This window comes from Hakea prostrata, chromosome 5 (genome assembly GCF_041222555.1).
Source record: "Hakea prostrata isolate BN-2017 chromosome 5, UWA_Hpros_2, whole genome shotgun sequence".
NCBI lineage: Eukaryota > Viridiplantae > Streptophyta > Magnoliopsida > Proteales > Proteaceae > Hakea > Hakea prostrata.
In genome coordinates, this window is record NC_142604.1 from 5,040,557 (window position 1) to 5,162,452 (window position 121,896).

General features: G+C 37.5%; 5 protein-coding genes and 1 pseudogene across 10 annotated transcripts; 3 read left to right on the plus strand and 3 right to left on the minus strand.

Moving 5' to 3' along the window:
- Positions 1-19,617: 19,617 nt before the first annotated feature.
- LOC149014590 (protein MIZU-KUSSEI 1 pseudogene) lies at positions 19,618-20,612 on the plus strand (annotated as a pseudogene).
- An 8,134-nt stretch (positions 20,613-28,746) lies between these two features.
- LOC149014591 (Serine/Threonine-kinase, putative (Protein of unknown function, DUF547)) lies at positions 28,747-35,966 on the plus strand. Its single transcript, XM_089155259.1, has 11 exons — positions 28,747-29,434; positions 29,627-29,716; positions 30,116-30,185; positions 30,941-31,054; positions 32,324-32,656; positions 33,353-33,741; positions 34,325-34,424; positions 34,808-34,867; positions 34,964-35,050; positions 35,234-35,362; positions 35,449-35,966. Exons 2-11 carry the CDS (start codon positions 29,640-29,642, stop codon positions 35,755-35,757), a joined length of 1,668 nt encoding a protein of 555 aa, XP_089011385.1. The 5' UTR covers positions 28,747-29,434; positions 29,627-29,639; the 3' UTR covers positions 35,758-35,966.
- Positions 35,967-35,972: 6 nt separating this feature from the next.
- PDE191 (Mitochondrial transcription termination factor family protein) lies at positions 35,973-37,920 on the minus strand. The gene is made up of 2 exons (XM_089155262.1): positions 37,789-37,920; positions 35,973-37,125 (listed from the first exon to the last, which is right to left on the minus strand). The coding sequence occupies exon 2, from the start codon at positions 37,118-37,120 to the stop codon at positions 36,131-36,133; it is 990 nt and encodes a 329-aa protein (XP_089011388.1). The 5' UTR covers positions 37,121-37,125; positions 37,789-37,920; the 3' UTR covers positions 35,973-36,130.
- Positions 37,921-38,039: 119 nt separating this feature from the next.
- LOC149014593 (uncharacterized) lies at positions 38,040-39,741 on the plus strand. Its single transcript, XM_089155260.1, has one exon. It carries the CDS (start codon positions 38,156-38,158, stop codon positions 39,413-39,415), a length of 1,260 nt encoding a protein of 419 aa, XP_089011386.1. The 5' UTR covers positions 38,040-38,155; the 3' UTR covers positions 39,416-39,741.
- Positions 39,742-47,627: 7,886 nt separating this feature from the next.
- LOC149014594 (phototropin-2-like) lies at positions 47,628-94,298 on the minus strand. 5 transcript variants are annotated; one of them, XM_089156410.1, is made up of 26 exons: positions 94,137-94,298; positions 93,911-93,970; positions 93,251-93,809; positions 92,638-92,820; positions 90,328-90,419; positions 89,945-90,227; positions 88,886-89,102; positions 88,124-88,194; positions 87,578-87,684; positions 87,339-87,388; positions 87,124-87,228; positions 85,668-85,727; positions 84,653-84,742; positions 82,371-82,447; positions 74,764-74,848; positions 72,418-72,501; positions 67,022-67,102; positions 64,911-65,014; positions 61,478-61,527; positions 58,264-58,370; positions 51,006-51,125; positions 49,614-49,665; positions 48,981-49,093; positions 48,582-48,722; positions 48,290-48,402; positions 47,628-48,028 (listed from the first exon to the last, which is right to left on the minus strand). In XM_089156410.1, exons 3-25 carry the CDS (start codon positions 93,796-93,798, stop codon positions 48,292-48,294), a joined length of 2,931 nt encoding a protein of 976 aa, XP_089012536.1. In that variant the 5' UTR covers positions 93,799-93,809; positions 93,911-93,970; positions 94,137-94,298; the 3' UTR covers positions 47,628-48,028; positions 48,290-48,291. The 5 variants fall into 5 exon arrangements, with proteins under 5 accessions (XP_089012536.1, XP_089012534.1, XP_089012535.1 ...); XM_089156408.1 differs by having other exon boundaries at positions 93,911-93,974; XM_089156409.1 differs by having other exon boundaries at positions 93,911-93,979.
- Positions 94,299-96,876: 2,578 nt separating this feature from the next.
- LOC149014595 (kinesin-like protein KIN-14I) lies at positions 96,877-118,722 on the minus strand. 2 transcript variants are annotated; one of them, XM_089155766.1, is made up of 24 exons: positions 118,638-118,722; positions 118,240-118,473; positions 117,650-117,713; positions 117,210-117,341; positions 116,731-116,969; positions 116,295-116,622; positions 112,911-113,010; positions 105,521-105,702; positions 105,079-105,194; positions 104,807-104,909; positions 104,177-104,329; positions 103,933-104,079; positions 103,601-103,792; positions 102,687-102,851; positions 102,423-102,542; positions 102,212-102,310; positions 101,864-102,061; positions 101,569-101,695; positions 101,198-101,400; positions 100,054-100,236; positions 99,490-99,585; positions 98,510-98,707; positions 98,130-98,401; positions 96,877-97,795 (listed from the first exon to the last, which is right to left on the minus strand). In XM_089155766.1, the coding sequence occupies exons 2-24, from the start codon at positions 118,350-118,352 to the stop codon at positions 97,615-97,617; spliced, it is 3,711 nt and encodes a 1,236-aa protein (XP_089011892.1). In that variant the 5' UTR covers positions 118,353-118,473; positions 118,638-118,722; the 3' UTR covers positions 96,877-97,614. The 2 variants fall into 2 exon arrangements, with proteins under 2 accessions (XP_089011892.1, XP_089011891.1); XM_089155765.1 differs by having other exon boundaries at positions 102,170-102,310.
- Positions 118,723-121,896: the final 3,174 nt, after the last annotated feature.

A 121,896-nucleotide genomic window follows, 5' to 3' on the forward strand; every position in this document is an offset into this window, starting at 1 on the left:
ACAAATAACTGTGCACAGCATAGACTTTGCGTTTCAAGCAAGACGGCTCTTGTCAAAACTGTTGATCGCCTTGTAAATGCAAGAGAAAACTAAATTTTGGGAAAATAAGAGACTGAAATCAACGAAGAATTGTTGAAAACCGTGCTGGGGTTGTCTGTCTGTCTGTCTGAAATTTCTTTTCTTCATGTTCTAAGTGAAGAAACTCCACGAGCTCATCGTATGACCTTACCTGAAGTACATCGCTCTAAAATATATATTTATATTATGTATTCCAAAATTCAAGAATCCAACATACTCTGGTAGTCTTGGAAAATAAGCTAATGTGAATGAAAATCGCTTATTAAAAAGAATTTTGAAAAATAAGTGCATGAGATTATTATGATTAATTGGTTGAGTGTTTCAAATCCATCCCAAGAATGGTTCATGGTGTCATGCATGGAAGTTAATGAACATTTGGGCTTAAGATTTTTCAAACATTGTTAATGAATGGAGGGTTATGGGAAAATAACATGAACTTAAAGCCCCAAAACCTTGAAACAATACTTCTTATATCCTCTACAATGGGAAGAATTTGCACCGGGGAAGGGAGAGAGGGATCCTAGATGATTTGTACTAATTGTTTACAATCAGACTCAACCTCCAAGTAATCAAAACTATTAGCAATTGCATGAAGAAGACCTAACCTCATTACTACAGCCTCACGTTCCAGTGCCGAATAAAACTCCCCGGGTTCAAATAAAGCCAACAACGGTTCATTAGTATTGTCCATGAACATGGTCCATACTCCTCCTTTTTTTCTCCTTCACTTTAAATGCAACATCAATGTTCAGTTTAACACTTAGAAGAATTGTTGGCTGCCAAGCATGTTGAATAATTCCTGGTTGTGTTTCATTGGGAATGTCCACATTTTGATGAGGCTTAGAGTGGGCCCAAAATTCGTTGTGTGCTCTAATCGCTTCTTAAATCATTATTTTTTTTGTCAACCTTTTACTTCCTGAAACTCTTGCGTTTCTGGCTTTCCAAAGTGTCCATAATAATAAGGACATTTGGCTCTTCAATGTTGCTACTCCTCTACGTTTTTCCTTGTCAAATATCTTCCGTAATATAAGCATATCAATCATAGAGGTACTTGGGCTCTATTGTTGAACTTTTTAAAGTAAGCAGGTAGTCAAACCGTACCGACTGGGTAAAATCACGTTGGAGTGGCACATGGTTCGATGTTTCTTTATGTATTCCGAATTCCCCACATATGTGATCCATCATCATTCCTCTCTTCCTCTAACTCGTGTCTAGTTTCAATACTTTCATTGCATACCCTCGATTGAAAACTCTTTACTTTGGGAAGAGTTGTACATTTCCAAATTTCCAATCTGTGATCAAGCTCTATTATTTCCCAATTGTGTGATTCATAATAAATCCTTCGCTAACCCAGCATTATAGGTACTAACGAGAAAATACCACGCGCCACCCAGACAACGCCAGAGGGAAGAAAGAAAGGAGGAGCGAGGCCCAACTCAATGCTGGAACCGCCCTGAATCATATCAGCTTTCCATTCCTAGTTCCATGATTAATTAAATCAACCACTACTTGAATGTTGCAACCACTCGGTCTACTTGATTGGAGTTTGAAATCCTCTCGCTTTAGGATTCATTGTTCGCTCCAAATCTTCATTGTTGTTACGTTTCCAATCTCCCATATTAAACCTTTCTTCAGGACCTCTCTCTGCTTTCAAGTATGCTTCTTGATACTCAAAAAGGTTTGTTTCCCATCTTTACTTCTAGAAAGGTGCACTTTGGGAAATAGATATTTTTGAAAGACCTTCCCTATTCTCCCTCCGGTTGAGTAAACATCCTCCATGCCACTTTACTTAATAAAGCTTTATTATGCATTCCCCCTTTCTCTTTAGCTTTACTTAATCTTTCACAAGACATCCAATGGTGGGGACGGGCTCCCCCCCTCCCCCCCCAAATTTTTTTTTCCCCCCCCCCCCCTTTTTTTTTTTTTTTTTTTTTTTATGGTAGCCCAAAATGAGACCGAATTAGTGGTCCAAACTTGTTAAATGTTATAGCGATCACACTGTCTTTGGAGACTTTTGGTAGTAGGAATGTGATACTATTATTGTTGCACCGTAATTGCAAAAAGGATGGCACAATTCTCTATTCATAAATCTTCAAAGATGCTTAGTCAGTCTTTTGAGTTTCATAGTAAGATCCATTAATAAATGGGGTCCCACTGATTCCCCTTGTTTCTAGGTTAGGGGGGTCCACTAGACAATTTAACTACTGTAGGGTTGGTTGCCCATTACCATTAAACCAGCCTTTTCTGTTGTAATATTAGTCCCACATCGACTGATGTGGGAATATGTGGAGAGGAAGAGGCTATAAAAGAATGCCTCTTCCTTCTTCTTTAATCATCCCAAATATCTTCTCTCTTGGATATTTCTTTATTTATAGTGGAGTTTTCTCTCTTGCCCATATATTATTGTGTCTTTCTTTTCTCTTAGTTGTTATTATTGTGTTCTTCTTTTCTCTTATTTGCTGATTGTTCTATTCGGTGGGTTCTTCATAACCCGACAGTGGTATCAGAGCGAGGTTTTTCCAAGTATGCTCTGTGGTTGCAGCATAGTCCGAGCTTCCACACGGAAAAGGAAAATTCCTTGGGGGGTTTGTTTGTTTGGTTTAGGGTGTGAGTATCTACTTATAGTATGCTCGTGATTGCCACTTAGGTGGATCCTTCACATCGAATAATAAGTAAGATATTGTTTTTCATCCTACGAGAGGTGCGCAGAAGTCGCAATTTCACGTGGTTTCTTTTCGGGTATCCTAGAAAGGTGTATTGGGTGATTAAGTGCATGTCTAGGAAAATTTTGTCTAAGGAGTTCGGTTTTTAAGCGGACCGCTTGTGTCCCCCCGAGTCTTTCCCGGAAATTTTCCTGGTGCATTTTGGTTCAACCATATACTGTGGAGATAACCCGAGAAGACAAGTTTCATGTGAAATAGTGGGAGTTATTCTACGACCAACAACAGTTCGTGATAGAAGCAATGGCAGCAAAAATTGACATCGGCAAGTTTGACGGCACGAAATTCTCATTATGGAAAATGAAGATGAAGGCATTATTGATAAAAGATAACCGCCTGGAAGCCATCGGTGTTCGGCGGAGTTCACAGACAACGAAAAGTGGAACGGAATAGATGCGATCGCTCTTTTTGATTTGCATCTAGCATTATCGGATGATATTTTAGCGGGCGTAGAAGAGAAGAAAACGATAAGGAGGTTTGGGATCACCTCATCAAATTGTATGAAGCAAAATCACCACCCATCAAATTGTAGATAAGGTAGAAACATCTCAAGGGTGCGTGAAGGAGAGATTCTTTAAGGAAGAACGGATCAAGGATAGATTGGAGCCACGATGCTTGGATCTTGGATTCGGAGCAACATGGCGACCCGGAGATTGGTTTCAAACAGAACCTATCTCCAGGGGGACATGGGAAATGATCATGCCTTGGAGATTGTTGGAGTTGGCACCATCAAGTTGAAGATGTACGATGGTATGGTAGACTATTCAAAAGTGGGATGTGAAGGGCTTAAAGAAGAATCTATGTCTTTGGGACAATTAGATGAAATTGGTGCAAGACAGATCCAAAATGGAATGATGAGGATCGTCAAAGGAGGTAGTTGTAATGAAAGGGAAAGGGGGGAAATTGTACGAAGTAATGGGAGAAACATGGGAGGGAAGCACGGGCATCAACCGGATGAGAAGAGATGACAAAAGTGTGGCAGAAAATGGCACATGTCGAGCAAGGGTTGAAGGTCAGAAGAAATACTCGGTCTCACAAAGGTTTCATTACCCTTTGTGAGCAGGTTACAAGCAAGAGATAGATTGAAGTTCAAGATGATTCGGAGTAAAAGTACGGAATAGTTCACTCGAGTATGGAAGCACCGGTACATCTCTAGGAGGAGCAAGGTACTATGTATCTTTCATTGATGATTATTCCGAAGATGTTGGGTGTTTCCTACCAAGAAGAAGTGATGTGTTTCGTCAAAACATTCAAAGGAAGTTGAAGAGAAAGAGAAGAAAATCAAGTGCCGGGAGGAAATGGGGGAATATGAGGGATGACTTCTTTAAGTTTTGTAATCAAGAAGGCATCAAGAGACAACTACGGTGGCTTACACTCCCAAGAATGGAGTAGCGGAGGGATGAATAGAACTTACCGAAAGAACAAGAGCCATGTAAGAACGCAAGTATGGTAAGTCCTTTTGGAAGGAAACACGGATGTGATTAATCGATCACCAACAAGATCGATTGATTTGAAGACAGATGGAGATGTGGATGGCAAGGTTGATTATTCACACCGCACACATTTGGGAGTCCGTGTACGTGATGTATCATCCCCAAGAAATTTCGAAGTGGAACCAAAATCAGATTCTTGGGAAATGCATGGAGTCAAGGGGTATCGAATGGGGATAGAAAGGTGCATCGCGAGAGATGTCATTTTTGGAAGATAAGCTGCAAAAGGAAGATGTGAGTAGCATTCAATAGAAATTCGGAGAGTACAATAGTTCGGGAGGAAGAGAAGTCCAATCCGAAAATCGGAGGAATCGAAAATGAGGAACAAGTACCAGTGAGTCTACAATTGTAGAAGTTCGACGGCACCGTGAAAGACATACACAATGGGATCGATTATATTATGGAGAGCAACATGCATATGTCTTCTAACAGAAGATGGTGAGCCATCAACATTCGAGAAGCGATGATAGCGAAGGTCACTTTGGATGGCAGGCTAGAGAAGAACTAGAAGCTCTTCATAAGAATAAGACGTGGGAGCTTGTACCTTTACCGACGGAAGGAAGCCCATTGGTAACAAATGGGTTTACAAGATCAAACAAACAGTGATGATCAAGTAGAGCGGTATCGGCAAGAATGGTGATCAAAGGATATGCTCGAGAAAGAAGGTGTTGATTTCACGAAATCTTTTCTCCAGGGTTCGACTTACACTGTCCGGATAGTTCGGCAATTTGGCTACGTTTGATCTACATCTTGAGCGATTAGATGTAAAAACTGCATTTCTTCATGGAGATCTTGAAGAAGAAATCTATATGCTCCAACCGAAGGTTTTGAAGAACCCGAAAAGGGGAACTTGGTTTCGAGTTGAACAAATCTCTATACGGCTTAAAACAGCGCCAAGATGTTGGTATAAGAGATTTGATTCCTTCATATTGAGCCTTGGATACAACAGACTTGCTTCAGACCCTTGTGCGTATTACAAGAGGTTTGGTGATGATGATTTCATCATTTTACTGTTGTATGTCGATGATATGTTGGTGTCGGGCCCCAACAAAGATCAGATCGTAGAATTAAAGGCTCGATTGGCTAGGGAATTTGAAATGAAGGATTTGGGACCCGAAACAAGATTCTAGGGATGCAAATTCACCGAGACAGAAATAACGAGGAAGATTTGGCTATCTCGGAAGAGTTACTTAAGGAAAGTCTTGCGCCGCTTCAATATGCAAGACTGAAGCCAATTTCTACTCCTCCCCTGTTAATTTCAAGTTATCCTCAAGTATGTGTCCTAGCAATGAAGCAGAGAGGATGGAGATGTCTCGAGTACCGTATGCATCAGCAAGTGGGAAGTCCGATGTTCGCTATGATATGTACAAGACCGGACATTGCACATGCAAGTGGGGAGTGATTAGTCGGCATATGGCGAATCCAGGACAAGAGCATTGGATTATAGTGAAGAGGATCCTAAGATACATTAAAGGAACCTTGGATGCTGCTCTATGTTATGGAGGATCTGAATTTACTCGTCGAGGATATGTTGATTCTGATTTTGCGGGGGATCTTGATAAAAGGAAATCCACTATCGGCTATGTGTTTACAATTGCGAAGGAGCCGTGTGAGTCGGGTATCTAAACTACAGACGGTTGTAGCACTGTCTACAAACAGAAGCCGAGTATATGGCAGCTACACAAGCTTGTAAAGAAGCAACTGGATACGAAGATTCATGGAAGAACTTGGGCACAAACACGAGAAGATTCTCTTGTATTGTGACAAGCCGAGTGCCTTGCACATTGCAAGGAATCCAGCTTTTCATTCCAGGACAAAACACATAGAAGTACAATATCATTTTGTTCGTGAAGTGGTGGAAGACGGAAGGGTGGATATGAGAAAATCCACACGAAAGAGAACCTAGCGGATGCATTGACAAAAGCAATCAATACCGACAAGTTCATTTGGTGCAGATCCTTGTATGGCTTGATAGAGACATAGACAAAGCATGGTGGTGGCAAGATAGAGACTGGTGTGGAGATTGATTGGTTCTCAATCTAATCTCCAAGTGGGAGATTGTTGTAATATTAGTCCCACATCGACCGATGTGGGAATATGTGGAGAGGAAGAGGCTATAAAAGAATGCCTCTTCCTTCTTCTTTAATCATCCCAAATATCTTCTCTCTTGGATATTTCTTTATTTATAGTGGAGTTTTCTCTCTTGCCCATATATTATTGTGTCTTTCTTTTCTCTTAGTTGTTATTATTGTGCTTCTTCTTTTTCTTATTTGTTGATTGTTCTATTCGGTGGGTTCTTCATAACCCGACATTTTTTTTCCCCCTTTCAAACCCCTTTTGGTTTTGGGGGGGGTTAATTACCTTGGGGTTGTTTTAGGGGTTTGGGTTTTGGTTTTGGTTCCTTATGGGGCGCCCTCGGAAGAGGAAGGTTCCGGGGGGTTTTGGGGGGGGCGGTTTTTAATAAAAACTTTTTATATTATCAGGGGGTGGCCGCGGGGGGTTGTGTTGGGGTTGTTGGGTGTGTTGGAATAAGAAGGGGGGGGTAAAAAAGCCCCCAACAGGGAGGGTTGGTTGGGGGGTTCGTGGTGTTTTAACTAATAGAGAAAAAAAAAAAAAAAAAAAACAAGTTTGGGTGGGAAGGGAAAAATCACCCAGGCTTTTATTAAGCTAAAAATTAAAGCATGTGTTTTATTAAGCAAATTCTTTGTATTTGTAATTAACTATGATTAAGGTAAGGTAAGGTGCCTTTATTTGATTGGAACCTAGCTATGTTTTGAATTAATTAAGGTTTGAAGATTTGAGCCCTCTACATTAGACGTCAAGGCTGCTCTTGCAGATGGATTCTTTTGAATGAAGCATAACTTGCAATACAATAAGCTGCACCCACCCCACTAATTAATCCGATTCAATAAAAGGGCTTATTAGGTCTTCTTTTTGCAAGATTAATTGGATTTGAAAATATTCACCAAAAATTTATTTTTAATTTAATTATACATTCCCTGAATGTAGTGTTGTTGTGCCTTTAATAAATGTATGGTCCATGACATATAATTCTGTAATCCCATTTGACAAATATGTGTACAGTTACCATTGAAGGGTTTTTTTTTTTTTTTTTGGAAGAGGTCATCCGGCCAGCTCGCGCACCAGATACTCCTCAAGGGAGATTTATATATATAATTAATGCCGCCGAACAGGTGCGAACCCAAGACCTCCCCTAGGGAAGTTGAGCCTTTAACCGCTTTAGTAACCTGTCATTGGCAGTTACCATTGAAGGGTTGCTTAGCTAGTAATGAACAACACCTTTTAGTGAAGAGGTCAAGGATTCAACACTTCTTGTGATATATTTAACGGTCCCCATCTCCTAATATAAAACTACCACAAAAGAAAAAGTGTGTATGACCATTTGCATTGCAAGATCATTAATTATTTTTCTTTGTAGATATTTTTTATAGTTATTTTCCAAGTAGCTTTTCATTTGTATTTGCAATGATGCTTCCCTTCTTTCTTCATATTTTTTATCTCACCATGACACTCGTCGATTATAAAGTTTCATCTTATCTCTACGTGATGTGTCCAAAAATCGTTAAGCTCCCAGATTCCTGCAAAATGTTATACCACATGGTCGACCTTAAGAGCTCGACCGCATGGTCTTGGGGGCTTATGATGAGTAAAAAAATAATAATAATAGACCAACCAAGTCGAACGAAGGACGATCAGTTAGTCTTGATCAGCACCGGAGCGAATAGCTAACCCAAAGGTTACTTGAATATGAAGAAACTTAATCATTATGGAAGACCCAACTGTTATGGTAAGAGATATGATCCATCAAAATCGGGATAGACAATCGTGCCAAGGAAGAAATGTGGAATGACACGGATTAGGGAAGTAAAACCCGAAGATCATATAGTCACAAACAAGACTCAATGATTAATCCAACGGTCAAGGAAGGTAGGTAAATTTTATATAAACTAAAATCTTATGCCCAACAAACGTAATTGAGTCGTTCTTCTTCCATTCTATCTCTCAATTAAGCTCTACAACTAATTAGGGCTCTATTGTGTTCCAATTATTGATTCACTTTCGGAGGTGGCCTCCCAACCATTTAGTCGACCTACATCTAACGTTGTTTTACAGGAATTTGAGGGTTGAACGATTTTTGGACACATCACTTTATTTTAAAGTTCCATCTTATCTTCAATATAAAAGAAATTTAATCACATTATTTTTTGATAAATAGAAAAAAGAATTGATATAATTATATATATAGGACATAAATATTACATATATAGACAATGAAAATCCTGACCTCTTTATTAAGGTGCGTTGATGTTACCAACTCAGCAATCCTATCCTATGATATAGGATGGTAAATACAAATTTAATTATGCTTGATATAGAAATAATATTTATTATACCCAATTAGATTAAATGTTAAAAAAACAAATTGACATTTTTTTTCAATAAAGAATTCATTTTCTTAATAAATAAAAAAACGTAGGAAAAGGTTATCCGAAAAAAGATAAAAGTAGATATAAATCAGGGGGATTTACAACATATCTGATCATCCAAAAACCAAGGAGGAACAAACTCCAGCTGAATCCACCATGGTCAACGATATAGAAGTCAAGTTCGACAGTACGGTCGCAGCTGTGATTTCGTTGACCGATAGGTTGTCAGGTTGGGGGGGTCCCCCGGCGGGCCCCGGGGTTTTCCCCCCCCCCCCCCCCCCCCCCCCCCCCCCCCCCCCCCCCCCCCCCCCCCTGGTTTCATGTCCATCAGGGTAATTCCCAATAAAAGAATATTCAAAACCAAAATTTTAAATACCAGAAGAGAAGGAAGAGGCGAGCTTCCAGAAGAAGAAAAGAGTAACGAGTAAAACCGCCAACGCATCTTCTCGTCAGTATTTCTGGTTTTACTGCCGCGTCATTGCTGATGCTGAATCGGGTGAATGAGGAGAGAGAGAGAGAGAAGGGAAGGGAGAGGGTACTCTTGTCTATTCAGTCTCACTCCTTGATGTTTCATGTTTACCCCTGTCGTCGAAGAAACCACGAAAACAAAAATTATCAAATCTCGTTAATAACGGCTTCAGTTACGCTGCTGCTTTCACACCGTGTGGGACCACCCTAACATACTCTCTGACCCCACATTCCACCATTCCCCCTCCTCTCCTATCTTCTTCTTCTTTCTTCCAAGTTCCTTCCTCCTCACGCACCCCCAACCCTTTAAAAACCCCCCACGCTTCTGCGCAACCGATTCAATTCTCCAATCTCTCTCCGTCTTTCTCTGTTATTCTCGATTTGCTTCCATTTCTTCTGTGCATCAACAGAATCCCCGCTGCTCTGCTCTGAAGACTGATCAAGCTGCTTGTCGTCATTCTATGGGTTCGTGTTTCTCCTCAGAATCTACTGCTTATCACGCCGATCCATGTACGGCCAAGGTCATCTCTGATAATGGCAATCTCCGTGAGTACCCAACACCCATTACAGTATCGAAGGTCCTCCAAATGGAGACGGAGACGGAGACGGAGACGGAGATGACCTCTTGCAGCTTCCTCTGCGATTCCGATTCTCTCTTTTTCGACGACTATATTCCCACCCTGGATTCCTCTGAACAACTTCAGGCGGGTCAGATCTACTTTGTCCTCCCCAAGACTCGCTTACAGTATCGCCTCACTGCCACGGACATGGCGGCGCTCGCCGTCAAGGCCAGCACCGCGCTTTCTCTGAGTTTGAGGAATAAAGATCGACGAAATAAAAAGATACGGATATCGCCGGTTCCGGAACTCAAAAATAGCCATAGCCAAAGATTCGGGAATGATGGGTTTGATGCATATTACGAATATGATGGATTTAAGATTTGGAATGACAAACCAAGAATCGAGGTTTCAAAGTCTGGGTCAGTTGGGAAATTGCAGAGAAATTCTTCTTTCAGACGAAACAAGCTATTAGCTATCCGGTCGTTCCGAATGAAATTGAGTATCATTCTGGAATGATTTAATGAAACTGAACCAGCATTAATGAAGAATGGGGAAAAAAATCGATATAGGTTTTTTCCCTTCTCTCTGTGGATTCATGGTGTTTAGAATCTGGAGGTAACTTCAGAGGTTCGAATAAACCGGATCACGAGAGCGCGTTTTGCAAATTTCTTCACAACATATGAGAAAGAATTGGTCTTTCTGTCTCAAGGCGAACCCTTTTTGTAAATTATCGCCGCAGATCTTCAATATAAGAAGCAATTCATAAGTTTGTTTTTTGTATTTTTTTAATTTTTTTGTTCTATTGTGTAAAATGAGAAAGCCAGTACTGAATAATTGAAATTTTGAAAAATAAAACTCCCCCAGCAGATGGATAAACGGTGTAAGTAAAAACCTACAGGTTAAAAAAAAAAAAAAACTACCTAGAACTGAATGAAAGGGAGTCTGTAGCTTGAAAGGAAGCTTTGTCGTCTGTAAGGATCGAACACATTATCTCTCCACTAGAAAGTATTGATCTTACCACTCTACTAAACTTGCATTGACTTTCAATATGCTATGAGGATAGTACTCGAGTAATCGATCCCACCCCGGGCGAAAGCGGCCCCGGAATATTGTCCAAGTTTCACCGGGCCCACGCTGGGGCCCATCGGGGAGCGTCCGGACTCAAGAGTGGCTCCGAAGATGTACTTTCCTCTCTAATTATGTGTGGAAATAAAATGGCGCCCCTAGTGAGAGCTTGTGCTCCCAATGTAGTGTGGTCATTTTCCAATGCAACAAGAGAAATGACTTTAAAATACAAGATAAGGGTTGGGTCCCACATGAGGTCTACTAAGATTTTTACTTTTGATTTCTCTAATAATTACAAATAGATCTCACTATTTTACTATATGATTTAAATTGTGAAAACACATTTTTCTCTTCTTTTTTTTTTAAATTTTTGATTGCCAATCCCGGTTTCTAAGACTTTGCCATGACTAATCCGGTGTTCGACCCGGGTCGCACACCTGGCTATGGTGGTTGAGTCTCCGAGTGGAGATTTTTTGCATCCACAAGGTTTCGATACCGAAACCTTGCTTAAGCGGACCAAGCTGCTTACTACTTGGACCAACCCCCGTTGATACATTTTTCTCTTCTAACAAGAGGTGATCGAGACTCGGCAATCCTTACCATTAGGGGTGTCAAAAACTATGTAGCCTTAGTCATTTGATTTGGTCTAAATTGACTTGTATATGAACACATTGAACAGCAAGGAAGAAAAACAACCAAAGCTGCTGGTTTTGGGTGACAAGCCTGCTTCACTTGTTTAGTGCCTGTCATGCCCTTCAAATTGTTTGCTTCTCCTTCTCTTAGGCTTTGTAAACTACGTTTATTGTAGCATACACGTACATATTGGTTAGTTGATCCAGCATGTTACCCTTTGTTAAGGTTAATTAGGTGAAATTATTATTATTTATTATCAAATAATTACTCTCTTAAAATTTTCAAGTCACAACATTGATTATTCCTCAAAGACTAAAAATTCAAAGAATCTCGGGATTTAAGATTCGATTTTTCCTAATTCGGCACGTGGAGATATAGAACCGGAGGACCGCCCAAAGCTAGATGTTTAATTATAAAATCAACCAAATCTCGTTTTTAGATTCTCAGATCATCTTATTTGAATGCTTCTAACTTGTTTTTAGGTGTTGTTTTGGTAAACGACGTTTTCTCTTACATCATTATATTATTTTGATGCCTGATTTCCGCTTCACCAACAGACAAAACCAAACAATTTGTGTATAAAATTAAACAATTTGGTGATGAGTGTGTCATCAACAGAAAACAACCTAGGCTGTAATCCATTATAATTTGACGTTTCTATGATGCAAAAATCCAATTCTGAGTTAGATTTAATTTATTATATTATATTATTTATTTATTGATCGCATTCGGCTGAGAAATGCAAGAATTCTACCTGTAATATGCTTTTCATAACTATATCTAAAATCAAAATAATAATAAGAAAATCATATTATCTACAGTTCTCTTTGCAAATTAGAATTTTAATAAGCTATCAGGATTGCAAAATGTATAATAAAAAAGATATTAAAAAATGTCATTAGACAAATGACTAAGGGCCACGTAAGATACACAAAGCATTCAAATGTAGATATACTTTTCCATAAGATTTGTATGGTGGTTCTTCCCATGTTTCAATATTAATGAAATTTAATGATTGAGTCGACAATGGTTTATTTTATTATACATGTAGATGATGTCTTCTTACATTGTACATGATAAATTAATCACTTTTTTCTTTTAATAATTATTGTGTGGCTTTCTTGTCCCTAATGTGTTGAGATTAATAAATCAAAATTTTATATTTCAAAAGTTATCATAATTATACTAAAAAAATATATATACAATTATAATACAAATCTGTTTGTATATCTTTCTGTAGATCTAGAAGGTACATATATTCTACAACTCTATGATGTAAGATGACGTGGTTTTGTGTTTATTCCCTTGTCATGTAAGATACTAAGATGTATGTGTCAATTAATATCTTAATTATGTATCGTATATATCTTGTTTATATAAAGATGTTAATTATAATTAAAATTCCTTACCTCGACGACAAGTCATAATGGGGAATTCTTATCCTTTAAGACCTTGAGATTGCAATAAAGAGGGTGTTGTGAGTATTATGGTTTGTATTGTTGAACCAGAATAAATCGCGTAAGCCAGAACATTTGGCTCAAGCCTAGTACAACAAGGTTTGTATGACACTTCTCGACAGGGCATTTCTCGATAGATACTTACTAAGAAGAGCGCCTCATGTTAACAGCCAGCTGTCGCAATGGACTTCTCGAATGACCCTTCATTAAGTTCTCGACAAGTGACTTCCCGGCTAAAGAACATTGCGAGGAGATTTTTCATATCCTTCGTCCAAATATCAATTTGCACGTTAATTTCTGTATTGAATGCACTGAAATTCATTAAATGCTCTTTGTCTGCATTAATAAAGTTTCTCATTTGCTTAAGCCTCCCTCGAGTGCTACGCCCTCACATTTTGTCTGCCAAAATTGGGGATTGATGTCACATTAATATAAACATGAGGTTGATCACTTGATCCAGTGAGGTTGTATATAGCATGTCAGGCTCTTCGTTTGCTGATCAGGCTACCCTCCAAAGGTCATCTCTACCCTCCATTTTCGGCGGAAAATCGGAAGGTTGCGAAACGTTCATCTACCTTAGAGGTATGAACGTGATATATATACCAACACTCTTCACCAAGAAAAGTAAGTTTAGAACACTATCACCAGCTGTTACTCTCTTGCAACTACCTTAAGAAGACATTTTTTTCTTCACCTTGTTGGGCATTCACTCTTCTTTACGAAGATTGATGTTCTTCCAATTTCTGACTTAATTATTGAAGGTGGCTTCTCGTCCCTTGAGGCAGCCCACTCTCACGTTTCTTTACTCTCAAGAACTAGGTCTGGTCTAGCAAAGAATCAATTGAGCCTCGGTCAAATTTTAGAGCAACAGAGGATTTTTTGTTTGTTTTTCTTTTTTCCTTTTTAAATTTAAGGGAGTTGAGATCATTAATCTCCTTGATGGTATCAATTATCCGGCACACTTGCTTTCTGAGTAGACGAGACGATATTTCTTTTAGGACCAAGGGAAAGACTAGCTTGTATCAAGGATGCATTCTTTGAATAGATCAATTTCTTCTGTTCAGAGATTTAAAATTTTATATTCTGAACACAGAAATGCATATTAGAGAGGTTTCAGTCAAGTTTTTGGGGCCTCGCAGTTTCCTGGCAGTTGCTTGGGCCGCATAGCCCACATCCGGCCGTCTCCGAGTATATGTTTTTCAGGTACGTACTCGGCTTTGGTTCTCATTTCTCAGCTCCACGTGTAATCCTTTCAATCCGATTGGTACGTATGGGCCCCACACGAAGAGAATCCTTCTGCTGCTGTTTTTAGTTTTTTGGGTAGCCAAACATTTATTTAAATTAACGGACTAGCCAAGGGAGCATGAAAGCATAACTCACGTAGCCAAAGAGAGAAATAAGCCAAGTAGTCGCCTCCAAAAGAGACTGGACTTTCTAGACTAGGAGATCCGTTATTACATTGGAGTTCTTAGAAACATGTTCCACTTTACAAGATATGAAAGCTCTACATAATTCCTTGATGTCATCTACAATACCCTCTCCAAAGATCCCTTTTGTTGCCTACCAGCCCAACATTTAGAAGGAGTGTTAAATTTATTCCAGAATCGTTTATATGATTTCACTTGAATTTCGGATCAGATTGTGCTTCTTTTAAATTTTTTTCATCACACACATAGAATGAGGGTTTCTTTTTAATCATTGACAAGATAAACTAGAGATGAATCCTATTTCTACATATGTAGTGGAGATATATTAGGTAAATACAATCTTCCACCCTCATAGATAAATATACTGAAAATGGTAACTTTTTAGGGTTCAAGTTTTCAACTATCAAATCAAATCACCTGAACGAAAGAGTCTCTCTTCATTTTGTTTGGAGGAAATCGTAACTAATAGAATAAATATTCTGATTGAATTTTGGGTTCATCATTAATTCCTATGTAACTTCTTATTTATAGTCACAAATACCCCTCTTAGATCCACCAAAGGGCTTGGCAAATGGTGAAAACATCTTTCTTTTAACATTAGTGGGGAAGAAATCTCGATCAAAATATTTTCTTATACGAAGCGAGCAGAACGTCTAATGTTTTTCGTTCTTTTATTCCAGAACATAAGATTTTTATATATTGGAAATGGAGAATGTATTATATAATATACCATCAAACAGAAGCAAACCTACGACCTCTTCACTAAAAATTGTTGGTCTTATCGACCGAGCAACATTGCAAGAGTTAGAATGTTTAATTTTGATCAAATTTCACTCTAGGTTCCATGGGCTGTCACACAACTGGGCTTGACCCATTGGGCCAACGCTGCACCAAGTCCAGCCCACTGTTTGTATACACTTATTTATGTAAATGAAAGTTACTATTTGTATTCTCATAGATAGGATTGCATCATATGACAAGGTTAGATCTCCATTGTTAAAATTTTTAATGTGGAGAATTTTTTTTTTTTTTTTTGGGTAAAATGTGTGCTACACAAAATATCTCTTTTGAACTGAAGGAGAGAACTCAAGTTGAGTGTTCTCAAGGCATTTTGATCGATTTCCCCATTGTTCTGGGTAGGAATGCCCGTGTTAATGAACTTTTTACTTTTAATTATAAATTAGAAAAAATCATTTTGCTTTTGCTTTTGCTTTTTGGTCATTCATTTGATAATGTAATCCTTTCGTATAATGGGAATAATTGGTAGCTAGGTACACTGAATCTGAAGATATGGAAATCTCAAAATATCTCATTTCAAAATTCATATCCCATTCTATATATGTATCTGTGAAGGGAAAAAAAAATCCATTTGCAATGAATCACCTCCATAAAAAGTCCCCGTTGGTCCCTATGCACACAATGAGGCCACGTAGGCTCCTCCTTGATCTATATAGAATGAGATCTTCTTATATACTTGAATTAATTGTAAAATTATCAATCTCAATTGAAAAAGATAAAAAATAAAAACGAAAACACACGGAGATTTAACGTAATTTACACACTGATGTGATGTGATATGTCATGTCCACAAACAAAAACAAAGAATTTTTCCACTATGTAAAAGAAGAACAGAAGGAGATCTTACAACTAATTACTAAAACAGCTTTACAAGAATTTTCACCTAAAACCATAATCGAAAAATCTCAAATCACTCAATAATGTGATGGACGAATATAAGATACATATATATAAACGTCAATTGGTAAACGGGCCGACCCATCAAGTCGGGTTGTACTATACCATAGGGGCTCCATCCCCGCACCCACTCCAAAAACAGAGATCAATAGTAGGCTCCAAGTTTGGGACTATCAGCTCAAGCCCTCCACTTCCACAACAAATCTTCACAAAAGCAGTCATTCGATTCACCCACCAAAATATATTAGTGCTGGTTCATTTTTCAAATCAGGTACAAAAATTTGGGTCAAAACATAACACAGTCAGATACCACTAGTCCCATTGTCTCATGGAAAGGCAAAGATTAAACCCATACATCAATAGAAATTGGTCCCTAGCATCAAAATACTATATACGATTATACATGATTACATACTTTCATGAGTTTTGGGTGCTTCTTGGAGGACATTTAATTAACAACTAGAGTCAATCTACCACCATCCATAAGATGTAGGGACCATACCATATGATTAGTGGGCGAATCACCACGTCACTTAAATGATGGAAAATCAATTTTAGATTCTACTTTCTGCTACTAACTACCACCGCATCTCACTATAATTTCATTACCACACTTGAAAAGGAAGAGCTTTTAGTTTTTTTTCTTCTTCTATTTCTAGGGAAGTATAGGTGAGGGGATACATCTACGGGCAAAAGGATCTACACAGTATCTTGAGCCGTCCATGAACATCCATTAATGGTGGTTTGTCTAAAGGTGAAAAGGCCAATGAAGTACTCTCATGTTATAAAGAATCAAAGATTTACCATTAAGCAATCCATTGAACTGATCATGACAGGTATATATACAAGAAAATAATAAAGAATAGAGATTGAAATACTTTCAGATGATCGAATGGAATCAATGAGTCAACTTCCTCGTCTTATACTTTGTTCTAATTTATTTGTTTGGTTCTTCTTTCTATCTTCCTACCTACCCTACTTCTCCCTCGAGATAACGGCAGAACATATATAATATAAATGCAGAAAAGAATTGCAGTAGACCCCATGAAAGAGGAACCCTTTTATTTGTTGGTTGATGCATGTACGTGGCTTCATTAATATTACACAATCATATATAGTTGGAGTGTCCAAAAGGTAGTTTTCTGCTTTCTTGCTCAATGAGTGAACGAAAACATGAATGTGAAGTTTGACTGCTCTTTTTGATGGACTCATCGTCTCTATTTGTTTCTTCTCTTATTCCTTTTGTCACTCCCATGCATCGCATAAACATAAAGCCCTGCATCAAAACATCTATTCATTCATTAATTAAGCTTTAATCCTATATATTGTGTCCAAAATATTAATTTGTTCATGACTTTTATTGAATAAATTTTGTTTCTGCATGCGGGTACTGTGTTCTGTGATTAAGATCCCATGCATATATCATTTCTAGAGGGGCCATTCTGATCTTGTAAGCTAGAGGAATGAATCACGGCTTGCAGTTGTGAGTGGGAATAGTAGCTAGGTTTCTGTAGTTGTGTCTTTATGAAGACAACTCAGAGACATAAAATATTTCTGTTGTAACATTTAAGGGCAATAGCACTGTGGTTGGTGTTCATTAATGTGAATTGTATTCCAATTTCCAATCCTCTGCAGATGTGTTAAATCATCCTCAGATGGCCACCAACACCAACCACAAAGAAATGAACAACCCCGATAAGCAAATGTAGTATCTAGTCTGAATGGTCCAGTGTATAAACACAAATAATCATCTCCATTCTTTTGCTAAACTAAGCTTCCTTGTCACCTATATGTAGATTCTGTGAGATGAAAAATGGCGTATAGATTCTTTAAGTTCAATGAAAAATCTTCAATTTTACCCCAGGGGTTATCGATCTGTCCCACTTCATTAAGATGTGTGGTTTACCATTTAGACTTGGATAAAGTTTGTGGCACACACTATTCTTGAGGTGAAACTAGTGACAACCTACAATTATATTGTAAATTACATGACATGCACTTGAAAATTTATAAGTCATCTCCAGTTAAGTTTTATTGTTAAATGACTGACAAAATTACTTAAATATCCTTATTCTTATTTAAGCCCTATATTGGATAGTAAAGGTAGGTGTTGAATCTTCTCAACTCAGATATTCAATCCCAATCCATTTTCTCTACAAATATTCATATAACGGATTTCATTTGAAAGATAAAAGCTATAATCAATTAAACCCTAATTCACTAGTCATAGAATACCGTGAAGTGAAGAAGAGTGAACTAAATGAGAAGTGAAGCAGCAAAAGTATTTGTTCATTAAAATGAAAGGTCCATTCATGGATCTGCTACGATGGCGGTCTAGGATTTGACAACCACAACTAGGAAGTTCATTTTACCAAAAAAAAGAGTAAAATTACGACGTTCAAAAAGGAAAGATAGGGTTGGGGTGGCTGCCGACAAAGGAAGTGGTCACCAGCAAGGGAAAGGGTGGAGTGGTTTCGGACAGCAGTTGGGGTGGTGGGAGGGAATTAAATAAGAGGTACTTATGTCATTTCACAATCCATAGGGCATTTAGGTAATTTGAATTTTAAATTACTTAAACAAGAATAAGGACACTTGCGTAATTTTACTAGTCACAAAACTTGACTACGAGTCATTTGTGATTTTTTAAGTAGGTGTTCCGTAATTTACAGAATAATAGTGAATCGTCAGCTAGTTTTTTTACGATGATAATAATGAGTGATATACAAAAACAAACTCTTAAATCTACGACCACAACCACAGTTTTCAAAGCAGCCCTGTTGAACAATGCTATCGACAAAGATTTGAGATAAACATAACTTCAGGCAATGCACGCATCGTTGTGTGTATATATGTTGCTTGGAATCCAGGGATGAGGTGCCACGTACTTAGCAAAGGTAAGGCAGATATACACATGAACTTTATCCTTAAAGTTAATCTGAGAGAGCTGGGGTTGACCTGGAGACCACTCAAGCCCTTCCGCACAGGACAATACAGATACTTACACAGAACAACATGCACAAGTTAATTGACAACTCAAAGCCACAGTAGGTTGGGCTTTCATTATTACCACAAGCAGTGCCGGAAGCTGGGTTTTGTGGAATATCTCAATCATGCATGCGTGCGTGTGGTGATTAACCAAGTCAAGACTTGTAAGTGCTCTCTCGATCTAATGTATATGATCATCAATGTGTAAATATCCAAACTTCTTGTTCCTCTCAAAGCAGGTTTTAGGTCCAAGCACAGATAACCAACCCTAGCTGTGCAGGTCGAATTGGTATCTCCAACACCAAGAGAAGAAAAACACAAGGGAGATGGAGAATTAAGAAATGAGAGAACGTCAAAAAGACAACCAATCTTTCCAATAAGACTACTCGGTCACACGCGCCATTCAAGTGCATCCAGAATTAAGCCCCACAGACCCTCGTGGGCAGAATTATTGTTACCCCCAAAGGAACCTCTAGCCTCCTTTTTATCTTTATTCCTCTCTCTCTCTCTCTCTCTCTCTCGCTCGCTCTGTCTCTCCTTATTTATATGCCCAAGCTCACTGTTCTTCTCATAATTCTCATTCTCATTGAGCTACTTTAGCACCCTTCAATTCACTTCTCTCTTTTTATGTCCCTCAAAAAAGATGAGGATGATAGACTTGGGAAGCCAAAGAGGGCCTCTTTACATTATAGATTCAACAACAGCAGTAGAGTGTGGCAGACAGGTCAGATTCCGGCGATCATTTCGGTCACTGGTGGAGTGCATGGTCCCTTGTTGCGGTTTTCAACAGTCACAAGACTCGGCTTCTTGTGACACTGACTCAGTAACTCATGGGTCATCCGTTACTGGAACGTTCTTCGGTCATAGGAAGGGACGAGTTAGCTTTTGCCTCCAGGATGATTCAAGAAGATCTCCTCTGCTACTGCTGGAATTCGCCATCCAGACAGCTTATCTTGCAAGAGAAATGCAACATGGATTGCTTAGAATTGCGCTGGAGTGCAACATGTATTATTCATACTCGTCATCATCATGTTCTCTGTTTAACGTACCAGTTTGGTCCATGTACTGCAATGGTAGGAAAGCTGGGTTTGCCGTGAAGCGTCAGATGACAGAGAGTGATGCTTCTGTGTTGAAGCTGATGCAATCGGTGTCTGTGGGTGCTGGGGTGTTACCCATCGAACCAAAGTCTCATCAAGATGGGGATCTCATGTACTTAAGAGCGAGTTTCGAACGAGTCATTGGGTCTCCCGACTCGGAGTCATTCCACATGATCAACCCAGTTGGTAGCTCCGGCCAGGAACTCAGCATATTCTTACTCAGATCGACATGAGTCATGAATAAAATAGATAATCTCCTCCTCCTCCTCCTTCACCTATGGATACTGCGTGTAATCTCTGTAAAGATTTTCCCATTACATTATGTTGATTATATAGTACTTCTGCACTTTTGGGTTCGGTTTGTTCAGTGGAGTAAAGACTCTGAACAAAGAATATTAACTTATTTGTATTAGAAAAGAATATTGGAAACCAACTGGGTTGATTCATTGATGAGCAATCACTCTCCTTTCCTTCCTATATATATTTGCTTCTGCCATTCGTCAGCTCCATGGTTGTGGCCGACAACTCGGTTTGTTTTTTGTTTTTTTCAGCTAATCGCCTATGCCTGGTATCTCAAAGCCTCAGCTAGATAATCTCATGGCATGAGTCATTCATGTGGCTGGACAAAGGATATCTAGGACATTTTTTTTTGGACATTGGTTTAAATAACATACTGTTAATGCTCTCCCAGTGTATTTTAGTCATTCGATCTCCAATCAGATGGGAAGACTGTAGAGAGAGTGAGAAAGGGGTCAGATTCGTTTCCTCTTACAAAGGAGAATGGTAAAAAGTTTAATGTCTTCTTGCTTCCTTAATTGCCTCTAGTATTTCACTGTGTTCTTGTTTCCTCTTTAGAAAGTATAAGCCATAATGGGGTGCACAATAGATATATACAAATTAACAGTAGGAATTCGTTAATGGGGTTATGGATTCCAATTTGCAATTCCAAGGTGATGGGGAAAGAAGCGAACAAATCAAATCACAATGTTGACAAGAACATCAGAAACAAACTAACTCTTTTATTTCTTAAGTGAAACTATTAGGAAACAAATAAATTGAGATTCTTGTAGGGAATTTCAAAGTGGACAATATCTTTTATTCACAACTTAATGTAAATAGCATCATAAATACATCCACAACTATTACACAAATAATTTTTAATGTGAAAAACCTCTATGCTGCGAAGAAAAAAACCCACGAGATTGTAGTCCACCCAAAAATTTGCTAATCACAAAAAATGAGAATACAATGACATTCTCTGAATAAAACTAGAGACAAATATCAACAATAATAATTCTTGGCATACATTATCAAATATATGAATTTCAGAATAAATAAATCAAGATAAAGCAAATATATCTCACCAAAATAGAGGCACATATAGTAAAAATTTAGTTGAGTTCGAGAGCTAAAATTCACGATCCAACAGTTGGATTTGAAGAACAAGAGAAGTCACCAACCTGCTGTTCAAAAATCAGCACAATTAGACATCAAATAACCACCCGATGAAGGAGTTGATCAAAACTTAACAATGCATTCTCAAAAATAGGATTTTTCCTCTCCCTTCTCTATTTTGGGATATCATTTTCCTTCTGCCTTCATTCACTATTTCTTCAACACCAAGCAAATAATTAAACCTTATTTAAAAGTAAAGGAAAAAACTAAATTGTCCTTCTGTAGACCATATGGGCCAACCTTCAACATGGAGGTAAACCCAAACCCAAGGACCATTGTTTGTCCATATATCCTTAAAAGTGTGAAAGGACTCAGCATTGATCAGGAATAGGGACGGAGGACCCATGCAACCAGGCAGCCCATTTCACCTTTTCCATGGATGATTTGAAAAATGAGAAACCTAAAAAAGAAAATCAATCAGTTCCCCAAACAAACGAAACCCTAATAATGCCTGGACCGCGTGTTATGTTAGAATTTTTAGCAGATAAGAAGACTGGTGGGGTTTAAACATGATTGGTTAGATATGGTGTTCCTTCCCTTTCAGCTTTCTGCCTTTCTCCCTTCTTTATTCATTTACGTATTCTTGGATATATTAGTGGGCTTGACCACCGGCCCATTTCCACCCCAGATTCCTGATACCTGCTTGTTTTCAAATGTGGGTTGTTTCATCATCTCAAGTTGGGCAGGTTCGTTCCCTTGATTTGATCGAAAATGCTATTGGGCTTTATGTTTCTATTCGATCAAATTTTAATGGGCTTGGATTTTCTTTCAATGGGCCAGGCCCAACCAAGATGAATACAAGCTGGACTAACTTAACCCAGCTGGAAATAATTGCTGCTTAAGTTTATGGTTCTGCTGTTCATTCGTTTAACTTATAGCTTCTTTAATGTCAATGGTCTGAAGGTAGATGGGATCAGAAAATTCTTGATATATTTCTCCAAAGGAGGAAGATTATAGGGATGGCCCACAGGCCCAGTCCGTCCAGCTTTCATTATAGAGATTGTGTTCTTGGGCCTACATGAGACATGACTCAATTAATCCAGGGTCCCAGTAGATTAATTTAAGTTTAGTGGGCCTGAAATTTTATTTGACAATTCCTGACAAGACTCATCATAAAGGAAATATTAGGTGCCCAACCTTTTTATTTATGGTTTAATTACTTATTTTGAGTGGTTGGTGGTGTTGGTGTGGAAGCTGGTATTGGTATTGTTAAATGAATTTTTCTCTGATGTGTGAAGTTTTGTGAACTATAATGAAGGGTTTGTTTTTAGATGGATGCCCTTTTGGTATATAAATGATAAATGATGAGAGAGGTATGTGATTTACTAGAGCTTAGTGGTGTTAGCTAGAAATACTTTTCACTAATTTATACAAGTAATATTTAATCAGCAAGTTTTACAACTTAAGTTAATGAAGTATTATTTGGGGAAGTTGTTTTGATATGTAAATGAAAAAGGAAATTACATATTACACCATGATTCTCAAATCTAAGGGTAAGGTATACAATGGTTCTTCTGTGTTTAATTTATCCGTTTTAAACTTGTACAAATTCTCTTTGTATGAATTGTTCTATGATTTTCTTCTTAAAATAAAGAAGTGAACCTTGGTGTCGAAAACTTCCATATAAAGAGAGTCCAAAGATAATTTTCTTAAAATGATAAAATATAAGAATATTTTTTTCTCCTTTTATATTGTTTGTTAGTGTCTCTAGTCGTATGAGAATACTTGCATTTATTTCTATGTTTCAACAAATTATATCCAATACATGCTTAATGTTGCTAATATAATGATTTTTTTTGGGGTAAAATATAATGATCTAATACCTTAAAGAAATATGCAATTCCATTCTATTAATTGCTGGTGTCTGGCCTCTTATGAGACTTAAATGTATCTGGGATCTTGATTGGGGTTGACTTTCTTAGTTGTAAATGGCTTTTTTCCTCCTTGGGAATTGGGAGGGAGAAGGGCTCTCAGTTGCCAATTGTAATTTAATGCATTGTATTTTATAAAGAAAAATAATAGTACAAATTTGATTCCAATGTAAAGATTTTTTTTTTTTTGATTAAACAACACTTCATTCATTAAAGAAAGAAAAATACAGACACACGAGCATGAAGACACAAGGTTCAAATCGAATCAAGTAGCGGAATACGACTAAACTGTCATACATGCAATAGATAAGGTCCTCCAGAGTAAGGGATGGGTCAAGCCCATCGGACAAGGTCAAGTCTAGTATACCCTTAGAAAGAAAGCTACAACAAATACAACACCAAATAAGCACAGGCACCCACATAGGGGACAAAATACACGTCTCAAAGGCGGACACACAACACGCCTCCAGGGCGGACACAACAATTGTTCGGTTGTTGCAGTGGTAACATCAAGAATGCGGAGGAAGGTCGGACCTGCCATCCGACTTTGCCGTAGAGTTTAAGCTTCCCGGAGACGAACCTGGATCCAAAGGTGGAGTTAATCTGCGGTGTGCACCAATGATCGCTGCAACCAAAGAAATTATTTGTTATTTAAAACTAAAGAAAGAAAAAGGAGGTGCTGCAACCAAAAAGAGAGCGGCCGGAAAAACAAACAGATCGAAGCCAAACAACGACATATCTGGGTGTCCGAGCAAAAATACGGAGACCGGGGACCGGAGGGTGGAGACTTGAGAGGCGGTAGGTGGAGACTATAGAGGCGGAAGAGAGGAAGGCAAAACACCAGATATGCTTGTAGTATGGAAGAGATCTGAGAGATGAGGGAGAGAGGGGAACGCTGGAAGGGGGATGTGAAATCCCCCGGATTTCTACCCCTTTAACCCGTGGTTTTAAGACCGAGAACCTGGGCCTTGATTCGGCGACAATTGTGGACCATTTAATTCGAGCCCGAAGGATTGGAAATTATACAAATGTTGGTAAATGACCCTTATAATGACTCAAAAACTCTCTTAAAGTTTAAGTAAAGAAAGAAGATTAGTCTCGATAGTGTAAAAAGGGTAATTTTGGAATATCTGTAGATCAGTGATGGAGAATCCGATTGACGCAAATAAGATACCAAATCGAAGATCGTCGAAAGACCTTTCCAACGATCCAAAAATCATCAAAATCGGAGTTCGGGGGGCCAACCAGAGCGAAGGAGCCGCAGGGAACCAACCCCCACCACAAGGCAAAAGGAAAGGAAAACCAAGACAGAAAGCAGGAGGCAGAAAGAGGGGAGCGGAGAAAAGGAAAAGAAAAGAGGAGGACAGAAGGGCGGAGAAGAAAAAAGAAAGGAAAAGAAAAGGAGAAGAAAGAAAGGGAAGGGAGGAGGAGAAAGCAGGGGAGGAAAAGAGGGACAGAAAGGGAAAAGAAGGAAAAAGAAAAAGCGAGGGGAGAAGAAAAGAAGAAGAAGAACAGGGAAGAGAGCAAAGGGAGAAAGAAAAAAAGGAAGAGGACAAAGACCAAAGGAAAAAGAGGGAAAAGGAAAAGGAGGAGAAAAAAAGAAGGGGAAGAAGGATACAAACCAAAAAGGAAAAGAGAAAGGAAAAAAAAAGGGAGAGAGGAGAAGGAAGAACAAAGTAAAAGGGAGGAAAACAAAAACAGGAAGAGGAAAGAAGAGAGAAGGGAAGGAAAAGAAAGAAGAAAGAGGGGAAAAAAAGAGAAAGGAAGGAGAGAGAGAGAAAAAAAGACACAGGGGGGGAAAGGAAAAGAACAGAGGGGAAGGGAAGCGGCAAGAAGAACCAAAGGAGGGGAGGGAGAAGGGCGGCCCGAAAAACAAAGGGCAGCTAGAAGGGGAGGGACAGAGACACACCAGGGAAAGGAACGGAGAGGGGGGCGAGCAAGGCCACACACAAGAGAGGTAGGGGAAAAAGATAAGGGAGGAGAAGACGGAAAGACGGAGAGGACAGGAGAAGCAAAGGGAGACCAGGGAAGAAGGGCAAAGAGCCCAGAGGACACAAGGGGGAAGGAGAACAACGAGAACGGAGGGAAAAGGAAAGAGAGAGAAAGAGAGGGCCAAGAACGAACGGGAAACAAGGGAGGAGAGAGTGGGACAACCCAAAGGAAAGACACACAACAAGGGAGAACCAAAGAGGCAGGGAGAAGAGGAGAGACCAAAGAAGGGGAGACAATGCGGACCAAGAGACAGAAGAGAGGAGAAAAAAAAAAGAAAAAAGAAAGAAGGGGGGGAACGAGAAGAAGGGAAGAGGAGGAAGAGAGAAAAAGAAGAAGAGAGAGGACAAAGGAGAGAAAAAAGGAGGAAAGAAGAAGGGAGAAGGAGAAAAGAAAGGGGGAAAAAAAAGAGTAGTGAAAAAAAAAGAGAAAAAGAAGGAAAAAGAAATAAGAAGATACAAAAGATAATGTTGATGGATGAACTAGAGGGAACCACGGGACGGGAGACCGGCGGGGTGGGGTGGAGGGAAGAGATGAAAAATAGAGAGAGGGAGAGATGGGAAAGATGGAAGCGGGTGGGAGATGGGAGAGTCGGGGCTGAGATGGGAGAGGCAGAGGCGAAACGGAAGCATGGCGGAGAAGCAGAGCGGGGAGGCAGAGGAGGCGGAGAAGTAGGGCGAAGAAGCAGGTGTGGAAATCAGGGCGATAGAGAGCAGGGGAGGTGGAGAGACTACCAGGCGAGCCTCTCCGCCTCTCAGACAACACGAACGCTGTGGGCGACGACCAGGGTTGCGATGATTTATCATATTAATATTAAAGAACTCTAGTCCTTATTAATATTCTGATATTGATTTTTTTTTTGCCTTTCTTTTAGATGACTGGTATCAAATAGTGACACTAAAACTTATATAATATGATGAATCATCATTAATGGTGTATTAATGAGTCATCATTAATGGTGTAGCCATAGATTTAATTAAGTGGAATGAGTTCGACAGGGCTATTTTCAAAAAAAAAAAGAAAAAAGAAAAAAAGAAAAGGAGTTCAATAGTGGGACATAGAAGTGACGACATTAAGAGTTTAGTTGAATGAGTCTATTTTGGACAAGAAAGGCTTGTTAAAGATGGCATGTTCAACATTTAAGTTTTTTTCATGCATCAATCATTAAGGGGAGATTATTAATTGGACAGTTAAACTCGGAGATGAGAATGGAAGTTGGATTTCTGATGAAAATGACTTACAAACACACATCAGATTGTATTCTGTCAGCAATTTCTCGTCTTCATTTCCAGTAAATAATGCTGATTTTCTTGCTTATAGGACGTACACATCACTTTTTTTTTTTTTTTTTTGTAGAACACACCATCACTTCTGTACCTCGTTTTTAGACTCCAAAATCCACTATTTCCCTGATTGATAGATATAAGGTCCCCGTTTAAATAGATTACTGGCTAGGTTTTTCCATCTAAACTTGGACCTTGTGGAGAGTCTGAGACAAAGGGTGAATAACATGGGAGTCAAACTCCCATTTTATTGCTAGTAGACGTGTTCGTGGTGTTGTTTTCTCTGGTTTAGCTATGAAGGCTGGTGTCATCCACGTTTGCATTAGAATGCTTGTTGCTAATTGCAACCTTGAACAACATCTTAGCTTTTGTTGAATGGACTACTTTTAATGTGATTAGCGACATTTGAGCCTTGCTTCCCTTTTTTTCCAGTTCCATTTCCTTGATTTTCTTACTTTATGTTACCATAAACATAAGTCATTTAGAGTGTGATGGGTCACTCCACCATCATTTCTTGTATGTCCCTCCTTTCTGAAGGATTGTTGTTGTCCTCTGAATGCTTTGATTAATAGAATTCTGTTTATAACCCAAAAAAAAATTAAAAAACAAAGAGGTGGTGGATGGATCACAATTCACAATACACATGGAATCAAGTCCATCTGACATCAACCGTTTTTCAAGTTCTCTAGCACCATTAGGTCATTAACCGAATAAATGCCTTTAATTTTTTGAAATAATCAACCTACTCAATTTTCATTATTAACAATGGTAGAATTTGTGGAGTTTGTTCCTTTTATTTTTCTCAGGCAGTAACAAATTAACAATCACTGCTCAATGTACCCAAAGGAAAATTTTAATTTTTCTTCATGGGTTAGGAGATCAAGAAGCCAAAAAAATAAAAAAAATTCAAGAGCCAAGTGAGCAATGGATCTGAAATAAAAAGGGGTAACTCTAATGAAAAGTTCCCTTCTCAATTTCTTTTTGACCCAAAAAAAAAAAATCCTCTTTCTTTCTGCAGAAGTTCTTAGAACACCCCAACATCTACATTACAAATGACACAGTACTAGCGCAATATTTATATAAAAATCATATTTTGGTGCGCATGAGATCCTCTGTTTCATCTTACCCAAAAAAAAAAATCCTCTGTTTCATACCTAATTACTATGATACCCTTGTCCATCCACCGACAGCCACGTTGGGAATTGAATTCAACCAAATAAAATGTTCTTATGAAGTTAAAATACATGAATAGTGAGATAGATAAGGTGATATTTTCTGAAGAGCCAATGATACCCCAAGTAAAGCATTTAAGATGGTCCAGGGTGTCTTGACTGACAGAACCAGTTAAACAATGAGGACCTGGGAAACTAGGGAAGGGGACCAGGCCAGCAGGCCACAAGGCCACTGTATAGTAGTTGTCTTCTTCAATTGAACTCATACCCCATGTTCATCATTTCATTTTGGTGGGGTTGAATTCACTTCAGTTTACTAATGGATCAAATTCCAAGCTCATGAGCTCAATTTCTAACATTGGGAGAATGCTCCAAGCCTCCAACAATGGTCTCAAATGGGTTATTCTCTGTCCTTGTGTTGCTCATAAATTTGTGACTCCACTTGAAACAGTTCGAGCTTTGATCAAACAATCGTATTCTTACAGGTGTTCACTGATCTACCCAGATAGAATCAGCCATTTCATAACATGACAATGATATCTGAACACCATGAGGTTGAACCCTTTTTTGACTTCTTTTTTCCTTGAGATGACAACATTTTCTTTGATCTTGTCCTGATGCCGGGATTGATTAGTCTTTAGCTAATCATGTTATGAACTTTCTCTTCTGTACAATAAAGCATATGAAAATTTCATCCTAAAAATAAGGAATAGAAATCATGAATGGGGGTCCCTTTTGATTCTGGGGGTTAGGGCAACTGAAGCATCTGCTCCTCCTACCCCTTCCTCATCATCATTAACTGTTTGCTTCCTTCCACCTAATGCACTTATGCACTAAGTAATCTATTCTTTTTTTGTGTGTAAAGTAATCTATTCTACAACCCAACCCCCAAAATAACAAAATGCAAAAAGTCGACTACTTTTAATGCTTATCATCATTAATAAGCTATAAAGATATCTATTTTATGGTTTTCCAACCATCTAACAGAGATCAAATCAAATACCAACAGTACAGCCCAATAATAAATTTCTGTCCCTCCATTTCTATTTTATTTCAGCTTTCCTATACCGTACGCACACGCTCTCTCTGACTCTCTCCCTGTGCAATTGTATTGTGTGTTTGCAGGATTTTGAGAATCAATCCCCATTTTAGTTCTACTTCTACCTTCTTTGGTGGGTTATGATTCGGAAGGCTGTAAACCTTGAAAAGGATCTAAGACTAATTTCTTCGTATGTAGTAGTTCAGAACCACTCCAACAATTGCTTGGGTGGGTCATGAATTATTTTTCTGTGGTCGGTTAGCATGTCACTGCTTAATTACTTTGGCTATCCCATCCCTTCCCTGCACATACAAGATTTCTCAGGCGTCGTTGCGATTTCCTCTGCTTCTTTTCCCCTCCTGAGTCCTGCCCACATTCCCAAAGCAATAGGTGCAAGTGATAAGCATCATTTCTGAACATTAACGTTCGGTTTCTTCATAAATTCAGAAGGGCTAATTATAGAGCCTTTAACGCTTCATTAGTTCCCCCTTCATTAGTTCAGGTAAGGGTTTTTGTTCCTGCTTCGTTTTCATTTCCATTTCCATTGTACCCTTTCCTTCCGAAGTTGCAGCTGATGTGTTATACTTCGATGGACTTGCATTACCCAATTTTGTATCCTGCTCATAATGTTTTCGCTTCTTTTACTTCTATTTGTGGTAAGCAAGCTATCATATGATGTTTCCCCTGTTTTCAGGATTTTCGGGGGGATGATGCTACATGCAAGTAGCTGCTCTTCTTCTTCTTCGTCTTGTCCTTCTTCTTCCCCGCGTTTGTGTTTGTGGAGGTAAGGAAAAGTTGTAGCATTCGACTTGATTCTTTCTCTAGCTATTATTTTTTTTTCAGCTCAATAGAGGTATCTGGACTAGAGATGGGTTTTGTGGATTGGGATGAAATAAAGGGCTTCTTTGCTAAACTTCTCTTATTTGTGTCGGATTTTTTATTTAATGAAAATCAAGTCCTAAAATTTTGAAACATTTATGTACTTGGATACGTCGAAAAGTAACATCTGAAGTTTCAAATGGAAATCAAATGTAATTTAGGATACAGTTGCCAAGGGTTCAAGTTTCTCAAAGTTTCTTTATTGGTTGAGAGTTGTCCAGTTGAAATGTTTTTGTTTTACATTATATGATTCTCTTATTCTTTATTTCTGTTGCTTATGTTATTGGCACCGTTATATTTGCAGCTCTACTAAGAATGAATTGCATGATGATGGATTAAAAATGTCGCCTCAATTATCCTGCTGTTCTCATTCTGTAAGCTTTCCAACTTTCTCCTGATGTTTTAAGCTTAAAACTCACGCTCGTCTTACTTGTCAAATTAACTCATATTATTTATTGTAATCGAATTAAATACAAAGACCAGTATCATTTTGAGAACATTTTTTGGGACAGTGTGGCTCCATAAACGTGTTCCAAGTTGATGAATTTATGAAAACTGAAGCTGCAAGAAACAGTGACTTGGGGTTTAATGTCTTACTTTGTAAACTGGGTTAGTTCTGGAAGAAAAAAGAAAAAAAGAAAAAGAAAAAAAGAGAAGGAATTCTTGGAAGCATGTAGACTTGCAAGAAGGTCATGATATCTAATTGAGAGGAGTTGAAATTTATTGCATGATAGTGATGTTACAAGGTACAGTCCATGTTTACTCTGTGTTGACTAAGCCAGGTTGAGTTGGCAAGGATACATAATAGGTCACCAACATTTTGACTAAGTCATCCTAGTAACCTCTTTAACTTCAATTTGCAGGATCTATATAGCATTCACAAGATGCATCGGTTTCTGGAAACAAATTTTGGTTCAAAGTTTTCACTATTCTAACTCCTAATTAAAAAAAATTTTTTGGGGGTATCTTTGATACATCTAGGTTTATTTCTATGCTTTTTTACTTGAGAATTGGATATTAGAATGGATGAACTGCCACCCCACTTTATATGGTCGCCATTACTCTTTAGAGTTGGTATTTCCTCATACCAAGTAAGATAGTGACTCAACATCTATATTTTGCTGTGCAGATTGCTTACCAGGACGTAAATTCGTCTGACCAGTCTTTCCTGAAATTGGTTCTGCAGAAGTCATTGCAAAATAAGTCCACGCTCCTTCCTTCAAATGAAACTCCAAAGCAGAAGGTTACTTGTTTATAATATATTTCCTGTTTATGTTTAAGGAGACAAAATCTACATCTGCATTTGTATAGGTAGATGCTTCAATCTTTATAAGTGACATATTCATACCAAAATCTTAGTCTCATGAAAATCCTTAGTGGAGCTGAAAATATTCTTTTGAATTTCAAGGCTGTTATCCAACAGGATAGGTCAAACACTTGGGGATTACTTTGAACCCTCAAGATGAAATGTCAAAACCCATGAATGTAATGTTTCAACCGAAATTTCACTCACTTTGTTTGAGAATGTTGCTCATTTTCAGTTAGAAAAAAATGCACCATTTCATTTCTTGTTTTGCTTGTTTCAGCCTTCTGCACTCTGAAATACCATACAAAACTCAGAGAAAAACAACAGAATGGTTTTTTTGGATTTTCAGCAGCTTGGAAATTTCAATCTAGCCAAAGTGGCCCCTCTGAAATGAGGTGCAGACTACATTCCACAACATGGGGGTGGCTAAAGAAGTGTTGCTTTCAGTATCATACTATCATATTCATTTGGAGCTAAAATCTAGTCAATTACCAAAAGGGAGTTCCTTGCCATATGGAAATAGAGTGGCTAAAACATGATACCAGGAATCTGAACTAGTTTATGCATGGAATTTCAAAAAGAACCTTATATTGGTAAATGCTACTAACTGCAACTGAAAGAACTCTTAAATCAGTAAGAAATGTGAATTAACTCAGGGAGTTCCTTGCCATATGGAAATAGAGTGGCTAAAACATGATACCAGAAATCTGAACTAGTTTATGCATGGAATTTCAAAAAGAACATTATATTGGTAAATGCTACTAACTGCAACTGAAAGAACTCTTAAATCAGTAAGAAATGTGAATTAACTCAGGGTCTACAGTGCCTAGGTTCAACCTTGCTTCACAGTTTACCTCACAATATTATGTAAAAACTAAGCTACCTAATCTTGCAACATAGGGGATCCAACAATAAACATTCTATCCAAGTACTCATTCAAATTCTGAGGCTTTTAAGCTTTTAGCTTTAAAGATAAACTATAAAAAGGAAAAGCTCTTCTTATGTATTGGCAATTTCAGGGTACCTCATGGTTAGTGACTTTTAATAAGCATGTTTACCAGTAATTAAGCCTGCATTTATTGTATCAACTTGATCTTGAATGTGTCCAAGTAAAACTATTTTTAAATCTTTGTTATTGAGTTCTTGATATTTTACTCTCTTTTTTTTTTTGGGCTTTTGATTTTTTAACATTGAGATGTGGAACAGTCTGCTGCAGAACTGGTAAATGAGATAGCAGCACTGGAAGTTGAAGTTATGATGTTGGAGAATAATCTTCTCTCACTTTATCGGAAAGCTTTTGAATACCACATAGCCACCTTGCCTTCTGCAGTGAAGGACAGAGAAAGTCCTCAATCTTCTCTTCCATGTAAGACCATATCACTGGGAAATATCACTAATCAGTCTGATTGCCACAAGGTTACTAGCATACAGAGAGGTGCTTCTGCTTCAACTGATGAATCTTGTACTTCCCCCAAACATGATCCAGATAATTCAGATTATCAAAGTTATCGTTCTCTTTCAAAATTAGCGTCTAGAAAGGTATGCACTCCTCACCACTTACCCTTTTAGTTGAAGGAGCTGTTTTGAGGTTTTAAGATTCAGGCACAATAAAGGAGGCTAGCTTTGAATTACGTCTCAAAGTTTTGTTCTCTAGACTAAGATTGAGAGAAGTTTCACCTAGTATTAATTTTAACATAAGTTTTGTTCTCTAGACTAAGATTGAGAGATGTTTCACCTAGTATTAATTTTAACATAATGCTAATCGTTCTCTCTCTCTCTCTCTTTCTCTTGCCTTCTCTTTCTTTTTTTCTTCTTAATCTGAAAGAAGAAAAGTACAACTTCCCAAAGGTTACAATCTAAGATGCTTACCTTCCTGACCATTTTTGCATGATAATTCATGAAGATAAGAGGGAGTCTGGTTTTGTGATCCTTAAATTTACAAAGTTACAGAGCTTGTATGGGGTGTCTAGGTAATTCTTCTGAGCATGTACGAACTCTAAATATTCAAGGAAATGGACTTATTTATTTCCTAATTGGTTTGCTGGTGGTGCTGCTTGATGAAAGTCAATCATTATTTGTATTTATTAGATTAACCAGGGTAGTACTATTTATCTATCTTAATTTTTTTCTTTGTGATCTTCTGGCCACTTAGGTTCTCTATTTTATCTTAAAAAGTTTAACTTATTCTGGGTAACCCTCTAATCTGGAATGTTTTCTTTATGATGGAATCCACAGGATGCAAAGAAAGATACACCAAGCCATCGCAGCCTTGCAAATCTCCTTTGTGTTTCTCTTACGGATGATGCCCCTGAGACTCCTGATAGACTTTCTGAAGACATTATCAAATGCATATCTTCTATTTTCTGCAAACTTGCCAATCCACAGCTACCTTGCATAGGCTTATCAGCTTCTCCTTCTTCATCCTTGTCCTCCTCCAGTACATTGTCACCTCAGGATTTCTGTGATATTTGGAGCGCTCGATGCAGTGAAGATGCTTCAGTGCCTTGTCAATTTGAAGATCTGAAAGAGAAAAGTAACCCATACAAGGAAATGATAGAAGTCTTGAGGATATGTGTAGATGATGATAACTTCAACTATGCTGCTACCATGCTGCAAAAATTCAGGTTGTTCTGCACGCTTCTTAAATAGTTTAATCCATGGGCTTTATTTCATTAATTTTTTTTTTTGGATTTAATGATTATAAATTTGGGGTCTGATTTCTTATCTCACACACCTGATATGGAGAATCACGCGATAACAAACAAAGTCCAAACAAAGAAAGGAGAAAAGAACTGCTCAGGTTCATCATCAAATATCAGATTACAAATCTTGTCGCATAATTTACAGTTATCTGTTGCCATATCATTCATCCAGCAGTTTGCAGACCATTTCCAACCAGTTCAATCCATTAGCGATTTTTGCCCATTTGCGCAACCTCCCTTGTATTACATGACACTGCTGCCACCAATTGTAGTTTTTTCTACGTGTCCGAACCCAATTCTCCTGCATTTGTCCCTATATTGTAGCTAGATGATCCTACCTTTTCCTAGTGTTCCCACTCATCTATCTCAATGTCTTTGTTTTTTGTTCTGTTCCTGGTATGTGCGTGCTCCTATTTTATTTCCAGAACTTTCTTCACATGCTCAAGGAAAGTAGTCGTTAATCCTTCTAAAAGCTTTTCCTCTGTACTAATCACAAAGCTTGCAGGTCACTGGTTGAACGTCTGGAGAGGGTTGACCCTCGGGAGATGAAGCGGGAAGAGAAGCTTGCTTTCTGGATCAACATTCACAATTCCTTGGTGATGCATGTATGTCTTAAATGTACTTCCAGTTAGATTCAGTATGGTTACTCTAATATAGAGCCTTTAAGCATCACTGAGTATTTCTGTCAACATGAGGGCATCCATGCAGATTATAGGAAGCCTCATATCAGGCAATCTCAAAAGGTTAGATTTTAGGGTCGAAAGAAGACTTGGGATGGCATCCCCCAGTCAGGCATATCATAATTTAGGATATCACATTCGCGGAACTTCTAGTAGGGTTCCCATGCATATATGCCATCTGTCCTCTTGGTTCATGACGGCATTTTATGTCATTTGAAGAAGGCAATAACTTTAGCATCTGAATCACTCTACCATTAGTTGGGAAAATGGCAGCTTAAGCTGACTATTTTTTTAAATTTCTCTTACAGGCATATTTAGCTTATGGAATTCATCATAATTGCATGAAAAGTACATCTTCAGTGCTAAAGGTAATACCTCGTGCCCTATCTTATGTGCCATAGTTTTTTGTGAGAAATATCTGCATCCCTTATTCATTGCAACATTTTCTAAATGTTAATCTTCAGGCAGCTTATAATGTTGGCGGCCATTCCATAAATTCTGATGTAATTCAGAGATCCATTCTAGGATGCCAGTCGCGCCGTTCAGCACCGGTATGGTAATTGAGGAACCTAACTACTTAGGACAGTAATCTTCTCTTTATAGAATATTTAACAAGATTCTGAGTTTAGTTATAACCTGGCTGGCAGCATGAATGGGACAATAGAGGAGGAAACGTTTAAGCCTGTTCTAATGAAAATTTAGTCTTCTGATGCATTATAAATCTTTGACTGTAGTGGCTACAAACGCTGTTATCACCGGGAGCTAAGTTCAATCCTGGTAGTAATGGACATGTCTATGCCCTTGATTACCCAGAGCCGCTAGTTCATTTTGCACTTTGCTCAGGAGCACATTCAGACCCTGCTGTATGACTCTCTCTCTCTCTCTCTCTCTCTCTCTTGTTTGGTCTCCCTGTTTAATTCATTTAAGGATATATAATTTGTACCTGTAGGTTCGGGTCTACAAAGCAGCCACTGTATTTCAAGATCTCAAACTTGCAAAAGAAGAGTACATTCAAGCTAGCACCCACAGCCACAATGACACGAAAATTATCCTGCCAAAGCTCCTATATTACTATGCAAAGGACGCTGCTCTAGATTTACCTGGGCTATTGGAAACTGTACATTCCTGCGTACCCAAAACACTACAAAAAGCCATCCAGGGATTCATGATGGGCAGAAGGCTGGACAAGCGCATTCAATGGTCACCCCAAAACTCTTCCATCCGGTATATAATCCACAGAGAGTTGGCTCAAGTATGAGTAGCCTTGCGATTAAGTTTCTTTCTGTATTATGAGTCTATGACATGTACTCTTGAACCAGTTGTACATCGTTCAATGGCAAAAAGCTATCAAAGCTTGGTCAAGAATTCTCTAGCATCAGTAATATTGCAGTCTTGAGTCACCATCATTAGTATTACTTTATTCAGCTTAAATAACAGAAAATGCTCCTTCACCTATATCTTAAATGTTAAAGCTAACCGTTCAAACATATACTGATGCTCAAATTGATATATACTGAACCAAATGCAGGTAAAATACACTCCAGTTTGCAAGAGAAGGGGGAACTACCTCAACCACGAATTCATAATAAGTTCAAATTTCATAGAACAAAAGAGGTAATGACCATAAAACCTCAAGTTAGTCCTATCAAGCCAAACTTCAAAACAAACTTCTTTTGATTACATTCCAACATTTCACTCAAACTGCAATCTACATTCCTCTGTTTCAAAAGCTTCTGCCTCAACTCCAGTCTCTTTTTAAGACCATGTCGGAAGAAGTCAGGGTAATCTACCACTTCGTTAATTTGTCTTCCCATCACATCTACCAAGAACCTGATTCTTGGCTCTAAAGAATTCTTGATACTCTTAATTAAAATAGGAGGATAACCAGTAACCAAAACTGCTACCTGTCCATCTCCAAAGCCACATCTCTTCAAAAAAGTGAGGTTGGGTTTCAAAATTTTGTCTACATCTCTACATAAAACTTCAGGGAAGCTCATTGCCACTCTTTGGAGATCAACCTCTTTCAGACCTATTGACTTCAGAAACAGTGATGTAGGCTGGAGCCTCTTCTCGACACTGTAACCCATAATATATGGGTTCTTCACCAGAACCTTTCCAATCATTCCTTCCTTGCTCAACCCAAGGCTACCAAGAAAATCCACAATTTGAGTTAGCTTCGATTCAATGCTATAGCTGATAAGCCTTGGATTGAGCAGCAGCAACTTACCCGCTTGCTTTTCAGAAACTCCCAATGCCTGAAAGAAGGCTAATAGAGGACAAAGCTTCTCTTCCACGCTATGAGAGAGTAAGTGAGGAAACTTTGTTATGGCAGAAGTCACCTCATTCTGTTTTGTACCCAGGGTTGTAAGGCACTGAACCATTGGCACAAGCTTTTCATTCAAGCCAAGAGTGAGAATCTTGGGGCACTTCGAAACAACAAAAGGAAGTTTCCTCTCTTGAATCCCAATGCTTCTCAAGTAAGCCCAATTTTCAGAGGCTCTCTCCCTCTCCATGCCCTCCAAACGTTTGCATCTTTTGAACATTTCTTGGATGTTTTTATCATCAAAGCCTCTTTCCCGGAAGAATCCAACAATGCTACTGTGACTGTTGCTGATTTCCATGTTTCCTGTGAAGTTAGTTCGAGCAAAATGTGATTTCAGCTAAATTGATTGGAGGATAAACAAAACAAAACATTAAATCTGTGTGTTGACCCTTCAACTAGATACTTTATAATTGTAAGAGACTAAAAAGAAAGGTTCACTTGTTAAAAGGCCTACCGAGTACCATGACAACAGAACAGGAAAAATGTAATGCAAGGGGGAAGCAAATAAGCCAGAAATTATTCACTTCACCAGACCAGGATAAATTACAGTGGCTGTAACTGGCACCATTAGAACAAATCAAAAGTTTGAATTCAAAGGGAAAAAACCAAATAAACTATTTTTGCCGAAGGAGCATCTTCTAGTCTCAAATCTGTTTAGCAAATTAGTACAAAGAGTCAGCAATCTAAGAACGAAGCCCTAGGTTGTTAAAGGATTGTATTTTGGATTATCCGTCAACTCAAAAGACTTAAACAAGTTACAGGAGAAAGTAATAGAGTAGAGCACAAGGGTTTATTTTTCAAAATCAATATAGCGAACATTATCAGTAGTTAAGCTTACAAGTTCATGACACTTTTTTGCCAGTCAAGAACTGGAGTTGAAGTCTGAATTCGTCCAAAGTTAGAGAAATTTAATTTTTTGTTTTAAAAAAAAAACCCAAGCTTTTAGTTTCTCAAGGACATACTTACCTTCTAGAAATGAAAAGATAGTTCAGGCAAAGCTTCTAATTAATTGATGGCAGAACGCAAGTAACCTTCAGCAATTGCAGAAGCGATATCAAACCAGTTATAAACACCATTAGCCTTATCCGGAGACGACGCAGAGACGTTATACAAAGAGCCTTCCGTTCCTTAACGTGATCCTATCCGCCGTGATGGCCCTGTTTCTGGTATAGTATAATGACTCAAATGCCCCAAGTTTCAACTTTATTTCCTTATTTGTCTTCAATCCAAATTTTCCAAAACCCTAACTTTTCCAAAACCCTAACCCCCCGCTAGTTCGCTTGCATTCTGTGCTGAAGAAGTTGCAGAAGAGACGAAAGCAAGCACCTCAGACATGCCAGGTAATGTTTCGAGGCTCATTCTTTCTAGATTGTTTAAACATCTCTCTCATTGCTCTGAAAGGGTTTCGAACAATCATTCAACTATACCTTTATTCAACCATTTTAGCACCATTCCTGATGGACGCCCGAGTAGAGAAAGAAGAAATGAACCAGATCTCTTTCGAGAATTCGAATCTGGTTCTGATGAGAGCCACAATAGGTACGAAGAAAACGACCAGAACCATCAAAATCCTCCTGAACCAATACCCAACAGACCATTGAGAGGAGAAAGACCACGCAGTGTCTCTGACAAACATTTCCCCAGAAAATCCAAGCTTGGGTACGATAGTGATGATGATGGAGGCGGCCAACGAATGAGAATGTCTCGTCGTAGTCCTCCTACCCAATTTCAAAACAGACCCATGAGAGGTGAAAAGAGAGGGGAGAAGTCTTATTCTGATCCTTTCTCCCGCAAACTCGACTTTAGCGATGACCTAGATGTTGATGAAAAGATGAACCAAGCCAAAGAAGATTCTCCTGTTCAATTCAATGAAAGATTCAAAATGCCTGAGAAGAGAGACGTTCAGCTCGATACCAGTTTCCTTGACAGGTTCAAGATTGGAGAAGACAAGAAGGAAGAACCAAAACAAGATACTCCCAGCCAAACCTTTGTGATGACTGAGGACAAAGCAGAATTTGACACAATACCACAAGATGCCGATGAGATTTTCAGAAAAATGAAGGAAACTGGCTTAATCCCAAATGCTGTGGCCATGCTTGATGGTCTCTGCAAAGATGGGCTAGTCCAAGAAGCTATGAAACTCTTTGGGTTAATGCGAGAGAACGGTACAATACCAGAAGTTGTAATTTACACGGCTGTGGTGGAGGGGTTCTGCAAGTCTCATAAATTTGATGATGCCAAAAGGATTTTCAGGAAGATGCAGAATAATGGTATTTCTCCGAATGCATTCAGTTATGGGATATTGGTTCAGGGGCTATGTAGAGGGAGGAGGTTGGAAGATGCTGTTGAGTTCTGTGTCGAGATGTTGGAGGCTGGCCATTCTCCAAATGTGGCAACCTTTGCTGGTTTGGTTGATGGAATTTGTAAAGAAAATGGACAAGAAGAAGCTGAAAATGTTATTAAGAGGTTAAGGGAGAAAGGGTTATTTGTTGATGAGAAGGCTGTTAAAGAACATTTGGAGAAAAAAGGACCTTTCTCACCTCCGGTTTGGGAGGCTATCTTTGGGAAGAAAATCTCACAAAAACCATTCTAGATCTAGTTAGCTGAATAGAAGATAGTAAGTCTAGTATCTGACTGTCATTTATTCAAACTGTTCTGCAATATGATTTGAGGTATATCAAACATAGCATTTCATCTACACTTTTTTTTTTTGGTCAACATTTCATCCACATTGTATTGCCTATTAACTTTCAAGTGAGGGAATATCTAATTGAATAGCCATGGATGTTTCATGTTTAATGCCTTGTATTTCTTTTCTGATGTCCCATTGGTTGAATTCTCTTCCAGGGCTTAGTGAATTGGTAGATGAAAGAAAATCTGGTTGTCACTCCTTCTAACCACTAGAAGCTTCTCAATATTGCTGCCCAAAAGGGGGGGGGGGGGGGGGGAATGAAGTTTCTCAATATCAAAAAATTGTTGTCAAATCTTACAGTTTCCTACCCCTGTAGTACCCATATGCTCTTTCCAAGAAAAGAGAGTACCCATATGCTGGGATTAATGGCACTTCTGACCCTGTAACTGAGCAATTGCAATTTGATTCCCTTGTTAACCAGTCGGATAGCAATTCACTCATTAGCTATTTGGAGGGAACTGGTGAACCACCAGTTGAGAGGAAAATATCGTTTAGATTTGATTAAAACCTGGCTAGAAGCCTGAATAAGGAAGGTTTAGTTGGATTTGCTAGTAATGGAGCCATTGAAGGTTCTTTAAACAGTTTTTTCATGAATTAGAATTACAAAGTTGCCTATTTTAAGGGATAAGACATAGATTGACAGCATTTGTCATTCTTCATGAACAAAATTTGAATTAATCATAAACAAAAAGGAAACCCATTGTGATTGTCAAAGAACTAGCCTTGAAGGTTTTGCTGTTGGGAGTTGATGAAAGCCATTGTATAGATTGTGCCATTCTAGCACTGCCCATCTCAACTAAGACTTTTCCAAACTCAAGTCGGCCATGTGGAATGTGTTTTGCTGTCAACTTTAATTATATCTATGCTTCTAGTTTCTGCACCACACTCAATGACTTTCAAATCAGGTGTTTACAAGTGATGAGAACCACTGAGTTTTGGAATTTTATAGATCTAGCAAGCTTTGCCAAATCCTGTATTCTAACATCAGTGGGAATGGGAATGAAAACCCCTTTTCCCCCCCTCCCTCTCTCTCTCTCTCTCTCTCTCTCTCTCTCTCTCTCTCTACAAGCAAACTGACAGACTGGACTAGTGGGTTTGGCTATTACCAAAAAAAAAAAAAAAGACTAGTGGGTTTGGTAATAGAGGGAGGGGGAAGTTTCAAATAATATACTGTGGTATCTAGAGCCAAATGTGATCGGACCAGCCACGCTATTGTCTCAACCTTTTGCAGGTGTTGCGCATTAATTGCACAACACCCAATCAATTTTTGAAAAATTTCAGGGTTTGAGTCCCTGGGGTGGGCCTGGGCTGAGATTTGCAAGTCCAGTTCAGGCTGTATCTTGCCTGGGCTGAGGCCTTGTGCTGAGCCCAAGAACCCCCCAAAACTGGTCTGACCTTAGAACAATCTATCTAGATTATATAATTCTCTTTCTTTTTTATGAGCCAAACATGTGATTGATATAAATAACAACAATTAAGAGCTATCATTAAAGAATAACCACGTGATCAAGACCTGTAAATATAAAGTAACGCGCGGCATCAGGCGGTTGGCTTATACCCAAAAAAATGCATCAGGTGGTTGGTGTTGTGCAGCCCACGTGCCACGTGGGCGGTGATTGTTTAATACAGTAGGAGGTGAGAAAGAAACAAAGGAGAAGTAGTAAGTTAGGATTCATCCCCTCTAGAGAGAGAGAGAGAGACCATAATATGGCTTATGAGATTATAAGATTCCTTTGATATCTTCCTGATTTGGTCGGTTTTTCTTTATAATTCTAGGTAGTCAACGTACCACAATTCAAGGAATCACTTAATTCACTCAAGAGACTCGACTCAACACCCTGCCTATTCTATTCTGAGCCCGGTTCGCTCCAAAATTGGGTTTGATTTCTTAAATCTGTCTCTCTTTGGAAGTCAGTGCTGATCGGTTCAGTTGAGTTGAACTGGGTTGGATTGGTGTTGACCAATTGAAACCCAATGGTCCAAACCCAAAACCAACACATCAAACTAGATTTGATTTTGGTCTGATTTTTTCACTGGGTTGTTTAACAGATTGTTGTTGGCTCATTTGGGATTCTAAAACTTGCCCAGAAGATATTTTATACGTATGGTTCAAAAAAAAAGAGTAAATGTATAACTCTCACTCGTTGTCATTTTATCATGATAAAATTATCTGACATAATTAAATAATGTAATTGACTTTGGGCAGAATTCAACCAAATGCTAAAATATTTGAATAAAATTTGCCGACCACCATGAGTTCTGAGGCGACCGCTGTAGAGTCTGTAACAGTCAATAACAGTTTTGAGGTTCTATACCTTGATGACTGATGACCCTTAAGGTCCTCCTTTGCGTGTTGAACACATAAGAGATAAGAGAAAAGAGATACACAAGGGGAAGGGACCGAGTGAAGGGAGTCGAAGACTTTAATAAATAGAGCATAACGTTTCTTTTCTGATAAATAGAGTTTAAATTTTCTTATTATTTAAAAGTAGCAATTTTTAATTTTAATTTACTTAATGTTCAAGTGAACTGATTTATTCTTCCTGGTTTATTCCTTTTGGGAAGAATGAAACTTACCAAGTTACTAATACTAATTTGTAATGCATCTTGTGAAAATGTTGAACTTCAATTTAAGACAATAATGACTCAGCTGTTCCATTTTCGTTATACTCTAATCCAAATCATCCTTGACTAAGTTCTCCAAAGTCTAAATCGACTCAATAGAATAACCTTAATCAAACTGTTATCAAATTTTTATGGAAGTGTTAAATAATGTTTTTCTAAATTGTCATTTTGAACTTCCTCAAATGATAGAATGTTCAAATCCTCTCTTCAAATAAAAAGAGATCCATGCACGATTTCCAATTCATGTCGTTACTGTTTCTCTTTGAGATTATATATTAAATGATGACAACTTTTATTGATATATATTTTTTTAATTTGTTTGAAGACAACCTCAAACAATTATACAATCATAAGTCAATTTAAATTACTTCTAAAATTTACTTTACAATTGATTTTAATGTTTTACTTATTGATTTATGGACGTGCTTCTAGCATAGTGATGACTGTCATTTAGAAGCAATAGACAGAGAAAGTCTTTGATTGAAATTTTCATCCTTCCCAAATCAAGAAAATCTTGAGTTTTGTAAGGTAAAAATATTTTTTTGATAATATCTCTTCTAGGACTTCAAGGTAATTTTAGAATACTAAATTATTACCCAAAATATATAAAAGACCAAATTTATATATAAAAACCAAGTGCGGATATGGGGACGGCGCCGACCCAAGATTTTGAGGAATTAGGAATTTAGGAATGCCATTGGGAGTGTATGGGTCACTTTTAATTAAAGTAAAGAAAAAACTCTCATCCCTCCCAATTCCCAAAGTCAAGTCCTGCAGAAATGAGAAATCACTTCTCTTTTTTTCTTTATTTTCTTGGGTGAATTTTTATTTTAAAATTTTATCTCTTTATTTTAATGGAATTCTTTAAAATAGAATATTTCCTCCCTATCTCTTTAAAGTCAGACACACTAGTGCTACTACCACCATCAAACTTTGCCTTCATTCTATTAATTAATAATTATAGTAAATAATTTTTAATAAAAATAAAACCTTTGCCAAGTCCAAGAAATATTTCATTCCCAATCTCTCAAAAGTCAGCAAAGCCCATTTTCCATTTATGTTATTTTTTTTAAGATAATTAAATTAAAAAATAAAGGACGAAGTTGACCTGAAACACTATATAATGGTTAGCGAATGACCCAAAGTTCCATACCCACTTCTTCCATTCCATCTCTCTATCCAAATTTGGTTCTAATCATCATCATCAGTAGCTCGTCAGCTAAGCTCAGTTCTCCTGTTTGATTCTCTCTGCAGAGCAGAACTTGAAGTTCTTACCAGAGCTTAGATCAGCAAAGCAAAGCAAAGCAAAAGAAAAAAGAATGATTTGTTTAGGGTTGTCTCAATCGCGACTCAATGTTGCAGTCCTAATCATCTACACATGCATTCTGATACCACTGCGTCAACTGAAGGAGTCTCTGATGAGCTTATTTGGGTTGTTGCCCAACTCGTGCAATTACCCAGAAACTCATCTGGAGCCTTACTATGTTGACTTGAATTGCCTAGAACTTGATGGCATCGACCACCTCCACCACCACCACATGGATGATCTGCCACTTCCAATGGTGAGATTTGGAGATTTAGACAAGGAAGGAGAAGGAGAAGCAGAAGAAAGCTGTTCTGTTTGCCTGGTGGAGTTCCAGAAAGAAGATGAGGTGACCCAGCTCTCTAGATGTGGTCATGTGTTTCATCTCTGTTGTATCAAGAGTTGGGTTGATCGGAATCACTTCACTTGCCCACTCTGTCGTTCCTTCTTATTCACCATTAATTCCTCATAGAAATGGAATTGAATGCTTCCTCCTGTGATCTATTTGATTTACTAGAGCGATACTTCAAATTTGTTCATCGATTCTCTTTTGACTTGTGAATATTTTTATGTCAGAAGTAGTAGTTGCTCTTTGTAGTAACACGAATATTCTAACATACGATTTCTGTTGTTTTTATGGTTGAAAGTCACTTTCTGAAGAGATCTTCGATCCCGGAAGTTGACATTTTTTTGTTTTGTTATTAAGATTGATTGATTTCTCTATTCGATGTTGCGTTGAGAGCCGAAAGATTCCTAAGATGGTTGACAAACCCATAACGCGTTTATAATCTTACTAAATCTTTCATTTTGATAGTAATTAAACTAACCAATTGTTTATAAGCAGCTCCAGGAAGTTGACTTGATTGATTAGAGGATGATTACAACACGAGGTCTTCTCTAATTTTTTCACCCCTTCGTTTGATTATTTTATTGTATATGACCTTGAAAATTTAGGTTTTGACTAGGTCGAATCACTTGAATTGAGTTAAAATCATATTTCAGCCAAACAAGGAGATTTGATCATAAATTGTCTGAATCATGGGACAGAAAGAAAGGAAATTCATATTTCCCACACAGCTGTGATGAAATTATATTGTGAATCAGAATAACTACTTTCGGATCCTTGACTGAGGCATGAAATATGATGAGATCCTTGACTCAGGCATGAAATATGATGACAGATTATTCTGGTATTTGAGTTTACTTACCCAACTAGTTAATTTGCAAGTGGGAAATACTAAAAGTGAATGAGATGCTTATGATAGATGACATGCTGGTATAACAAATAGACTCTTCTAAGAGGATTCACTTATAATTGGGTTTTCAAATAAGGCAAAAATGATTGCCAATTGTAGTTTGTATACTAATTTATAGTTCCAATGCCTCTCATGTTGGGAAATACTAATGGGGCAAGAGGGCAGAGTTCCCCAAAGATACCACCAATTCTTAGATAGCTTTAGTATGTCAATTCATAGTTTCAATGCCTTTCATGTATGGACCAGCATTTGCATAGAAGGAAGAAACCCAACAAATAATTAAGGAGATAGGTTGGAAAATCCATTTACATCTTTTGGGACGCCCTGTTTTCTTAGGGGTAACAAGTAGTATATTGCAGAGATTGAGTGAACACGAAAGTGCATCTCTCAATGAGTCAAGGAGAAGAAGTTGGCCAATCAATCCCTTTGAGAGAGCAGGAATTCAGCTTTGGTAGTTTTGTGTCTTGTTTTTGTAGGGACCCATTAGGTTTATGTGTGTGTAAAGTTTTCAGGCAATTGAATGTATCAAAATGGCCATGTTTTCAGGGAGATTAACAGCTGTGCTGATTCCCTGGCCTATATCCAATTCTTGGATCCAGGACCTACTTGTCTTGGATTCCTTGACTATATCATATCCTTCTTCTTAATGAAGTTCTTCTTGTTAACCGGAAAAAAAAAATGTATCAAAATAGCATGATAATGATATAGGAATTAGGGTTTTTGAAGTTCCCACAGCCAAATGAAATGCCTAAAACTCCAAACCTCAAACCCCAAACAATGATAACATGAATTAAGATTTTGTATAAAATTAGACCAAAGAAAATCTGACCTTTTGGCAAAATCAGCTCACGAAAGCTTTCTAGCCCCACCGCCCCCACCCAACTGAGGAAAGAAAAAGATCTCATTAACTCAAGCATGGAATACAACATCTCAGATTCCAATCATAAATTGTCCATGAGGAAAATTAAGACACAATTATAGAAAATCACCTAGTTAGTTGAAGAGTGGTTCGGCATGTTATTTTCAAGAAGTGAATAAAATCTCTAATTTCTCTTAAATTATATGTAACTAGTCATAATAAATCACAACTAAATCTTTGAATTCATGTCATCATCGGTGTTCTTGACCGATCAATTCCATTCCTGGACGTTCTGTATTGGAATCGCATCTATCTTGGCCGGCCGGTCAGTTGGCCTGCAGATCTGCCTTTGTCTGTGGTGAGGGATCAGAAATAACCAAACTGTGTGGGGCTAATTACAGATGGCAAATGGAAAAAAAGTGACGTAACCTGTTGCTTGAAGAGGAGACATTCACATATGAACTACGAGTGATCTCAGTAACGACGACTCGATTTGAATTGATAGTGATGGAAAAAAAAAAAAAGGATAATCTTCTCCAAAGGTTGCGATGTCGTAATCTCGACTTCAAATTGGAGAAAAAAAACCAAAAAAATATATTCGTTGACGTGCTTTGTTCAACTGTTCTTAAAACTCTTTAAGAGTCAAAAGGATGAAGAGAAATCAGTTCTCTACTTCTCATATATAAAAATTTTGCATTCCGCAGGTGGTCCTAAAACGATTTTGTTTTTGCTGTTCTTCTTCTTCACGATTCGAAATGTGATTCGTGAATTAGGCAATTAGCGAGGTTGACCTGCGGAGCGACACACGGATTGGCTGCTTCGTTGATTTTCTACAAACAAGTATAAATAATAAAAGAAAATCATACATACCTTGAAGCCATTGAGTCGTTTAAGAGATTCTCATTCCACTCTTCGAAAGATCTGTGGAGGATCCAACGTGTTCGTCACGCCAACTATTTAAATGCCATCATCACTCGAACCTCAAAAAAGGATTTGGAACGTGAGATATTTGATGTTGTTTAATTTCAGATATTATTCAAAGTTGTGCTCTGCAATCTTCGATTCCTCCTGCTCTCGAGATCTTCACATCGACTTATCACCAACACCAAGTGGGATGACGATCGGAATCTGCGAAATCGAGGATCAAATCCCGATTCCTCAAACCAATAGAAACCCTAAACATGTAGAGAGGCAGGTCAAGGGAAGTCTAAGCCTAGGGGTTAGGGTGGTCCCAGGGCTTACAAGTGGATGGATCAAAGGTTTACGGTCCGTACTCCCAACTTGATTTTGAACTTCATTCGTAATCTAGAAAATCTCTTTCTTTTCTTTTCTCTTCGGGCCAGCCATGTAGATGGTAAACAACACCCATTTTTAGATAAGTAAACAAGCCTTAACATATTATTGAAAGATCAAGTTGAATGTACAATCTTTGAAAATGGAAATTTAATTCTTATCTTCTTATCATTATTATTATTATTATTTTGGTATTTGAGGTTCATCTGAACTAGCTTACACACACCTCAACTACATCTTCAGAGGAACTTTTATATAATTAATATAGACAAGGCTTTGTCCCTAGCCTAAGAGGATTCGAACTATGACCTCCTATGTGAAAGCATAGATCTTTTGCCTACTGAACCACCCCTCGAGGTTGTTACCCTACTGTTCAATACCTTCGTCCGGTGTCTTCTTCAAATTCTGCCCATTTCCAAATGACAGGCAGAAGCCTAAAAAAGTAGGGAGGGCAGCCTAGAGTGGGCTGGTTTGCACTGTTGAAGTTTGGGGTCATAGTGATGGAAAGTTAGATAGTAGGTGAATGTGATTGGGAGGGATGAGTTTGGAAATTACACTAATCCAGATTAGGGCTTATTAAAAAGGACATCTCAAAACACTAATTTCAAAGATTAGGCATCTAAAATGACATTTTCATGAAGATTGGGCACTTGGAAGTGTAATCTACCCTAAAATAAAGAATCAAGAGGAAAGCACACAAAGCCACTTGAGGTTTAATTTACCTAAAATTAGTAACAAAAAGGAAACACACACAAAAGAGAAGTACATGACATGCTAAGGAAGAATTCAGATGTCACTATCAAACATTGTTTGTTATCAATTAGAAGACATAGAGATACTCAAATACAATTACATCACACAACTAGGCCAATGAAAATGCATTTGATGGGATACTCTACTATTTACTAACTGAGCAAGCAAGCATGCCACGTAAAGCTGGACTCGTATAAATGGCATTTGGTGGGAGACGCTAAAAAGCAAGTTCTTCCATGGTGAGCCTCGACGTCCTTGCTGCTGTCTGATGTGATAACTCCAAAGCTCTTCCACTGTAATTGATTGCTTCTCTATGCTGTACATGATCTACTGTCTGAATTTCTATGTCATGATCCCATGACATAGGTAGAAAACGCTCTGCACTGGGGTTTAACAAATCCTCACACCCAAATTATGGCAAAAACCTGTAGTTGAGAAAAATCAGAGGATAAATAGAATAGGTATGAAAATCAATACAGTGCAAAGCAAGTGATGCATGATAAGCCAAAACCACGATTCACCATAATCATATGAGATGGGTAAAATTTCTCGGATGCCTAACTGCTGCATCAAGGTAAAATGACAAAGGAGAGAAAAACATAAACCATTGTAAAGCGTATAGGTAAAAATGAAAACATAAAACCATTGTAAAGTGTATAGATAAAAAGGAAGCAATTAACTTGCACCTTTAAAAGTAGTCCATGGATTGATCAAGAACTCCATCATCGTCCCATTTTACCTCCTTTGCCTTTGGATCTTTCCCAATTAGTTGAAGAGGCACATCTAAAGGTGGTGGGCTCTGCATGAAGTAGATACACATTAAACGTCAATCTAGGACAAGTCTACTTTGCAGAGACAGCTTAATCTGGATTTAGCAGTACGAAGTTTTACCTTGCAGGCCCTAGAAATACAGACAAAGACAACTAATTGAATACTAAAAGGTAAACAATCAGTTTTCAGATAAGGATGGGAAAGCACCATGCAACGGACAAGGGGCCAATTAATTCCACGGAAGAAAGGATGTTGTTTGATCTCATTTGCACCACTTGTGGATCCCAAACGGTTTGCAGGATCCCTATGCAATAATCCATGTATCAATTGCCTCGCTGCCAGGCTCACCTATAGAAGCAAAATAGTCAATCAAAGAACTGGCTGTATGAACTTATTTCATAGTGGAAAAACTTCCAAAGAACTAAAAATATATATCAGTTATGTTGTGTAACATGATCAACTCACTAGGATCTCCAACAAAAGGTAAAACCATGATAGGATGGAAGAAATTTCATCATAAAGTTGCCAGCCTAACCAAGTTTCTCTGGTGAGTCTAATTTGTTAATATACAGATCTTCTTTGTGGTTAGAGATGCTAGCTTATTACCGGAATGCTACTAGGAAATGTAAGATCTTTGTGCAAGATGTTGGCAAATGTTCTCTGCCTGTTCTTTCCCCTGAAAGGTGTGCGGCCATAAAGCATCTCATACAACAGGATACCTGCATTTTGAATTTGAACGAATAGTAAAGCCCAACATACATGGAATCTCTATGTTAAAGAAAAAGAAAGATGGCAAAAGGTATTCAGAGCAGAGGTATTCTGCCTAGTCTAGAGAAGAAATGGAAGATCCAAACTGTCAATGTAACAGGAAAGGTCATGTATGGGGCCCTTGTCTGATTTTCTGTATGCAAATAGAAAATAGTGGACGTCGATGGATTTTCTGAAAATCTTACATAAGCAAAGGAAACATAAATAAACGTGTACTCGTTTCAGGCTATCTCCACTGTCATGTGCACAGACAAGATCAACCAGATTTCACATCCATTGTGCCACAACTGGTGGCTTCTGTACAGAATCTCAGGACTTTATATGGTTAAAGCCATAACAACCAAGTCGTATGCTAAAGACAGTTCAAGCCCATGAACCATCAATGGACCAAACAATCAAGTCCCATCAATGGACTCCGAAGCAAATCAATGAAATCTTTAAAAGGATAGTATGAAGTAATGATATACTTACCAAACGCCCACCAATCAATAGCGCTACTATGGCCTGAACCCGTAATAATTTCCTGAAATCATAATTATGAGAATTCTTAAGACGACCTAATGCAAATCATAAAAAATATAATATGAGCATTAGGTTGCAACAATAGGAAGAAACTATTTGTCATTTAGTCATTGCAACTGACATGTAAATGAACACTAGAATGATGCACCAATTGACTGTATAAGCCTCCAAGAATATCCTGCTTGGTGAACCAACGATGAGCACTGCTCAGCAGTCTCCTTGGGTGAAGAAGGTCCCTGAGCTTGCAGCTCTCTATTTTGATTAAACAAAATCCAATTAACTAAACTCTTGATTGACTGTATTCCTTCCTCAAGAGGGTATAAATAAGGGCCATTCAGCCTTACAACTCTAAATAGAAATAGAAAATAAACTCCAAAAAGAAATAGAACTTAAAACCTATTAGACCCAGGAAGAGAACACTTAAAACTAAATAACAAAATTAAATGAATGACTATTCTACCCTTATGATGTCAGTTGGGCAGAATTTACATAATTAGACCAACTAAGCCTATAATTGAGCAATTTTTCTACCTAGACACATAAGCCCATAGAATAGGCTCATAATCTGTGGGACAAAGGCCTATCACCCATCTGTATCAACCCTAGGTTGATTTTGAAGGAAAATAGTCCAAGTCAGTGTAGAATCTGCATACCATTTCACCCTCGGAAGTGTTTTCCACACTAACTTAACTTGGTCTGTACTTTTGTAGTTTAGGTTAATTTGTTTCAGTGTGTGATTACCTGACACATATTTGGTTATCATCATGGATCTCTGTTGACATGCAAACAAGTGAAAAAGGGTCAATTTTCATTATGTAAGACCAACATACAGACTACTGCCCTTTCGTCCAAGTCCTGGATGGAAACTTCAATATAGAAGTAAAGATCATAAAGCTAACACTTTTGCTCAGAAGCCTGGTCTACACTCCTACAGTACAGAAACAACAATTACAATAGAAGAGAGCATGCATGGTATGTAATTGGTAAGATTACATAAAATGGTATGGATATATGAACCATCTCCAACCTATTTGGATTCAAATATGTAAAGTGAGATGAGGTTTTCATAAACCTAAACTGAAATGTGATCCTAAAATAAAATTCCCAAGTCCATGGTATTGTCAAATTCTTTACTTTTCAATTTTTCATCACTTTTACCGTTTTGAAATAGCAACACAGTTCCAGCATTGGTCAAACAAAAAATAAAATAATTGTTTGAGGATTCGCTTTGACATTTATGAAAGCACATAAAATCTGATATATTGCTTTCCAACTATGTATACGGGTTAAAGAAAAAACATAGTTTCAGCAACATTAGGGTGAAAGAAAGCCTTGTCATACAGGAGCAATGTACTCTTCAGTTCCAACAAAAGAATTTGATTGCGTAACAGGTTCTGCAACAAATGTTGGAGGTGGCTGACTCCTAGATCTTCTCCTCTTAGGCATTGAATTCTGTATGACCTGCCATAAAATAATTATAATTTGTTAAACAAATCTTCCAACAAACACAAATCATCAATTCATATTTTCAGCTTCATATTTCTAACCTCTGCTAGATATTAACAAAGGAAAAAGCTATAAAGACCCAAATCTATGTAGCCTTTTGGATGTTCAACCAGGAAGAGAGGAAGAAAGGAATTGCTGCCAAGTGTGCAATGAAGAGACAGAATATGTGGCCTAAAGAAGAAACTAGTTATCAGATATGAAAGGGCTGTTCACAAGTTGAATGACAATCTAAAGTCTAAACCAGAGTTTACCTATTAGCAACCTTAACTGATGTACCATTGATTACCCATATTTTCACTATCAAACAAAAAGAAAGAAAGAAAAGGAAATTAAAGCAGGTCAAAAGGTTAGAAATCTTGATATATAAAATTCAGAATGATAATATATTGCATGATGGGAAATTATTTTTTCAATGCCTGAAGTGGTGCAGTTTCACAAGTTACTGTTTTGGATTTAAAAACATAAGGATTCAACCAAGCAACTAATGCCACAATAAGACAGAGGAACAAAGTTCCACATACCATGACTCGGCCTTACATCTCCTAAACAATACAAGAAGGATGGCCTTCCCTCCTCCCTCTGATCCTAGATCTTTAATCTCAAACTCTCTGCCAAGAAAGTCCTTCAACCTTTGAATTTCTTCACTATCATTCCCTGTGATGACAATATCGTCTACATAAACAATGAGAAGTGTGATGTTAGTACCTGACTTCTTGACAAATAGTGTATGATCAGCATTGCTTTGTTTGTACCCAATAGAAGTCATTACCTTCAGGAGGCGTCCAAACCAGCATCTAGGAAACTGTTTTAACCCATAAATTGACATCTTCAACTGACAAACTTTCCCTGCAGTATTGTCATCGGAGAAACCATATGGGATTTCTATATAGACTTCTTCCTCTAACTCCCCATGTTAGAAGGCATTTTTTCCGTCTAGTTGGTGTAGATTCCAGTCTTTGTTCACAGCTATAGACAATAGAACTTTGATAGTGTTCAGTTTTGCAACAGGGGCAAAAGTCTCCTAATAATCAATCCCATAGGTCTTCGTAAACCCCTTTGCAACTAGTCTTGCCTTAAACCTGCTGACTGATCCATCCATGTTTTGTTTAATCACAACATCCATTTGCAACCTACTAGTTTTTTTCCTGGAGGAAGTGTAACCAGCTCTCAAGTGTCATTTTTCTTCATTGCCTGCATTTCCTTTACCATAGCTGCCTTCCATCTCTTATTAGCATAGGCTTCCTGCCAACTTTTAGGAACACATATAGATGATAGAGGGGACATAAAAGCACGATAAGAGTCAGACAAGGAGTCACAAGAGACATATTTAGCTATGGGATGCTGAGTACAAGATCTGACTCCTTTTCCCACAGCAATAGGAATATCAGAAGAAGATACCTCAAGGGGAACAGTAGAATCTGATTCTAGAGCAGGAGACTGAAGTGGTAACGTGTCACCTTTCTCTACCTGCTTTACCCGGTTGTAATTCTTCCTTTGATAAGTTCGCACCTCCTTATTCTGGTTAATCTGGTTTTGAAAGACCTTAACTGTGTGCCTCACAGAAGTGGTCTTCCCTTGGTTAGGTTCTTTACATGGTTCAAAAAACGAAGGGGGAGGATTAGAGTCCTCATGTATATTGGCTGAAGTCTCCCCCTGGTTAGGAAATTCTTCTGGGACTCTTAAGTTGTATTTGTGTGATAGGAAAATCTAGAGTCGGAAAGAACACCTCTCCTCTAGGACTCTCCCCCTGGAGAGGTGTATAGTAAGGGCAAGACTCATTAAAAATTATATCCATGGATACAATGATTTTCTTGGAAGGAGGATGATAACATTTGTACCCTTTCCGAGTAGCAGAATACCCAAAAAATATGCAGCGTAGGCCGCGGGGAGCCAGCTTACTCTGGTGGGCGGTGATTCTGGCATAACACACACATCCAAAAATCTTTGGGGGAATAATAAAAAAAGAGGCTCCTTGGAGAATCTCGTTAGGACATTTAAAACCAAGTATCCTACTGAGCATCCTATTCATAAGGTAAGAAGCAGTGAGTATATCATCACTCCAATATTGGTCAGCTACATTCGTAGCAATCATGATGGAACGAGCTATCTCTAAAAGAAGCCGATTCTTCCTTTTGGCAACCCCATTTTGGGCAGCCGTATCAACGCAACTTGTCTGGTGTATTATGCCAGAGTTAGAGAGATATCTCTGAAATTCACCATCAATATACTCTGTGCCATTGTCACTGCGAAGGATCTTCACAGTGGCATAGAACTGAGTTTTAATCATATTATGAAAATTACGAAAACATTGGAAAACCTCATTTTTTTGTTTTAAAAGAAAAATCCATGTAGAACGAGAGTGACAAATCAATAAAAGTAACAAAGTACTTATGGCCAGTAATAGACACACGTCGGCAGGGACCTCACACATCAGTATGAATCAGCATAAAATGAATAGTTTTTTTAATTATGAAGAGAAGGTAAATAAGTAGAACGAGTTTACTTCACAAAAATACAGGCTTCACAAAAAAAAAATCATTCTCGTTACAAGAAGAAACTAAATCAGGAAATATTTTCTTAAGAGTTCCTGAGGGGGGGTGACCTAGCCTATGGTGCCACTGATGAAGGTCTGATATTACCGAATGGACCTGATTAAAAGATGTAGTCAGAGCAGGAGTAGATCCTTCAATCGGCTTGAGCAAATAAAGTTTATTGTCTAGTTTACCACATCTAATCTCCTTCCCCGTGATCAGATCCTGGAAGACACAATAAGATGGGAAAAAATGTCACTTTACAATTCAAGTCATGTGTAAGACCACTGATAGAGAGCAAGTTAGTTGCAAAAGAGTGAACATGTAAAACTTTAGACAAAGAAAGTGATGGAGAATGTTGAATGGTCCCTTTTCCAACAATGGAAGAATAGGAGCCATCAACAATTCGAACTTTAACCTTTCCAAAAGTTGGAGAATATTGTAAGAAAAAGGAGGATAAACCTCTCATATGATCTGTGGCTCCTGTATCAATGATCCAAGGAGTAGAAATTGAAGAAACTCGGAAGCCTGTAAAAGTTTTACTTGAAATAGCAAGGTAGGAGTTGGTTTGGTTAGTAGAGGAAGCAGTGGTAGAGGCTGCACTAGCAGTAGAAGAATGCAGAATACGTCGCAAAGTAGCTAACTCATCCTGTGAAAAACCAACGTATGCAGAGGGTGTTGGGGAAACTGTCTCAGAAATATGAGCTTTCGATTTTCCTCTTTTTTGCTTAAAATCAACAGGCTTCCCATGGAGCTTCCAACAATTGGCCTTGGTATGATATGGTTTGTGACAGTGTTCACACTTGACAATCTCCTTAGCTGAATTAGATTTAGTGCTAACAGACTGTAAGGCTGGTTTCTCCATAATAGGAACATGAAGCATGGTTAATCGACGGCTTTCCTCACACTGAACAAGTGCATAAGACTGTTTCATAGTGTAGGAAAGGGAGAACGACTTAATACTTGCACTATGATCTGATCAAACTAAACATTCAAACCTGCCAAAAAGTTATATGGCCGAATCTTATCAACGTGCTTCTTATAAGTAGTCACATCATCTGGATTAGTGGAGTGATAATCCCCATAATGATCTAACTCCTGCCAAAGAGAGTGTAACTCAACATAATATTGGGCCACAGTTAGTTCCTTTTGGGTAGTCTCATGAAGTTTCTTTCGTAGCTCATAAACCTGTGCATTATTCCCCAACTGTCCATAGGTTTTAGTAGTAGCCTTCCAAATTTGGGTTGTAGTATCAAGTAATAGGTATCCACGGGCAATAGTTGGATTCATGGAATTCAAAATGAATGACTTAATAAGAGAGTCATTTAATATCCATTTATCCTATAAAACACTTGTGGTAGTAGGGTTGATAGTGGTGCCCTTAATGTGTCCAACAAGTCCTCTTCCGACAACACTCAGGTAAGGAGATCGAGACCAGATCAAATAATTTGTTTCATCAAATCTTATCCAAAAGAGGATGGAGTGGGGTATGTTCGGAGCCAGTGGGAGCAGTAGTACCGTCTGTAGTTGCCATGTTGAAAAAAAATTGTCTGCAGTTCTTCAGTCTTCACCCTTCAACTAAAATGTCGCAGAATTCAATAGCCAAATCACAATTTAAACAGTGCATATAAGGAACACCATGTCTTCTTCTTCTTTAGAGAAGAAGTATGGAAGAGCTTAGGAACCTATGGGCTAGCTTGGTTGACCAAGTTGCTTGGTAAGATCATGAGCACAATGAAAATGTCAAAAGAATGGAAGAGAAGCATCATGGTCCCAATTTACAAGAATAAAGGAAATATTCAAAGTTGTAATAACTATAGAAGCATAAAACTAATGAATCATAATATGAAAATATGGGAGAGAGAGTAATTGTCTAATTGAAGCCCGTTTGAGACTAGAAACCACTATTATGGAGAACCACTTTGGTTTTATGCCATGAAGATCTACGATGGAAGCTACTTACCTTATTAAGGGACTTATGGAAAGGTATAGAGTGTAGGAAAGATATTCATATTGTCTTTGTTGACCTAGAAAAATATTATGATACTCCTTAGGGCATCAATTTGGCAACTACTACAGAAAAGAAATGTTGCAAGCATAGAAGAAATTTTGGCTTAAATTGTCGAAATTTCGACCGAAATGCCTGCATTTTTGAAAACTGAAACGAAATTCTAGTTATTTGGAAAAGTTATAGGTTTCGACCATTTCAACATTCAAACTTGTTTTTTCTCAGCTTTTGTTGATTTCTATCCCATTTTCACCTAATTTCCACGACTCATTTGCCTTCAAGCACCTATTTTGCTCATCTTTTACCTCCAAACACCTCCTAAGCCACAACAGCTACAAAGGAAACTCTGGTAGCAATAGAATGTGAAGCATGAGCCATACCCAACAGTTCCAAACTCTTTTTTTTATTTTGTTTTGTTCATGCCTTAAATGATCTTGTATTGCCTTGAAATTAATAGATGTTTAGCCTAAGACTATGATCTATGATTGTGTTATGTTAAACTTATTTTTTAATTATTTTTTACCATTTTTTAATAATTATTTTCTAAATTATGTATTTTTATTTTATGTATATACGATATATGGGCTTCAACTTAATATATGTGAGACACCATCACTTGATCTAGTTGGTCTTTTATTTTGTTGACTTCTTGTATATGTAACCATTCTATCAAACAATTCATGTATGCTGATGATTCTATGCTTGTATGCAATATAGTTTGTACTTGTTGGAACAAGTCATTTGTTAGTCTACTTGAATAGTAAATTTTCAATTTTTTTTTTTAGCAAAATACTAGTTCCATTGTGTTTATTATGCCTAGGAGACAAGAAATCAGATGAAATGGACGTCATATAAGGCCTGAAACCTAGGGTCAAAATTATTTTTTTAAAAAAATCATATGTTTTGACTAAAATTTCGGTAGAAACCTAAAAATTTCGGCCTTTTGTGGGTTGAAATCCTAGTTGCGACAGAAATTTTTTCCTTGGTTGCGAGTAAATATGCGAACATAGTTAAAGATATATATGATAGTTCAATGACATGTGTATGTTAACAACCTCCTATCAGGATTAATAAAGCATGAAAGAGAACACTGGAAATATGAAAGATACAAGTTTTGTTGATGCCACTCACCCCCTAGAGCATGCGCTGCCCTTAGCCAAAGGCTGCCCAAATCTCACACAAAACATCCCATAGACTTTCCTCACACCTTCCCCCTATTCATAACCCAAATTCTCTTTCCTCCCTGTGTTATGATGCTAGGGCCCTTACACTACAAAAGACATTCAATATGAGGTTCATTGGTGTATTTTTTTGTTGATGATGCTGTTTTGATGGATGTGACACAAACAGGGATTAATACCAAGTTAGAATCATGGAGAGAAACTTTGGAATCAAAAGGCTTTAAACTAACTAGAACGAAGATGGTATATCTAGTGTGTAACTTTGGTTGTGATCAGACGGATGATGAGGTGGTGAAATTTGATGAGGAGAAGATTCCACAACCTAATTATTTTAGGTACTTTGGCTTTCACAAATAATAATAAAAAATGATATTAAGGATGTTGTTTTCCAAAGAATTGAAGTAGGGTGGAAGTGGAGAGGTGCGTCTAGGGACTAGTGTGATCAACGTATTCCTTTAAAACTCAAAGAAAATTGTATAGGATTGTCATATGACTAGCTATGATGTATGGTACAGATTGTTGGGTAGTTAAGAAGCATCATATAGATAAACTCAGTGTAGTAGAAATGAGGATGCTAAGATGGATGAGAGGCAAAACTAGGAAGGATAAGATAAAGAATGATCATATTAGAGCTGGTCTAGAAGTAGCTTAAATAAATGATAAGCTACAAGAAAGTCGAATGAGGTGGCACAAACATGTTCAAGAGGCCCTCAAATGACCTTGTACAGAGAAGCGATCTAATCCAAATTAAAGGAATTAGAAGAACAAGGGGCAAAACTAAGATAGCCTTAAGAGAAGAAATGAAAAAAGAATATGCATGGCTTAGGTTTGTATCAAGTATGACGTCAAAGAGAGCTGATTGGAAGGCAAGATATCCATGTAGCCGACCCCAAGTGCCAGTGAGGTTTTTTATTTGTACTGAGGAAAAAAGAACAAAAAAGAATATGCCTCCACCATACGGAAGTAATAATAGCATGTCACTTCAAGTTCGATAGAAGCAAATCTTTATTGTTTTTTCATAACATGAGATTATGTATCGAGAGAGTAATATGAGACACAGGTTATTTTCGATTTGGTCATATCTATCGGGGATCCATTTCAGGTCTGGCTTCTTGTTGTTGCTGTTGTTGTAAGGATTTGAAAAACTAAGTGGCACTAACAAATTTGACCAAGTGTGCTTCACATAACATGGTTTTTTTAACTTGAATATAAATCAACAGAAAGACAATACAGTTTGACTTTACAAAACAAATATATCCAGAAACTACAAGTACTAACAACCTATATGTAGGAAACATCAACAATAAAAAATCATATAGAGTGTGCAGATGTACAAGTAAATAACATCAATAAATGAAAATGGAATAACATACTCGGGGTTGGCAAGATGTCAAAAATGATAAATCAAAGTCGGTCAACACAATATGCCCATCCTTTTGCAGTAACACATTTTCAGGCTTCAGATCCCGATAAATAATTCCTGTATAGTGCAGAAACCAAGAAAAAGGAATAAAGATCATAATGAACATGCATAACTTAATCTAAGAAATAACAACCTTGCATCCTTTGGTGACCAAAACACTTTATTAAGGTATATTCTCTCTCAACCTGCAGTTATAACTCACCAGCGGTTCTACTTAATAAACCATCACTTTCATCAACTCTCTCTCTACACTAAGAGGACATAATATAAGTTTAGCAAAATTTAGTAAATAAACCAGCAAATTTTGAAAACTTAAAAAAAAAAAAAAAAAAAGGAGTATTAGGCTTAAGGAGAAGATTGATTTTAAAAACAATAACAGAATTTCAAAATTCTAGATGATGATTGAGGGCTGTATAGGACCTAATCTTTCATGCAATTAAAGCTTCACTGAAAAATTATGCAATCATAGCAAGGCATGATAATTCTGATCAGAGAACTGTAACAGAAAATTGGAGAAGTGACACTGAATGATGAAATTGATGGACAGGGAAGATTAAAAAGATTGATCACAAGGTGATAACAGGATGAATTGAAACTAGTGAGATAAAACAGACCTTAGTCACTTGATATGCTGATCTGAACAACAGCTTCACCAGTTCAGTCAAGAAACGAAAAACAAATAGAAGAAAAAACTAAGTTTAATTTCGGTTAGGTCAAAATGGAGTTTTAGGTCAAATTGGGGTTAGGATATTCTAGGACCTAGGGTTCGCTGGTAATGTTAGAATAGATTGATGTAGGGAATCTGTCAGTGGAGGTTAGGTTAAGTTTTAATGGTGGCATGTGTGTCAGATCTGAACTGGAATAATTACGGTTAGATTTACTTTTAAAAGGGAATACAAATGGAAGTAGGATTAGGATGGGAAATTAGGACAGGGCTTTGGTTTGGGTTTTCCGTCAGGATGAGAGGGAAACTCAATCCAAATATTTGGCAGATTGATTTCTGGAATGGCGTATAGATATTTTAGCGCTTGTTGGTGATATCCAATAATGGGAGATCATATGTTTTGTGGTTTGGAGGATTAAGAAAAGAAAATCTGGTATTGGAGATGATTCAACTTACAGTTATTGAAGAACTCATTCAGAAAAAGCTTTCTTGAGAATGTCCAACAACTAGAGGCTTCAAGAGATTGAATAGGGCAGAACAGGGGTGTATTGAAAAATCCGGCAGAAAGGGGATAGAATAAGCGACAAGGATTGACAGTGCTCAAAACAATCTTTGTGTTCATTCTATCATGGGCTCAATTGAGCAATTACAACTATATTAATAGCCATGATGGCTGACATAGAACTCAAACTAAAACTAGGATACAAAACTAAACCCCAATTAGGACTATAATTCTAAAACTTTTTTACAATCTTAACATTGTAAGATATTGCTAAAAACCAAAAGTGCAATAAAATATTCATTTGTTTTAATATCTTTAAATTAAACATTCAGAGTAATTTTGACAACATGTAGACACACCAAATAAAGCCGAGACATAAATCCCTTCACTATAAATCAGACATAAGTAATCTAGGATTCTAGGAAAGTTGATTTTGTGCTCTACCTAATAAAAAACTATCATCAGACTAGCCAAACTACTTGTGGAACAACAACGTCTCTCTAAATTGGTATCACTTTAACTACTCAAAGATAAGATCATATTTACTAAGAAAGGTATAAACCAAATGTACAAACCAGGTATATCAGGACGACGACCCATTCCAAGAAAAATATTATCCAATAGTCTGTTTTAATTGTTTCAGATTTCCAATGGTTCGCTTTTTCAGTTTTCCTATCTTCTAATTCTGTGTTGAGTTTTAATAACTTGATGTGGCTTAAGATTTGTTTCTGATGACTTGATATTTGATGAATGGATGGGACTTAATGTTGATGTTTGATGAATTTATGTGGCTTAATATTGTTCCTTCATGATATAAGGTATATATATTAAAGCCTGTCAAATATGTTAGAGAAGGGGGGGAAATGAAAAATAACACTTGGGAGCCTTGACACCTATGCGCTGGGGCACCTCTCCACCACCTTGGATAGCCTTGGCACCTCAACAATCATGATAGGAAGCTTACTAGCCAACTGTTAACATTCACACAAAACTGCTAATAACCAAAATTCATCCATACAACTCAATCAATGGACTGTGGACCAGCTGAGCTTTTACAAAGTCGTGTAAACATCCCCAAATATTATCTGGATTACTAACTGAGCCCCTTACAAATAAAACCACATACTAATATCCAGAAGACTAAACAGCCACTGTTCTTGATGTCTTGCTGCGTCACTATGCTCATTCCCTGCCCCCAGTGACTTGAGTTTATCAAATTGTATCGCTTTCTTATGCATTGACATACCTATTCTGCTAAAATTCCAATCAGCTACATAGTTTTCTGAGAGAAAATCCTTCTTTAAATTACATAGATTAAGCAAAAAGGGGTTGTTCTTTCTGGGTATCATCTTATAAGAGAGATTAAATAATCCCAATGAAGAATTTTTTGTTTTCTTAAGGTACCAAACAAAATATCCTGCTGACTATAGACACTAGTTGCTGGGATTACTACAAATCTATACAGAAAATTTGAATCCTAAAAGAGTATATATATACACACACCCTTTAGCATTCAATTTTTTTGTATAAGATTGTAGGATCCTGGTAAATAGTGTGTGTGCACGCACACACACACACACTTTAATGGGCTGGTTGTTAGTTCAGACTTTAATGAAAAATGAAACAGGTAAAGAAAGCTTTCCATACAACACAAGGTCCACTAAGGAAATCCATAATAAAGTGACTCCACCAAAGAAAAACAGAACTCCTCCCAATGTTAGCAGCAATTGAGGCATTGAACTACATGCAAAGGGATCCCAAATCTGGATATTGCATTTCAACCTTTTTGCAGTTCTATGAGAAGGATTATCGCTTCCATTAAAGGTCCTATACTTTCTCCTTCCATATCATTAAGTGGAAATGTATTATTGAAAAAATATATTTTTAGTTTTAAATTATGGCTATTGTCCAGACTAAAACAGAAGCAACGAAACCCAAGTAACATAAATAGAGTTCTGATAAAACTAATAAGAACATTCCCATAATTTAGAATAGTACCTAAGCAGTGAAGATATTCCAATCCAATTACTACTTCCGAAGCATAGAACCTGGAGAAGTAATATGGTTTCAACTTGAAATTAGTATACAAACCAGAAAGAAGTTCAACAATCTGTTCTATTGAAGAAGATGACCCCATGCAAATGGGTGAAAAAAATAAAACTACAAATGACATTAGTAACTCCACAATAGAACAGAGCATGTCAATATAATTCGGTAGCAGTTTCTATTAAACACATTAATTTCATATCCATGTTCTCCGGCCAATAATGAAATGAATCAGGTGTATTCACCAAAAAAGAATCTGATGTAACTACAAATAAGTCATTAATGAGAAAACCTAGTGGGGAAACTAAGCACTGGAAATTTCTGATAATGCATAAAACAATGGTAAGTAAAAATTTATTTATAATTGAGAGATGCCACAAAGCAACAATGTAACTATCAGCATTGGGTATATCAAAAGAGTAACTGTAAGACATCAGGTCGAAGACACAATATACGTTACATATGAAAATGGTCACGAAACACTGAGAAATGCAACAAACTACAAGCAAAATACAGTTGAAACTTGAAAGTATAAAACAGTATATAAAGAAGTATGTAAAACATATCATGTATAAGAAGGAAAACAGAAAATATGAAACAGTTGTTTTCAATTGATTATATAAAACTAACGAGGTCTTCCTTACATGTAAGAATGATACCACCGACAAGGATATTGTTCCTAGGGAGTGACAGTTTTGAGTCTATCAGCGATACCGGCATAGAGATCAGCCAACAGCAGCACCTATGTGGGTTGATGACAAGTTTAGAGGCTACTGGATTGCCGGAGTCTAGAGATCAGCTCACTGCAGCACCTATGTGGGTCAATGACGAGTTTAGAGGCTACTGGAGTGCCAGAGCCTGTTGGTATGACAAGGAGCACCAACCCAGGCAGCTAGTTTGTTTTATTTTGGTTCAGTTTGGTTCTTCGTGAGTCTTATGTGGGTTTACTGGTTTAATTTGCTTCAACTTTTACTTCTATTTGGGTTATTTAATGTAATTGGGTTTTGGGTCGATTCATGGGTTATAATTAGCCCATGGGTTATGTCACATAAGATCTAAGTACAATTTTGTGGGTTTCAAGTTTTGACCCTAAGTGTTAGAACATTAGTAGTGAGAACATCTAGTGATCTTTTGTGATTTTAAATTTTTAGGCTTTTGGATTTACCTTCTTTTGTTATAAAGCAATGCATGCTTGACTAAGAAATGATGAATTATTGAATGAAAGTTGGATTCTTTTCTCTCTCCTGGCATCACCTCTCTTTCCTCTCTCTCACAATAAGCTTCTTCTGTCCTCTGTCCTCTGTCCTCTCTTTTGGGTGAACAGGCCCATGGCCCCTTCCCCTCTTTTGTCCGACAGTTAAGATCGACTCACCTCCCTGCCTTCTATTCTTCTCTCCCTTCTTCTGAACGGCACTACAGCAATCTTTTCTGCCATTTATTTTTCTTCTTTCTTCTCTGTTGATAGCCCAGTTGTCTCACCCCTTCTTTCTTATGTCCCTTCTCTTACTGTTTCTCCTGCAGGAGCTCTTCCCTTTCTTTCTTCATTGTAAAACCCTGGTGCAGTTTCCCCCCCCCCCCCCCTTATATTTGACATTCTGTGCTTTCTGTTCGACGATACCCTGCTGCAGCTTTTTTGTTTTCTTCTTTTGTTTTATCTTTCTGATCTTCTAGTTTTCTTATTCTCATGGCTTAGGCCCCATCCTTTGTTTCTTTTATTATCATCTTTCTAACTGCTGTTTTGCAGCCATATCCAGAACCAGCAGGTATTTTCCTCAGTTTAGTCAACTAATCCCTACCCATGTTTTCATAAAATACTTGCATACGCTGCTGTTTTAAAATATTCACTTTTTGAACCTTTAAGCCAGCTCATTTAACCTTCCTTGCAGTAGGTTTATTTGCACTAAAGTCTAAAATCTTTTTCACATTGATATTTGCTGAATTTTTCTTTTGTTAGTTTTAGGATCTTTTGACTGGGAGAACAAGTACTCCATAGGAATTTTTCTTCAGCTTGCACTCTATTATGTGTCATATTGCCATGATCCCCACCCACATGTTTCCCTATCAGTTTTGTTCAGTCTTGCTTACTAGTTTCAGGCTAATACCAGTCATTGCTCTGTTTGTCTAATTTGCATATTTATCATCTATTAGCTGCTCAAATTCCTTTCTTTTGTTTCCTGTCTTTTCATAGTATTCTCCCCACTTAAGAGGACTTCTAACAAGCTCTTGTGGGTTCCCTGGTCCAGAGGGTCCCCCCTGCATCAACCACAGAGAGTTCAAGTGCCAGTTCCAACTCAGTTGGAAATGATACTAATTAAACATTCAACCAAGAAGATATTGCTTACATACAAACATACACACAATATAAAATAAAATATAGAGAAATGCATCCATAGATTGAAAATCAAGGGCATCAATTAGCATTGACCGATACATTATGATACATTTTGTAACTGTATCAGATAAGTATCAAAATCTGTACCACAAAGTATTATATGATACTTAAAACCTTGCCCAGAGTGAAAGGAGAAAGGAGAAATAGAGAATGCCACTGCAGAAGAAATTAAAGTAGGGTGAATAACGTGGATAGCTACACCTAAAGTACCCATCTAGTAACGGGCTAGGGAACCATTCAAGGTATTCTATCATTCTCCGAGACCGGAAAAATGGCCAAGATGCGTTTGGGAAATCTAGTGGTTCTTTCATTCTCAAGAACCAAACCTTTCCAAAAATTGTGTTTGAGAAGCATTCCTTAGAAAATCCAAACTTTCCAGAATGATGAAAAACTATTAACTACTTGTGAATTTTTTTTTTTTTTAAATAAAGTATGATTTGGCGCATTAGATTCCAATAACATTTTTATCAGGTATATTATCCTTAGAAACAGAATTTACTAAACATTCTGAGCAAAACTTTTACCAAACGGTCAAAACTGTGTTAGGACCACTGTTCTCTAATGAGAATGCCAGGGAATGGTTCCGGCATAGAATGCCTTTCTTAATAAAAACCATTACCAACCAGCATGAACTGTTGAGTGATCCAGTAAAAGGAAAATTTTATGGGGAAGTTTTTTTTTTCAATCTATTAGCTTCCCTTTAGTTATATGCCCAGCAATGATGTAAGGAGCCCATAGCTGAGGACTAGTAAATACTAATAAGCGTGGCTCTGGAGGAGCCATGTAGCTGAACCCATTTAGCTGGGAAAGACTGAGCTGCTGTTGTTGCATAAAACAATCAAGAAATTCTTTGGATCCCTTAGTCAACACAAAAGCACCCATAAATGATGAAAGTTAATGATAAACAGGAAATCAACTAGCAACAACCAAATATATTGGTACAACACCCATGGAATTGGGTCTGAAATATAACAGAAATGTTCGACGAGATACCTTGCAGATTCTTCTTTGAATATCTTCATTGGCTGCTTGTCAAGTAAGGCAAACAACTCCCCACCAGGATAAAAATCCGTTATCAAGCAAACATGTGTTTCAGTCTGAGGAATAAAAGGAGCATCTGTAAAAATCATGGTAAAGATACAATTCTCCCAGAATAAATAGAATTCACAGCAAATACTCAACCAGGTTTGGTGACAAATATCAGACTCAGAAACAAGAACACAGATGAAGCATAAATTAAACGATAAATACTTGATCCAACTAAGCCTTATCCAAACCAATGGGGGTGGCTACGAGGATCCTTACCCTCCAATCACCTCTGTCAAAGCCATAATTGACACAGAAAAAAAATAAATAAAATTGTCACAGAATTTCAACTTCAGTTGGATTTTGAGGAGGTTACACAATCATTACAACAAATTTCCCACTTCCTTTTCAACAGTGAGTTCAACTACCTTCAGTTGCTAGCAGACAGATTCTTCAAATTTGCAGAAAAATCAAGTGTGCATTGCAACTTAACAGTAGAGCACTTCTACCTGAAACATGCTTTGGTTCAACAGATAGTCAAGCTGTTAAGGTTGTATCAGAATTTGAATATGATTATCAGTCTAGTAATGTCTGATACACCAGGCCATTAGTTGCCAAGAAGACCAACCAAAACTTTGCATTAGTCAAGCATGCCATTAGGTAAAAGGAACTGCTGCCATTAATATGACATCTCAGTGCGACTCACTATTACAATCACAGGTCTCCAAATGCTCCATTGAAGATGAGAAAATTCTGGAGTTACAATGCTTGTTGTCTAGGCACCATCATCACACAGCAACAAGTGGATATTGATGCCAGAGGTGACCAATCCTTCTGTAGACCCAGAAGATAAAGGAAACATACCATGAATATGGAAAACATAACCAGAACAAGCTTGGGCACCTTGGCATTAACTAGGCATCAATGAACTTTGGCATTGCCTTGATAACAATGAAAATAATTGGTTGTGGTAATCATAATGTAAAAGACAATAATACAAGGTTCTCTCCAATCCAAGAGTGATTATTGCCTAATATTGTTTAGGAAACAGCTAATAAAGCAAATGGAAAAAAAATATTGGAAGTAGAAACCTTAATTGCGACAGATGCGATAACTAAAATCCTAGGTGCTAAGGTTCAAATTTAGTACCACAACATGATGCCGAAATCTAGCCTTGAAAGTGATCCAAAAGGAGAAAATCAGAGGAAGAACATTACAGAAATGGAAAACAATTAAAGTAGTGAGCCAGACAGAACCTTTTTTCTTGTGGATAAATAATTCACAACCAAGAAAAGAAGAAACAAGGATGTCACAGTGTACAAGGCCCTGCCTTTTCAGAGGAAGGAAGACCAAGGCCATGCCAGGCAGAAATTACGGTATTCATAACCCGTAAAGTAATATGGAGGGACAAACTGTAAGAGTGATTATCAAAGGCTTCCATTAAAGGGGAAAAAAGGCAGATGTGGTTTCAAGCAGTCTGTCTGATCTGGCCTCTCCAACTATACATTGAGAACATTAACAGCATCAGGAAACATGTTTCCTCATCACTGATTCACTGGACAATTAGAGAACAGACAGGACTTGACCGTCGTCAGTTCCAGTTTAGCAGGGAATTGATGCAGATTCCCAATTTTGATGAACTCCGTCTGTATGAAATCACCCAAAGAAAAAGAAAAAGACAATAGGGTATTTTATACAGGAACAAGTCTGATTAATAATCCTGTTAGCCTTGTACAGTTTCACCATCAAGACACGAGAAGAGGAAGAGAGGTGAATAAATCCAGACAGTAATATGGGTCCTGAGTCCTGACTTTACTTAAACAGAGTTCTTGTAACAGATCTATTTAATTGGCAACAGACCTAGTTGAGTTGAGTTTGAGGAAACTAGAATAATTCTGATTAACAAATTTCTCAGAGCTCTAACTCCAAGATCAATTGTCTCTTTTTGTAATTTAAAAATATGAGCTATTACTGACGCATTCACATTCAAAGAAAAACTAAAATCTTATTTTAATAGGTAAGTTGCTCTATGTAATTACAGCATGAACAAATTGAACATTGTAAGAAAATGACTAAACCTGGAAAGAAGTGTACAATGTTGGAAGGAAAGGATGATCCAGTAATGAGACAATCTCTCTCTCAAGGCATGCTCGATGAACCTGCAATAAAAATGAGACAGCATGTTTAACGCTGCAAATCAACTTTACTGACATAAACAATATATATACATGCATACATACAGATTTACATATATATACATAGTTTGAAGCTACAGCATGCTTGTTGTCATAAGACTCATAACAAGACTTACATCTCATTAGAAAGCAGAAATTAAAGTCCAGGAAACCAAATTACTGGTTTACACTTTTGTCCATTCCTTCTTCACAAAGAATACTCATTTTAACATGATTAACAAGATAAGAGTCTCATCATTATTCAGACAGGGCTTCATGATTTATGTTGTTTAACCCAGAACCCCGCAGAAGGTTGCCAAGCTAGTAGTGATTGTAAAATTTAATTTCAATACTTTGTGAACAGACATTCATGTGCATTATCGAGTATATATCTAGGATTCTTAAGCTTGTCCACTTCTGAACAGAGCTGACGTAGAAGAGACAAGGAATCTTCCTAATTGAATGCAGAACCAACGTTCCAAATAAAGCAACAAGCTCCAAATTATCCTATAATTGTAATGGGCTAAGATGGAATCAGTGGAGTAAATGCTTGCTGTTAAGGTACAGAAAAGTAGAAGTATGAGTATGAATAAGAGTTGAGGTGAAATAAGGGTTTTGTCAAGTTGGTTTTGAGTTTCCATTGCTGCAAAGAGACACAATAAATGGCCTGAAAACAGGAAGTGTGTTGGATTCTATTAGGAGTCTAATAAGAGTTTGTATAGGAATTAAATTAGAGTTTGCATTCATGTAAACTTCTATTCCTTGTAATAGTCTACTTTCCAATTTATTATAAATAAAGGGCTTGAGATCATGGATCAATAAGCCATTCTGCCAAACATTGTATTTCAACATGGCATCAGAGCCTAAATTCGATTTGGGAAGCAACCTACCTTCTTCTTCTTCTGATTTTTTTTCAAACCCATCGCCAATCTTCAGTTCTAGGCAGTTTTTTAGTACCATCTTGGTCGCCAACTGAAACAGAAAAAAAAAAAAAAAAAAAAAAAAAAAGAAAGAAAGAAAGAAAGAAGAAGACGATTCTGTTCCGTCTCGATTCAATGAATAAGAACAGAAAACAGAGGAAAGAAGAAGAGAAGAAGAAATCAGCAACTTCCGCTGCTTCTGCAACAACTTCGGCTTCAGCTCCTGCAATTTTTTCTGTCTGATTCTTCATCTGAAGCCTGCGATTCTGAAGCTTGGGACTTATATGTAAATTTGTATAAGTTCTGAGATTTATTTGCAAATTCCATTTTTTCAAGGACATATTTGTCATTACTGAAGAAAAAAAAAAAAGAGGTAGATCTGTTTGGGTTGTTTGGCTATTGCATTCTGCGATATTTCTTACACTTCGAAAGGGTGAAGACTGAAGAATTGCAGATAATTTTGTCAACATGACAACTATTGATGATACTACTGCTCCCATTGGATCCGAATATTTTTCCACTTTTCATTCTCTTTCGGTAAGATTTGACGGCACAAATTACTTGATCTGGTCTCGATCTGCTTACCTGACTATTGCTGGAAGAGGACTAGTTGGATACATTACGGGCACTACTATCAAACCCACTACCGCAGGTGTTTTACAAGATAAATGGATATCAAACGACTCTCTTATTATGTCATTCCTTTTGAATTCCATGCATCCAAATATTGCCCGGGGTTACCTATTACTTGATACTGCAGCCCAAATCTGGAAGGCTACTACTGAAACATATGGACAGTTGGGGAATGATGCACAGGTTTATGAGCTACGAAAGAAGCTTCATGAGACTACCCAAAAGGAACTAACTGTGGCCCACTATTATGCTGAGTTGCGATCTCTTTGGCAAGAGTTGGATCATTATGGGGATTATCACCCCACTAATCCAGATGAAGTGGCGACATATAAGAAGTACATTGATAAGATTCGAGTATATGACTTCTTGGCAGGTTTGAACGTAGAGTACGATCAGATCAGAGTGCAAGTCTTAAGTCGTTCTCCCTTTCCTACACTAGAACAGTCTTATGCTCTTGTTCAGTGTGAGAAAAGTCGTCGATTAGTCATGCTTCATACTCCTATTATGGAGAAATCAGCTTTACAGTCTGTTCACACTAAATCTGATCCGGCTAAGGAGATTGTCAAGTGTGAGCACTATCACAAACCATATCATACCAAGGAAAATTGTTGGAAACTGCATGGGAAGCCTGCTGATTTTGATCAAAAACGAGCACAAAGACAGGGAAAACAAAAGGCTAATCTTTCTGAGACAGTTTCCACCACACCCTCTGCAGACGTTGGTTTTTCGCAGGAGGAGTTCGCTACTCTGCGACGTATTATGCAGTCTTCTATTGCCGGTACAGCCTCGACCACTGCTTCCTCTACTACCCCTACCAACTCCTACCTAGCTACTTCAGGATCTGGGGAAGGAGATTGGTCGTGGGAAATGGACTTTATTTGCTCGAGCCAATTGGAGGATCTACTTCTGCTTTGACTACATCTTCTAATCCGGTCCATTCGGTAATATCAGACCTTCATTAGTGGCACCGTAGGCTCGGTCAACCCCCTTTCAAATTTTGTCATTTTCTCTAGATTTGTTTTCCTGATACTTTTATCTTACCATTACAATTTCTTCCTTTCCAAGATTCCCCATTGGAATTTCCTTTGTTATTATCTTCCCACGTGTAACGCTACACGTGAGGGGGAGATTGAAGATGTCTACAATTCAAAGCCTTTCATGTAGACTTCCTTATGCAGAATTTGATCTTTGTTACCTTTGAAAGTTTGTCCCTTACCTTCGCAATCTTCCACTTTGGAGATCTAACATTGCTATAGAGCTATCTTTTTGATCTTTCGTGCGAGAACTTGATCTCTCGTTAACCCCGGAGATTTGCCCCTTAACTTGACATCTTCCCTTTGGAGATCTAACCTTGCAAAAGACTTGTCGTTTGACCTTTGCAGAACTTGATCTCTATTACCTTTGGAGATTGTCACTTATCTTGACAAATTTTCCCCTACCTTTGGAGATTGTCCCTTGGCAAACTTTCCCTTTAAAGATGTAATATTGCTACAAATCAAAACTTTCACTTTGGCTGTTTTACCCTAGCTATTGTTACCCCAAAAATATATTTTCCCTCAGATTTGTGCAGAAATTTAGTCTTCTCAACATTTGAAGATTCTACTTTTTTACTTGGGCGTTCTTCCTTGGAGACATAAAGTTGCAGTAAAGATGAGGACAAATCAAATGGAAGTCTATAAGGCATACGTAATCTATAAGTTTGAAGATCAAATTGCAGATGTTTACCTGGACAGATGTTTTATACTTTTTTGGTCAAGTTGGACATGTGTGATATCCATGCCTCAACTTGAGGGGGAGTGTTGGATTCTATTAGGAGTCTAACAAGAGTTTGTATAGGAGTTAAATTAGAGTTTGCATTCATGTAAACTTCTATTCCTTGTAATAGTCTACTTTCCACTTTATTATAAATAAAGGGCTTGAGATCATGGATCAATAAGCCATTTAATGTAGTACTGTATTTGAAAGATCAAAACAGTAGCCAAATAGGACCTTTTCACAGGGAGACAATTGCAAATTTGATGGACTTAAGGTAGATAAAATTCAGATATAATGGAAGGCTGAAAACCGAAGTGGTAGAACAAGGATATTGGTTTAAGAACAAGGACTAACTAGGTCTTCAAAACAGCAGTATGCTATAAAGAAGAATGGATGGAACAATATAAAAGAATTAAGAGAACAATAAGGACAACAAAGTAACACCCGGGCTTCACACCGCAAGGTGGATCGATTGGATCGAACACCAACCTACCTTGATCAAACACAAGGGCTCTCCAAAGAGGAGGAATGCTAGCAAGCAATTTGATTTCAATTCATAAGTTGTTTTTTCACCATTTACATAAGTCTCTTTATATAGCATTCTAAAGAGACATAAATATTAATGGCAACATCCAACCACTAGCTAACACCACCTACCTATTAATGACTCAACTACTACCTAACTCTTGACAAAGGAGAACTCTTTTGACAATGAGTTTTCTTATTTTCAAACTAAAGCCCCTTTTATTGACTTTCTAAAAACTAGACTTAGGCTTAGGTCTAGACTATGAAGTTCAACATATGTGGGCTAACTTTAACCCACTAAAACAGCCCTAGCCCATAAAGGCCATGGGCTGGTTCAAGTGACAACTTTAGGCCTTTGATGGGCCTAACCCAATGGGCTTCTTTTTTTGTAAATATGTCTTCAATTCTGCATCACCATTCTACTACAATCGTTTCTTTCAACACAACCATATGCAGCAGAGCAAGATCTCAAAGAAGAATTTAGAAACGACAATGGAAAATCCTATACATTGTTAATCAAAATAAAAGAACTGATTACACATGAATAAGATTGGCTGGGGCTTTCCAATTTGTCCCTTACTACCTATGCTCTGTTCTGGAGACATTATTGTATGCTATGATATCTCCACAAACCCTACTAATTTTACTTAAACTTTGACATATTATCCTCACTAATTACTTGTCATCAAGGATACCATTGTAACTAAAACTGGACTTACAATGAAAAAGGAAGGGGGGGCGGGAAATTTATTATAAGACTGATGGACGAACAAGCAGTTCATGAATGGGCCTGCAACTCTAACCAGACCCTTTCTGCTTCATTGATTCAACTTCTAATGACTTCTACTTCCAATTCATGTAGCTCTCAGTGATAAACTTAACTACCTGGTCTTGTTCACTTCCTCCAGCTGCTGCCTCCTATGATCTGTCCTATGAAGAAACAACGCATAAATTCGACTCACATCAGCCCCATAGACTAAATGCTCTAAAAAAGCCTGCTAAAACATGTATAGGAGTCTAAAATGTGGTTCTGCCATGTCAGCAACTTGTGAGAGTGCTGACAAAGAGCTGAATTCTGTTCTGGGTCATGCCGTCTCATTTGTTTGTTGCTATAACTATAGCTCCAGTGAGCAGCTTCACCACAAACCCCATTCTTTTTCCTCTCAACCTTTATCCACAAATCCTAATAATTAACCTGACACCATTTCTCATATGAGATATGCGTTATAATTACAAATCCAGCAATTGACTTAAAGTTTAACAGCGCCGATCTACATTCAGTTTTGCTATTCTAACTCCCCTAGCATTGCCTAACCTTAACTGAAGAAACAGAAGATCCTACATCACTATCGCCATGGGAACATGAACGAAACCAAAACAGAAGCAACAAAGATTACTGAATAAGAGGTTGCAATACCAATACCTACACTGAAAATGTTTTGCTTTATTTTTGAGATAAGCAATTACCTCAGGAAGACAATCATTCTTCTTCTCACCAACTAGATTCTGTTCTCTCCTATAATACAAAGTTCGGGGATCTACTCCACATTCCTGCAAACAAGTGAAGTTTCCTATAGAAGTTCACCACCAGTGCAAATCTTAAAATCCTAAAGTAAAATAGTTTCCATTCACAATGGAGACGATCTCAAGAGTCCACAGGGTACTCTCAATAAGAATACATTTCAAAAAGAAGACATCAATGGATAACTTCACCCAGGGATGGCAGGGAGTGTAGCCTAAAAATCTTTTCCTTTCAAACCACCAGAAGTCACATGGTTCTGCCAAAGGCCCAAAACACAAAGATATCCTATTTTATAATGATGTCACAGACAATCAAAAGGAAATTTTCAAAAAGTTCCATGAGGAGGCAAATATGGTAATCGGCTTCAGAGTCTGATAAGAACCCAGCTACTCCCTCAACCGAACCTGCAATGGAGCTCCTCTCTTGGTGAGATAAACCTGCAATTACCTCACAATCCACACTCAACTCACACACTGAAAATAAATGGGATGAACAACGGAAATACTTCAATAACTCCTAGTTAAGGCCAATCGCCACCCCCCCCCCTCCCCAAAAAAAAAAACAAGCACCTGCAAGTACAGATCATGCCTTAATTACTCACTTCTTGCCTACCTACCGTTTCCCCTCTTTCCCCTAATATACCCTAAAACCACTGCCCCAAGAGTCCAAGACAAATCCTAACCCCTTTCCATGTCAGCCATACCCTCTGAATATTCCCAACAAGTAGCTGCTCTCCAATGAGTCCCGGCCAAGTGTTCTTGTCCTTCATTTCTGTCCCTCACATGGTTGAGTAGAAATGATCCCCTACGGTGCCCCTCCACATTAGTGTCCTAACAGAGTCCATGACTGCGCCCCTCAAAAAGCAATGAGAAGAGGATGGCAGTTAAACAGGGCTCCAGGATTTTGTACAACTTGATCATGAAGGGAATCGTAATGGCTACTTGGAGATTCTAATAAGAAAAGGGCAACTGATTTTTTATCCCACTCTATCAACAAAGCCTTTGTGTCTAACCAATTAAGTTAACTAAATCCATTACGGCTTTGGCAGTTCCATTATATCCAGTATGATATTCTTCAATGGCACCATCAAGTTCTTTCCCCTTACATCAACATGCACAAAAGCACTCATTGTACTGTGACTCTTTCCTAAGAAAAGATTAAATCATCTCTTTCTCCTTTTCAGAAATGACCATTTAGATGCTCCCCTTCATTTTATCACCTCATGGAGTAACTCTTACACCTCCCGCCTAACCCCCCCCCCCCCAAAAAAAAAAATAAAATTACAAAGATATACTCTGTTGAATTGAGAAAATTTCTAATCTTGGCATTGTAACATTTGAACTTCATTACGCAAGATCACCTATTACAAATTTGTGTTTCTGGATATGCAGACCTGCAGATCTTTAAAGTATGATTCCTGTTTCTTGTAAAAGATTATTCACTATGGTAGGTACCGGGTACATCAACTAGGATGCAGAAAACTCTGTTTCAACTGACCAGCATATACACTGATAGTAATGATTTCTCAATACCTCAGCCGTCCATCTTCAAAACACAACCACTCCATCCTCTCATCTGACCCACTGATCTTTCTATTGGATAAACTCCACAAATTCAATATAAGCACAACTGATAAGTGCACAAATATGGCTCCTTTCTGGTGGGAGGACTGCCCAGCTAAGGTTAAATCTATTTCCCACAACATGACAGCTAAGTGGCACCCAAACTTCATGGTACATAATTCCAATCATCATCTATTAATTCGTAGTTATTTTGAAAGAAAAAAAACTTAGCTGATAATACATGGGGAGTAAATCCAACACGAGTGGGTTATACACTTGAGTTGGAGAATTAAACCTGGCATATGGCTGATCCAACCAACCAGGTAAGTGTCCAAATCATGGAAGGCTAGATCCAACCAGCTAATATTTTCTCTGGCACATGTGTAATCCAGAGGTCATCTATCAATTGGAAAGGCCAGATCAGTGTTCACATAGAGGAAAACAAGATCCAACCTTCGCTAGATCAACCTTATTAACACCATAACTTAAATCCATGTGGCTCCAAGGAGCATATATGGCCATAACAAGCAGCACTAATGACATAGGAGACAAACATCACTCACTAATTGCAGATACTCAGGTAAAAAAAAAAAACACACCAAAGGATTTACAGTTTCTTATTTTCTAACTTTTTTACAGGTCATATACAGTTGCTGCAAAACAATGTTTGTAACAAGTACAATCGGTATTATTAAGAATTAACTCATCCATTCTTGTTAATATTTATACCTTGTTACGGGTCAGCATTACAGATTTGTCCATAGCCTTCATAGCATAGAATTCACCTGTATCATCCAATTCCACCAAATGAACACTGCAAAAATGGACCAAATAATCTAATCAGCTACCAACGAATGAAATTTGGCACCTTTGAAGCATGCCACTGCGAACTATTCAAGTAATTAATCTGATATAGGTTTCTACAGTGGCTCCGGCTTTGAAAATTATATTTAAAAGCATTGGTGCCCAACACAGACGTGGGTCTTGATAAGAAAATTATGAAGAAATGAGTTTATCATGTCTCATTTTGAATAATAGGTTCCAAAAACATACTGACATATTTAAATTCAGAAAGCATTACTGTCACTAGTTAGACATAATGTTGAGGATTAAAGCATCAGTACTATTCGGAGCACTGGGACAAATTTAAGAGAAAATTGCGGGAATATGTCTGAATATAGTTAGATATGCTAAATAGATGATAAACATGCCAAACTATTACGAATTATGTAAGAAACACTGTTTCAGAAAAATGACAGCATTCTCTAGAAGCACATCACGAGTATAAAGGTAAGACCTCGTGATTGCAGACGGACTACTAAAACTTGATGAATCAAGGCTATGTGATTTATAGATAAAGATCTATTTAACAGATGATGTTGCATCTCCTAAACCCATGTTTATATATGAAAACTTGGCCAGCTAAACCATCAACCATAAACTCCAGCACATTTCTAGTATAGACTGGACAACAGGTATACCAACTAATTTTCAAGGACATAAGAAAGATCTCACCAGCAGTCGACATGATGCACCTAGGCAATTACATAAAAAGGGTTTGCAATAAATACATGTCGGTATCCTTATGTATTTAACAAAGTACACTTATCAAGTAAACAACCCCTGTTGGAATTGTTCTGGCCTTTTCCAGTACTACTAAAAACTAGAGCAGACAGGACTGTAAGACAAATTAAAGCATCAACCCCTGTTGGAATTTCATGCTACTGTGTTGTGGTAGAATGGCTTGAATGGATCAGTGATCCCAAGCCCTTTATTTATAATAAAGTGGAAAGAGCACTATTACATAAATATCCTCACTTAGGCAAAAAGAAATAGAAAATTACATAAACTTGAACTCTTAACATAGTTGAACTCCTAATAGAACTCAACCAACACTCCCCCTAAAGTTGAGGCATAAATATTAGTCCTACCCAACTTGCCTACAATAGGAAGGAAAGCTCCTTCCTTCAAACCCTTACTCAAAACATCAGCCACTTGGTCTCTATACCTCACAAAAGGCATGCGGATGAGCCCTTACTCCAGCCTTCCTTTGACAAAAAACCTGTCAATTTGTATTTGCTTAGTTCGATCATGTTGCACAGGATTATTGGCAATATTAATGGCAACTTTGTTGTCACAATACAACATCATAGGGTTCGGAACTTGAACGCCAATATCTTCTAGCAGACCTTTCAACCATATTAGCACACAGACTCCACGAACCATTTCTCTATATTCAGCTTTTGTGCTAGATAAAGCTACCACATTTTGTTTCTTACTCCTCCAAGTAACTAAATTACCTCCAACACAGTAGCATGAAATTGACTTCCTGTCAGGAGACCCAGCCCAATCTGCATTAGTGTATGCTTCTACCATTAGATTGTCAATGGGTGACAAAAGTATTCCTTTTCTAGGATTCCCTTCAAATATTTCAGTGTTTTGGTAACAGCCTTCATATGAGCTGAATATGGATCACGCATGAACTGGCTATTCCCATAGCATAAGCAATGTCTGGCTTGGTGGGGGACAAGTAAATAAGCTTCCCTACCAGCCTTTGATATATTCCTTTGTCCACTGGTTCTCCCTCCTTCTCCTTAAGTTTAGCTCAAACCTCAATAGGGGTATCAACTGCTTTACACCCCAACATTCATACTTCTGTTAACAAATCTAGAACATATTTCCTCTAAGATAGGTATATATCCTTCTTTGATTGACCACCTTGATTCCTAGGAAGTACTATAACTTCCCTACATCTTTAATCTCAAACTCTTTGCCAAGAAGCCCTTTAGCCTTTGTATTTCCTCACTGTCATTCCCTATGATAATAATATTGTCCACATAAACAATAAGAAGTGTGATATTGGTACCTGACTTCTTGACAAATACTATATGATCAATATTCTTTTGCTTGTACCCAATAAAGGTTATTGCCTTTTGGAGGCGTCCAAACTAGGATCTAAGAGACTATTTCAACCCATAAATTGACCTCTTCAATCGACAAAACTTTCCTTGCAGTATTGTCATCAGAGAAACCATATCGGATCTCCATATAGACTTCTTCCTCTAATTCCCCATGCAAGAAAGCATTCTTTACATCTAGTTGGTGCAAGTTCCAGTCTTTATTCACAGCTACAAATAACATAACTCTGACAATGTTTAGTTTCACAACAAAGGCAAAAGTCTCATGATAATCAATCCCATAGGTCTGGGTAAACCCATTTACAACTAATGTAGCCTTCAACCTATTGACCGATCCATCCATATTTTGTTTAACCTCAAACACACATTTATAGCCCACAAGTTTTTTTTCAAGAGGAAGTGTAACCAACTACCAAGTATCATTTTTCTTCATTCCTGCATTTCCTCTACCATACCTAGCTTTCATCTCTTATCAACATAGGCTTCCTGCGAACTTTTAGGAATATAAATAGAAGATAGAGATTATATAAAAGCACAGTAAGAGTTAGACAAAGAGTCATAAGAAACATATTTAGCTAAGGAATGATAAGTACAAGATCTAACCCCTTTTCTAACAACAATAGAAAGACTAGAAGAAGATACCTCAAGGGGAACAATAGAATTTGATTCTGCAACAAGGGACTGAAGTGGTAACATGTCACCTTTCTCCATCAGCTTTGGCCGATTGTAATTCTTCCTCTAATAAGTTTGCACCTCCTAATTCTAATCAATTTTGTTATGGAATACCTCAACAGTGTGGCTCACAAGAGTGGTCTCCCCCTGACCAAGTTCTTCTCAAAATTCAAAGAACGAAGGGGGAGAATTAGAGTCTTCATGTATACTGGCCGAAGTCTCCTCTTGGTCAGGATACTCTTCTTGAACTCCTAAGTTGTGTTGTGTAGGAGTCTACGTGTGTGGGAGGAAAGTGTAGAGTTAGAAAGAACACCTCTCCTCTAGGACTCTCCCCCTAGAGAGGTGTATAGTAAGGGCAAAAGCAAGACTCATTAAATATACATCCATTAACACAATGGTTTTCCCAGAAGGAGGATGATAACATTTATACCCCTTCTAAGTAGCAGAATACCCCAAAAATATGCAATGCAAGCCACAGGGAGCCAACTTACTCTGGTGGGTTGTGATTCTAGCATAACACACACATTCAAACACCTTTGAGGGAATAATAAAGGAAGAGACTCCTTGGAGAATCTTGTTATGACTTTTAAAATCAAGTATCCAACTAGGCATCCTATTCATAGGGTAAGAGGCAGTGAGTATAGCATCACTTCAGTATTGACATTATAGCAATCATAATAAAACGGGCTATCTCTAATAAATGTCGGTTCTTCCTTTCGACAACCCTATTATGGGTGGTCGAATCAACACAATTGGTCTGGTGTATTATGCCAAAGTTAGAGAGATATCTCTGAAATTCACTATCGATATACTCCGTGCCATTGTCAATGAGTTTTAATCATATTATGAAAATCAATAAAACATCGAAAAACCTCCTCTCTTTTTTGTTTTAAAAGATAAATCCATATAGAATGAGAGTGACAATCAATAGAAGTAACAAAGAATCTATGGCCAGTAACAAACACATGTCGACAAGGGCCCCACACATCAGTATGAGTTCACACAAAAGGAATAGGTTTTCTGTTAAGAAGAGAAGGTAAATAAGTAGAACGAGTCTGCTTCACAAAAATGCAAGCTTCACAAAAAAAATCTTCCTTATTTCAAGAAGAACTAAATCAAGAAATACTTTCTTAAGTGCTCCTAGAGGGGGGTGACCTAGCCTACGGTGTCACTGATCAAGGTCTGACGTTACCGAATGGACTTGATGAGAAGATGCAGCCAAATCAGAAGTAATCCTTCAATTGGCTCCAACAGATAAAGTCCATTGTTTAGTTTACCACATCCAATCTCCTTCCTCGTTACCAGATCCTAAAAGACACAGTAAGATGGAAAAAAATGTCACTATACAATTCAAGTCGGTTGTAAGACTACTGATGGAAAACAAGTTAGTAGAGAAAAGAGGGAACATGTAAAACTGTTGACAACGAAAGTGATGGAAAATGCTTAATGGACCATTTTTCAGTAATCGAAGAATAAGAGCCATCAACAATTCGAACTTTATCTTTCTCGGAAGTGAGAGAATAATGTAAGAAAAAAGAGGAGTGAATCTATCATATGATCTGTGGCTCCTGTATTAATGATCCAAGGAGCAAAAATCGAAGAAACATGGAAGCCTGTAAAAGTTTTACCTGAAGTAGCAAGGTAAAAATTGGTATGGGTAGTGGAAGAAGCAGTAGTAGAGGTTTGCACTCACAATTGAAGACTGCAAGAATACGTCGAGATTAGCTAATTCCTCCTATAAAAAACCAATGACTGCAGATGGTGTTGTTGGAATAGTCTCAGAGAGATTAGCTTTTGGTTTTCCTCTTCTCCATGCCCTTTTTTGCTCAAAATCAGCTGGCTTCCCATGGAGCTTCCAACAGTTGGTTTTGTTATGATATGGTTTGTGATAGTGCTCGCACTTGACAATTTCCTTGGTTGAATCTAATTTTGTGCTAAAAGACTGCAGGATTGATTTCTCCACAATAAGAGCATGAAGCATCGCTAATCAGCGGCTTTCCTCAAACTGAATGAGAGCCTAAGACTATTATAGTGTAGGAAAGGGAGAACAACTCAATACTTATACCCTGATCTGATTATACACCACATTCAAACCAGCTAAGAAGTCATAGACTCGAATCTTGTCCACATGCTTCTGATAAGTACCCACATCATCTAGATTAGTGGGGTGATAATCCCTATAGTGATCCAACTCTTGCCAAACAGATCGCAATTCAGCATAATACTGGGCCACGGTCAATTCCTTCTAGGTAGTCTCATTAAACTTCTTCCGTAGCTCATAAGTCTATGCATTATTCCCCAACTATCCATATGTTTCTGTAGTAGCCTTCCAGATCTAGGTTGCAATATGAAGTAATAAGTATCCATAAGCAATATTTGGATGCATAGAATTCAAAAGGAATAGCATGATAAAAGAGTCATTCGAAATCCATTTATCCGAAGGAACACTTGTGGTGATAGGCTTGATAGTGGTGCCCGTAATGCGTCCAACAAGTCCTCTTCTAGCGATAGTTAGGTATGCAGATCAAGACTAGATCAAATATTTATTCCATCAAATCTTACCTTAACTCCTTGTACCAAATCACTTACCATAGCATGATTAATAACACATAACAAAGCTTGAGCACATAGAATTAAAATAGATGATGACATTGGATCACCTTGCCGGATCCCTCTAGATGGGACAAAGTCTTCCCCAACTGCTCCATTAATAATCAGGCCATAACGGGTAGAAGTAATACATGCCATAATTAGAGATACCCACTTGGATGAAAAAACCCCGCTTTAATGCGAATTCACAAAAAAGACCCCTGGATGTATGAAAAATCACAAATAGACCCCTGAATATATGAGAATTCACAAAAGAGACCCCTAGTCTGGTCTGGTCCATGTGGGTTCAATAGATGCTGGTTTTTTTGTCTGCTTTAGAACTATAAAGCATCGTCTTCAACCTTCAACAGAGACTATATCGTCATCTAGAATCCTGGAATGAGGCGATCGATGGTTCTGGAATCGATTTTATCTTCCTCAAAAGGTATCAATTATGGGTTGGAAGTATCTATTCTTCAAAGTATATCAGAGGCGATGCGGTGATGGTGGAGAGGCGATGGCTGCTGGGTACAGGCGATTGGAGAATTGCATGTCTTCAAGGCGATGGCTGCTATGAGGTTATTGATGGTAGCAGTGATTGTGAGAGAGGGATCCTTCGTTTCCCTGTTTCTTCTTTCTCTCTTTTTTTCTCTTCTTAATCGAGTTTTGGCTCTGATACCATGTTGAGAAAACCGACTGTGGTACAATGGCTTGAATGGATCAGTGCGATCCCAAGCTCTTTATTTATAATAAAGTGAAAAAAGCACTATTACATAAATACATTCACTTGGGTAATAAGAAATAGAAAATTATATGTACTAGAACTCCTAACATAGTTGAACTCCTAATAGAACTCAACCAACAATGGATTTTCCAGGGGAGCTAGCGAAGTTTATTCAAAAGGATGCAGAAGCTCATCTTTATTTCAGATTGTAATTGTAATTGCGTTTTCTGGCGTGTCTGGAACCCTGGTTAAAAGAGAAGGCCTTTTCTTATGGAATATCCTTCTCCCAGTTGGGGTTCTAGGAGATTGTCTATTCTGTATCTTCTCCCTTTCTAATAAAAAAATCACTTATCCAAAAAAGAAAAAAAGTCAGAGCAGGAACTATGAGACCAACAGTAGGTACGAAAGATTCTCAGAAAATAGAGCATCTGCAGGTGCAGTGGAGGCAGCCAGCAGTAGTAGTTCAAGCTTACCTAAAAGGAGCACAAATCTGATCTTGCCACCCTTCAGGCAAGTACGAGCAGCCCTCAAAGACAGAGCAACATTAACAGGTGACACAGAAAATAACTTAATACTTCAAAACTAGAAGAAAAATCCAATATATAGAATCCATAGGTATGTTCTTCATATGCTTGGATGGTCTGTTAAGTGAAAGACCGATTTCATATTTGGAGACCCACTAACTAGGCAAAGAGCAGCACATAGGGAGCACAAAGCTGGCAGAAGATAGCAAGGGAGACTCTTAAAACAAAATGAGAACTGGATCGATCTCTGCTTTACCTTTAGCTTTGATACCATGTGAGAAAGAGCAATAAATAAACCAGACAGGATGGAGAAGAGAAGAAGATGGTGAGGGAGATTGCTAAGAGAGATGCAATACACTTAGAATTCTATCACCCCATCACAAATTCACAATAGCTTTATATAAAAGTGAATTACAAAAAAAGCAGAAATAGAAATTTCAAACAACTAATAACAAGAATTAGGAAAGTAAATAAATAACATAAAAAACCTACCAAGCCAATGGCAAAGATTTCACAATACACAAAAAACTCAAAAAGTAAAATTTAATTTAATGTCGAAGACACATATGTAACTCCCGCAGTGCATATGGTTCATGTAGGCCCTAGTTACAAAAGTGATAGGCACTAGAGAACTTGACATATTCTACAAGGCCCAAGAGTCAGAGCAGGGCTTGTGCAAACTGCAAACTATATTTGGTAATTTTAAAATCCTATAAAGGCAAAAGGAAGGGTACAGGCCTGCTAAGAACCCAACCAAACCCAAAATTAACAGACGGATTTAGCTTTCATCAAGATGCTGCAGGAAGTAAATAGTAGCCATGAATTTGGATATAACTCCTCATGATAATAACGTGCAAACCATCTTTTCTGAAGTACAACAGTAGATAGTCCATAGAAGAGTGACACTACCTGCCGGTGTCACCACAACCCAAAGGTCTTATGGGCTTGAAATGCTTCAGCCCAATTTTCTCACCACGTGAAATGATCTATCAAACCAAGAAGAGCCAAAACTTAGTCAGCAGTAGAGAGTAGACATTCCAGGCCAGGAAAACAACCAAAACAAAACCACAATGGACAACGGATAACACCATCCAAACAGCAAACAGCAAAGCATAAAAAAGCAGCAGCACAAACACCAAAGAAAAAAAATCTACATTATACAAAAATAATCATTCAAATCAATTTATTATCAGATTTGACTAAGCTCTCCCACTAAACAAGCATTACCATGAATAAATCAACTCAAAATTCAAGTAAACAAGTCATTTCAATCACCAAAGTGTACTCTTTCCTTGAAAAATTTTGCTTGTTATTATATAATTCATCGGTGGAATTCTTAAAATTATTGTTTACTTATAAAATTAAGTACACCACTTTTGTAAGTCCTAATTGATGTTCTCATTAAATCAATATAAAATGTACAATAAATAATGTGCGGAAGCTCTTATTGAATGAAACAATCAATGATGTTTAACAACAACCATATGCCACCATCAACCATACAAGTATAAAAGACATCATACACATTATAAGGTACAAAGCTTAATAATAAGCATAAATTTTAATATTCAAGAGCAAATAAAAAAATATTACGCTAAATAATAGTCATCAAGACTAAGAGAAAGTCCTAAACATGGGAAAATGCAGAACATTGTGATTTGGGTTATTACACGTATACTGAGTATCAAAACATTAAAATATTCCATGAGAAAAGATAAAACTCATAAGGCCAAAACACTCACCATTGCAAAAGATTGAAGGCATTGAAAATGACAATGAACTAATCAATCTCATGTTACCCTAATAATTAGGTGGCAGTGGGGATCAAGGTCCAATGGGAGTTTAGATGATATTTAAAAAAATAAAAATAAAAAGTAATATAATAAAATAAAAATAAAACTCTTGGACAGGCCTTTTTAACTCTGAGAGAGTAGACTTGAATTTGAGATTCCTTTCACTATTGCTAATGTCCCATGACTAGCATTTGTTTTTCTTTGTTATTATGTAAACGCTTTAGTTGCAACAAAAAGAGACTAACTGTAGTTACTTCAATGGAATTGCTGGAGAGAATAAAATGCTGAAATATTCAAGGTTCAATTTCATCACATTTTCCTTTCAATATAAGGGTTCTAACCTGACTAGTTCGGGGCTCTTCAATTTTTGATTTGATTTGGACTGTACAGTTGTTTTCCTTCTACAACTTATTTTCTTTATGATTCTAGCTTTTTTCAAGTCCTTTGACTTCAGTGAGCTATCAACCACAAATTTAGAAATTTATCTTTTCCATTTATCATCTCTCAATACACCGCTAATAAATGAGGAAAAATTTAGTTCCCATCAAGGCTACAAAGAAGCATAATATGTCCAAGATTTTGCAGTACTTCCATGACAGAAGCTAAACTTTAAGTGACACAGCAGATAAATTGGGTAGTTTTGTTGCAGTTTCTTGTCATTTTGTCATTTCTGGCCAGATTCCAACTGTTGACTTCTAGTGCTTGTCCTTGGATAAGTTGGAAGCCAACAAACATAAAACATAAATACATTTCAAGCATCCAAAAAATCCACCAGGGACAGTAAAAACATCCTTATCCTTCCAAACTGGGATCCTTGAAGCCTATGTAATACAGCCGGGTATTAAGGGTTGGATCCCAAGGAAAAGTAGCCCAATTTGGTGGTGGACCTGCATCACTAGGCCTTGGTCTGACGAGCCATCATTCCCCAAACCATAACATGGAATCAGAGCAAGGATCCAGCCTTTGAACCAAATCTTAATACCAGGCTGCAGCTTCCCTTCTAGAATCAGCATCCTCTACCTCTTGCTCCTCTCTCGCATCGAAGAGAGAGAGAGAGAGAGAGAGAGAAAAAGCCCTCGATGGTATTTTTTTCCCCACCAAGGTTCCTACCCTTTTGTCAATCCCTCCCTCCTTAATTCTAAATGGTTTGAAAGATCCTGTATTTGATCTTTCGTTGTTTGTGGAGAACCAGGATTAAACTCTCAAAATAATAGTGGAACTGAATGAGTTTGAACTTTGATAGATTAAAACTCCTACAAGATGACAGATGAACTGGACACGATAAAAAACAGCTTTACCATAAAAATATACATGCAAAAACTCATGACAAAGGCAGGATAATTCAAGTTGTATGGATCAGCATGCAGAAACAATGCAATGTCTTTCACAAACATTTACCTTCTGTATTGCTACCCAAGAAGAACTGTTCTTTTTGTGGGGCCTAGGAGAGACAGGTTGAGAATGGATAGCCCACAGGTCTTCTGGTCTCTGAAAAAACAACACAACAGCAACAGTAACAGTAACATCAGCTACAACAGGGGACACGGGACAACTGTGCAACACAACACACATAGGCATCAACGGTATATGATTTCTTTGGGTAGCATGTTTGTCTTGCGCTATAACCTACTAAAAGTAAGTAACAAGTGGCCGAAAGAAAAGAGAAAAACGAAATAGGAACAATATCACAGATAAACTCTAAAAAGTAAATAGCAAAGGTTAATAAACAGATAACTGAAAACTTTCCAGAGATAGTTTTAGCTCAATGGGAGCTGGTATCATCAATATACAAACTCTAGATCACAAACTGTGTCCAAATTTAGGTACTAACGTCAATCTAAAATTAAAGCTTTGGATTAAATTCCAATTAAGATATTGCCAACCCATGGCTTTCTAGTGGTTTAAGCATAATAAATTAATTCATTACAGTAAGAAATAGCCATGGTAATCATGAGAGCAAAAAGGGCAAGAAAACAATTCAAATAGATGCTCACTTCGAACATTATTCCAAATTCATTATCCTGGAATATGAGCCTTCTATTGAGCTTAAAAATAAAAAAATTTGGGCCCAAAGTGTCCCATGGGTTGACCACAGCAAACCTAAGACCGGACAGCCTATTGCACATGAACACGCAAATGAAAATATTTGCCTCAAAACATTGGGTTATGTTTCTGTTTGGGAAAGAATACATAATACCATACCGGTAAATTAAGCAGCATCAGTTTTCATCTTGTGATTGACACAACCTCATTTATATGAAACAGTTTAGATAAACTAAAGTAACAAAATATTGGAAATGGAATATTCAATCTACAACATATGCAAAAATGAAGGTTCTTAAAAAAGGGTAACCGCATCATTATGTTTCTGTGGTCTGTACAAACACATCATAGTGGCAAAAGTGTACCTTACCAAGTTGGCATCTGGGAGCTCCCGAACAGCTTCATCAACATTTTCTGCAGTTGCTTTGACCTGAAAAAAGAAATAATGGCAAAGTAATGAAAATCACAGGGGATGAAAAATGCCATTTAGGCTGAAACACTGACAGTTTTGTAGGCAAAGGACGATAAAGAAAACTAGATCAAAAATTCTTCGAGATTTGTTAGTACTCCCATAGTCCCATACATATGGTCAGCAGTCAGCAGTACTCGGAATACACAAGCTCTAATCATCATGGTCACTGACATATGACATGCAAATCCATGTAAAGCATGGAAATTAGGGACTTCTTGTGTTTGCAGTTGTATCATTGTCATCTTACAGAAAGTTTCGTAAAAATGGCAGCTATGAAACTAACTACCGATGTTTATAACTTATAAGGGAATCATATATTGCCAAGTTTTAAATAATGACTGAAAATATAAATTTTAAAGTTGATCAAAAGGCTAAGCTCAGAAATTTAAACTGATTTATCACCTAACCACTAAAACTAGGACATCGATCTCATATTTTTATGATACAGTATCATAACGTATATGTTCTCCTAAATCAAATAGAAAACCAAACAGAAGGTGCTGAAAATGTTAACACCTTTCGTCATATCCTGGGAAACTCAGAAAGAAGGAAATAATTAGGTATTCTAAATGACTATATCCTCAATCTGACTTTTGATAGATTTAGATGTTCCTGACATTCCTCCACTCCTAGAGAGCATAATCTCAAACTCACTTTTTGATACAAGGGTGCAGAGGAGAAAAATACTGAGATGCTAAGGGAGTTAGCAGGACTACTCAAATTGAATATAGATGATTAGAACTGTGGCAAGCCAGGAGATCAGAATGAAAGCACAATCTGACATGAAAGAGGTTAGTTCATCACAACTCATTGCACCTGAAGAATGTTCATGTTAATTGGCATAGCATATGCGGGCATAATGTGTGAGGAACAGAGGAAGAGTAAAAACATGAGCCATAATTTTATCCAATGTTGAGAGGTTTGGAGTAATCAAGTTCTCTGATTTCTTTGGATCACGTAGCCTGGTGGGAACACCGAAAAATCCATTGACAGTTTGTGAGAGCAATTCCTTGTAGTGGTTCCCAATTGCCATTTGTTCAGGGATTTCGAATGAGGCTTCATTAACATCTCTAGACTGCATATTAAACTTGTGGTTTGCCATTAATCATTAATTCTTGAAGAGCTCTATAGGTGGATGAAGTATTTCTGGAGACCAAATAAGCATCCATTTTGAGGGATCAGAAACATATTAAAAAAAAAAACACTTAACATTTTCCATTTTGTTATGTACACAAGTATAAGTGAAACGCTAATCACCTTGTCGTGGACAGCCCTAACTATATGAATAGAAGTTTCACTTTGTTGCCAATTCCAAAATAAAAACAAGTTGGATAAACAAAACAAAAATGCCTACCAACTTAGCACTTTTCTGTTCGGTCGTGTCAGAAAGGCGATTTCGAAGGGGTTCTAGATGATCACTTCCATCTAGTTGCACACCAATGAAGTATTGAAGCTCACCCTAATAACATTCTAAAACAGTCAGTGAAGCATCAAAAGAAGTTGCATCATATGTGAGGCTGTGTTAATGAGGGAATAGACAAAAATCTGTAATTAACATGTCAGTGTTACCTTTTGATCACGCATAGGTTGCAGGTGGAATAAATTCCAAAATTTTTTCCCTGTAAATTCCATGTTCAATTTAGTAGAGCACATCAAAAGAAAAAAACTGAGATAAATAATTAAAAATAAATTATTCAAAATACACTCACAAGAAGAACTAAAGTATTCTAAAAATCTGACAATCATGTATGTTGCAAAGTCTTTTTCAACAAGAAAGTTTTACAATTGGAAGTTATGGCTTTCCTTACCACTCTTGGTGTAGTTTATCAACTGAACAGTAATTTCTCTCTGCTCTCTTATAGCATCTCTTATTTTGGAGACAGTCCCTTGATCTGTTTCAGGTCCTTGAAGAAACCTGCATGGCCAATGAAAAGTGTGAACATACCAAGCTAACACAAAGAGGGGACTCAAGACACATGAACATACAATTATAAATGGTATTGGTATGCCAGGCTGCAGATACCAGATTACCTAAGTTACTTCTTAGGCTTCATAAAACCAGACCACTATAGAGTAACAGTAACCAACTCCATACAGTCCATAATACCTATGCATTACACAGGGAAAGATAGAAATGTACATATACCAGGCAAAGGTGTCAACTTCAAACCCAATAGAAATGAGATTAGAACGGAAATTCTTCACATTATAGATGGAACTGCCTTCCAACACATGTACTTAATTCTGATGTCAATCAGAAAATTACAAACATACACAGTCAAAATATTCCTATCCATGCTCACTGACAGATTATCTTTATAAATACAAAGAACCACATAATGAAAATCTCATACCGGCAGTTTGTTCCAAGGATTTCCTCCCGAGTATATTCTGTCAGCTCAAGAAAGCTATCGGATGCAAATATCTGCAGAACACAGCACCAGGTTGAGCCAATTTTCTAGGAACAACACAATAGGCAAAACACAAAAACTTATGCTGCATATAATATATATCAGATCCAACACTGTAATTCAAGACAAATAGACACAATAACATCCAACAACTAATACAGGTATAACTGTGCACAACAAGTATTTTACAATACATATTTATGAAAAAGAAAAGCATTTTCCTTTCTACAACTAAAGCAGATCTTGAACCCATACAAACAACTAGAACTTCCAAAGCCACGTAGACTACATCATCAGATTACTTATTGCCAAAGGGGACACAAATAAGAAGAATAAAGAGAAACATTATGGTGTCAGAAAAAGGGTGATAAAATTTACAAGCAAAATTCTCAAAATTTTGCCAAAAAAAATTTGGTTTCAGCAAGGTTTGAAGCCTCACCAAACTTTTAGATTTTTAACTGGATTCATTACAAGTTCTAGTAAACCTGCAACCAACCCTTGAATGTAACCCTGACGCACAGGGCAGATATTGGGGGAAGTTTAATGAAATTTTCAAAGACAAAGGGAGAAAGGACAAGGATAACGATGACCCTCACACACTGACAAATTGAAATGGATATAAAACCAATGGAAAATGTCACATCAAAGTATAAACTAATCTAGCAAAAACAAGCCAAAAAATACTTTCTGAAACTCAAGGCGTACAATTGGGTTATCAGGAAGTCTAGGATCTGTGATCACAAAATTCTTTTCAATGCGTTCCAGTGTTGTAGCTAAATCAATTCCTTGGCGCATATCCCTTTCTCTTTCCACACGATCCCAACTGTCAGTCTGTTGCACATCTTTGGTCATCAACACCTCTGGCTCAACGATGGGCAAAGGATCGTGTCTCCCACCAACGCTTAGGGATCGTCCCTTAAACCTGTAATTACATTATCAGATCTTGCATCAAATAATGTTGACAAAGACAGTCTAGAGATAAATATTTACACAAACAATGAAGATGATAATTTTATGCTTATGTATCAGTTGGAAATCTCAGTAGAACATTTGTTGGCCCTACCGTAAAAAGTTTTGACTTTTTATACACTAATGCAAATTAAAGTCCCACCAGTTTACATGCTAGAAAGCACTGGAGAATTGCAAATGGATGCCTGTTAATGACATAAGGAGTCCAGAAACCTTGAAACACTTGAAACCAGAAAGTAGTCAATAGGAGTCCTATAAAGTTGTGTCTTCAACTGAAATTTGGTGGTTTGTAAACATTGATAAGGCCAATGTATATGGTTAAGCTTAATAGTTTGGATCAGGATTATTTTGGGTTCTTGGCAGTTTTTGGTCAAGAAAAGGTGTTCCACAAGTATTTGAAGAGTAGTTGAACTAGCACTGAAAATAAGTAAAGTGATCAAACCAAATCAGAGAAGGTGTTTTAGTAACAGAATTTATCATAAGAGTCAAAATAAGATTTATGTCTCAATGGATTGCAACAATTTATAAATCTTAGATTTAAAAAATAAAAATAAAATAAACAACCTTGCACCCCACAAGAGGCCAAATCAGGGAAGACAAGCAGTTATAACATCTGAGCATCGCTTGGTATCACATCTAAACAAGGTCTATATGATCTAAGTTTTAAAGCAGAATATCAAATAAAGGATATGGAAAAGTACCTCACACAGGAGAACATGAATGTCATCTATTTTTTCTTTATATTTTCTTTTTCATACCTGCCATAATGACATGGAATCTTAGATCAAAACTCACCCCATCAAGGAAACTCGTCCTGACTTCCGAGATTTCCTTCCATCTTGAGAAGAAATTTTTCTAGATGCATCACTTCTGGCATCCATATGAGAAGTTCGCCTAACTGGTGTGAAGGGTTTCTCTGCTTCTGAATATTTTGGAAGATTATAATCAAGGTCAAATTTCTCTGGCTCCTCAGGCTTGCCCATGGACTCATGATCTGTATCATGAGTATGAGCTCGTGGGTGCCTCACAGTGTGGACAACCTCTGTGATAGAATCTAAGGCCACTTCCTTCTGGCGCGCTAACATGCCAAAGCAAATCAATATCCACGTTAGAGACAAAGGTTTAAAAAGAAAAAAACAGCGACCATTTACAAGAATAAATTGGAAGTGTGCTCAAACCATCATAGCGAATCAGTGACTTAGGCAAGCCATTTGGTCGTAAAGCATTTTCATTCAAGCCTTCAGTATATTTGCTGACCTCAACCTGCATCCTGCAGGAGCAATTCAAGTAGTTTGCACACTTTAGGAGAAAGAACCAGAAGTTTCAACAAAACGAACAGGAGGAACTTATCACTTATACTGGAAACTGTCAATCACACAGCATAAATGCGTTTAACATGAAAGATTAAAACAAGGAAAATTCTAAAACCAGCCACAGAAGGAAAATAGCTAAATGCAAATTACAGCACCCTAAAAATGGCGCAGGGCAATTTCAAATTAAACCGTTGAACAGGTAGGGAGCCGATACTCCAAAAAGACAAGTCGAGAATTCACCTCCAAAAGATCAAGCAAGTGGCCATGAAAACGCCGAACCCGTAAAAAGGATAGGACTTTATCGGTTCGGAAGCAACTATAACAGAAATCACATATAACTCCAAAGTCACCACCGTACAAACTCTGCATGAAGAGTTTGTCTTTCACTCCAGCCATAGGGATATGGCGGAATTGGGAAACGTAACTAACTTGATTGAATTGAGCCCAGCTACGGAAACCTAACAGGTGAAAACTTCCCAAATTCAGAGAAACCCCGATGGCAAAAGTGGGCAATCCTGAGTCAAATCTATCAATTCGAGCGACAGTTCATTCTTAACTAGAACCCACCATAATCAGGACGATATGCATCGCAAACCCTAGGCATCGAAGAACAAACGGGCCCATATTTGTAGTCACTCCATTCCTGGCCTTCAGCCATGACTGAGCGTACACGAAAAACCATAAGCGCAGAGTCCTCGACAATCATTGTAGCGACTTCAAGAGAAAATTGTAACTATTAACAAAAGTAGAGATGACAACTGCTTCTCTTGCTTTTGATTTCCTGAACTTGAAGGCAAGTATGACAGTGTGCAAGTGATAGAGCTAGTGTTACCAATCGTATCAGAGAGCGAGATTTCAGCTGCCATGTAGGTTTTTTAGCCGTTCAACTATATTAAATTAAAAATAGGCGCCAAAACTATTGCCGCAAAATGGTTAACCGTCACGGACAAACGCTTCCCCAGGTCCAACCTTTCTACGGTTCCACCCACCGGATAAATAGTTACAGAGGAAATAGGTCGCTGTCTGGTGTTGTACTTCCTGCACCAGTGCTGCAGCCACCGGAATCACACCTAAGAGTATCATATAAAATTTTTGGTAATTTGCAGGACCTCCCAAGGTTTGGTCTATATCATTTTTAATCCAATAAAAATGAAATTTTGCATCTATTCTCTTGTGCGGCTGTGCCCTAAAAAAAGTCAATTTGATGACAAATTATCACTTATGACCAATTTGCCCTTTTTTTTTTTTTTTAAGTAATTTTCATTTGGACCCTTGAGTTTAGTCTATGTCATTTTTAATCTCAAAAAAACTAAGATTTTACATTTGCCTTCCATATGCTCTAAAAAATTTCAATTTAAAAGCAAATTATCATTTTTACGATCAATTTACCTTTTTTTTTTATTTATATTTTTTTACATACACACCCCCTACCATGAAATCTATGACTCCCTTTTAGTTCAAAAATTATAAAAAAAATCTTAGAATTCAAATAAGTTTTAAAATATAATCAAAATACCCTTATAAGGGTATAAGCTAAGGGGCACTTGAGTCATTTTAACATATAAGAGTGTTTTGGTCATATTTAAAATTTATTTGAATTCTAGGACTTTTTTGTAATTTTTTAACCAAAAGAGGAGTCACGAGTTTCATGGCAGGTGGGGGTGTGTATGTAAAAAAATTAAATTAAAAAAAGGATAAATTTGTCATAAAAGTAATAATTTGTTTTTAAATTGAATATTTTTTATAGTATATGGGAGGCAAATGCAAAGTCTTAGTTTTTTTGGATTAAAAATGACATAGACCAAACTCAAGGGTCCAAATAAAAATTATCCAGAAAAAAAGATTAAAGGCAAATTGGTCATAAGTGATAATTTGTCATTAAATTGATTTTTTTTTTATAATATAGGGAGACAAATGCCAACCCTTAGTTTTTTTAGACTAAAATTGACATAGACCAATTTTCAGGGATCCAGATGAAAATTAACTTAAAAAATATAAATAAAATTGCCATAAAAATAATAATCCGTCCTCAAATTAATTTTTTCTATACCACAAGGAGGGAGATTCATGATAGCCATTTGGAAAAGCTAACTTTTTACTAATAGTATGAAATGATTTCTTCGAAAACAGAACAGAAAACAAAAAACAAAACATAAAATACTGAAAATGGCTCACCCTATAAACTTGATAACCTTTCCACTGTCATCCTTTATTGGTGTGATGGTGAGGAGATTCCAGAAAGGTGTGCCATCTTTCTTGTAGTTCAAAAGCCTTCCACAGTAGCTTTTCCCTGATTTAACAGATTCTCTTATTCTTGCAACTTCATCTCTATCAGTATCAGGACCCTGAAGAAAGCGGCTGCGACCAAACGGAGAGTTTAACAGTTTATCAATTTCTTACCCAAAGAAGAGAAGCGAAAGAGGGAGAGAGAACAACCAGAAAGCAAAGGGCAAAGCCCTACTTAAGCCAACAAGGCCTTGAGCAAAAAGCTGTTTATCAAGTTAAACAATCGTAAAACTAACCTCACAAACTCCCTTATACATTACAGTAACATATTAGGATACAAAGACAAATCCAGCTGATCCCAAAACTACCCAAAATGTATTGATGATGCCCAGAGAATTCTTCCATGTTTAAGGGGGGAAATCCAAATTTTGTATATCTTCTATAGGTGAAAAGCACTGCAAGTGATTGCATGAGCTCTTAGGTAATGAAGAAGGTCCCTAAAACTTACAACTACACAGAGGAAAAAGTCCAGATAGTCATAGTGAAAAAAGCATATTCTTACCAGTTCCTCCCAATGACTTCCTTCGTAGAATAGCCAGTCATAGTGAAAAACCCAGCACTTGCATACATTATTGGACAATCTGGTTTGGTGGCATCTGACACAGCAAATGTCTGCTGTAGTGTACCCAATGCATCCTTCAGTTCTTGTGAGACCCGAGGGTTCCTCGAATCAAATCCCAAATTTGATTCTTCTGATGTTCTTGCAGAATCTACTGATCTCTCAACTGAATTTTTGCTTCCGTCTCCAGATGATCTTATTCCTATTGCTTTGGGATTCTTTGTTCCATACTCTGGGTTGACTACCAAGCCCCATTCAGCAGCCCTTTCAGCCATGGAAGCTTCAGTTAAAATCTGATTAGGTTGAACAGACAAATTCTGCTCAGTGAGACCATTATCAATTTCTGAACCTCTATCCGGCTCTGCTTTGGCATCCTCTGAAATCGTATCTCTCTCAAATGCCATCCACTTACAAGCAGCTTCCCTGTCGGAAGAAATCCTTTCTGCTCCTTTGTGCACCTGGGCTGAACTACTGCGGCTTCCTGCCTCCATGGTTGAATGGGCTGTTCAGCACAATTCATGGGTTCAGAGACTAGAATTGGGCATCATGTGTTATAGCACTGGTAATGAATCATTTGCAAATCATAATCATAATCAGAATTACCTTTCTGAGCTTCCAAATTTGAACTCTTCACACTTAGAAGCCTCCACCAAATAAGGACACCTGCCTGCACTTGGGAAATTATTGATTTGGAAATACATAAAAACCTATTAAAATATTTGGTAAAAACCATTGATTCTGCTCAAAATATATCAATTATGACTTGGAAACATAAATAATCTTCTGAAGAACGAGATGGAGAAAACTAAAGATGCAACAGTCATGCTACCTGAAATCAACTGAAAAGAACGATTCTCAGTGAATTCTGCAGCTCCAGAAGTTAAAGTGTGTCCTCTCTATGGAACAGCAAAGTGTACTTCTTCATGTAGAAGATCTTCTTAACTGGACCATTTCTTGCATTGATTACTTGGAAAGCTTTGGGTAACAGTTTTATCTTTTTCTTTCAACAATTTAAAGATCCAAATTTTCTATGCAGATAAACAAGAACACGTGGAGAGGAGATAAACCAATCGTGGTGTTCAGTTGATACACGTCGACATGTACCGGCGAACTGTAGCCGTCGATCTTCTCCACTTCTATCCTTCTTCTCTTCCATTGGATTGCTAAGTTTCGTGGTTCATCGATGCGTCACAGTGACAAACACAAACAGTGAGTGATTAGCGCAGGAATGACAATTCTACCCCTGCGAAATACAACAATGTCCTGTACAAAGACAAAAACTTGCTTGTCTACGTTCTTTTCTGCATTGTTGAAATTGTCTCCGACAATAAATGGTTCCCGTTTGGTGGACCAGTGACAAATGTATTCTCCATTCTAGACTATCTTACATGGACTTCACTTGGGTCCTACGAATTGTCAAGCCAAATACCATGGGCCGTAAGAGGTCGAAATCTCGATCTCTTTTATTGAAATTCAACAATCGAAATTCAATTTCAATCGAGATTTCGGATCGTCGGATCTGATAGTCCGAAATCTAGCCTTGACAGTCATGCGCATTTAATGCGCACGACCCAAGCAATTTTGATCTCATATTCAATGGGTGGATAAGTGGATAACGGTGACCAAACGCAAGACAAAACCTCTAAGCATTGGGTCCAAAGAAATTTAATGAGACAAAATCAAACCCCCTTGTCCAGGTTAGGCTTAGAACCTTTAGATTTTTTTAATAAATATTATTAGGACCACATCCACATGGCAAAAATAGATAGCCCTCCAAATAACCCATTTTGAAAAACATTTTCGAAACTCTTTTGGATAAATCTAAGCTTGAGCAGTGAATTTCTCCAAATTCCAAGGGTTGTTCAGTTGTCTATGTCAATATTTTCTACAAGGTACAGTTTTCCTAGATGGGTTACCTAGATATATCTATCCCAAGATATTAAATGCCGAACATCTCCCCCCACTTCCATCTCTTTCTAAAGAAAGTAGAGCATGCAGGCATGCAGCCAATGTAGAAAAGGTCCTCTTATCAGCAAAAATAAATCTAGGAATGGTCCCCATACCATTTAGGGACCAAGAAATTTCACAAAAATAGATGGTGTGGAATTTCTTTGATCAAATTCATATTGGAAGAGAATATGGGCTCTCTTCTTTTTTTTTTTAATTACAAAATAGAGGTTCAAACAACTTAGGAGAAGAAAATTAAGGCATGGAAATGTTTCTATCAACCAGAAGGCGATCTTCTATAACTAGAGGGGGCTCCTGAAAGAAGTACAAAAGGCTTTTTGTTGAAATAAATGGAAAAGGATATAGTCTATACATTATCTATATGGTTGCATATAATTTTGCTTTAAACATACTTGTATATTGTTTTTCTTTACATATACTTGCATACTATTTTTCTTTACAGTGTGGAATCACCCTTCACCACCCTCTCACCCCACCCCCCAAATTAGAGAAAAACAATATGCAAGTATATTTATAAGTTTAGAATTAGTTTTACTTTTATCCAAATCTCTTTTGTCCATCAAACTCGTGATGTGTGTGTAAATTTTTTATTTGTTCTGGATTTTCCTACTATGAATACATAATTGTAAACAAATGAAAGTAAAAATGAGTGGCTATCTTTATGGAAAGGTGAAAACCTTGCAATAGTACTTTCAAGCTTGTTCTAGTTTTTTTTTTTTTTGGGATATATAAAAGTTATATTAAATTATCTAATGTAACACTAGTAGCAGGGAAATTAGGAGATACAAACGCGATTTAGTTGAAATTTCTTAGTATCATGGGCTAGAAAGTCAGCATGTTCTTTACTAGTCTTAAGAACAAAATGAAAACAAACATACTAGAGGGAACGAGAACATTGAAGGATGTCCTGAACTAACCCATAACTTGACTAATTGAGATCGATGGCCTGGCCATGTAAAGCCTCAATAGCAATAAGAGAGTCATAATGAAGACCACATAAGTTGCACAAAAGGTCTAAAATTGCAAAAAGACAATCCCTAGTAGCCTCAAGCTCTATCACAAGAGCTAATACACAAAGAAAATTTTCAATTTGGCTAGCATGAATCGTCCTGTAGGGCTCTAGATAATGCAGCTTCTACCAACGTATCTTAAAGCAGGATTCCGAATAGCATCACTTAGCATATGTAGAATCAAACTCCAAATAAGTGTTTTATTCTAAATAATCACCTGATAGGGTTTATAACAACATTGTGGTTGTCAATCGATCAAAGCTCATTTGTCCTGTCTCTGATTTTTTCAGATATCTACTGGAAACGTAACTTCTATATGTAGAATCAAACTCCAAATAAGTGTTTTATTCTATATAATCACCTGATAGGGTTTATAACAACATTGTGGTTGTCAATCGATCAAAGCTCATTTGTCCTGTCTCTGATTTTTTCAGATATCTACTGAAAACGTAACTTCTCCACCACAATATCCCGTTCAATCTCTATCGTACGTCTTCGGCCTTAGCCATTGCCAAATTAGAATGAAGCTCTCCTCTTTATCCCTTCTTATTTTACTTCAACAGTTTACAACCAAATGAACCATAATCATCAAACGTAAATGAGAAGCGTTCTCTAAAACGTTTATCTTGTTGGCTTGCTGCTGAATCCTGCACTTCTCGTGTTCCTCCTACTTTTACGCTTTTCGGTATGGAGAAAAGCATCCGATGCCCTCATTTACCCAAACGTTAATGAAGAACAAGAAACATTGGTTTACCATGGATAGTTCATATTAATGTTATGATATTTTTCTTTCTTCACGTTGTTTTCTGCATTTAATTTTTCTCTCCTTGAAGTTTTTCTGATATTTCATTTTCAACGTCCTCATTCCTCCTCTCCAAATATGTCGCAGTTTCTTTTTAATTTTGCCCCCTCCCTCCAGTAGCATGCTAGTTTGAACTTTGAATGGGTAAAGGGGAAAACGACTCATTTTGGGACTCCTGCGAAGTTTTATGTAGTGAAAACGGAATAAAAAAGTAATGGGGGAAAGGAATGGTAAATAAGTAAATTCACATTCATAGGAGCACAAAGGGTGAGAAAAGTATGTACCAGTTCAAAGACTGTACAATATCATGTTAATCCTAACAGTTTGATCATTCAGTCCCCAGCAGGGTGTTGAGAGCAAGGCCTTGATATTCACAGTGGTGCTTTAGCATCGTAAACAAGCACAGATTTGGATAACATTCTCATCTGCATCTTGAGAATCATCTTGAAATATTGCAGCCCTTTGGTCCCTGCCTAATATTATGTATCCAATGGCAACATCAAAATACGATATGCTCACATTGAATGTCAACCATCGTTCATCTCCTTTACTGACCTCTCTTCCTGGATTTCTTCAAGCTCGTTGTCATCGCTCTTCTTCCCTGCTTGCTTCTTCCCATAAGTGACTGACTTCTTGAATCTTGCAACTTCTTTTGATGATGCATTTTTGCGAGGATCATTCACTATTGACCGGACTCTTGAAGCATACCTGAATTGACATGAGAACCAACTTGGTCAAATAGAAATATTTCCATTTGTGAAAGCTGACAGATCCTTTCCCTAAGGATGTTATACCCTTTAGTGAGACCAATACTAAAGAAAATAAATGGCACATAACCGAAAGTTCGCCAGAAGGCATATTAAAAGTTGGATTAATTGAGCCCCCAAAGTAGCGAGCGGAGATTAGACTTTGGAGCAAAGGAGTTTCTAAAACCACAAGGAGCTAACTGATTCAGATGTTAGCAGAGAGAGTTTAAACCCATGTTTAAAGTTTGCCTTTAACATACCCTAAGGCATGCTCTCAACATAAATAAGAAACTTACGTCAAAGAATTATAGGTCTCATCCAAGTTTGATTCTGCCGAAGAGACATTAACAAACATGAGTGTCTTGGCATTTCCACCTATTGAGTCACTCATAAGCATTGTCAACTTGTGGTTCCTGTATGGTATGTGTTGACTGCCAGAAGACAAAGCACTGATCACATCACCAAGAGCTGAAAGTGATTTGTTGATACTCTGGGCTTCTTTTAGTTGATTCCCCAGAGAACCTGATTTTTTAACTCTCTCTGAACCTGCTAGATCTACAAAACTCAGCTGCATAGAGAAATCATATGGATAAGATTCAATCAGTAGTATGCCCAAGCTTCTTGATGTTTATGAAATAACCAATTAGCTATTTGTGCCCATCATGTGCAAGCATACCTTTCCTCTGGCAAAAGCCTGGGTTTGGAAGTTAGTGCTCTCAATAAGAATTGAAAGTATCAAATGAGATCTTGAACTTTCCATGTTCATTTGAGTGTCAGATGTATGCCGTTGCTCAGAACCTCTCAAAATAATGTTTCCCAAATCTTCAATTGTTGAAATAGGTGCAATTGTTACATTTTCAAGGTATACCATTCCCTAACAGAAGAATGAAATTGAACAATTAGAAAAAATCTATGATGATCAAAAGAAAATGGTGGACCAACAATCAAGTAAAAGGCAAAAAGTAGCTATATCCTATAGTAACAATCAAGCACTAGTCTGGTTCAAGGATTGTATCCCTAGACACTCCTTCACTTTCGAGAGAGCCCTTACCTCTTGCCTTCTCACCCACAATCCTTTCCTATCCATCATCACATTCCAGACCCTCCCTCCTTTGCATTCTCTGCAATTCTTACCTGAAACCATCCCCATCTCTTTTTCACTTGCCTCATCACCAAACCCATCTGGTGCTTTGGCCTTTCTTCCATTTGGCACTGTCCCAGATGCTCCTGCCCCTTTGACCTTGAGTGCGCTTGGTATATCTCTACCTTGGACGGGTGATTACTGACACCATTCCCAGGCTTGTTTCGGCTGCTACTATCTCACACTGTTGGTTCGAGCATAATCTCAGCAGATAGTTTGCTAAATCTCGCCCTATTGACACAATTTGGAAGGCCATCTGTAGGGATGTCAGTCTTAAGCTAGCTTCTCTCTTGCCCAAACCCTTGATAGACTCCACAAGGAATAGACATATTATTGTTACCTGGGGCCTAGATCTCTCTCTTTTGGTCCTCTTGCATGCTCCCCCCCCCCCCTCTTCCTTTGTACAGTCTTCTCTTTTGATCGGTAAAATATTTATTGTTCATCCAAGAAAAACAAAAAACATTGATAGTTATCTAAGAACAATAAAAAAAATTAATAACTTAAACCATAATAACCTTTGAATCTTTCTTTATATCCAGTTTTGCACGATTTGCATTCTTTGGTAATAGAAGATCAACAAGAGTATCTTGATATAACTCCACCATATAAGCCTGTAAGATTTAACCAGAAAGGTTCATAACTACATAGAGTATGACAACAACCAACATTTTAAAAGAAATGGAAGTGCTTTTGGAGAATAAAATAGATGAACACAATATCTTATAACAACTTTGAAAAATCTAAGGTGTACTCAGGTGCACAAGGCTCTAGCCACTACAGTCTGAGGGATTGTAATGCTTGCTGCTTATGTGAAAGTAGAATACATTATAATAATGTAAGCAAGAATAAGACTTTTAATTTTATTTTATTTCCATTCAATATTATAAGAGTAAAGATTTATCATTTAAACCAATGTCAAAATTTAAAGTAGATAATTTGAAGAAGCTACATAAAGGGAAAATGCAAATATATTCTTAATCAACATGACAAACAATTTGTTAATATCTCAAAGGACCCCTCGGGAACTTAAATCATATATAAGTTGACTTACATTTTCAAGGTCCAACATCAAAACTTACCTTTAGTGAGAAAGAAAATTTGCTGTTGTCACGCTTTAAAATTTTAAAAAGTTCATCAGCAGCTCTTGGGGTAAGACCTGGATTCCTCTCAGAACCATGTATTGTAAATGTTTTTCCCGAGCCAGTTTGCCCATACGCAAATATGCAGACATTATAGCCGTCTACTACTGACTGCACAAGATGCTGCATTGTAATAGTAAAGTTAGATATCATTAGCTGGTTGGATTAATGACACGTACCCAAAGAGCAAATGAGCCAAACCTGAACTGATCCAAAAACCCAATAGATCTTTCTCATAGTTAAGAATTTGAATCTGATAATGTTTGAAGATCCAATTTAATCCTATCAGATTATGTAATATCTTATATTGCCTTTAAATCTAGCAAAGTTACATAAAAGAATACACGGCTCTGTGAAAAACAAAATATGTATATATAGGAGAGTTTAATATTATCTAACAAGGCATACTATAGGACATCCAAGAGACAATTTTCAGTGAGCATCAAACATCTACCATATGGTAACTTTGTAAAGCCCAAATTTTCTGAACAGGTTGACCCCAAGGTGCCTGCTCAGAAATCAAGGTTCCACCCAGTCCAAGTTTACCACATGGCAAAACCAACGAATAAAAATCCAGGACTACAAAAAGGATGTACAATACTACGAGGAGCGCAAGGAGGGAAGCCATACATCGAAGGATAAATGACAGGATTTGAAGCTGGAATTTAGCATGTGGCTAGTCCAGATCTTGACCTATGTATACAATTGGCGGAATTGCCAACATCATTCTGGAAGTTAAGATTATTTTCTGTCATTTGCCATTTCGTAGATCACCCACATAGTTTACCTCATTTAAATATTCTAATGATGTTACATATTTTACACATGTAGATGTTATGCAAGTCAAATGGGGCCATTATCAGGTTGGTTAAGGACAATACCAAGTTTTGACCTAGTTACCACTAACTAGTAAGGTTACTTTTAATCCAATCTCAGGGCATGCAAACTTAGATCTGATTACCAAAATTACCGAAGTTAAATTTGATTAAAGCTTATTCGGTTCAAAATGGATAGGGATTGGATCTAGATCAATGCCAGATTCACTAAAAGAAAACCTTGCTAATAGATTTGGATATGAACATACACTCGTATCTTCAAAAACTTCTTCCTGGGAAGCAGTGCCATCAAAGACATGATCATAAAAGTGTTGCTTTATCTTGTCATCTTTCCAAGGGTGTTCCACGGTGAACTCATCAAGGCTTGTAACAACATTCCTTTCTTTCTCAGCCATCTCTTTTTCACTAAGCGGCCGTAACCTGCAATACACTCTGATTTTTCCTTTCATATCTGCAAAGTTAACAAGAACCCAGTTCATGGCAGTAATATTGGAAAACTATACAAGTGAAAACCAAAAAGAGTATTAGTATTCTCTATGATTTAACAAAGTATTTTTTGTTAAGCAAGGATATGTATTTGCTTTCTTAGAATATATAGCAGTTGACAGTAAATATCAACCTTCTATGATATTGAAATATCGCTTCCTTAAGAGTTGTTCTTCCTTGTAAAGAGTTTCCAAATTAATCAATTGAGCTCCTCGCTTCTTCAAAATATCATCAGTTTGCTCATTCTTTCTGTCTATGTTCTGAAACAAGTTGTGAAGTATGGCCAAAATAGTCTCAGAATTCATCTTTGCAAAAGATGCAGAGAATCACAAGATATGCAAAAAGTCGGTTGTTTGTAGTAATGGTAAAATTCATTATTTGACACATTAAAGTGATGAGAAATGAATATTAAAACTTTAAACTATTACCTCCTTCATTTCTCGTAGTTCATCCAATTCCTTCAAATTATTTTGCAGTGCGTCTAACTCTCTATTTTTAGTTGTCAGAGTTGACTCATTAACAGCCAATTCTCGTGTAACCGTTTTCAACTTCTTTTCAAGTATGGAAATCTGTATCTTAAGTGCCTTGCATTCTTCTTCAAAGTTTCTCTCTGGGATTTCCATTTGCTGCACTTCCATAGCCAGAAGAGATCAGTATTGTTCTCCACAAGAGCTCACAAAAGCTTCTTGGTATAAGTTAGATGAAAAATGTGGAGATGTAGACAAAATTCATACCTCCACAGAATTATCTTTTTCAAGTTTTAAAATCTTCTTTACCTTTGATAATGTTTCACTTGCAACCCTCTCTATAGTTTCTCCAGCCGTATGCAACTCATCGCTTCGTGCTCTCAACTCCTCATGGATCTTACTTAAAGTCTGCATATAATAAAAGCACTAGAGGTCAAGCACACAAGAAAGTTAAGAAAACCTCAATACAAGTTAAATTAACTAGACTGTTTAAAAAATAAAAAAGATGTAATAACTTTACCGAATTTATGTTGTTAGGTCCAGCCAAATCCCTTTTTGCACCATTCTCAGAAGAGGAATACCCTAGATTGCTTAGCTTTGACAATCTAGTGTCTAAGCTTTTCTTCTCTAACAGCGCAGCCTAACAGAATACCAAACCAATGCTAAAATACACTAGAGAATAACATTTTTTAAATAGAATTTTTTCAAGGTGAACAAAGAGAAAATTGGATTGCCTTGAAGAAATATGAGAACATGGAACGAGAATACATCACAATTTAATCACCTGAAGGGCATTTTCTTTTTCTTCACACAGAGACCTGAGTTTATTACACTCCAGTGTAATTTCAGATGCAGTTTGCTTCTCAGCGCTCAGCAAGAGCTTCACTAAATTCAACTCTTCCTGAATTTCAATTTCTTTCTTATGTTCTCCATGCAATTCTTCCATCAACTATTAGCATAACTAATTGATTAGTCCACATACACAAAATTCATGAAAAGAGACACGCTATTTTATAAGAAATAATTGAAAGTTGCATTTTATAACGCTAGCTTTACAATTCATTCGTACATAGATTTCCTAGTTGAATAGTAAAATTGTCTGGAAACAGAGAGGTTTTTGACTTCCACCCTTGGGGGAGAGAAGAGGGAGAGACATACTATCACTCTGTAGGGTAAACTATCAATTCAACATTTGAACCTAGAATCTGTGTTATCTGATGTATTAAAAAAATATATAGAGAGAGAAGACTTTTACATAGAAATAAAACCCATCAAAAAATGGGAAGAATGGGGGAAAAAAAGCCACTACAGAAAAAGAGGACTTTGTCTTCTGACCATGGGCTAAGAGGAAGTTTCCTAATCTAACTTGAAAACTTAAAAACAATGACCAGATTGAGTACAAACTGGATTACAGTGCCAAATACAATAAAGAAACAATAATGATACATATTGAATAAAATCTTATCCTTACTCTTAGTCCCATATAATCCTCAAATCCCATATTTTTGGCTCGCAAAAGAGATAATATATTAAAAAAACTCAAGAATAATCAAGCCCATAGCATATTAACCAACCTTTGGCCCAAAAAAAAACTATTACAAGGACCAATTGGAGACCCCTAAATTGCATCATATCAGCATATAACAAAGGATACCTAATTCCCAAAATATGCAAGTGGTAATTTTATGAGCAGAATACCTGAGAAACATTTTTCTGTGATTTCGACACGGCTTTGGAAAACTCCTGGAGAGAATTCTCATAACCATCCAGACCGGTTGGCTTAAGGTTCTCTAACAATTCTCCTTTGGTGGTGAGATTAGCAGCAGACTGCACTTTCGAGTGCAATACATTATATATATGTGTTCGAAGGGCAACACAAATTTCGTCCCCCTAAAATAGATTGAGGAACCGTTACGTTTAAATGAAATACGTAGTGCTAGACCCATTCCAAAAATTAGATGCAACAACAACTCATCCTTCTCCAATAAAAAGACCAAATCAAGAAAGAAATCAAGAAAAATTTATAGAACCTGCTTTGTTTCAAATCGAAAGCTGTGTGGGGTACCCCCAACTCTCATCTTGAAAAATACAGCAGTAATGTTGTCAGCAAACTGCATAATGTCTCTTAATTCAGCAGAATGTAGGTATTCTTTTGGAACTGGACGGAAAAAATGAACCTGTAAAAATAATCAAACTCATATTCTGTATTTGATATATGCATTTTAGATTTAAATATTTCTTATATAAGAAAACATAAAGAACTGTATTACTAACCCCATTCTTGTTGATGCCCAACATGATCTGACCAGGCAGAAGCCCTATGGGATCATCAGTATTCCGAACAATAAAGAAAACTGAATTCCAATAAGGAAGCATTCTCAAGATCTGAAGGAATTGCCATCTAGCATCGTACCTCACTAAATTTTCCTACAACAGGAAAAGAGAACACTATAGAGCTAAGGATGAAAACTAACAACAATCAAAAGTTCTTTGAAGGAACTATAACCCATAACAGATAAAAAGGAAAGAGCAATTATTGCATGCATGAGACAATGAATCCTAATAGGAGGATTGTATACCAATATTACACTAGCTATTATATACATTAGGCAGCATAAAATAAAATAGCAAGTTCTACTTGACTGTCAAATCCAATAATGTTAAATCTCATGCTTAAACCAGGCTAGGTACAACTGAAAAGGAAAAACATTAATCAAGGCTCAGAAAAGAGAATCTTACTTATGAATATCGTAAATCTAGAGTGTAGTATTTCTATCTGGTATACTACTTAGTGCTTACAAGATGATTTGAAAAATTACAAAGCAGAACACATAATTCCTAACCAGCTGATAGATACAGAATTAATTGACATTGACCTGTCATTCCTAGAAGATTTTGCATTACCATAGAATGATAACGGGATAGAATGTCTAGCTCCCAATCCTGCCTTGCATGTGTGATTCCAATTTGTCTAGGCGAGAATCTTTCAAGAAGTGAAGCCCATTCACTGGAAGAAAACAACTATTTTTAGATGGAAGAACTCACTAGGAACATGTCTCCTACTCCTCGTTTTACTTTCTCCTTTATTCTATTTAATCATGGTCAAGAAAACAAGTATTCATAAGAAAACACTAAAAGGAAATAAGCTAAAAGTTAGGATGACATGAACCACTGACGTGCATGACTCAGGACTGCCGACCCATCCTATTTCAGCTAAGATCTGCAGTGCCAATAGCTGGGCAGCATCATCTCTTCCTAAAGGATAATTCCCCAAGATATAGTCACGTTGCAACTGAAACAAAAAAAACAGACAATCAATGCCAAGCCAAAACTCAAGATGGTCAAATGTCAGTTGAAAAAATGAAATAATTCAGGTAATTTATTAAAACAGCTAACATTCTAAAATGAGTTTAAGCAGGTAAAAGAGTAGGTTATTTCACAAAACAAATATGTCAGCTCAAGTAGCTCAATGGAAGTCATCTTATGTCAAAAGTGAAAGTCACTAATTACTTGTTGCTCATAGTATTGTGTCAAACCAACAGCTTCAAGGCAACTCATCAGTTGATTAGTTCAACCATGCATCTGATCCTCATTTTAATGCATTTTATCAAAACATACCTGCATATAGGACAACTTCACAAAAATTGGTTCTTTTATAGCTTCATCAGACTCCTGAAATAACTTCTTTCTGAAACAAAGCTTCCAATGCAAAGCTTCTCCTTTACTAAGCTCCTTAGCTGCCTTAATTTCCGCCAGCAAATCCCCAATGTATTTATTATCTTGTATTCCAACATATTCCTCTAGGTAACAAAAAAAACAAACAAAAAAAAAATTGTATGTTAGCCAATTATCAAATTATTTTAATACATAGGTAGTGATAAAGGAGAACTAAACTAGCCCGAACCCATTTGGTTGACCCAGAATTAGTTCGGGTTGAGTCCAACCCGAGCAGTTCGGATCAAGTCAAACCGACCAAGATAAGGTTAGTCGAACAAGTAAAAAGGCTGAATAGCAAGACGAATCCTATAAGACTTGTAGCCAAAGAAAAGGTATTCAATTGGGATTCAACTACTCATATTTGATTAGGACTCAATCATTAAGATGAGGATTGCAGTCTAAACAATGTTTGAATCCCATTCAAACTCGTACAGAGAAACCTATAAAAGGGTAAGAGAATACAAGAGAAAGGTATACTTTATTGTTCATTGCTTTATTGTCTTCCTTAATCGGAGAATTTTCCAACTAGATCATCGGAGGTGAAACTCGACCACCCCAGTCGAGCTCATTCTTGCAGGTTTATTCGATTGAGGAGACGTGCAGGATTGCGTAGCAACAATTGGCGCCGTCTGTGGGAATTCTGATAGAAAAGCCATTATGAAAACCAGATCAAGATTATTGACAGGAGACGGATCTGATGGAGAAAAGGAGGTCGACCAAGACGGAACTCCGCAAGGAATTGAAAAAATTCCCGAGCTACAAATTCAGCAAAATCCTCCAATTCTTCCAGAACCTCTAACAAATCAATTTGCGACAATGCATCAAATTGACGAAATTCAAAAGGAGCAATCTGAGCTTAAAAAAGAAATCTCATCCTTGAGCAAATTGGTCAGGATGGCCATGCGTCATATAATTGCTTCGAAGCCAGGTTCTCAAGAAAAACAAAAAATTCCGGAGGGGAGCAGGCATGACCGACCATTCATAATCGACCAAGCAGCCCGACCTTCCCAAAAAGAACTGCAAAAAGAAAAAGGGAAGGAGATAGAAAAACCTCGAGCGTCGAAGGAAATTATTCCAGAAGAAAATCCTCCGATCAACGAGGACGGAGACCAAGGAAGTAGCACGGATCCAATAAAAAATTCAAAGGACAAAAAAAGTCACCACGGTCCAAATAAGCGGGATGAGGATATGAATAAGCGCATCACCGAATTGGACGAAATAGTCAAAAAATTGAAAAACCCTGGCAAAGACGAGCTATATGCTGTCTTAAAAGAGGATCCTTTCATCCAAAGCATCTTAGAAGCAAAGATGCCAAAAGGCTTCAAGTGTCCTACTTTCACCGCTTTCGATGGATCGCGATGTCCAAAGCATCACATCACACATTATAAGTCTGTCATGTCCACTTTTAGACATAGTGAAGCAGCCATGTGTCAAAGCTTTCCCGCTTCGCTAATCGGAGCAGCGTTAGACTGGTACTTGGCACTTCCAAATGTCTCCATCAAAAGTTTCGACCATCTAGGTCGGACTTTCCTACTACGATTTCAAAGTGGAGTAGGCACCAAAAAGAGGGAAGATACCTTGTTTTCTATAAAACAAGGGCGAACGGAGTCCATCCGAAGTTTTCTTCAAAGATTCAACAATTTGACCATGCAGATTGAAAATCTTGATGTGAAGATTGCTTTTCACGCATTATACCAAGGACTCAGCCATGAGGGCCTGCTCGAGCGACTCTTGCTAGATATGCCTAAAACATATGAAGACCTTGTTGAACGATGTCACAAACAAGCAAGAGATATCGAAACAATCGAATCCCAAAAGAAGGAGCATCCAATCATTGAAGCAAGAATGCATAAAGAAAAACCACAGGTTAAGAAATCGACCATAAAACATACCAGGGATGGTCGGACAGACCAAGAAGGGATATCGGATCTAAAAAGATCAGAGATCCTAATGCAAATCAAAGATCAAGGAATTCTCAATTAGCCTAGCAAATTGTATTCCCGACCAGAGGAGCGTGATAAAAGTAAATATTGCGAATTCCACAAAGATCATGGACACTGGACGGATGACTGCAGACAATTGAAAATAGAAATTGAGAAATGCTCTAGAAGCAGTAGTATCATCCCTGCACATGAAGATGAAATTCCCCACACAAAAAAGGACATAGGAGAGTGCTCTTCCAACTAGAAAGGAAGCCGACAAAGTTACTCCAATTATATGAGAAAAGGAGCAAAAACAAGCTCGACCATGTCGGTCGAAATCAAGGATGATCAAGACGAAGAAATAATGCAAAGGGCGGAACCAGTGGAAAAGCTGGAAAGAATTGGTCTGAATTCAAAAGAAGATTAAGGGACAATGATCAGAGCAGAGCAAGAGGCAGAATTCAAAGTCAAGGTGACCAAATTTCTGCAGGAAAATTCGGACGTCTTTGCCTGGTCGGCCGAAGACATGCCCGGAATACATAGAAGAGTAGCCGAGCACAAGCTAAAAATAGAACCTCAAGCAATTCCAACAATCCAGAAAAGAAGAAAATTTTCTCTGGAAAAGCATGAGGGCATCCGAACAGAAGTGCAGAAGCTAAAGCAATCTGGATTCATTAAACCCATTGATTACTTAACTAGGCTGGCCAATGTGGTAATGGTGAAAAAAGCAAACGGAAAATGGAGAATGTGCACAGATTACACCGACTTTAACAAGGCTTGCTCAAAAGACTGTTATCCTCTACCAAGAATAGATCTACTCATTGATGCAACTGCAGGCCATGAGATGCTGAGTTTTATGGATGTTTACTCAAGATATAATCAAATCTTGATGAATCCAGATGATCAGAAGCACACAACATTCATGACTGACAGGGATAGTTACTACTACAAAGTAATACCCTTCGGCTTAAAAAATGCTGGGGCAACTTATCAAAGAGCAGTCAACAAAATATTCGAACAGCAGATAGGCAAAGATATGGAGGTGTATGTCGATGATATGTTGGTTAAAAGCACATCTCAATCCGACCACCTCCAAGACCTGGCAGAAGTATTTGATGTACTTCGCACATACAAAATGAAGCTCAACCTAGAAAAATGTGCTTTTGGAGTATCATCAGGAATTTTTTTGGGATTTATGGTATCCCAAAGAGGGATAGAGGCCAATCCAGAAAAGATTAAAGCCATACAGGAGATGAAACCAGCAAAAAGCATTAAAGAAATTCAAAGTCTTACTGGTCAGGTTGCAACCTTAAACAGATTCATTGCCCGATCAAGGGAAAGATGTTTCCCTTTCTTTCAATCTCTGAAGAATTTATTCAAAAAGGGAATACCAGAATGGAGCGAGGAATGTCAACAGGCATTCGAGCAATTAAAAGAAAAGTTAACTACTCCACCTCTGCTCGTGCGACCGACCACTGGAAAAGAATTGATCATTTACCTGGCTACTTCACCAATAGCTATCAATGCGGTACTCTTACAGGAAGAAGAGAAACAACAAAGCCCAGTCTACTACGTGAGCCACGTACTTCTCGATGCTGAAACAAGGTATCCAGAGGTAGATAAGCAAGCTTTGGCCCTGGTCGTAGTAGCAAGAAAGCTAAGACCATATTTTCAGTCACATCCTATAGCAGTGTTAACAAACTTTCCTCTAAAGAAAGTACTGCACCGACCAGACCTGGCCGGAAGACTGGTAACGTGGGCGATAGAGTTAAGCAAACATCAAATTGAGTTCCAACCACGACCAGCTATTAAGGCACAAGTCCTCGCTGATTTCATCCTCGAAACTTCAAAACTTCTCAGAGCATGAACAGGAAGAAGAAGCTGCTTCTGAAGATATCAAAAGATGGATACTTTTGGTGGATGGATCTAGTAACGCACAAGGAAGTGGAGCAGGATTACTCCTAATAAGTCCAGGTGGATTCCAAATAAGATATGCACTTCGCTTCAAATTCAAAACCTCAAATAATGAAGCAGAATACGAAGCATTAATCGCAGGTTTACGCATAGCAAAGGCCCTCGATATCCAGAACATAGAGATCAGAAGCAACTCACGATTAATTGTGAATCAAGTAAACGGACTTTATGAAGCAAAAGAGAAGCGGATGAGCAGATATCTATCTATGGTCGACCAATATAGGCCACACTTCAAAAAAATCCAAATCAAACAAGTCCCCAGAACAAAAAACGAACAAGCAGATGCTTTATCCAGATTAGCTACGGAAAATATGGATGCTACAGAACCAGTCGTATACATGGAAGAGCTCCAATTTCTGAGCATAAATATGACCGACCAGATGCACATACAGACCGAGCATGGATGGATGACTCCCATAGTTAATTATTTGGAAAATGACTTACTGCTAGAAGATCCAAAAGAAGCTAGAGCTGTAAAACAAAGGGCAGCCAGATACATAGTCAGAAACGACAAGTTATACAAAAAGTCTCTGACCCGACCATTACTACGATGTGTAGAGGCTCCGAAGCCAGCTGTCATCCTAAGAGAAATTCACGAGGGAAACTGTGGAAGTCATATAGGAGATAGAGCGCTAGCAGATAAGGTAAAAAGGCAAGGTTATTACTGGCCCACATTACAAGAAGACTCGAAAACATAAGTCCTAAAGTGTGACAAATGCCAAGCACATGCCAACATACCTCACGCTCCTGTAATGCCCTTAACATCAACCCTCTCTCCAATTCCTTTCGCTAGATGGGGGATAGACTTGGTAGGAAAACTACCAAAAGCTTTAGGAAGTAGAGATATCTGGTGGTGGCAATAGATTACTTTACTAAATGGGTTGAAGCCGAGGCACTGGCATCCATCAATACCGATCAGATGAAAAAATTCATTACACATATATCATGTATCGGATGGAATCCCAAAAATCATCGTCACCAACCACGGAAAACAATTCGAAAACTCTAAGTTCAAACGATTCTGCAAAGAGCATGGTATAGAGCATCGTTGGTCTTCTGTAGCATATCCCCAGAGTAATGGTCAAGTAGAGGTTACCAATAGATTAATGCTCGAAGGATTAAAGAAAAGATTGGATCAACCCAAAGGCAGATGGGTAGAAGAATTACCTAAAGTTCTATTGTCTTACCGAACAACCGTCAGAACGACCACTGGCGAATCACCATTATGACTAGCTTATGGAGTCGAAGGTCGGATTCCCGTGGAAGTTAAGGTTGGATCTATCAGAGAAGAAAAAATCAATGAAGAAGCAAACATTGAAGGAATGAGGGCAAATATAGATTTCATTGAAGAAATCAGGGATAAAGCACAGTATAGTCTGGAAGAATATCAAAGACGCATTGCAGCATATTACAATGCAAAAGTTAAACCAAGACAATATCTCCCTGGAGATCTTGTCCTCCGAAAATCATCTGCTTCCGATCCCATTTATTGTTCATTGCTTTCTTGTCTTCCTTAATCGGAGAATTTTCTAACTAGATCGTCGGAGGTGAAACTCGACCACCCCGGTCGAGCTCATTCTTGCAAGTTCATTCGGTTGAGGAGACGTGCAGGATTGCGTAGCAATAGGTAGAGACTCAAGGAGGGTTTACAATTGGGCAACAAGCAATCCAAAAAAAAAAAGCCGTTTTTAATGAGTTCACTATTAAAGAATACCATGAAAAATTTAAGGCTCTCACTGCACTAAAGTTCCTCGAAAAATTATGTTATTACCAAGGCTTTCAAGTTTCAAAAAGAAATATCTGTTTAGCTAAGAGCACCCAGATCCTTTTGTCATTTCTTAGTAGAACTATCAACTATGGTTTTGTCAATTCTGAGAATAGCAAGTAACACTACTTCAAATTCACCCGAAAAAAAAAAAAAAAGAAGAAAAGAAGTTACAATACTTCGACCCTCTGCAGTATGGGTTACTATTGCAAACGGCAGGTGCGGGGGGGGGGCAGGTGTTGAGAATGAAGGAGTAGGTTCAACCACTAAAAGAGGCTCTTGCTAGTAACCGGATTATCTTGTATTCTCTCAGTCAGACATTAGATATATGGGCGAATCTGGGTTGGTCATGTGCCGACTGTGGTTGCCCATATCCAATCTGTGTAGGTTCTGTCAAAATACTTCAAACAAAATTTGCATTTTCAAAAAAATTTCAGAGCATTATATTCAGAATAGAAGTGAAAATAAGCTGACAATTGACACTTGACTAGATAGAGAATGATTCTATCCAGCTGCAGGGTGTTGGCACAAGAAGATCGATGAATAAGACAACATTGAACCATAAAAGTAGCAAAGTGCTCAGAAAAGGAAACTGGAGCATTATTACTACAAAGAATATATAAAGAAGTATTAAACTGAGTCTCAACTTCATTCATGAAAGCAGAGAAGATAGAGAAAATTTCTGAAGCATTTTTCATTAAGTGGACAAAGTGACCTTGAATAGTAATCAACAAAAGTGACAAATAACAGAAGCCCGATGTAGTAAAAACTGGACAAAGATCCCCCATACATCTGAATGGACTAAAGCAAAATGTTGGCCAGAAGGTAGATCGAAGAGGTATACACGATATAACCTCTTGGGGTTGTTATTAGGAGTATATTATGGTGTGTAAGCTCAGGAAGTCATTATATGGGCTGAAACAGTCTCCTTGGGCCTGGTTTGGTCCATTAAATGAAGTTGTGCTGGAGTTTGGACCTTGGATTAACATATTGCAATAGTAATTGCTTTGTATAATTATTTTGTATTCTTTAAACATTCTGATATGGGAAAACTATTTTCCTGTTGTATATGTGGATGAAATAGTTATTACAGGAGAATACTCACCAAGGATAGAAAAGTTGAAGTTGCATCTAAAATAGAAGATCCAGACTAAAGATTTCAGTTGATTGAAATATTTCTTGGGTGTGAAAGTGGCTTAGTCAGAAAGGAATCTCACTTTCACAATGAAAGTATGCTATGATTTTCTTTCAGAAAGAAGATTATTAGGATTCAAACCTTTGGATACTCTCCACATATCCAAACCTAGAGCATACAAGTGATGACAGTGATGTTCTTAATGATCCTGAGAAGTATTGGAGACTTGTTAGGAAGCTGAATTGCTTGATCTCTTCCCATCATGTTGTGCCTAGAGTGTATGTCTTTTTCAATCTTGAAAAATCATGCTTATGTCAATATTTTTTATGGTTCCATATCGAAGAATACCAATGCTCCTTGTTTTTTTTTCTATATGAATTTTCTCATGAATACTATAAGTTAACTAAACTTTTATATCATCCAAATTTCTAACAGGAATCATCCGCAGTATAAAAAATTTGGAATGTGGCTTCAAGAAGTTGACAACAAGGTTACCATTTCCAGTATGATGTGACTTTGAACCATTGACAATTTTGCGGCATTCAAACAGGCTGAAACTAGAATATGCATAAAGTCCAATAATTCCTGCAACTTTCTGAAGAACAAGCATCACAAATCAATATCACTGGAACAAGAAAGAAGAGGTGCAGTCTCATCTTCTACCAAAATTTCCAAAGGAAATATAAAAAAATATAAGCAAATAACGAAAATTCAGCAGAACAAATCTCTACAACTCTATATAACTATTCAAAAAATTAGGTGAAAACCCATAGAAGTATCTCAATGACTCTATGATTGCAGAGCATGTTGAGAGCCTACTTGGATTTATTTTGTCATTTTCTTTAGAACTCAGAATGTGGAGGCAGAAAATTCAACACTGTAATCTGGGGGATCAAAGATTTTCTCTATCTTTGTACTATCTTAATGAAATAAACTCAATGTTGAGCTTAGAATTTTCACATGGAGCTGGATGAAGGTTGTGCATGGTCATTGATCAAGTGCCTGCCTTTGGAAACTTGTTTACAGGTTCAGATCCAGGAAATTGCCTCTCTGGAAACAGGGGCATGGCTGTGTACATTTGACCCTTCCTACACCCTGCTAAACGGGGGAGCCTTGTCTGAGAATGGCCTTCTTATAATGCACTGGAATATGCCCAACATAAAACTTCTTCTTTCTGCTCTAAGCATGGTATTTTACATCAACCTAGTACTGCTCAGCCGCTTGGTACGGCTCATTTCTTATTGCTTCATATGAGTGTTCCTAAAGTTTTTGGGGGATACTATTTTTAACTGCTTATTACCTTATTAATCATATGAGTTCCTCAATTTGCAACAATAAATCTCCTATGATCATCATTTATACTCATTCACTATCATTTTCATAGCCAGCATTCTGCGTGTTTGCACTTCTGTTGTGCACATTTTACAACGAATATAGGTAATTTATATCCGTGGACACACAAATGTGCTTTTCTTGGTTATTCCTATTTAAAACAATTCTTGTTGTTATGAATATGGTACCTATTAACAATCTGTGAGAGTCAATCTCACCTTTGTTCCAGAAAGTTCACTATTTTTCTGCTAAGGTCGTGACTTGGAAGCTAATATTTTCCAATTTCATATTCCTGTTGTAATCCCAAATCCCAATGACTTCTCAGCCAACACCTCTACAAGTTTGAAAATGGTACCTTATTTCATCTCAACCTATGGCTACAAGTCCTTTTTCAGTCACCATCTGTTCTTTCCTGCACCCTATGGTCCTGGACACTTGGTTGCTTATCCTATTCATACCTATGTTTCTGTCTCACTCTTCCACTTTCTCTTCCTAACGTTTGCACAACTTGTCCCAATTTCATCTCTAGAGACTGTCTGATCCTAGATAGAAATTTGCTACAGATGAGAAATGGATTGCTTTGTTGTATGAGGTAGGAGACGCTCAAGTACAGTTCTAAGGAAAGGAACTGATTCACCTATTCCAATCAGGGAGAAAGGCCATTCAATAGGAAGACGAGTCTGTTGTCTTCGAGAGTACAGTATCAAGTACAGCCTTGATGCATATATTAAGCAGGTCAGGGCCCAGTTTCTGGCAAATGGGTTTACACACACTTATAGTATGGATTATTTTGAGACTCTTTGCTCGATTAAATTATATTTGAGTGCTTGTGCTTATCTCTGCTGTGGTTAATCTACATTAGCTACTATATTAGCTCAACATAGAAAATGTCTCTCCCAATGGTGACTTCTCAAGGAGTTATGTATGGATTTAAAAACCAAAGTATGCTGCTTAGGGGAAGAGTGCTAGTAAGGTAAGAAATCCTAGTAAGAAATTAATGTTCTCAAGCAATCTCTTCGAGTCTAGTTTTATAAATTCAGCACATTGTTACTTAGGGCGGATTTACTCAGTGTTATTAAGATCATTTAATGTTTGTTCATTATTGTGGTTCCAAGGTTGTCTGGTTGGTCGTATAAGTTGATATTATTAACTTTGATATGACTCTTCAGGAATTAATGCAGTTATTTATGAAAACATTTTCAGATGAAAGATCCGGGTAACCTAAGATATTCTTTAATATTGATAAAACCTGATCTCAGAGGAAGTATGGCAATCTTCTATCTAAGAATGGGATGTTAGCATGCAAACCTGTCAATATATACCTCTGGATCCACATCTGAAGTTTGGATTTAATGACAGTGAGGAGCTTACAAACAATCATCTGTACAAGAGGTTGGATATCGACTAATTAATCTTATTGTGACTTGGCCAAATATTTCTTTTGCAGTACAAATAATAAGTCAGCTTACAGATATGCCCAATGGGTTAATTGGGAGGCAACCTGTAGAATTTTATGGCATCTTAAAGGTACTCCAAGAACGAGTATTGTAAACAATTCTGATAGGATTTTGATCATGTCGGATATTTGGAAGCACAAGGCTTATCCATAAGTAATAGGAGATATACTATTGGTTACTGTACTTTTGTTGGTAAAAATCTTGTTACTTAAAGAAGTAAGAAACAGACCACAGTGACAAAATATAGTGCCAAAGTTTTGAGTGTGAGGCTTCCGCTCATACCAAAGCTGAGATGATGTGCTTGAATTTTCTGGAGTTTCTTATCGCCATTAATATCAATATTTCAGTCGGAACAACCAAGATGTGGTCAATATTTTGGTTTCAACTAAGCTCAAAATGAAACCAGCTGTGATACCTAGGACTTAACATATTACTGTCCAAATTTCAACAATGTTTCAGATTTCAGTGTCATTTTGGTCAACCCCTCAATATAATACAATCCAGATCAGACGAAGTTCAATCTGGTTTCAAGTTTCTAAATCACTTTCATTTTGGATGTTTTTCCCCCACTATGTTTAAAGGTCTTGATGGAAATTTTGTGGTCAAAGCTGGTCAAGAGTGGATCCATGAACCTTGATTGCCAAGCCTATTAATATGCTTTTATGAAATTGTGACAACCAGGCAGCTATAGTTAGAAATTTCATGTTCCATGAACGGATCAAACACACCAAGTCTGATTATCACTTTGTATGAGATGTTGTGATGAAGAAATTTATCATTGCTCCATAATTTATGGGAATCAATCAGGTGATATGTGAAACAAGTCCTTGTTTTGATCTGTTTTTCTTAAAGGGTACTCCAAAGTGGGCATTGGTTGTAGTTAAGCTTCAGCTTGAGGGAAAGAGTTAAAACCACTGTAGTGGTGATGTTAGGCAGCTGTATGACAGTACACTACACTTTCATGATGTTTGTGATATTTGGTGTTGTTTAATCTGTTGAAAAGTACTATAGTAGGGTCGTAATCTTCACATTTTAAATAAAGGTGGGAAGTGGAGACAAACAGAAAAATAATGAGGGATTTCAAAAGTACCTCAACAGAATCAGCAACAGTTGTCAATATGTCATATGTAATTTCTTTAGAAGTCTCATCCAAGAAAAACACTGTTGTTGTAGGCTTTCGACCAGTCAAAAAAGCTTCAATCTCCTCACGACCAGGAATTGTCTGCCTAGGGCCAGCCTTGGCAGTACGCTTCAAAGCGTCTAGTGTGCTCAATGCAAGAACTTGAACATGAGAATCAGTATTCACCTCATGACCTACTTGATGAACATACACTGATAAATATCCCCCAATGTCCTTGCTAGGTGGCATGGAGGATGAACATAAATATAGCAGTTCCCATGCTCTAATCAAGGATTGTCTGTGGGTTCAGAAGCAACTTTTGTTACATAAAGAAATAGATACTGCCATTACATGCATAACACATGTGAGAACATCTGACTTTATTTTGTGGGAAAATGATTCATACCTGTCGGGGTTATTTCGGGTCTGCTTGGTTATCTGTATAAAGAGTTCATCACAAAGTTCAGAACACTTCAAAGTATGCTTGTACAGTTTCGCAATAAGCTCAAGCCTTTCTACTAGGGTCATGGAAATTGCCCTATCTGATGAATCTACACCCATATACTTCAAAATTGTCCGGAACAATTTGATCGCCCGACTTACCAATACTGGGTTAATTTTAAGCAACGAAGTCGGAATGGGATCCTGCCAAAAGTTCAGCATAGTTGCCACATAAGTTTGGTCAAAGAATAACACAAGCTGCATTCAATTGAGTGAACTGTCTTATATGTAAACAAACATCAAAGTTACAAAAGGCTCAGTAACAAGAAGGAGCATCATGATGTTGTCAACAATAAAACTGTTTTTGTTTTAGGTTTTGTTGCCTTCGAAAGAACAGCTCCAAGGCAAAATTAAGCTCATTAGGAACACTGTTGACAGTACTACCTTCTGAAAGCTTATCATATCTTCAAAATCAAATCTTCCATGAACTTGAAGGCCTACTGATCTTTTTGAAAAGAATCCACGTTTCCCAGCAGATTGGTTCTGTTTCCGCATGGACCTCAAAAATCCTTCTACCTAGGAAAACGGAATGAAAAATAAAATATCTTGCTTCATCAAACCAATCTGTCCACAAAATTTATCACAACAAAGACTCAAGTAAAATAGGTAGTTAACACTACAATAGTCATACAGAAAACACTAATCGAGATACAGCGACTGTTTGAATGAATTTATGTCTCTTGATACCACAAATGGAAAGTTTGTTGTATTCAGAAGCCAGATCAACCAAACAGCAGATGCACACATCAATTCACTATCTAGACTTCAAGATTTATTTTAGGCTACCAAAAGAGAAGCAATCTAACTAGCCAATTTGTCCTCACCTGAAATTTATTAATCAAAGGAATAACTGCTAAATCCAAAATAATTGACGGAGTTGCTGGGGAACTGCAAGGAAACAAGAAACAAGGATCACTCACTGACTCCAATTCTATGACTGTTTACATAGACAAGCACCATATATTCTATTAAGTTTACATAGTCATAGAGAATGATTACTCAAGAATGCATAAATGAAAGGAACAAACATCTGAAAATATGGCGTTGACATATGAACACACCAAACTATCATGGATGGATGCATTAACCAAGAGTGATGTATTTTGATTGAAACTGAAATAAAGGTGGTTAGCGCAATCACAAATGAAATGACTCTGGCTAATGGCCAACTTAATTACCCTTCTTAGTGGCATTCAAGCAATCAATTTAACATATGCTTGCAAACAAGTTAACAAAAATGGCTCTTCTCTGTTTCACTCACAATTATATAAATTAAAACAAAAAATAGAGAAGGATAGCGTTCTTGGACATTAATATAACTGAAGTTGACAACACTTTAATAATAGAGGGGAAGGGGGGTGTTGGACACTCACGAGATCATCTTTGAATAGGTGAGGAGGAAGCAGAAACTTACCGAACAGCAAAATTTAATCCATCACTATCATAATCCAAAGGATCGAAGGGGGCAGAAGAGTCACGCAAAGAGGTTACATTGCCATCGCTAGAGCTCAAAGGAGATCCACTCATTCTGACTCTTGGGGAGATAACAAGAGTTGTATCAACAGTCACTGGAATAAATACTTCAAGAAACTGAAAGAGCTGTTTTCTAAATATCCTCTTCTCTGCTGCTTATGCGCATGCATTTCACCTAACACAACCAATTCAATCAGATCATCCAAAAAGCAACAAGTAATACATTCATAGTCAGCTGCATTACCTATAGAGCATTTACATTGTGTAGTGTTTAAGTTCATGAATGCCAAAGAAGACATCAAACCTCTGCAAGTAATTAAATGAAAGATGAGGACTTACAAGAACAAGTAATCAATCGCAGAGAAAAGAGCGGAACAATCCCCTAAAAAATTCGAAGAAGAATGAAATGCAAGCTCAGGACTCGCGAGTTCGTTATAAACTTTTTTTCAGATGAGAGAAGTTAAAAGAGAGAACAAAAGAAACAAACATGGGTGGGGCCACCCAAATTTCCAACACCAAACCCTCCTAACATTTATAATGCTCGAATGATTCCGTGTGGACGAGACTACTCAAATTACTCAGGGACTGCGAAGTAGGAAACCAATGATTCCATAAGGACGGAAGGAACATGAGGGACCCACTCACCAACAGAATCTATTTTCTAGACTGGCACGCATGGAAGTCATATTTTTGGCAAATTGTACATTTGTGTAGTGCTCAAGTTCATCTATGCCAGTATGTCACAGCATATCTCCTCGCCGGCCATGTAGGCCGGCAGTAATAGAATTTGTATTGACAGATAATTTTTCTCTTCAGAAGGATCGTGATAATATGCTGCTTGTGTTTCCTAGCTTGTCCGGGCTTCGAATTCTTAACCTTATATTATAAAGCATCGGTCTTCAATCAACTGAGCAGAACCCATGAGCTCTGTTATTTTTTTTTCTTTCTTTAGGCTCTATTTGACGAGTCCGGATCTTCTCCCCGTTAGGGAGCACTCTGTGCTCTCCCATGCCTTCCTGACCACAAAAATCAGTGGGGCCTACGGTGAAAAACACTTTTTGAAAAAAAAATTTAAAAAAAAACTTTTTTTTTTCACCGGTGGGCCCCACTGATTTTTATTGTCAGGAAAGCATGGGGGAGCACTGCCCTGACGGGGAGATGATCCAGATTCCTATTTGACATGATTTTCATGTTTAGTTTTTACCTATTTTTTGAAAATTAGTAAAAATAACATTTTGGGTCCAAATACAAAAATGGTTTAGTAATCAATTGATACGACGTATTTTTAGCTGAAAAAATACGTTTGGTATATCCTTTGATAAAAATGATTTTTTTTAAGGTTTGAAAATTAATTTATAAAAAAAAATATTCAAACCCTTTCTAAGTGTCATCATTCATAACAGTCTCATAAACTACCAAATTAAGTTCCGTAAGATGCTGATGGAGTTGAGCCTTTTCAGTCTTTTATTTTCTCATGAGGGGAAGAAAACTATTATTCAAGCAGTTGCAACCACCTAACCTACATATACAATATTTAGGAGAAAGATTCAAGGATTGGATTTAAGAATAAAGGAAGTTAGGTTTTTTTTTTTTCTTTCAATTTTGTTTTACAAATACTGGTTCATTGTTTTAGAGATCCTATATCTTTTTAAGGAGATAATAAAGGAATTTGGAGATCTTGTCTCTTCCAGGGAGATATTTATCTGTAATAATTAATATTTTTTAACTTCAAATTAATGGTTAGGAACTTAGGATAATGATTAAATAGTTCAAAACGAATTCTGGGAAAGAATAAAGGAATTTAGGGGTTTATAGTGGGCAATCATGGTTTTTCATACATAATGGTTTGATTGAGAGAATCAAGGGAATGAGATAATTAATGTTTTTTAACTTCAAATTAATAGTCAGAATAGTGATCAAATACAAATAAAATTTAATTGATTAATTTTGATCTTATAAAAAAGTTAAAGTCTTTATGTATAACAGTTTTTTGGGCACCTTTTGTAACTAAAAAATAAGATCATTTTGTCTAACTAAAAAAATTATCACAAGTAAAAGTAAATGGATAATCTCGACCTTATAAGAAAATTTTAATTTTTAATAGCTTTGTGGGTAGTCTTTATTAATAGAAAATATGATCATTTTGTCTAACAAAAGATTTGTCATTTTTGAAAGTACAGCACTTTTAGATAATAGTACATTAATTGTTAGACAAATCAATGTTCTACTACTCTGCATATATGTTATGCTCTCACATGATAGCATTTGCAACCAATCACCAATGACATAACTAAATCTAGAGACACTTCATAGCCCTCGTTAAAGGAGGAGGAGGAGGAGCTCGTTCCATATCCCATCAAAGAGATGGAGCAAAGGAATAAGAAAGAGAAAGCAAAAAAGAGGGCTGAATTGAATGATATGGTGAAAGGCATCTCAGTGAGGAACAGAGTTCCATGAACGACACACCTGTTGTTTGCAAATGACTATCTTCTCTTTTCAGAGTTAAAGTTGGTAGAGGTGAACCATTTGAAGGCGTGCTTAGATGTCTATTGTCAAGCTAGTAGACAAGAGATAAACTTGAAGAAATCACTACTCACTTTCAGTCCTAACACTCTACCTAGATTTAAGAGATGGTTCTCCAAGTTGTTAAGAATTCCATATGGAGCAGGGCCCTCAAAATATTTAGGCTTACCAACTGAGATTGGAGTGGTGAAGTTTGTGGTCTTCAAAGAAATAGCTGAAAAAACAAGTAAGAAGGTGAATGGTTGGAGGAAGAATCAATTATTATCACATGCAGGGAGGAAAGTGCCCATCAAATCGATAGGGGTGGCTATACCAAATTATGTTGCATTTCACTTTTTACTTTCCAATTCCATTCACGATACTATAAGGAAGGATCCTAGTAATTTCTTTTGAGGACAAAAGAAGGAGCATAAGATCCACTGGATCTCCTAGACTAGACTATGCAGATCTAAGGAAAGGGGAGGGCTTGGATTTAGAGATCTCGTTTTACAAAATCAGACTCTCTTGGCGAAGGTGGCATGGAGACTTTTTTAGGATCCTAACTCACTTTGGGCTTTTTTCATTAAGGCTATTTATTTTCCCTCTAGTAGTTTTCTTAAAGCAAGAAAATGTAACAAGCCATCTTGGGCATGGTGGAGTGCACTAGTTGGGAGAGAAGTATTGTATGATGGTCTTTTGTGGAAGATTGGCAGGGGAGAAGATGTTATGATTTGGGATGACAATTGGGTGGGTACGGCTGAAAATTTCAAGGTCTTAACACCAAAACCAATCAATTGTTCTATCTTGGAGGTGACGGAGCTGATAAATCCCACTACAAGGGAGTGGAGAACTGATTTGCTAAATCATTATTTCATGGAGGAAGACAACAAAAGAATCCAAAGGATCAAACTTAATTTATTCTCATCATAGAATAAATTAGTTTTGGGGGCCTCCAAAAATGGGATTTTCTCTTCCAAGTCAGCCTATCATCTCTTGAATAACAAGAGGGACAAGAGAATGAATCTTCAACCTTCATCGTCTAGAGAGCAAGTGTCTACTAGAGTATGAAATCTCATATGGAAGAGTAAGACCATGC

What these genes read in the sequence shown, in the direction of transcription:
- LOC149014593 (XM_089155260.1), top strand. Translation starts at nt 38,156, where the DNA reads ATGCCAGGTAATGTTTCGAGGCTCATTCTTTCTAGATTGTTTAAACAT.
- LOC149014594 (XM_089156410.1), bottom strand. Translation starts at nt 93,798, where the DNA reads ATGGAGGCAGGAAGCCGCAGTAGTTCAGCCCAGGTGCACAAAGGAGCA. An exon ending in GAAGTCATTGGGAGGAACTG is followed by an intron (nt 92,821 to 93,250) that starts GTAAGAATATGC and finishes GTTTGGTCGCAG; the next exon opens with CCGCTTTCTTCAGGGTCCTG. An exon ending in GGCCCCTTGTCCGTTGCATG is followed by an intron (nt 48,403 to 48,581) that starts GTGCTTTCCCAT and finishes TACTTCATGCAG; the next exon opens with AGCCCACCACCTTTAGATGT.
- LOC149014595 (XM_089155765.1), bottom strand. Translation starts at nt 118,352, where the DNA reads ATGAGTGGATCTCCTTTGAGCTCTAGCGATGGCAATGTAACCTCTTTG. An exon ending in TGGGCATCAACAAGAATGGG is followed by an intron (nt 104,080 to 104,176) that starts GTTAGTAATACA and finishes TTATTTTTACAG; the next exon opens with GTTCATTTTTTCCGTCCAGT. An exon ending in AAAAAGAAAATGCCCTTCAG is followed by an intron (nt 102,543 to 102,686) that starts GTGATTAAATTG and finishes GTATTCTGTTAG; the next exon opens with GCTGCGCTGTTAGAGAAGAA.
- PDE191 (XM_089155262.1), bottom strand. Translation starts at nt 37,120, where the DNA reads ATGGAAATCAGCAACAGTCACAGTAGCATTGTTGGATTCTTCCGGGAA.
- LOC149014591 (XM_089155259.1), top strand. Translation starts at nt 29,640, where the DNA reads ATGATGCTACATGCAAGTAGCTGCTCTTCTTCTTCTTCGTCTTGTCCT. An exon ending in ATGAAACTCCAAAGCAGAAG is followed by an intron (nt 31,055 to 32,323) that starts GTTACTTGTTTA and finishes GATGTGGAACAG; the next exon opens with TCTGCTGCAGAACTGGTAAA. An exon ending in ACCATGCTGCAAAAATTCAG is followed by an intron (nt 33,742 to 34,324) that starts GTTGTTCTGCAC and finishes CAAAGCTTGCAG; the next exon opens with GTCACTGGTTGAACGTCTGG.